Source organism: Diceros bicornis, chromosome 12 (genome assembly GCF_020826845.1).
Source record: "Diceros bicornis minor isolate mBicDic1 chromosome 12, mDicBic1.mat.cur, whole genome shotgun sequence".
Lineage (NCBI taxonomy): Eukaryota > Metazoa > Chordata > Mammalia > Perissodactyla > Rhinocerotidae > Diceros > Diceros bicornis.
Genome location: NC_080751.1, coordinates 61,187,581 through 61,329,129, shown reverse-complemented (window position 1 = coordinate 61,329,129; position 141,549 = coordinate 61,187,581). Strand labels below are relative to the sequence as shown.

The following is a 141,549-nucleotide window of genomic DNA, read 5'->3' as shown; positions in this document are numbered from 1 at the left end:
ACACTCCAGGATGTGGTTTCTTTGGTCACTCTTTCGCCTTTGGAGGGACCACAGACACCCCCGAAGAGGCTCTGGATGCAGACACTTCCTCTGTCCCCCTCCCATCCAGCCATCCTTCTAGGCCTTGCCTCCATCTCCCCGCACCTCCCACCCCCTTGGCAGACACTCCCTGTGCATGGCCCCTGGGATTGCTCCTGTCTCTGTGAACTTTCCTCATCCATAGTCAGCACCACATACATGGTCCCAGGAGGAGTCTCTTTGGGATGGCTGGTCTCACCAGTACCATGAGCCCCTAGAGAGCCCAGGTGGTCTTCATGTCCTCTGGTCCCCTCCATGATTGGCACTGAGCTCAGGGCTCAGCACATAACGAAGAGCAGGGCTGGAGCCATGCTTCTTCAGGCATCCTGGACATCCTGGGCACAGACAAGTGAGCCACATATGGGAGGTCCCAGCTGGAGTCCAGTCCAGCCCAGGATGCAGCTGCTAGTCACTGAGCCTCGTCTTGGAAAGGCGTGTCTCACAGCTCCCGGCCCTGGTCCAGGCCCGGACTCTTCTTGCTGCTGTGGGTACAGCCTCTATGTTGAGCTCCACTCCCCCAGGCTAGAGAGGAGGGTGAGCCCAGAACGTTCTGTGGTTACAGACTGTGGGTACTGGCTGTGATTGTGCAAAAAAGACCAGTGTGTTTCCAGTAAAACATTGAGTAATCTAGAAAGCAGTGACCACCCCCATCACGTTTATTCTTAGAAATGCCAGAAAGCTGTTGACTAGCTCACTCTTGGAAACGGGACTCTAGCAGAAGACAAGAGGGGTCGACTAGCAACAACCCCCCAGGTTCCTGCCCTGAGCAGAGGGCAGGCCAGGGCGGGCCTGAGGAAGCAGACTGGAGGGCCCGTTCACAGGACCTGTGGCTGGCCCAGAGCACGGCAGTGACCCAGGCCACCCTCCCTGCCACTCAGCTGCCTTTCTGGCTCCAGAGCCCTTTGCTGATAAGCACGCTTGTGTCACAGACGCTCCTCCCTTTTCAAGTAATTTTATCCAGCATTCCCCCTGCTGGGGTCTCCCTGGAGGCTAAGGAGATCATGGTTTGAAGTCCCTAACCCTTAATTCCTTGCCTCTGGCCTTGAGGAAGTGTGAGCCAGACCATAGCCACCCTTGTTTGTTCATTCACCAAGTGCTTGGGTGTGGTGGGGAGGGGCCTGGGGACAGAGACTCAGACACCGTTTGTGGTCCCCTTGGGAGCTCAAGGTGGCAAAGTCAAGTGTACAAATAACTCTGCAGCAACAAGCGTGAAAGGGACCTGAGAAGGGGACAGACAAGGTGTTACATGGCACAGAGAGAGAAGTTTGGCGCAGCTAAGCAGACCAGGCAGGCTTCCTGGAGGAAGGGGCATTTGACTGAGATTTGAAAGATGGATTTTTTTATCTTGAGCATTGAAAGAGGAGCAAGGCTGAGTGAAGTCCCGGGCAGAAGGAGCCACTGAGGTGAGGCAGGGGGAGGCCTGGACTGTGGCCAGCAGACCTGGTCTGAATCCCATTCCTGAGTACAGGCCATGTGACTCAGGAGGTCTCTTCCTCCCGGAGTATATTTCCTCACTAGAAGAGAAGGAAGACTGTAAAATAACACGTGAGAAAACCCTCAGCCCAGGGGGTGGGAGGAACCCATGGGCGGTGCTTCAGTCGTGCTCACTTGAGTCCCAATGTGGTGGTAACCTGGCAGATGCTCCAGGTTGCCCCCAGGCAGATCTAGATAGTCCAACGTCACTGGCTTGAAGGGAATCATTAGACATCAAACTCTGCACAGAGTAAGCTCTATAACACCACCCTAGGAGGAGAGAAATATCGTCATTCTATCAGAGCGTGGGCCCCTTCACTAGGGCCAGTGACCAGGAGTCTGAGTGTCAGTGAGCACAGCCATCGGCCAGACCCTGGAGAGCTCCATGTCCAAGCCCCTCTCTGCAGGGAAAGGAGGCTGAGGCCTGGGCCTGGTGCACGCAGTGCATCAGGGGCTCACGCTGGGGCTCCATCCTAACGTCACTCCAGTCCTCTTCCTGACAAAAGATTGCTTCCTGTGTCACAGCTGGAGGCACCCCTGAGCCAATACGTCCATCAGGAGGAAAAATTTACATTCAGGAAAGGGAGGTCTGTTTACACTTTTCTCCTCAGAACTAACAGCTCAGTCAAGGCCCTCAGCACATCAGAGCGGCCCGGGCCCGGCTCCGGGGTAAGGTGCAGCATTGGAGAACACAGGCGCCTTTTACTGTCCCTGATAAGTGAGCCAAAACTTTTACGTCAACCCACAAGTAGCTTCGGAAGCAGAAGAACACGCAGGAGCACACTTGAGTTGATTCCCACGTGATCTCGAGGGAGCTGTTGGCCAGGGCAGATCCCTGTCCTGACGCACCCAGCTGCAGATGCACGGCTCAGCGGGAGGACGTGGTGAGGGGTGGGGAGAACCGAGGGACAGAATCCCGACAGGATAAATCTGACCCTCCTCAGGTGGACGGAGAGCTGTGGCATGGGGTGGGCGCTGCCACCTGTGGTTTAGAAGCTGGAGCGCAGCGTAGGGAATTTCACAACAGCTGGTCCATTGTGTGATGGGGCTCTACAGAGAAGATCGACTGTAAGGTCCCCTTGTGAGTGAGGAAACATGCCCAGGGGGAGGCTGTGCTTGCTGAGTTTCCCCGGGAGTTAGTGACGGTGCTCGAAAGAGAAGCCAGGTGCACTGTCTCAGGCCAGGCTCCTTCCACTCGGCACACACCACGCCCGCCTCTGCCTGCAGGTGTGAGTGGGAGACTAGAGGAGGTGGTCGAATGAGAAGAGCCATGGGAGCCCCGCTGAGGAGACGGGATCTGACTTGGCAGCAGAGCAGCAGCTGGAATGGGGTCGATGAGCCTGGGGCCCGAGCAGGGAGGAGCTTAGAAAACCTCTGAACTGGATGAGTAGTGGCCCCGGTTAATTAAGGAGTGGGTGGAGGGAGGGCAGAGGGTGTGGCTATGAAAGGCCAACGTGAGGGATCCTTGTGGTGATGGAAACATTCTGGATTTTGACTGCATCAGTGTCGGTATCTCAGTAGCCTGCTTTAGCACTGTGCGATAGTTTTGCAAAATGTTACCATTGGGAGAGAGAGAGTAGAGTACACAGGATCTCTCGGTACAATTTCTTACAACTGCACGTGAGTCTACGATTATCCCAAAACAAAAATCATAATTAAAAAAAGAAAAAAGAACACCTCTGAGCTGGGTACGCAGAGAGGTCTAAGGGACAGCGGGGCTAGCTGGGAGGTGGACGACTGAGCTGAGTGGAAATGGCCTGTGCCCAGCACCCCCCGAGGCACTGTGCCTACCTCAGGGAGAGTGGGTCACGGGCTCTCGGCTGGGCATGGTGTGTGAGTATCAAAGGGCGAGGAGCAGAGCTAAGAGGAGCCAGAGGGAGGGTGGGGGGAGGAAGGGTGAGGATGCCACTGAAGACCCTCAATGACTGGTGAGTAGGGTTGACTGGGCGGTTAGGAGGGATGGTGTCTGCTCTACAGCCCAGTGTGGAAAAGCACTGTTGTTGCAATCAGAAAGGGATTTGTCAGCCATGCTGAGGACAGGAGGGCTCTGGGACATCTCCAAACCGACAGCTATCTACATTTCCACAGGAAGACTTTAGGTCAGATGCCAGGCAGCCTTGGATGCAGGACGTGCTCTCAAAGGGATGTAATGAGACTCGGACTGGGCTGCCTGCAGCTCAGTCGGAAGCATAGAGACTTTCCCGGCTTACGTCTTCACTTCAACACCACTGAGAACCCACAGGGTAGCAGATGCAGGAGGAGACGCACATGCACTACATCCCTTCCTGGGCATGGGGCTGGGCACGTGGAAAGCAGAAAGATGACTTTAGTAGCAGATGAGACTGAGTCTAGCAAATGGACCGACCGGGGCCAGGAGCTCTGTTCAATGTCTGTGACTTGCAAATGCCTATTCATAAGTGCCCTGGACAGAGCCCAGTCATGGAGGTTCCCTTCAGCCTCACCAACCCTCTTTTCTGGGTCTCCTACTTTGCCCAAGATGCCCTCCCACATCTCCAGACCTCAATCCCAGTCCCTTGTTAGCCCCCCACTGTGTCTAACACTCTAAACTCTGACCATCTCCTTTATGCAGACGCTGTGCTGGCCCTGAGCACACAGAAATAAACCAGATACAGTTCACCCCTTGAGAGGCTGCGGCCTGATGGGAGAGAAAGTTACGTAATTAAATAAAATTATCAAAGAGAGTCAGGCAGGTGAGCCTCCCAGATGACATCTTTGCCTCTGGGTCTGTCAGCGACAGGGATGTGTTCCAGCCCAGGCGGGAAGCCCAGCATTGAGGACCCATTCTCCAGGGGCTCGAGGATGCCTGCCTCTGACTCTCTGCTGCTGGAGGAGCCCTTTTGTCCACTGGGGCAGGGAAACTGACAGGGCTGATTGTCCTGCTACCCAGAGCCTGCCCATCACTCTGAAGCCAGGTCTGCAAACCCGCCATCAGCCCTGCTGGGCCTGCCTTGTGCCTGATGCCCAGGCAGGTCTAGGGGGCAAGCAGATAGGAGGGGGAGGTGGAGAGACCCACACACTGCCCCACATAGCTCCTGGCCAAGCTGGTGCAATGTGAACTCATCTCACAAAGCAGAGACAATTAGATAGTGGGTGGGGGTCCTGCCCATCCAAGCTGCAGGCTGGTGGGAATATTGACATGGGGATGCTCTTCTTGAAGGAGGAGACTTGACCCAAGCTTCCCATAGTTTGGGGATATAGATGGATCAGAGAAAGCTACTGCAGAGGAAGGAAAGGCTGGGCAAAAGGGCTGAGGTGGGCCCCTGGTGTGGTGTATAGGACAAGCCAGGAGAGTCCATTTAACTACATTGATTGAACGTCTCCCATGCTGCCTTGCCACCAAGGAGGCGGTGTTTCCTCCAATTCACTGATGATGAAAGCAAGGCCAGAGAAGATAAATGACCCACCCAGGGCCTCAGAGTCAGTGGCCAGAAGAAATCAGCTTCTCAGCCCTACTCTACCCAGGCCAGCTCCTGTGGGCTGCACAGGAGAGAGCTCCCTGGAGAAGACATGGAAAGATGCCGCGATGAAGGCCGGGGTCTGACTGTGGAAAGCCCCACAGTGGTGTTGGCTAAAGGCTCCACATTTCCTATGTGACTGAAAAGGCCCTCCCTTCCAGGAAACCTCCCTTGTGCTGCTGGGTTTGGCTTTGCTTCTGGAGATCCCTTAAGCGCCTATCCTCGGCTTCTTCATCGCAGCAAGATCTAATAATACACTGCCAGCTGCTGTGAGGATTAGTGGCACTGTATGCAAAGTGCCGGACATACGATCGTGCACAGTAATGAGGAGCTATTAATATTATGTCAGCTGCTGGCTGCAGCCACCTCCTCCTCAGTGGTCCCCGCTTCAACCACCCAGTCACATCCGAGGGGATTGCTTCAACTCTTGCTAATGCTGCAGGATGGAGGCGAATCTTCCAAGGATTTGAGACAGGGCCCCACGGTCTGGGAGATGCCCTGAACATAAGAAAATTGAGTGGGTTCCCTCGTCCTGCATCCCACACGTTTTACACAGCATCGCAGAGGAGCTGCTGGTGTAGACAGCTGGTCCCGCAGCGTTTCCTCTCACAGGAGCTATTAGCTGTGTCGTGCATCCATTTGTAATGAAATGGAAGTGTTTTGATTTCTCTGAGAAGCCGGATTTTCTCCCAGATCCTTACTGCTTTCATCCTTGGACATGAAACAGCCCATTCTAATATCGTACGGAGGGGCAGCAGTTATAAGGCACCCGTGAAATCTGATCACCAACTTGGCTCCCAGGCGGCAGCTTTGATCTCTGGGAGGGAGCAAGTTGTCCCAGCTTGGCGCTAATAGCCACATGCATTATTGAAGAGCCGTGTTTCAGCGGCAGACACATTCAGGGAGATATCCAGATTGCAGGCTCCAGTGTCAGCTGCTTCCCTCACTCCTCGGTGATGGAGCTTTGTAATTCGGCAGAGCCACTAAAAATAGGCACCTGACAGAGGAGTCTATGCAGCTCACCCCACCCTCACCACAGACTAGTTGGAGGGCAGCTGACATGGAACAAGCAAATAAGGTGAAACCACGACTTTCCATTTCTCTCAGTTGCTGCTTCTCTGATCCAATGTCTGAGGAATGAACAGCTGCCCAGAGAGTATCCTCAGGAAATGCACATCTGAGGCCTCAGCTGACTAAGGGCCCGGCTGTAGCCTGACTATGTTCTCTTACTGCTCTGAGTAGGACATAGATACCCAGGCTTTGGAACCACTAGGGCAAGGCAAAAGTTGGGACTTAATTATCCCTGAGAATTTGCTGGAAATGCTAAGGGGGGTAGGCAGGCTTATTGTACCCACCCTCAGTGTTTGAACTAGATAACCTAGTCAAATAATCTTTTATTCATTCAAAAACTATTATTTGAATATCTACAATGTGCCAGGCACTGAAGATATAAGAGTGAGCAGGACAGAGGGCATTCCCAGCTGTGGTAGACAGCCTTCAAGATGGCCCCCGATGACCCCTGCCTCCTTGTATTCATGTCTGTACATAGCACCCCCCCACCTTGACTAGGGCTGACCGGTGTCATCAGTAGAATATTGTGGAAGTGATGGAGTGGGATGTCTGAAATGAGGCCATGAGAGACATTGTGGCTTCTGCCTTGCTCTCTTGGATTACTTGTTCTCTGAGGGAAGCCAGCTGCCATGTTGTGAGGACACTTAAGCACCCTATGCAGAGGCCCAGTGGCCATCTTGGAAGTGGATCTTCTAGCCCCAGTCAAGCCTTCAGATCACCACAGACCTGGCCGACATATTGGCTGCAACTTCATGAGAGACCTTGACCCAGAATCATCCAGCTAAGGTGCCCTCGAATTTCTGACCAATAGAAGCTGTGATTTTAAGTTTTGTTGTTTTAAGCTGCTAAATTTTTGGAAAATTTGTTACACAACAATAGATAGCTAAAACACTAGTCTTCAGTGAATATCAGTCTGGTGGAGAACTAGATGTTGATCAAATAATTACACCAATAGCTACTAAATTGCAACTATGAAAGTTGCTATAAATGCCTCAGTAGAGAACTGACCTAGTCGGAGAGGTTGGCGAAGGCTTCCGGAAGGGAGTGATGACTGCCTGAGGCTGAAGGGTGGGTACAGGTAAAGTAGGTGAGGAAGGTGGGGAGGAGCACTCCAGGGAGAGAAGCAGCTTGAGCCAAGGCCCTGGGTTGGGAGAGAGCCAAAGGCACAAAAATATCAAGGAGGTTGGGGCCGGCATGGTGGCATAGTTGTTAAGTTTGTGCACTCTGCTTCAGGGGCCCAGGGTTTGCATCCTTGTCACAGACCTACACCCTGCTCGTCAAGCCATGCTGTGGCTGTGTCCCATATAAAGAAGAGGAAGATGGGCACAGATGTTAGCTCAGGGCTAATCTTCCTCAAGGAAAAAGAAGAAGATTGGCAACAGATGTTAGCTCAGGGCCAATCTTCCTCACCAAAAATATATATATATATATATATCAAGGAGGCCAAGGGGTTGAAGTGCAGTGAGGGAACGAGGCATACAGGTGGGCCTAGGAAAGCAGAAGGGGCCTCTACCACTGAAGGATTTACTACTCAGCCTAAGTGCCAAGGGAGCCCCTGAAGGGTTTTAAACAAATGAGTAACATTCTCAGATCTGTTTTTTCAAAGGTTCTTTTAGTTCCTGTGGAACCTGGTTGGGAGATTTTAGTAGATGGGGCTGTGGCAGGAGCCCAGGAGAGGGATGGGGTGTCCAGAACCAGGTGGGATTAGCGGACATGGACAGATTGAGGGCTATTCCTGAGGTTGAACTGAGGGTCCCTGGTGATGAAATGGCTTTAGGGGTGAAGGGGAGGGAGGTGCCTAGGAGGAGTTCTAGGTCATACAACCACGGATGGTCTGGGGATTGAACCAGTCTGAGGGATCCAGATAGATGCACTTAATGGGGCGGGGGCTGTGGGAGCCTGACATGCTGTCCAAGAGGTGCTCGGCAGTCTCCAGGACATGGGTCCGCCCACCCCTTTCCTCTGGGAGTGGCCCTGTCCTGTCAGAGCTCACAGTCTAGGGGAGTGGATGACACAGGAAACAATGGGGGACCAGCAGGTTGGTTTGGCTTCTTCCACAGGGCAGATCTGTCAGGACAACGTCTGGAGCAACGGCCGCTGTGGAGCCCGGAAACCTTTTCAGGGGATCCAGGCGGTAAAAACTATTTTCATAGCCATACTAAGACATGTGCCTTCTTCACTCTCATTCTTTCCTATGATAAAGTGCAGTGTTCCAGAATCCACATGGTGCATGATTTTGCAGTGGATTGAACGCAAAAGCAGATGTGATCATCTGTCTTCTATTAAACCAGACATTGAGGAGATTTGCAAAACTGTCAAACAATGCCACTCTTCTCACTAATTATTTTTGTTTTGGATAATAGAGTTATTTTTCATGAAAATATACATGTTAACATATAGTAGGTTTATAACTGTTGTTATTAAATAAATTAATAAATAATTAAAAATTTTCTCAGCTTTAATTTCTCATATGGTAAATATTGACAGCTATAACCCACCTATAGCCAGCCCTGATGCTCTAGTGGTTACGATTCAGTGCTCTCACTGCCGTGGCCCAGGTTTATGTCCAGGTCAGGAAACCACACCACCCCATCTGTCAGTTGTCATACTGTGGCAGCTGTGTGTTGCTGATATGCTGAAAGCTATGGCACCGGTATTTCAAATACCAGCAGGGTCACTCATGGTGGACAGGTTTCAGTGGAGCTTCCAGACTCAGACAGACTAGGAAAAAGGACCTGGCCACCCACTTCTGAAAAACTGGCCATGAAAACCCTAGGAATGCCAGTGGAGCATTGTCTGATAGACTGCCAGAAGGTGAGATGATAGTGCAAAAAGACTGGGCAGGGTTCTGCCCTGCTGTACACAGGGTCTCTAGGAGTCACAATCCACTCAATGGTGCTAAAAGCAAAAAATAACCCACCTAACAGAAGCTCTTAGGTGTCCTCAATAATTTTTAAGAGTATAAAATAGAGGTCCAGAGATCAAAAAGTTTGAGAACTGCTGACCTAGAATAAGGCCCTTCTTTCATTGGCAGCTGAGTCATTAACAAGATGTCATGGGGTAGAACAGCTGTGTTGAAAACACCTACTTTAGATACGGCTGACTGCGGTAATCAGGGAGAGCCCACTTACCACTCCCATCCATAGTGTTCGTGAAACCGATTGCCTGGGCTGTAACACATACTAAAGCACCACTTACGGTTTCCAGACTGAAAAATGTCTTGCATAAGGCCAACATCAGGAGGATCCATACCCCTGTATACTAATGGTGTACCTAAAGGCAACTCTTCCTTAAATACTGGCTTATCTTCTCTCGCTTGGGGAGTGTCTGGGTACCCTGTCTCTGGCCCCTGACACTCACCTGTTAATTAGAATACAGACATTGATCTTTCTAAAAACACTAGAAAGATATTTGGTCCTATTTCTCCCTGATTAAAAATCCTTCAACTCGGGGCCAGCCCAGTGGTGTAGTGGTTAAGTTCGTGTACTCTGCTTCAGCAGCCTAGGGTTCTCGGGTTCAGATCCCAGGTGCGGACGTATGCATTGCCTATCAAGCCATACTGTGGTAGGCATCCCACATATAAAGTAGAGGAAGATGGGCACGGATGTTAGCTCAGGGCTAATCTTCCTCATACACATACACACAAAAATCCTTCAACTATTCTAAATCAACTTAAGGAATTAAATCCCAAACCGTTGTTAAATCATACAGAGTTCACGGTGGTCTGCTCCCTCCCAGCATCACTACTTCCCACCAGCCTTGCTCAGCTACTGGAAGCTTCCTGAAGTCCCAGAGACTCTCTTCTTTTGGGACTTTGTCTATGTGGGGTCCAGTCTGTATCCCACTAGTGCCTGAAATGCCTGTCTCCTTCCTTTCTCCCTCTGGTCCTGCAGGATTCAGCTTAGAAGCAGCCCATCTGAGGAGCCCCGCTGACCTCTCCCACCAAGGCCCTAGGATGCTGTGCTTGCTGCTATATCATCAGCTCCAGGGCTGACGTCCATTCTGTTTAGTCAGCTTCTCGTTCTCATTGCTTATTGGTCGTGCCATTCTAGTTGATAAATATTTTTAAGACCTCTCCTTCCAAAGGCCTTGAAAGAAAGCACTCAGTAAATATTTGTCGAATGAGTAAATGAGCAAAGTGCCCTGGACTCCAAAGTCACAAAGTGAGTTAGTCTAAGGACGCCATGCTCCAGGCCGCCAGTCTCAGAGCTGGTGATTAAGATCCTTCTCCTTTACCTCTGGCCTGGCATTTGAAATATCCTGCACCGTCCTAAGTGCTGAGCATCTGTCATTTGATAGTTTCCTCTGAACCACACAATAGCAAATAATCAGAACTTCCTCTCCTTTAAGAGACAATCTCTTTCCAATTGGCTGACTCTTCACACACCGGCACCATTAGAAGTGAGAAAAACCCCTGCCCTGCAAGGAGATGCAGCCTATGGTCCGTGGACGTCCTTGGTTCAGAGGGATCATTACTGAGGCCTCCTTCCTTGCAGTGGTAATTTAACAGCTCACGTTACAGGTTAAGCTCCTAATGGAATGAATTGCAAAGTGCTCCAATTACTTGAAACAATTGTGCACTGGAGTCAATATCCTTCCATAAATTACTGGGAAGAATTGTATTCTAAATACAATCCAGTCATGGCCTCCATGTTGGAACACCCAGTAAAACCCCAGTGGCTCTGGATCACGACACTCTTTTTCGTCGTCCATTAAGCCTCCTCTCTAGGGTCACCCCTGACCCAGAGGAGAGTATAACATAGTCATTTGGGGGTGGGCGGGCCATCTGTGGTATAAAGAGGAGTCCCCTGCACAGAGCAAGTTCAGACGCCTTTCCCCAGCAATTAAGATCTTTTCTGCTCTCCCCCCCGCAGCCTTGCCTAACCAAGTCCACTCATCCTTGTAGACTAAGGTTGGGCCCATCTGCTCCGAGAGGCCCGCCATCCTGGGCAGGACAGTGTGCTGGGGCTGGGTGTGCCTCCATGAACACTGGCTCAGCATGTCAAGAGGCCGACTGAAGACTTGGCCACCAGTTAAATAAATAGACAAAGAAGTTAGGATTGGAAATACCCAAACTGGCAGCAAATGTTGTTTGATTGTTTGATTGTTATGGCTGGTGGATGGCAGATGTATTTTAGCCTCATTTTTTTTTTTTATTCGTTGGACAGATGTTTACTCAGTACCTGCTATTGTGCTAGGCTCCGTGTGGGTGCAGGCCCCAGGAGAGAACACACAAACACACCATTTTTTCTTGGAAAAATCAGGAATTGCAGCTTCACAAGAGTTGAATTCACAGGAATAACCACAGAGTAAAAATTCTGCAAATAGGAACGAGAGAGAAGCCTAATTCTGCCCAGCTCTCCACGAGCTCTCCAGCTCGTCAGCTAAGACGAGCCTAGAATACATGGCTTCCCAAGGTCTATATATTGGGCCCAGGAGTGAAAGGGGAGCCTTGTGAGGCCTCTGGAGATGGCTTTAAAAACAGGCTTCTGGACTGTCCCCTGGCCGCTCTGTGCTCACTCCCACTGTGGTCAGGCTGTCAGGCCGGCAGTTGGGCAATGCCACAGGATAGCAGGCATGTCCTGTGGGCAGCTGAGAGCCAGCCAGGGCCTGTCACAAGAAGACCTTCCTGCTCAGCCAGCTCATCTGCAGCTGTTTAGAAAAAAAAGCCAAGGAAAGCAGAATCTTGGATGATGGATGGGCTATGTGTCTCTCTTGCTCCTGTGGATTTTTCAATAGGAAAGAAGAGGCTTATCTCTCATTTTTAATTGATTTTAATGCGGCTCAGCCATGCTAGATCAGATCTCAACTCCTCTGTGGCCTTCGATGAATAGTGAGAGGAGCTGCCGGAATGTTAATAACAGGGGCTGGGAGAAGCCGGAGGAGGGAACGAGGCCATTGTGTGCCTGCAAGACTTCCTCAGCTGCTTTTGGGGCTGACCTGCCAGGATGGACCCCTCTGTGGATTTCAGGGGTGGTGTGGCTATTGGAATGGGGGTAGTTTGATCTCTAGATGATGCAGAGGAGCATAAATGTGCGGTTGTGGAGGACTTCTGGCTCAATCCATGGCAGGGTTTGGGACTCCAGCTAACCTACCTCTCAAAACATTTACTCAGCCTCCTCTTGCCAATGCCCTGGGCTCCATCCTCCTCTGAAAAGCCATCTGGTGCCTTTGCAGTTTTTAATGTAGCATAGTCAGCACCTTCTGACATGGAGGATTCTCTTCTCTCTTCCTGTCTTGTCCCTCCTCACCACCCCTTCCTCCTCCAGACCTTGCTGGGCTCTGCCTCTCTGTGAACTCGGACCGACCGCCAAACTCCTTGGGGCCTGGGCTTTCTCCTCTGAAATGGGGTAACAGCATGGACCACAGGGCATTATTGTAGGAAGCAGGGAAGATAATGCAGGTAGAGCAGCCAGCGCAGAGCTGAGAGCAGGAAATACTCAGGTGTTATTTCTTTTCCACCCAACCTCTCTCCCCACCAAGCCAACTCAATCAAGAGATGCATGCAAAGTAATTGGAAATGGGAGGAGGCCTGAGATGGTATCCGGTGAGGATGGACTCAGGCTCCTGCTGTAGCCACAGGACACCATAGGTGACTCACGAATGACCTATCCCATTTTCCTGGCTGGAAAGGGATCAATAGGCACCTCGGAGGAGAGGTCATCAAGCTTAGCTGCTAGAGGAGAAACAGTTAGAGAGATTTTAAAAGAAACAGTGCTGGGGCTTATGACCCAGAGTCTGATTCCATTGGCCTGAGATGGGCTAGGCGTTGATAGAGGTTTGGAATGTTGTAGAAGTCGGTGAGTTTCAGATGGAGTGGGGAAGAAGATCTTATCTCACAAAGCAGGGGTGCTTATTAAGAGTTCAGCTACTTATTCTACCTGATGGTCCTCTGTGGCCTCTTCCTGTGGTCACTACAGGGTCCCCATAAGCCCAGGAGGCTGGTGGGTGGGTGGAGGAGGGGGCATCTGTTGCTCCAGGCTCCACAGTCCCCATCGCCTTCCTGTCTTTCAGTGAGGAGAGCTGGTACAGTCCCCCATGAGAAACATGCTCCTCGCTTTCTCGTACAGACTCAAACATCCAAGGGCTGGTTTCCCAGTCAGTACAAACCCTGAAACACGCTTTCCCACAGATACCACAACCCTCTAATCCTCACATATATGGACAAATGTGGTCAAAGCCAGACTCACTGAAACACACATATTTACAAACATATTTCAGGAACTGTGAATGGGAGATTTTCACCTACTGGCAAGCTTGCAGGGTCATCTGCCACAGTTTCGTGGATGCTGGTAGAAAACACAGGATGCCTGGGTCAGGGATGAAGGACAGTTTATCGCTAACAGCAATCACAATTGCCAGAGTATCAGCATTTTGGTGCCAGTTCCTTGAGCCCTAATTCCCGCAAGCTGCCATGCAGAGGATTGGATGACGCCCTGCATGCGGTGGCTTACAGTGCAGGGGAGGAACTCTGAGCTTATAGGAAGCAGGAGACACGTCTGCCCTTTGTTCAGGAGGGAGATGCTAATTCCATCTTCCAAGGCTGTTTGCTCCACATCATCCTTGAAAAGATAGTCCAGAACAAAGGGCATCAGCATCTCACTTTGCAAGATGTGCAGAAACATGAGATCCGTGGAGAATTATCTCCTACCACTTATGTCTCCAGATATGCATCCCAACAGTCTGACACACACTCTCAACGCACATCCACACATGGATGTGAGCTCACTTTAACGTGCACAGAAATCCACACAGTGTTTTACAGGCATCTCTGTCCTAACAAAATCCACAACGCTAGGAAACGCTTGGACAGAGTGTGGGACAGTGCCTTTCTCCCCTGTGTAAACTGAGAACGCCTAGCTGAGTTGGCAAATGGAATCCATTCTGGAATCCACATTTACCTTACAGTGATCCTTCTGGTACAGAAATCTGATCACTTCCCTGCCTTCCTTAAAACTCTGCCTGCAGGACACAGTTCCAACTTTCTAACACAGTTCCAACTGTCACTCCTGCAGCCTCTTTTCCTGAGTCTCCCAGCCTAGCACACTACTCTTCAGCATATGAAAGCCTCAGTGTTCCCTGCCTGCCCTGCACTCTGCGCATCCACATGCATCCTGACACGCATCCCCTCTCTCAGCCTGAGATCTCTCAGGTACCAAACATGGGCCTGCAGAGCGAACTATTCTCTATCCCACGTTCCCTCCACAATCGCTCTTTATGCTCAGTGTCCCACTAAGCTCACTGTGGTATGATTGTCATTTATTGTTTTCTTGACTTTCTCCCCATTCTAGGCTGGGAGCTGCTCTAAACCAAGGCCCATGTTTAACTTGTTTTTGCATCTCTGTTGTGTGAGCCCAGGGTCTGGGGCAGGGGACAAGGCTTAAGATGCGAGATGGTTGCTGTCAGACCAGTTATAGGACTGTAGGCAGGACTGGCTACATAATTTGCAGGGCTCAGTGCAAAATGAAAATGTGAGGTTTCTTATCCAGAAATTATTAGGAATTACAGGATGGTGACAACAGAGCATTAAACCAAGTGTGTAGCCCTTCTATGTACAAGGCCCAGGTGACTGCACAGATCACACACCCACGAAGCCAATTGGACTATAGGAGCAGCCACGTGGAGAGGTAATAGCATCAGGCACCTTCACGTGGTGAGGGCCCCATGACGGCAAGTGTCCCAGAGATGGGCTACAGGTCAGGAAGCAACTAGCCCCAGCAGAGCCTCTGGGGGGACTTGGGTTTGCATATTATGATCTTCCCTCCTCCCTCCCTCCCTTCCTTTCCTCTGTGTGTGGGAGGGGCCTACCACTGACATTGCCTCTTCTCCTTTTATCCACTTACGTAAATTCTTTGGGCTCCTACTGTGAGCTCTGGCCTTGGTATAAGGCAATGGGTTCCCTGCTCTTAAGGAACCTCCAGACACACTCACAGAAAGGAATGGAAACTCAATTTTCCTGCCCCTTCCCCACCCCACATCTGCACACTCACCCCATCACCCGTCCAGACTCTCCTCTTCCCTCAGTTCAGTACTGAGGCAGATGCAGGATAGAAATGCAGAAAGAAGAGAAAGATGTTAAGTGCAAAGTGAGTCTCTTGACTATACCCCAGTCCACTACCCAGAAGAAACCAATCTAACTCTTTCTATCTAAGTTCTGGTGGTTAGCTCCATAGTTCTAAATGTGCTTAGACCTTTGTTTTGTGGCTTGTGAACTGGACAGTATATATCGACTTCCCGGTATGAAAAGTGATCAGTTTAGTGCACTTCTACCCCCCTCGGCTTTCTGCTCCTCTCCTAGTTTTGTTAGATTGTTTTTAGTTCTATTTGTTATCCTTCTAACATTAAGTAATTTGCTTAAACCCTGACCTGTTTTGTTCCATCAGCTTTGCACAGTGTCTCAGGGCTGCCTGCTCTGTAAGGAGAAGAGGAAAATGGTTTCCACCCCTCCCCTTCTCCTCCCCCAGCCTCCCAACTCCATGTTCTGCCTTATTTTACATGATCAGTTCTTTAACTTTACCAAGGACACTACCAAGTTCTTTTACTCTATCGACTTCTTTTATGCGATCAAGGTTATATCATTTACAAGCTATTCGGGAACTACAACTTCCTGGCTTTGTTCACAGGTTGATTTCAGCATAGCTTTTACAATGCGATGATGACACAAACATTATCCAAGTCGGTCCCTTAGAGAAGGAATTGTATTCCTGAGTCACAAAACCTAGGCTGCTTGGATAAGAAAGACACGCACTTTGGATCAGCGGGGTCCCCTTACCGTACGGGCCATCAGTTTCTCAAACCTGTCAGCTGCGGCACTTCGGCTGGCCGCATATGCGTATACACCACAACTTCTTGAACAGCTTTTTCTCTTTCCTGGCTGCCTCTTGTTCTGCCTTTTTTCTCATTCAAAAAAGTAACACACTCTTCCTCTTCTTTTCCATATCCTTAAAACCACCTGGACTTTTAATCATCTGATTGGTGGAAGGGTCTCAATTGGACCATCAGCTCTCTGGGGTCCTGTGAGCTCCCGGCTGGGATCTCCTTTCAGGGCACTGCACGAAGTTAGTTCCACTCTTTCTTTTATCCCATGCCTTCCTCTCTCTTAGATTCCTTTTTCATTTTGCTTATAGTGCACCCTCCAACAATCTTTGTCTGAAAGGGTATTTCATTGATAGTTTGTCTAGTTATAGGATCAAAGGTTCAAAATCATTTTCCCTCTGAACCCACTGGCCTCTAGCGTCTGTGCCATTGATGCAAATTCTGATGCTAACCTGATTCTCATTCCTTGCAGGTGACCTGTTTTTCACTCTCTGGAAACTAAGATCTGCTTATCAACTGGCCTTCTGAAATTTCATAAGGATATTCCAGGCTATCCTGCCTTTCAGACCGAAGACCAGTGTCTTCAAGCCAGATCATTTTCTCTTTCTGGAACTCTGAAACATGAGGGCGAGCCCCCTGCCTGACACTCTATGGAGAATCTCTGTTGCTCATCTCTCTGGGGTCACTTTTAGGTTGTGACCTCCTTACTCTGGTTTGTCCGTCGGTTCAGTATAATGCTCTTGCCATTTTCCAGAAAGTCAACACAATCTCTCGGCACTGACGAGCTCTTTGCTGTGTTGACAGGGATTTTCCATGCTTGTGCATTTCTCCAGGCATTTCGGTGGGATGGGGAAGAGAGGGAGTATAGCTATGATTCGTCCACCAGCTGGAACTGAAGGCTCCCCTCTGGAAGGCTTTAGGTCCTTCTGAGAAAGGCTTGAAAGGAGCAGAGGGAGGCGGGGAGGGTGCTGCACAGGTTTTCAGAGGCCTCCAGAGGAGACCTGCTTTCTGAGACTGACGGAGCTTCCAGGTATTCACCCGCTTCCACAAGGGCTCTCACCTGGCCCCGGGTGCAGAATGTTGCTGTGGGCAAGATGCCGGGATGGTAATAGGAAGGAAGGAGGTGTCCACATGAAAGGCGGGTGGGCAGGGGTTTAGGGTGACCAGAGGAGAGAGAGCTGCACAAGTGGGCCAGCAAAGCCTTGAGGAGGGCAAGTGGGGCCCCAGGGCTTTGTGGGCAGCCTTGGGGTAACCTGGCTCTGTTTCTGCCTTACCCTGAGCTCTGCAAAGCAGAGGCCACCAGGCAGCTGGCTGTCCACTCGCCAAGCATCTCCCTCTCCACTCCAGACTCAGAGCATCCCCTGGGCCGAGACTGCCTTGCGAGGGTCCCCTTGGACATTGGTTGCTGTATCTGGGTCCATGTGACTTAGTCAAGTTGGCTGCTTTCCTCCTGACACCTGGCTGGACGTGGGAGCTGGCGGATGGGGGCAGTGTTGGGGAGATGAGACCATTTTGAAGCGTGGGACACTTCGTGAAGGAGAAGAGGCGGGGACAGGAACGGCAGTGAAGGGCTCTGGGCACGAGAGTTGAGGGGAAGTGGGGCAAGATAATGGAGAGGTGACAGAATGGGAGAAAGGACAGCTTGGGCTCCAAGGAGGCTAAGCCTGCTTGTGGCTCCCCCCACTCCTATTTGGCCACCTGGTGCCTTTGTGCCTCAGTTGCCTCATTTCCCAACCACTTGCAGCCTCCCTTATTGAGCTTTTGTGTGTGTGTGTGTGTGTGTGTGTGTGTGTGTGTGTGTGAGGAAGATCAGCCCTGAACTAACATCCATGATAATCCTCCTCTTTTTGCTGAGGAAGACCGGCTCTGAGCTAACATCTATTGCCAATCCTCCTCCTTTTTTTTCCCCAAAGCCCCAGTAGATAGTTGTATGTCTTAGTTGCACATCCTTCTAGTTGCTGTACATGGGACGAGGCCTCAGCATGGCCTGAGAAGCGGTGCGTTGTTGCGCGCTGGGGATCGGAACCCGGGCAGCCAGTAGCGGAGCGTGCACACCCAACCACCAAGCCACGGGGCCGGCCCCCTTATTAAGCTTCTTTGAGGTCAGTGGGCATCACCCATCAGTCTTGGTTCAGGTGAGAGGCAGGCAACAGCCTGGGACACGGGGCCTCAGAACTGCTCTGCCATCCCGAACACTGAGTGAGGGGACGTGTCAGGCACTGGGCTGGCGCCAAGGGGTGGGGGTGATGAAGAACCCTGAATCCTACCTTCAAGGAGCTGGTGGCCCAATGGGGAGGCAAACCCACAGGAACAGAGAAGATTCAGGGACAGGGCCCAGCACGTACAAGGGGCTTCATTGACTTCCAACACGGGAAGTATATTCTCCTGGAGTGATAAGTGCACTGGAGCACGGCAGCCGCAGGGATGGTGCTGCCCTGCCCCCAAGAGACGCAGTCACGGCCCCCAGGCTTTGAGGGAAGGAGGGGCCCACTGACTGTTGTAGAACTCGGGGAACTCAGGCCCACAGGGAGGCAGGAGTCAGAGGTGCTCCCAGCTCAGGAATCCCGTGTCACAGGGGGAGGTCTGAGGGCAGCCTGGGACTTGTGGTGTGAGGGAGCTGGGACATGCAGCGGGTGCAGACATGCTTAAATTCACCGTGTTAAATCACGTCTGCTTCAGTACAAGCTGGGGCTGGACACAGAGCAGTGTTCGCTCATGCATACTCACGGACACTCATGCACACTCACGTGCACTTGCACACTCACACATGCTCACGTACAGAGGAAGGATCTGGGAGCGCAGGAAGAAGATTTGCTATACATACGAATCTTGAATCTGGGGACCTGGAGCTCCTCTAGCCCAACCTGCTTGTTTTGCTCTTGTGGGAACTGCTTCCAGAAAGTGGGGGCTGCCATCCTCCCCCCACAGCGCACCAGTGGCACCTGGAGAGGCTGCAGGTCCCCTCAGCCCTGCTCAACAGCCTTCTCCTTTGGGACCCAACCTAATCCTCCAGAGTTGCAGCGCCCCCAACCCCACAGCTCCCATGAGGCCTGAGCTGACTCCCACTGTTGCCGCATCTGTCCGCTCCTAAGCACCTCTGGGAGGGGCCAGACCCTGTTCACGCTGTCTCCCGGTGCCCAGAGAAGAGCTCAGGGTGCACTTGTGGGGTGAAGGAAGGAAGGAAGGAAGGAATGGCATAGTCCCCAGGCCCCTCTGGTTCCAGGCCCTGTGCCCGAGTCCCACACCAGCCCGCACACAGCCTTTCTCGCCCTGCCCAGGGAAGCCCACTCCCGGCCTCCCTCACGCCTGGCCTGTGCTGCACTTGCTATTTTTAAATGGCGAATACGCTCCTGAAAGTTACAAGGCATCCTGGAAGTTGTTCTATGGAAAGAGAAACGTCGGACTCTGAGTCTCTGAATTCACGGTGGCGTGGATACTGGTGTCTAAGTCAGCTCGCCCATGGAGCAGCACCCTACCTGTTCCCACCTGGCAGCCCGAAGCCCAGACCCCATGGATGTTTGGCATCTTTCATAAATTAGCATAGTCAGGCTGGCTCTTGGGGACAGTTTTGTAAACTCTGAGCACAGGCCAGAAAAAAGAAATGGGAAAGGCGGTTCCAGGGCTCATAGAAGGTCCCAGGGGCTAGGACCAAGCCATGGCCAGGCCCGCTCTCTCTGTGATGGTTAATTTCAGTGTCAACTTGGAAGGTGTTTTTGGATGAGACTGACATTTAAATAGGTAGACTTTGAGTAAATGTGGGTGGGCCTTATCCAATCAGTTGAAGGCCTGAATAGAACAAAAAGACCAGCCTCCCCTGAGTAAGAAGGAATTCTGCTAGGTCTCCAGGCCCTTGCCCTTACCCTCCTGCCTCCTTCAGCAAGTCCCGATGTGCCAGTGCCCATGGAGCGTAGCTCAAGACGCCGGTCTCTCCTTTAACCTCGAAGCTTCCCTGGGGCCTGTGGGTTGATAGCAGAAATGAAGTGAGGTGGTGTGACGGTGACAGAAGAAGAAGGAAAAGTAGAAGCTGGAGCCCTGGGGTTGGGGGCTGGTGCCATGGGGTCTGGGGGTGGCAGGGGCCTCTTCAGTCCCCACAAGGATAGGGCATGTTTGGACGGGGGCAGAGGGAGGCAGTGAACTCAGAGAACAGCCAGAACACCCCACCTAGCATGGCATTCTAGGCCTCTGCAGGGACCGCGCTGGCTCCCCAGTGCCCCTAAACACACCCTGCCTCACCACGCCTCTGCTTTAGCCCAGCGGTTCCGTTGTTCTCTGTCACATCTCCAAGTCCTGTCAACGCCCACTGCTCTGGGATGCTCCCCACCACGCCCCCCATGGTGCCCTCACTGTCCTGCTGCTCAGAGCTGGCCACACAGTACCCCTCTCTCCCGCAGCACCAAGATCCCTCAGGTAGGCACCGGGTCTGGTTCACTCCGTCCCCAGGGTGAACTGGGGCCGCACAGAGCAGGTACCTGCTACACGTGTGCAGAATAAACGCACGAATGGACAAGAGAGCAGTAAGTAAATGGGCCTTGCAACACAGTGCCTGACTACAGTAGGACTACAACAAGGATTTATTGAAATAGAGCAAAAGAGGCCCTGACGGCTGGTCCACGATGTCACAATGTTCCCATCTGCTCCCTCCATCACACACACACACACACACGTACACACACATACAGAGGAGCATCATTCCAGGACACTTGGGACACTTTGAAGAGGTTCTGCTTTGTCATGGTGCAATAGCCCTGCCCTGGGCACCAAGCCCCTCACTCTCAAAATGCACACTCCCAGGACCCCTGCCCACTCCCACACACCCCTCACCTCCCTCCAGTCTCTACGTCCCCCCTCCTGGACACACAGCTCCGGTAGAAACACCAGGACTGTGCCTGCCCCCACCCCCCACGCCAACACACACACAGCAGCACTAGGGAACCTTCTCAACTTCCTACTGCCATTTCCAAAGATGCTGATCTTTGTCAGCTGCATTAATGAATCACAGCCCAGGAGGTGCCAACCTTCCTAAAAATATCTCAGAACCCTCAGCGCAGAGAGAGGCTGCGAAGGCGTGTGCATCGTGATGGAGCCAGCCTGCCCTGCCCTGGCGGCCCGGGCCACCACTCATACTTACCTGTCCTCCATGGCCCATCCCCACCTGCTCTGAGCCCCAGAAGCCTGAATCAGTGGGTGCAGAGCCAAGTACCTCTGAGAGGGCCTTCAGCTCACTCCCACATTATAGATGGGGTAACTGAGGCCCAGGGAGGAAGGGCCAGAGGCCGAGGCCTCCTGGTTCCCAGTGAAGGACTCTGCAGAGTACTGCCTCTCTGGTTAGCAGCCAGTAGGGGTGCGGAGAAAGGAGACTCCTCTGTCTAGGGCCCCGGCTGGGCTGGGCTAGCCCCTAAAATGAGCCCTGGTGTGATGGGGCCTCAGCCACCCCACTTATCCAGCAAAGAGCTCCTCCAGACAGAAGCAGTTTACCAGAGACAGTTTAGGGGGTGGAGGCAGGTCGCACAGGGGTCCCCAGGCCATGGTGCAGCTGGCAGGTTTATGCTTCTTGAGTAGGGGAGACCAAGAATGGCCCCCAAGATGGAGAGTAGCGGGATTGGACTTAGCTCTGCTTTGGAAAGAACTGAGTCCATTCCTTTGAAATCCTGCACAGAGGGCTTCTTAGTGCTCACCTCCCCATCGCTGTCATAGAATCCCGACAGGTCTCGCTGGCAGCTACGGCCTTGTTTCTCTAAGTGGGACCAGCATGATCAGTACCTGGGAGCTTGGTGGAGATGCAGAGTCTCAGGCCCCACCCGGACCAGCTGGATCAGATCCTCAAGTGGTTCTTACGCCCATCAGAGTTGGAGAAGCACTGGCCCATGGAAGCAGTTAGCATCAGGTCCCACCCTGCTGTGACACCTGTGATTGATTGCACATGCACAGTTTGATTAATCAGCTTGGAGGGGTGGCGGAGGACTGGAATAGGAGGGGAGGGATCCCCAGGACGGCAAATCCATGTGACAAATGGAAACTGTCCTCAGCCCCGCTGGGGGAACTAGGTTCATAGAATGGCTGAATCTGGGGAAAACAAAGGTTGTGAGACCTTGTCCTGCCTTCTTCCTAAGGCCGGGAACTCCTCTGCAATCTCTCTAATGGCGGCTTTCCAGCCCCGGGCTGGGCTCTCACTGTGACGGGGAGCTCATCGCCTCTCAGGCAGTCCATTGCAGGGTGGACAGCTGTGACCCTGGAAAGGCCTCCCTTACACGGAGCTGACCCACTTCCATGGCCCCAGCTGGCCCACTCTCCAGCCTTGGGGCTGCTGGTAACCAGGCCTGTCCCTCCTTTGATCCTCACCACCCTGCCACTTTACTCTTGCTCTAGTTCCAGAAATAGTCTTTTTGTTTGTGTGGAGAGCCATTTATGGGTCTCTTTTCACCGACTGGAAAGAAGTTGAAGAGGCCTCTTTGGAGGCAGAACTACCACTGTGTTGGCCTCACTTCATTCCTTCCTCTGGCCACCAGACAAGTGGGCACCAGGTAGGCTTGGTTAAGTCAGAGGCACAGGGAGGTGGCGCCTCCACGGGCCTTTCTAAGCGGCAGACACTGTAGCTGGTGCACGTGGAGTGCAGAGGGGCTCGGATACCGGTCAGCTCGCAGAACATCACCCCCGGCCTCAGGCAGGGCCCTCGGGAACCTCAGGGGACTGAAGGAGTGAGCCCTGTTGAGGGCAGCAGATGTATGCAGCACAGGGGTGCCAAATCTCTGCCCCTTCCTCGTGCTCTGTGGGGCTCCAGACCAGTACGGCTCCTGCCCTCTGGACACCCCCAGCTGCCCACAGGCCTCAAACTCGGACCTTCTAGAGCTGAACTCATCCTCTCCTTCCCCAGCGTTTCGCTGTGTCTCGTCCTTCTGAGTGGCACCATTGTTACCCAGGATCCAAGCCGCAAACCGGGGGTCACCTTCAGCTCCGCCCGCCCTCTCCCTCCCCCCATCTCTTCCTCTCCACTCTATCCTTCCTCCTCCCTCCATCGCCTCCCATGGAGTTCTGTGAACTCTGGAATTCTGGGGTTACTTCTTCCATTTCTGCCTCCTTCATACCTCTGTTTTCTGTCCTCTCCTCTCCATCCCCATTGCCAATGACCCAATCCAAGCCCGTGAACTTCTCACCTGTTGCCTCTGAATTGGTCCTAAGCCTCTAGTCTCTCCTCGTATGATCTACCATCCACACAAATGGCAGGTGATCTTTCTGAAATATAAACATGATCACAGAAACCTGCTGGTCTAAAATCCTTCAATCAAACCCCAGGCCTGTGGCTCCAAATCCAGTCTCTTTAGTGGGACCCCCAAAGGTCTCAGGGAAGAGTGTGGTGGGTAGAGGGCGTGCTATGGGTTTTCAGGCCAGACCTGCTTGGGTCCAAACCTTAAGGTTCTCTGCAGACCTTCCTCATCCCTCTCTGCACCTCTCTTTCTCTCCTCCACACAGCCTTCACCTTGTGTTTAAATCTCTTGCCATCCCCAGGCCCTCCTGCCCAGTCCCACACACTGATAACTCTTGCCTATGTTAAGGATCAGGCCCCCAAATCCCTTTTGGGTCTTGCAAAGTTCTCAGCTATGGAGGTAAATGTCAGCGGGTTCCCCTTCCCAGTTACTGCCTCACTGTGGAGCAGAAGGATGGGCTCTGTTCCAGGGCCCCCTGGCTTCCTGGAGGAGGGACAACAAATGTTATGGGACGAGGCTGGTTCTCCTCTAGCTTTTAAAGTCAAATCAGTTTTCCCTATGTCTCAGTCAACTCTGGCTGCCCTAACAAAATACCCTGTCACTGACTCACTGAGGGACCTCAGGCAGGTTCTGATCCCACTCTGAACCTTTTCCCCATCTGCACAATGACAACCTCTGTGGGTCCTCTGAGCTGGCGTACTCTAGACCTGTGCTGACAAATGGAATCCACTAGCCACATGTGGCTATTTACAGTTAAATTAATTAAAGTTCAATAGAATTAAAAATTCAGCTCCTCACTCACACTAGCCACATTTCAAAAGCTCAGCTGTCACCTGTGGCTAGTGACTACTGTACTGGACAGTGCAGGTACAGAACATTCATCATCACAGAAAGTCCTAATGGACAGTGCTGCTCCACTGCCCGGGGAATTTGAATGAGCCTAGGAATCACCTGGGTTCTTGCTAAAATGGAGATTCTGATTCAGAGGCTGGCGGAGGGGCAGATTCTGCATCTCTAAGAAGCTTCCGGCGATGCTGCTGCAGCTGGGCTGAGCACCGCCTTCTGAGTGGCAAAGATCTAGACGGTGCTCCTCAGTGTGGTTAGGGGGTCAACAGTGTCAACACCACTGGGAGCATCTGAGAGATGCAGAATCTCAGCCCCCCCCAGACCCACTGAGTCAGAAGCTCTGGGGGTCAGGCCCAGGAATCTGTGTTTTCACAGGCCCTCCAGGTGATTCATACACACATTTAGGTTTGAGACCTCTGATCTAGAAGGCACAGTCCATCTGGGGTTTCACAAATGGTTGCTGGAGTTCAATGACATCACATCACTTCTCTCCCAAAGCGTGTCCTGCTCTGTTCAAACTTGCTACCCCCAAGTGAAGACGGGGAACCTAGTGTTGCTTCCATCAGGGCCACACCCTGCTCTTTGGGTGCTCAGAAAGAGGAGAGGGACGGCAGCTGCAGGCCCAGCCTCAGACCGTGACCTTGTCCTGCCTTGAGCTCACTTCACAACTGGAGGTCCAGATAGCTAGTTACTCCCGCTTCTTCCCAGCAGCAGGCCCAGCGTTCTCTGTAGGAAGATACAGAGCTGCAGTGTCCAGCCAAGGACAGATGCTTCTCCCACCTGCTCAGTTAGCCAACTGAGAGACCCAAGACTGTGAGGCCCAGAGTAAGGCTAGCCCCCGCTCAGTCCCAGCTATATATAGGGGCTCAAGTGGGGAAAATGCTACACCCAGCTCAGGGTTGTGAACCTTAGGGTCCTGCAAACACTGCACACTCACTCACCACTCTCCCCTGGCCTGCAGCCAGCTCTCGCCCCTGCTGTGACGACTCCTCCATAAGACTGACCAGACGTTTCCAAGGCCACTGCTTCCTGCCACTCCAGTCCACTTACCACGTGGTCGAGGAATCCCTCTGAATACCCTGGCCCCTGCCAGGCCCCTCAGCACAATTATTGATCTTGATGGAGTGGGTCTCCCTGTCACACACCACACCGGACTCAGGCGTGGCCCTCTGGGGCGTGACCTCCAGGCATCTGCAGCCCCGGACACATCCAGAATGGGCAGCAGGGAGCACTTGCCTCCTTGCCCCAGGCAGGCCAGCTGTGCCCCATGGGACACTCCCAGCACCCCCGCGGCTGGGGCACGTAGAATACCAGCTGCAGTTATCCCTGGACGGTGAAGGGGTACCTCTGACCCTGCTCCACCTGCACAGAGCAAGACCCTCTGGGGACAAGCCAAAGCCACCACGCAGGCCAGAGCAGGAAGTGTTTTGTCACTCCTCTCAGGACACAGAGGGAGCAAGGGCAGCCCAAGAGAGCCAGAGGCGTGCTGGAGGCCTCACAGTGAGCTGGCTGCAGGGCCAGGGCTTGAAGGGAGGTGCTCTGGCTCACAGGCTGGGTCTTCCTGGAAGAGTGAGAGCAGACGCGGTCTGCTGATGGGAGCTCTGTGCTGGTGACTTCGCACACAAGGCCACTTGGCACTGGGTTACGAGGATCCTATTTCACTAATGAAGGAAGAGCTTAGGTCATGCAGCTAGTAAATGCTCCTCCAGGAACTCTGGGCCCTCAGGGCTGGCTGTGGCCTATTCCCCAGGACAGGTACCCTCTGCAGCTCCTAGCCACACTCAGCAGCTCTGCCCCTTTCCCCACTGCCCAGAAGCTCACTCCTCAGGGAGCCCTTCCTGTGTCCTGTGGCAGCCAGACTTGCTCTCCCTGGGGTTGAGTTGCAGCTGCTCCCCAGTAACTGCCCCCGTGCCCCTCACTGTCCGTGGCCCCTGGAGCTCTTGGGTAGGGCTCTCAGAGAGTCAAGTGCCTGGGCTGACCTCCTTGGGCAGGTGAGTCCCTCCTTCCCGGCCCGGCCTCTGAACTGCCCGGGGATCTGGAGCACATGCACCAGAGCAGGGTAACCCCCCAGCTCTCTGCGTTACTGCCCCGGCTGCACGAGCACTCTCGGAGTCATGTGGGGCCTCATGTGCCTCAGCTCTTGGTCTAGGACGACAAGCTGGAACGGGCTCCCCTGGAGCACGCCGGCCCCTGGCACGGGCCCCTCTCCCTCAGCAGCAGCCGCACGCAGTTGTGAGGCCTATTAGGACTGTCCCAGGGTTCCCTTTTCTCTTCCTCCTCGCTGCCCCACTACCCCCTGAGCCCCTGAGGACAGGGATTGAGTTTCTTCTGCTCTGTCTCCCTCTCAGAATCTCCTGTCATCATTTATTGGGTGCCTGCATGTGCCAGAAACCATTCTGGGCACCGTCACATATTCATTTAATCCTCTCAATAACATTTTCTGGTGAGTATTATTAGCCCATTTTACAGATGACCAAAGTAAGATCTGGAGAGCTGACGTCACTGGGAGAAGGCCACCTCCTGAGTAAGTGGCGGTGCTGGAATTCAAACCCATGTGGGTGACCCCTGAGTTCAGGCTCTCTCCACAGACCAGGCTGCATCCCATTTAAGGTGCTGCTTCTGGAACAAGGGGCAGAAGTTTGGGGCACTCAACCTGATCCCTGCTAGACTGCCTGAGGCCAGCCCCAGCAGGGCACTGTGAAGGAAGGCTGTCTCCGTGCCTCCAAGGCGGTGGGAGGAATCGAGCCCCAGGGACCTCTGTCCCCACCCCCACCCTCACCCCAGCTGGTCAGTCGGGCCAGACAGTGGGGCCTGAGGAAGGCAGGCTGTGCTGGCAGCCAAACAAAGGGGTCTGCAGTCAGTCAGACACTTCCTCACTGCACACAGCCTGACTTCCCCCCAGACACAGACCTAGGCCACAAAGACCCCAAAGAATGCCTGGAATGTCGTGGGGGCCAGACAGCCTCCTGCAGACAGGAGAGGCTGGCTTTGTGCTCAGCTTGCCAGGAGGACTGACCCCAAGTTAGAAAGGTCACTCACTGACCTGTGACCCTGCCCTCTCACCCCATCCGTCTATGCGGGGCAAGTGGGTTTCCTTCCTTAGGACCCCCAGTGTCCCTTCCAGGCCAGTGGGACCTGGCCCCAAGTTTGCAGCAGCTTCGGGAAAGCAAAGAGAGGAGGGCCGACTGGTGCGAGCTCACACAGATGGCCCCCAAGAGGTTGAAGTCAACCCTGAAGACGTGTCCGGGCCCCTCCTCCCCAGTGTGGAGCTACAAGGGGCTCCCTGGCGTTCACTGCACAGTCAGCCCCCCAGGAGGTGGCAGATCCAGTCCCTACCCCACCTGCTCCCCCAGGGCTCTGCTGCTCTGTGCCACGAGGCCCGTCCCACCTGGCCGCACCTGCTGGGGGCCCACTGTCCCAGGAACAGATGTGAATGCCTGCCCTCTCTGGCCTTGGGTTCTAGTGGGGAGACAACAGTGGCCCCAGACATAAGTAAATCATAGAAGATGAGGTGCTAGGGAGACAGTGGGGAGACAACAGTGGCCTCAGACATAAGTAAATCATAGAAGGTGAGGTGCTAGGAAGACAGCTAGTGCTGGTGTGTGGGGAGGGGGATTGCCAGCTTAAACAGTCACGAGGTCAGAGGAGGAGATGTTTGAGGGAAGACTTGAAGGTGGGGAGCCTTGTGGGGGAAGAGCATTCCAGAAAAAAGGAATGGCAAGTATGAAGCCCTGCTTGTTCAGGGCCCCGTGGGAAGAGCAGAGTTTGCCAGGGGAGGCTCCTGGGGTCTGAGGTCAGGAGGCAGTGGCGGCAGAATGTGGGCCCTGTGGCCTTTGTGGGGCCTCGGCCCTCACTCAGGCTGAGATAGGTGCCCTGCAGGGTTTTGGGTAGAGGAGCATCCGGATCGGACGTGTGGGTTTTAACAAGGCACTCTGCTGCTGGTACAGACCAGACCAGGGGGTGAGGGAGGAGGCAGAAGTCTTTCTAGGAGGCCCCCAGGCCCAGCAACCCTGCACACACCCTGCACACATCTCTGCCTGTCCAGTGGCAGCCTGTCCCCAGGGCCTAGGGCTGCAGTTGCCAGGGTAACATCCATTCTACACTCGGCGGGACAGGCGAGGCCCTGTGCTGGGGACGGGACAGAACGGAGAGCCGTAAGACACCATGCTTTTCTCAAACAGCCCTCTACTGATGGGGAGGCAGACAGCCCAAGGCGGCCTCTTCCAGCTCTCAGCCCCAGAGCTCAGGGCTGAGACCTCCCTGGGGATACACCCCATCCTCTCTACATCTGGCTCAGTGCCTGCCTGCCTCGGAGTCCCAAGGGGCCTTCTTGGCTACTGTAAAGCCTAGCCTCTAGTTTGGCCTTGAGGGCCCCAGCGCCCACCTCCGTGGGCACAGGCAGAGCTAGGCCAGTGGTTGGGAGACAGTGGACTCTCTCTAGAGTCAACAGAGTCAGGAGGGGCCTCAGGGGCCCAGGGGGCTGGAGGCCAGGCATGGCGTGGTTGGTGGGTCTTGGTGGACTTAGATTAGAGTCAGGGCCTAGCCCAGACCAGCCTAGAGCTTTGCCAAGGGAAGCTGAATGAATAGATGTGCAAAGGAGGGAGAAAGGGGCTCCATGTCCACTCGACCCCAAAAGCCAGAGAAACATTTTCATTTTATTAAAAGTTTTTTACGTTTTTTTTTTTTGAGGAAAATTAGCCCTGAGCTAACATCTCTTGCCAATCCTCCTCTTTTTTGCTGAGGAAGATTGGCCCTGAGCTGACATCCGCCCATCGTCCTCTATTTTATATGGGATGCCACCTTAGCATGGCTTGATGAGCGGTGTGTAGGTCCACGCCTGGGATCCGAACCTGCAAACTCTGGGCCACCGAAGTGGAGCATGCAATCTTAACTGCTATGCCACCAGGTCAGCCCCCAAAGAAATGTTTTCAGCTTGCCTGTGACTCACTTTTCCTCAGCAGAAAACTTTGCTTTTTCCTTCAAAATCACAGACTTCCACATTCGGACAATAACGTGTTCTCAGGAAGTTACATGTTTTGTTTTTCTGTGCAAGCTGCTGGGGTGGTACTTGTTTCAGAAACTTTTTACTGTAATGGGGTCTGCGGGCCATGCTGCCCCTCAGACCAGGCTGACTCCTAAATAGGGCTGTCAGACATGGCAAATAAAAATACAGGACACCCAGCTAAATTTGAATCTCAGATGAACAACAAATAATTGTTTTAGTCTAAGTGTGTCCCATGCAATTTTTGGGACATACTTAGACTAAAAAATTACTCATTTCTCTGAAATTCAAGTTTAACCTGCATTTTACTTGGCCACTCTGCCCCTAAGACTATCGACCACGCCACTCCTGGCCACCAGCCCCTGCAGCCCCTGAGGTCCCTCTTGACTCTGCTGACCCCGGAGAGGGTCCACTGTCTCCCAGTCACTTGCCCAGCTCTGCCTGTGCCCTGGAGGTGGGCACTGGAGCCCTCAAATCACAGGCCAGACTGGGGGCTAAGCTTTAGGGCAGCCAAGGAGCCAAACCCCACACATGCCCTAAACCTGCCCCGCTTCCCATTTGCGCCCTTCCCTCTCTCCTTCCCTTTACTTTCAGGAAAGGCTGACAGGAGGTGCTTCCCATCCCTTAGTCTCTCTCCCTGGGGTCAGGATCCTCAACATGGTCTTTAAGGAGGAGCTCTGCCCTGGCCTTGACCCCCGCCCAGGGCTTTCTGGCCTCAATGTGAGTGAGGAAAGCCAAAAGTTGGCCCTTTACGAGAGGGGCTGCCCCTGGCCCCTGTCCCAAATCAGTCCCATGCCCCTGCTCCCTGGCCACAAGCTCCTCCAGGGCTCCTGACCCCCTAGAGCCTGCTCCTCTTGTCCCAGCACCTGCCTCCCTGGCAGTGTTTGAAAGGGACTTTTCTCCCTGCTTTTCTGGCCGAGACACCCGAATCTGGAGTCCTGCTTCCATTTTAAGGCATTCCATCATGATCCTTGAGGTGTATATTTTTCCGGCTTTATAGACCCCTAGAGCAGGTGAAACATCTTTCTTCCATTTGTCGCCTCTGAAAGATCACCCCCAGGTCACTGACCCTGAGCTCTTCGGCTCATTCATCCGGAAACGCTCTGTGGACACCTGCTCTCAGCATGGCCCAGCTTGGTCCTCAGTGGGTAAAGACACAGAGAGACTCCACTGTGGCCTCGGGAGCTCAGGATGGAGGGAAAGAGATGGGTAAATGTCTCATCGCCTTACGGTGTTTCTTGGCTTGCCATGGAGGGCGTTTGGGGGCTGCCCAGGTTGAGAGAGCAGGGAGGGCTTCCCAGGGGAAGCAATGCCTGAACTGAGGCCCCAGAGGTTAGGAAGATTCTGCTGAGGGAGGAGAGAAGAAATGGTGTTTCAGAGAGAGGAGCAAGGTGGGCGATGGCCTGGAGGCTCGGAAGCCAGCAGCTCTGAGCTGGAGGGGTGAAGGGAGGGAAGGCGGGGAGGGCAGCAGGCAGAGCATGGAAGGACTTGGATGGCAGCCGGGGGCTTGGATTTCACCCTAAAGAGCCACAGGAGAGCTAGGAAGGATAGCAGGGTTCAAGGCGGGATCAGAGCTCACCTGAGCTAGACAAGAGCAGTGAGGCCACCGGGTAGGGCCCAGGTTCTAGAGGCTGGCACCCCATCCCCTGCTCTCCATACTCCCTCCTAGCCCAGGCCTTGCATGCAGCAAGGGCTCGACGTGTGCTAAGTCAGCTTGGGTCAGAACAGACTGGAATTGCTGCCCCTCGATAAAGAAAGATGAAAACTCAGGCCTGACTGGAGACAGCTGTTCCTCAGCCCTGCACACCGGAAGCCCCTTCTTCAGCTGCACCCCCTTTCTCAGGCCTTCCCCTTCCCCTGCTCTCTGTGTTTTTCCGTCTCTGGGTCCAGGGTCACCCGAGCACTCCCAGACTCCTGGGGCCTGAGGCCTGCCCAGCAGCTGGCTGTCCCCTTTCTTCCTGCTGAACACTCCCCACACTGTTTGCCTTTGTGTCCTTTTTCCTGTGCCTGAGCTATTCCAGCTTCTTTGCCCTGGTTCTCTCCAAGGGTCATTTGCCAAACTGGGACCGGCGCCACAGACTGGGAAAAAACAGAGTCCTTTGAACTCCTAGGACCTCCTCCTGCTGAGGAGAAAAGACAGCAGAGACCCTCCCACTCCTCTTCTGCCCCTCCGACCCTAGCCCTGGCCCACAAAGACTCCCGGGATCCTGCCCCGGGCCCATGATCCCCGGAACCTCATGGGAGCATCTTTCTCTGGAACCAGCCTGAGGGCCCTGGGGGCAGTGAATCTGCAAAGTCCTTGAGTCCCCTGGCAGAGCTGGAAGCTGACCCCAACGCTGACAGCGGGTGTCAATTCATGTGCTTGAGACGGAGCCCACGACCTCCCCAGTGCTGCTCCCAGGGGACTGGGACAGAACACAAACCACTAAGTCACACGGTCCCATCTGCCTGTCTCCACTTCCGGCAGGCCAGAGTGGCTGAGAGAAACAGGATGGCAGACTTGTGACCACTTCACAGACCCCAGCTGCCTGCTCCGCTCTCTCCTCATCTTATTTCCAAGGAATCCCGCCCCAGAGGGGTTAAACCATTTTCTAAAGTCACGGGGCTGACACGAGCCAGGACTGGGACTGAGACCCGGGGCTTCTGGTTTCACCCAACACTCTTTCTTCCCTCTGTCAAGTGCTGAATTGGTCCTGAAGCCAATCCCTGGGCAGGCAGTGCAGGCCCTGGGGAGAGGCCTGGGAAGCATGGCTCAGGCCTGGCTCTGCTGCCAACTCATATGGTTCCCACCAGGCTCTTTCTGGACTCAGCTGCCTCCTTCCAGCTCAGAACACCAAGGTTTCCGGATTGAGGCCACTTCTGCCCTGACTAAGATTCTCTTTTTGATCAAATTCTAGTCAGGCTCTTCTGAACTCTCTTCTCACCTAGGCCTGGCTTCTGGGTTTCCGTGTTCATCTCTGTATTGTCCAATTTTAGCAAGAATCCCGCTAAGTCAGTTTTACCAGAATCCCTCATCCTTGATATCCGATCGCCCTCAACACCTGATAGTGTTCCTCACCCCCACCAGCCCCCAGGTGATGTGTGATCACCCTGGCCTGCCTTCAGCGAGAATCCTGTTAGATCGGTTTAGCCAGAACTCCCCTTCCCCCTGGTGTTTCTTTCCTCTTAGTGATTTTCCATCCACTGACACCCCCTGCCACCCTGCTTCTTGGCTATAAATTCCCACTTTTCCTTATATTTGGAGTTGAGCCCAAACTCTCTCCCATACTGCAAAACCCCATTGCACCTCAGTGGCCCCTATACATATTGTGACAGTCCCCCTGAATAAAGTCTGCCTTAACCATTCTTTATCAAATGTCACGAGCATTTTTTCTTGAACACCTCTGTTCCCACCAGAACCCCCTCCCACTGCGCCCTGCCATCCACGACCCAGGCCACGGGCTATCAGGACTCCTGATTCGGGTCTTGGTGTCACCCTTAGACTTTGAAATGATGTCCCCAGCCCTCCTCCACCCTACGCCTATGATTTAGAACTCTAAATTTGTCACAAGGAGAGACAGCATGATGTTGCGAAAAAACCACGGACCTTGTCTTCTAACCAACCTGAGTTCTTACTTTGATTCCATCGCTTAGTAGCTGTGAGATCCGGGTCAGGTTAATGAAGCTCTTTAAACCTCCGTATCCTCATCTGTTATACGGTCAGAATTGTTATGAGGGTTAAACAAAATCATGCAGAAAAGTACCTGGAACATAGAAGGTTCTCTGTAAATGGTGTGAATGATTACAACATCTGCTGGCTCATTTCTCTTGCTTCCAGTGGGGAACTGGAGTCCCAGGATCAGCTTCCAGGCTGTCCCACCCAGGGGTCATGGGGCCTTCCCAGGAGTCAGTGGACAGGCACAGGTAGCCACTGCTCCAGGGCTGCAGCCCTGCCCCCTGTACTTCTAACTGCTCCCTATCATGCCCCAAGGGAGCAGGTGCCCATATAGCCTGCCTGTCACCTGGCACATCCATGACTCCACAGCCCCCAGGGCCAGAGCCTGCAGGTGGCCATCGAAACATAGGGGATATGGTAGGCAGAATAATGTCCCCTTAAAGACAGTGGGTCCTAATCCTTGGAACCTAAGTGTTACTGTAGTGGGTTGAATTATATCCCCCCAAAAGAGGTGTCCACGTCCTTGTCTCTGGTACATGTGAATGTGATCTTATCTGGAAATAGGGTCTTTGCAGATGTAATTAAGGATCTCAACAAGAGATTATCCTGCATTTAGGGTGGGCCTAAGTCCAACAACTGGTGTCCTGTTAAAAGAAAGGAGATTTGACACACACAGAGAAGCCCATGTGAAGATGGAGGCAGAGACTGGAGTGATGTAGCCACAAGCCAAGGAATGCCAGGAGCACCAGAAGCTGGAAGAGGCAAGAAAGGATTCTCCCCAAGAGCCTGTGGAGGGAACTTGGCCCTGGTGACACCTTGGTTTCAGACTTCTGGCCTCAAACTGTGAGAGAACAAATTTCTGTTGTCTGAAGCCACCAGGTTTGTGGTAATTTGTTGTGGCAGCGCTAGGAAATGAATACAGTTGCCTTGTTTTGGAAAGAGTCTTGGCAAATGTGATTCACTTAAGGATTTTGAGAGGGGCAGATTATCCCGGATTATCCAGGTGGGCCCTAAGTGCAATCACAGGCATCCTTGTAGGAGGGAGACTGAGGGAGTCCTTACACAGAGGAGGAGGAGGCGACGCCAAGGTGGAGCAGAAAGAGATTTGAAGATTGGAGTGACGTGGTTACAAGCCAAGGAATGCTGGCAGCCATGAGAAGCTGGAAGAAGAAACGAACAGATTCTCCCCTAGAGCCTCTGGAGAGAGTGCAGGCCTGCTGATACCTTGATTTTGGCCCAGTGAAACTGATTGGGGACTTCTGGCCTTCAGAACTGTGAGAGAATAAATTTCTGCTGTTTTAAACCACCAAGTTTGTGGTAATGGGTTACAGCAGCCACAAGAAACTAATACAGGGAGCAGGGCTGAGGCCCCATCAGTTCCCTCTCCTCAGGGTCTCACCCACAGTCAGGGTTGTCTCAATGGCCACAGCATCCTGGCCAGCCCTCCCCCTACTCCCAAGTCCCAGGTAGAAAGATGGCCCTGCCCCAAAGCCTCTCTCCCCTGGTGCTGGGTTCATAGTGTTAGGTGTGTAGGTGAACACGCAAATACCTCTCTCCAGCCCCAATTCCTGAAGTTTAATTTGAAACTGGGTGATCAGGCCCCTTCCTCCCCGGCCACTGAGCTGAGGGGCAGTCTGGGAGCCTGGACACTTCAGGGGAAACCTTGTCTCAGGTGCGGCCAGCCTGTGCCCCTGGGCTTTTGCCAGCCCTGGGTCCAGGAGCCAGGCCCTAGGGTCCTGAGGAGTGGGGCCGAGCATGTCCAGGATCCTGTCTGGCTTCCCTAACCTCATCCTTCCCACAGAAAAACCCTGTCCTCCTCAACCTTGGGACACTCCACCCTCACCCATGGTGACTTGGGTCTCTCTAGGAGGTCTGCTTTGTAACAGTTCTTCCCAGGGAGACCCTAAAACCCTGACTCATTCATTTTAATCCTGAGACTCACATCATTCGGCAGGTTTTGAGTTGCCATTTTGTAGACTGAAAACCTATTATTCGGAGGTTCCCAGAAAACAACTAGCTCAGGGTAGATCTGCGGTTCTACAGGAGTCACTGCCTCCTGGGCCTTTGCTTCTGGAGGCTTCACCAAATCCACAACTCCCAGTCGTCAACTCAGTAAGGAGCTGGTGGGCTTCCCCTTCCTGTTCAGCTATTGGCTTGAGTTGTTTTCCTTTTTCTGGTCTGTAAGGAACAAAAACAAGTAATTTTCTCATAAAAATAACAATTACCAAAGCCGGATTCCAGAGAGCCTTCAGTCAAAGCCAGTAACTTCCAGCTTCTCAGGGGACACAACCCCCCTGCCTCTATCGGAGCGAGGGAGCCAAGGGCTCTGCTGCACTGCGTGTCGGCCTGGCTTGAGACAGGGTTTCTGAGGAGATGGAAAGTGAGCAGGAAGACCAATATCAGAAATCTAAGCACGTTGGACATGGTTTTGAATGCCATGAAGAATGCAAAGCCAGGTCCTTCCCGTGCGTGCTGCCCTCAAAAATCCAGAGAAAAGTCATGTTCACGGCAGGGAAAACAATTGCACTGATTAATTGTGCTTCTGTTTACGCTTCCGTTCTCGAGACTTCTGAGTGCGTTCCAGTGAGGCCATCTGCCAGATGGAAATGCTGTCACACACAGCTTCTTGGTGCAAACTGCAAGGCTTGTGAGACTCCAGAAACCCTGTTAGAATTCCATTTACTAAATGGCCATAATCAAAGAACAAGCTCTTAGTTATCTAGCAATGAGTTTCGAAAACACACGAGTATGCAAAATCACAATTTATGAGTACAGCAGTTTTTCTTTTTCTGCTAAAAATATTAGCCCATGGAAATCTTATGGTATTGGAGAACATAAAACCAGTTGCTAATCATCTACAAGCGGTTTATCCGTTGCTTCCTTCTTCCCACCACTGCAAAGGATCCTAGGCTTGGCAAGCAGGGCTGAGCTGGCCTTGGAGAGGGAGTGTGGGAGACCTCATTCCCAGGCCCCAAAGGGCCAGGACATCAGTGGGAAGTTATGAGTACTGCCTGGCTGGGAAAATGTGCGGTATAGACAGAGAACGTGGTCAGTCTGGGCTGGTGGGAAGACGATGGCCTGGCCAGCCCCACTTAGCTGGCACCTGGCCTTCACAAAGCAGCACGTGGGGACAGGCAGTGCTGGGCAAGTCTGGCCTCCTGGCCACCTCGCAAAAGAATCTGCTTCCTTATCCGGCTGACTCCACGTTGGGAAGCTCAAAGGAACCAGGCAAGACCCTTCAGTCCGATTCTGTCCCTGGATGGGGGCAGCTGGCTCCACTGAACTGAACTGGAAAGATGCAGAGGCATTGGGTTCGAGCCCCAGCTCCAGTGTTTACTAACTCTGGCACCCTGGGGAAGTCACGGGGCCTCTTGGAACCTCAGTCCCCTCATCTCTATAACGGGATGCTAATGTTGGCCTTGCTTGGGTTTTTGCCAGGATTATATGAGAACATGGAGGGGATGGTAGTTGTTATTACTGGCATAAAAAGAGCCATTTCCCAGCTCTTTAATGTGGAAAACATAAACGTCTGGATGCCTAAGGACAAAGGCCCCACCGGCCCTTTCCGCCCTCTCCGCACTCTGTCCTCTCTCCTGTATTGTTGGGAGTTTGTTTTGGTTTCTCTGGAAATTCCAGAACAATGGATTCTGGGGTTGGGTCTGTAGCTATTCACACTCCCAGGGGACGCATTTGCTGAGCTGAGGCCACATTCCAAGGATGAGGGGCCTGGAAGGATGTTTACCTGGCTCAGTCCTGCAGCCCTGAGAGGCCAGGCTGGGGCAGGAAGCACAGGGATACTACAGTGTCAACTCCGCAGTCCAGTCCAAAGCTTCCTGGGCTTATTTTAAGCCATCAGTTGACTCAAAGTCAGGAAAGGCCAAGAGGTGCCCACTCCCTCCTCCTCCAGCTCTGACACTCCAGGATGCTGTCTGGCCTCAACACATAGCCCTCATCTGCCAGGCTCCTTGGCTCCCCACCAGCCACACCACTCCCACCTTGTAGGTCTCCAAAGGTAGTGAGCCCCTCTTTTAGCATCCCTGGAGGCCCGACCCCACTGCCAGGTGAGGGGCAGGGCACTGCTGAAGAAGCCAAGACACGCCTCTGCCATCCTCTGCTCCTCCACACGGGGCCCTGGTCCTTGCCTCCTCTGTATTCTCTGTGCCCCTGCCCCTTGCCAAGGCCCACCCACTCAGGGACGACAGGAGCAGCTGAGGAATTAATTTAAGGCGTAAGTGGCTGTGAGGCCCCATGGCTGCACTCAAGGAGGGGTCACTCATTAAAAGATAACTGTTTCCAGGGCCAGCCCCATGGCATAGTGGTTGAGTTCGGTGTGCTCCACTTTCGGGGCCCGGGTTTGCAGGTTCGGATCCTGGCATGGACTTACACTACTCCTCAGCCATGCTGTGGCGGCGACCCACATACAAAATAGAGGAAGATTGGCACAGATGTTAGCTCAGGGTGAATTTTCCTCAGCAAAAAAAAAAAAAAAAAAAAAGATAGCTGTTTCTGTGTTCAGTGTTCCCCACTGGCCTGGGACCTCCCTGATTTAGAGGCTCTGGACAGCAGGGCAGGGCTGGGGAGGTGCCCCAGCTCTGCCACTTCCTGGCCATCTGACCTTCTCTCAAGTGGCGACAGTATTCCCTATCTCCTCGTGTTGTAAAGGGCCCAGCACATAGCAGGAGCCAACAATTATTGCTGCCCCCTGATACTCAGCAGGAGAGGGAGGCCTTGAATGGCGCCTGCAGTGTGAGTCTGGGGCACACACCACAATCTGCAGATTTTTTACTCCACAACAGAAATGGAAACCGATCCCATCGCACAGAGTCTCCACTGTTTCTTGGGCCTTTCCCGCCTTCTGGGAAGCACAACTTGTCACCAGAGGGACAATGCAGGCTGAAGTTTCTGTTTCTGTTCCATGTAGAAGCAGTTGCTTTCTAAGAACCGAAGGACACCCAGTCATATCATTTTGTTCAGTGGAAAACGAATGACAAGGACAGAATTCCCACTAATGAGTCTTTTCCCATTGGGATGTCCAGAATGGGTGGTCCCGGGAATTTCCGGCATTGATTTCTTTGGGGTCTACAGTCTCTGGACAGCCCCTTTGCCTGAGGCTCCAGCTCCATCTGACACTCCGGAGGAAAGCCAGGCCTGGACTCATGTGTCATGCAAGTGACCCCACAGGCCTTGGCTCTGTTGCAACACCAATGCCAGAAGGCTTTGTGCCCAGAGTCCACATGCAGCAGGCCCCGGTCTGACTCCGGGGGCCTCTTTAGACTAGTGTCCTGCACACAGTAGGTGCTCAATGGCATGAATTAGACCGAGGCTTTAAGGAGCCTATCTTTGTGGAATAATCAAGCCCACAGAGTGCAGAGGAGGGCAAAATCATGGAGGCCGTGTTGGCCAGAGAGGGTAACACGTGGGTGACTGAGCCGGGCCTTGGGGACGGCAAAGGTTTGGTGGGCTGGGCAGGAGGGGGAGGAGAGAATATGACGGGCAGAGAAAAGTCAGGGGTGGAGGCCCAGACGTGGGATTGAGCAGGGCCTGTGCAGGGGCCACAGAGAGGCCGGTAGGCTCGGAGCAGAGGGTGCGTGTTAGAGAGGCTGGATGCACAAGATGGGCCGCTCATAAGGGCCTATGTGGCAGGCAGTGGGTAGGAGTGGGCCTGCTGCTGTGTCTGGAAGGTGGAGTTGTGTCATGAAAAAAGCAGGGCTTGGGGACTATTGATCTGACTGTTCCTGGGGTTCGCTGGCAGGGTGAGGCTACGGAGAGGCCAGGAGGGTCCTGAATAGAGAGAGTTGGAACCTCAATTTGGGGCCCGGCATCACAGGTTGAGTGAAGACAACAGGGTGTGGGTGGATTTGCAGACAGACTCCAAGTGAGCTGAGCTGGGTTGAGAGGCTGCTGGGGCCAGGACAGGAACATGGACATCAGAAAGGGGAGCATGTCTGGTGCAGGAGAGGGCATGAATCTGGCGTCAGACACTTGAAACCATCACACGTATTTCTCCTCTGCTTGCACACCTAAGTACGTGCACATAGGCTGTGAGTCGGCGTAATGACACGTCCTCTGCTGACTCAGTGATGGGGCCCTGCAGTCATCCACAGACACTCTGGAGCACACACTGTGGGCTGAGCGCTGGGATACGTACTGGAGAAAGAACGAAAAGCAATAATTTTTGAGTGCTATTGTGTGCCAAGCTTCCCAAAGGAAGTGCGGCTGAGTTGGGTTTGCAGAGCGAGTAGGGGTGTGCCATCGGGCCTGGATTGAGACATGGGCGGCCCAGTGCAGGCTAAGGGTATGGGGTTCCAGGGAGATTAAGGATTGGGGAAATTATAAGTTGATATTCTTTTAATATTGACTTAATATTTATGTATTGGGGAGGAGCTGAGAGCCGAGTGGGAAGAAGGTAGAAAGGAGGGTGCTTTCTGTTGACCTCAACAGTTCAGCTCTGGCCCCACACCCAGCCTGCTCGGAAAGACTGAAGGCCTGCAGGCCCAGCCTCCTTAGAAAGCTCGCCAGCCATCCGCTGGGGTCGAGTGCGGTTCTTGGGGGTCTCACCTCCTCCCCATGTGTCTTGTCCAAGACTTCCTTTGAACCACACACAGCGTTCTCCCTAAGAGAAGTTCTAGTCCACCCAATCTTCCTTTCTCCTTGCACTTCCTGTGACATGTCAGTGGCTTTAATACAGCTCGGACGTGGGCAGAAGGGGTGATGGGAAGAAAGACCCTTGGGCTCATCTGGGAGGGCCAATCTGGGAAGCATGAGGGTGCTTCTCTATGGCTGGAGGGTCCACTGGGAGGTGAAGATGGGCAAGAGATGGATACAAGCAGGGTCCAAATGGACTGAGGCCTTGTGCCGAAGCTGAAATCACCACGCTTTTGAACCCTGGGCTAGATGGCCCCCTTAGAGCTGCCGCTGCTCCACACAGGCAGAAGGAGGCGGGGGTGGGGGGGTGGGGGGTGGAGCAGTGGTGAGAGCGCATTGTCTAAGCAACAGTCCCCAGCACTGGGGCCGGGTGGGGCCAGGCCTTCCAGAGACTGTGTAACACAGCTCAATAACACACATGCTGGCCATGTCAGAACCACCTGAAAAGTCGTGTCCAGGCCCTGCCCCCAGGTGGCCTCTGTCTTCAAAACTCTCCACTGAGACTCTTCAACTCTCTGGGTGTTTTTGTGGCTGGAGGTGACTATGGACTTGCCAAAGCCACGGTAACATGTCTAGTTTCTCATGATGATCCACCAGGCTGGCAACCTCTGAAACGGAACACTCAGCACTGCGTCATTTCCCCTTAGGTGACCTGCTGATTTCTGGCAAGGGTGCAGGAAGAGGGCTCAGGTGCAGTGCTCCGAGTCCAAGGATAGCAACACAGGGCAGAGGTGGGGAGGGGCCCACAGAGAATGGTTTCCCTTTGCCAGTGCCTGGCATCCCACCTGTGGCTCCTCAGCTGCTCCCAGGCTGCCCTCGGAGGCAGGACCGGGGCCGTGTGTGCAGGAGGGGCCTGGGTCTCAACGGTTTCCAGGGGCTGAGCCCTGGGCTCCCCACACCCCTTCCCTAGGCCCTGCTGGCCTGGACTTTCCATCCCTACAGTGTTTCTCTGCAGGCTGTCCTCTGAGCCATCGCTCACCATGGTAACCAACCCAATGTGGAACCCCAGCAGAAGGCAGCAATGACACCATTCTTGGGCTTTGGATTGACTGGGGCCGTTCTTTCCCTGGAGGCTCTGGCAGGTGGCCTCACTCACCACCTGCATCCGGAGGAAAGGTAGGCGGTCCAAGGAACATGTTCAGGCCATGAGCCTCTGGGAGGTGACCCAGAATAGAAGCCCAACCAAGAGCCTCTTCCAAGCTCTGGGGGAATGAAGGGAAGGGAGGAAACCACCATTTGCTGAGGGCCGGCCATGCGCTAGGCAGCTGGCACAGTAAACTCATGCCCGCCCACACAGCCTTATGAGCAGCACCGCCACCCCATTTTATAGAGGAGGAAACTGAGGCCTGGAAAGGTAAAGTAACTTGCTCATGGCCACATGGTCAGTGGGTGTGTGGCTGTGAGACTCTGGAGCCATGCTCTGTACCAACCAACGGGTATACTTTAAACAACAACAAATGACAGTATTGTCCAAGTTCCAAAATTTGAAATGTCCTCAGTATCATGTGGTTTTTGTTTCTGAGATCTCCGTTGAATCCAGCCAAGTGGAAAGTCTGCCCTCATCCCCTCCCAGGCCTCACAGTCTGAGCTAGGTTTGGGGACCACGCCAGCCTCGGCTTCCTGCCAGTCTCAGGTCGGCCCTCCCTGGGACGCTCCTAATGCACTTGTCTGGGGCTTCTCGTGAGTCCAGGAAACCCCGCAGGACACAGCTGGGGCTGGGTGGCCACCATACACGTGCTGTGTCTGGAGAGAACAAAGTAGGGGTTTCCCTGGTCTCCATGAGGGACTTCCTCCCGGCTGACTCTGCCCAGCACCCACCCCCCACCTCCAGGAACTCTCTCAAGGCCAAAGACCTGGACTCTGGGCCATTAGTGGGTAGTGAGCTTCCCGGGACTGTCCAGTGACAGGGCTTCCCCAGAACAGCCGATGATATCATCTGCCCTTTCAGGCCGAGCGGAGCGATCTTTGGGCACAACAAAGCAGGCCCAGGAGATATCCTGCATGACTCATCGGTGAGCTGAGCACCAGGGCTTCCGGCGCTCAGGAGAAACCAGACACAGAAGGCCATTGTTTGCCCTGGAAGCCCTTGCTGGCCCTGCAGGCTCAATGGGGTCTTTTGTGTTTTCTCCCTTTTCTCTGTGACCGTAGTCATTCTGAGGGGTGGAGGTCCACCAGGCTGGCTGGGTCCCTGCAACAGGAGGAAAATCAATCTCCAGGCACCCACCCACAAGTCCCATCAGAAAACCCCCAATACAGGACAGGGCCAGGCCTGGGAGGGAGCAGACCACCTCTCTCGCCCTCCTGGCTTAAAAAAAAAAGCAAGTTAAAAGGTCGTGGATCAACAGGAGAGACAGCTATAAATATGCTTCTATCATAATCTCTCCAGACCCTTATCTAGGGCAGAAACACCCTGAACCCACACCCACGCTCCACCCCAGAATGCAGCCCACACTCGGGGACACAGAGCCAAGGGGCTGGCGCAGAAGGCACAGGGCCTGGTGGCAGAGGTGGGCAGAGCCAGGGGATAAGGAAGGGAGGGCTGAGGGGCCGCCCCTGGGTTTGGACCAAGCTGGAGGCCCTTGGACACCTCTGGGGTAAAAAACAAAAAAAAATTTTGAGAGGAATCAAAGGATATAAAAGAGAATTCACAGGAAGGGAAACCCAAATGACTAACAAGTGCACGCAGAGGTTGTCAACCTCACTAGTTATCAGGGACATGCGAATTAAAACAATGAGATACTTTTATACCCATGAGATTGGCAACAATTACGAAGACAGATACTATCAAGTGCTGACAAGGTGGGGCAGAGGGAGCCCAGGTGCCACTGGTGGGAGTGAACACCAGGCAGGCAAGTGATGAGTTTTTAGGGAGAACCATCATGCAAATTCACTATGCATAGGCCTTGCAAATAGGAATCCCACTCCTGCTAGCTCAGCTCAAGGGTACTGGACCAGGCCCCAGGACACCACTGGAGAGGCCCCACCCCCAGGTAAGTGTCCCACATATGCACTCCTGTCTACACCCTTCCCCAGCATGCAGGCTTTCTTCAGCAAAACCCGGAAAGCAGGCCTCACTGAGGGCCCTCACATCACAGCCCTCTGTCCAGCTTCTGACTCTGGGCCTCTGGGGGCTTGGAATCAGGGCTCTGACCCTGAAGAAGGCAAGCCACCCCACTCCCTTTCCAAGCTCCAGCCTGACATCCCAACCCTTCTACCTTACTGCTGGTATTAGTTTTCTCTTGTTGTGTAACAAATTACCACAAACTTAGCAGCTTAAATGAACACACTTTTGACCCTGTGGTGTAGTGGTTGAGTTCGCACGCTCCACTTTGGTGGCCTGGGTTTGCAGGTTCAGATCCTGGGCACGGACCTACTCCACTCACCAGCCATGCTATGGCAGGGACCCATATACAAAATAGAGGAAGATTGGCACAGATGTTAGCTCAGGGCTAATCTTCCTCAAGCAAAAAAGAGGAGGATTGGCAACGGATGTTAGCTCAGGGCTAATCTTCCTCAGCAAAAACAAACAAACAAAACAACACATTTTTATAATTTCATCTCAGTTTCCACGGGTTAGGAGTGTGGGCATGGCTTAGCTGGATCCTTTGCTCAGGGGCTCACGAGACTGTAACCAAGGTGTGAGCTGGGGAGCGTTCTCATCTGGAGGCTCAAGTGGGGAAGAATCTGCTTCTGAGCTCATGCATTTCCTTGTAGCTGTAAGACTGAGGCCCAGCTCTTCTGCTGACTGTCAGCTAAAGGGCACCCCCAGATCTTAGAGGTCACCTATGGTTCCTTGCCAGGTGGTCTTCCTCAATGTGGCTGCTTACTCCATCAAGCCAGCAAAGAGAGGCTGTCAACTCAGGGAGGGCCCAATCCCTCTTTCAAGGGCTTTTACTCAATTAAGCCAGTCCCACACAGAATAATCTTTGTTTTGATTAACTCAAAATCAACTGATTTTGGATCTTAATGACACCTGCAAAATCCCTTCATCTTTGCCATATGCTATTGGCTAGGAGCAAGCCACAGGTTCCACCCACACCCAAAAGGAGGGAATTATGGACAGAACATGGTGGGGGGAATCATGGGGCCACTGTAGGCTCTGTCCACCAACCTGCCTGACTGCCTGCCTGAAGGGGAGGGCTCCCCGTCTGCTGAAGGGAGGTGAAGCTTCAGGCAGCACAGAACAGCCCTGGGAGACACAGCCTTCCCAGCGCAGGATGGAAGGGCAGGAGGGAGGGCTGACAGGGATGGTGCTGGAGTGCTTGTCAACCTGAGTGTGGAGGAGGCCAGGAGAGAGGGATGGGTGGGAAACAAGGTCCTGGGGGGAGCGCTGGTCTCTTGGGTAGCATAAACCAGTGAGGAGGGAGTGGGGGCAGCAGGCAAGTGTGTGCTCTGTGGGTGCCCTGGGATCATCATTGAATTTCTCCAATTCCAGCTAAGAGGGCCCCAGAGACGGGCCCCTCTCTCCCTCACTTGTCAGCCCCTTATATTGTAACCTTTTCCTCTGCCCCCACCATCCTTGCCATCAGAGGACCCACCTACCCCCTCTCCTGTTAGCTTTCACAAGCACCTAAGAGGTCAGCTAAGGAGCAGCTGGGAGGGTGCAGAGTGGGATGATTGTCACTGCTCAGACGTGACCTCAGCCCGCCGGGCTCAGATCATCCTGCTCCAGAGAGGAACAATGTCAAACAGGAACACGCACCCACTATGCTGGGTCTCCTCCCACCCCTGGGTTCGGACCCAGGAGGGTCCCTCTCAGCAGGGGCAGAACGTCTAGCACCTGTGCCCTGCCTTGGGAGCCCACGCTTCAGGCCTCCATGCCCTACGGAGAGACAAGGCACAAGGAGCTGGTGGCCGAGACAGGTGTGAGCCCTCGAATCTGGGATCCTGCCCAGCTGCCCTGCCCACCTCCCTGCCCAGTTCTTGAGTACTTCTGCCTGCTCTGCCTCTGCACCTTCACCACTTTTGATCCCTGTGCTTGCCAAGCTATGGACTGGATGGAGATGCCTGCTCTGACCAGGCGAGGAGGAGTCCCAGCCCTGTGCCACTCACCAGCCCTGGATTCTTAGGCCTGCCTGCCTCAATGTCCCCTCACTTTCTGACGTGCCTGCCACTCTCAGCCTAACCTGAGACCTCCCAGGGCCAGCTCCTTCGCCCAGAGCCAAGACTCTCTCAGTGACCCTCAGCCTCTGCTCATACCCTAATCAAGCAAGGATTCTAGAGCAAGCCATATGAAATCAAGACGGGGTCCTGACATTGTGGATAATCCCTCTGAGTTGTCCTGAGCAGGGCTCTCTCACACCCCAGGCCTTGGCACACGCCAATCTGTGGCACTTGGCCTTCATATGCAAACCACAAGAACCAGCTTTGGCAAACTTACTTAGAAAAGGATTTTAATGGAAGGACATCAGGCGGCTCACCGGATTATCAGGAAGGCCGGAGAACCAGGCTGGGAACAGGCAGGAACCAGGGAGCTGAGCACAGCTGGACAGTGTCCCCCAGGGGGACAGTGTGCTAGGACCTGCCACCCCCAGATGGACACTGCTGGATTCTCCAGTCCTTTCAGCCTCTCTCTGAAGCCTTGCATCACTCCCTCCAGATTCAAAGCCCCAGGGAGAAGGTGGGTCAAGTGCAAGTCCAACCACCACTCTGGCCGAGGAGCGAGGAGGGGCCACATCTTCTTCCACGGCGAGGAGGTGGGCTCACCTTCCTTGGGAGTCCTCCAACAGAGGAAGGGTGTGGCCGCCACACTCTTGGGTTAGCTCCCCCTGTCTTGGCCATTGGGTCAGCACTGCCAGCACGCACCAGACTATGCCATAGGGGTCAAGATCTCCCCGACCTGTCTGAGAGCTGCTGGAAGGCAGGTAGATCAATGTTTGGACCTGGCCAGCTCACTGTTCCATATATGGTGATGGCGAGTGACTGTTCCTTTTCTAGTCCCAGAACTGGGCCCCACACCAAGCTGCCCAGGTCTCTGCTTCAGGCCAAAGGTCCCGCATTTCTTATCTGTGTTCCATTACTCAGAGTTCCAACTCTTTCCATATTTGGTACCTGGCTCACAGACTTAGGCTTAACTAGTGTTTTGCTCCTCTAGCAAATGGGCAACCTCAGAGCCATCAAGTGGGGGATTTCTTTTGTGATTTTAAGAGATTCTCTATTAAATTGCTTGGCGGCACTGAACAAAGACACAGAGCTGTGTCCCCAGAGAATCCCCGGCCTAAGCTGGGCCAGGCAGGGCATGAGTAACCAGAGCTGCAGCCTCCCAGTTGCTGCCCCTGAAAGCAGCCAGCATCCCGGAGGGCCACGCTGGGAGTCCAGGCAGGTAGGACTCCCTGGCCCAGCCTGGCGGTAGGAGGGAGACTACTCTCAGCCTCGGATCTAGAGGCATCTCTTCTCCCCTGCTCAGGATGAGCCTGGGAGGGACTGGGGTTTCTGTTCTCGCCACGGTTCTGCTCCCAGCCTTCTGCCTCTGCTGACTCAGCCTGCTCACTCCAGGATCTGAGCACTGAACCTGAACGTGGAATGAGGTCCCTGAGCACGCCCTCCAACCCCGCACTCCCTCCCCCGAAAGTCATAAGGCTCTGGGGGTCTGAAGGGGAGGAGCAGAGTCCAGAGGCTGCAACTGTAAGAGATTGTTCCCTTAGAGCCGGTCCAGACCCCTGACTCAGACACCGGGTGTAGCAGAGGGCCTCCAGGGCTTTTCAGCTTGGCCAGCCAGCTGCCCACCTTAGGATGAGGAATTTGCCCCCCAAGAGAGGGGATCAGATTGCACATTCCTGAGGCCTGAGTCACTCCTGGTTCCTGCACAGCTTCAGGAATGTGTTTATGCTAACAGGCTCGGGTGTGGCGGGGGGGGGGGGGGGGGGGGGGCGGGGTGGGGGGGCCGTGAAGCCGAGGGCCTGAGAGGGATTGCACACACCATATGTCTGTTCACTCTCTATCCGGCTGGCTGGGGGCGAGGGAGGAGGGGCCCTCTCAAGGATGAGAGGATGTGAAAAGGATGTGACCTCTGGAGCTACTCAGATGTGGTTCTGCGTGGGCCCCAGAGGGGCCCCAGAGAACCAGAGGAGGGGAGGGCCAGACTCCGGCCAGAACTGAAGCCTTCACCTTGTCCAGAGCTGGCTTTAACTTGATCCCGTGGGATGCAGAGTGGAGAGCAGCCAGTCCAAGCAGGGCCTCCCTGCGGTGACCCAGGGAAAGGGACTTGCTCCCTCACCACCTCCTTCCATGAAGGACAATCTCCCAGAGGGTGCAGAGGGCTTGGTGAGGCTCTGGCTGCTCCTGGATGTCCCCCCAGAGTCATGGCTGTGAATCCTTGCCTCCTAACCCACCCAGGGCTCTCTGTTGAGACATCGATGGTTCATTTCTGTTTCCAGCATGGGCCACTAGCTGTGGAGAGGCCCACACACACTTCAATGACACCGGCTGCTGTCACTGAGGGCACATTCAGTCAGGCACGGAGCTAAGCCCTCTACACAGTGTGACCGCAGGCCCTGGTCTGCCTGGGACAGTCCCGGGCTGCTGGACAATTACTAATACTGCCTTCTTTCGCTCTCAAAAGTGTCCTGGCCTGGAAGATCACTATATATTCGCCCTAAGTTTATAGGTATTATTTTATTTAGTCCCCACAGTGCTCTATAAGAGGGGCACAGCTAGCAGCACCATTTTATGATGTGGAAACCAAGGCTTGAGAAGACAAGTAACTTGCCCAAGGTCATCCAGTTCGAAGTGGCAGATCCGGAAACTTAGGAACTCAGCTCTTGACTTCAAAGCCCCTTTGCTTAGCCACAACTTCCTCTTCTAAAATCCTTTGATGCTTTGAACGACCGAGAATTTAGTATCTCCAAATAGTAGAGAAATCACAACTAAAGTCCTGGAGTTATCTTGGCTCTCTTCCCAGCCCCACATTTTGGCCATCTTTGCCATGTTGCTCCCTCTCTGAGAGAGAGTGGGCACAAATCTAATTCGCTCATTGGCAGCAACAGCATCATTATCATCAGACGAACAAGCATTACTGTGCCTCCTGTGTGCCAGGCATCGCACAAGGTATGATCATCTAATCCTCACACCCACCCTGCAAGTTGGATGTTATGGTCTTCTTTCCACAAAAAGGAAACTCTCCAAGGTCTTACACTGGGGAGGAGGCAGAGCTGGGGCTAGAACTCAAGGATGCCGACTTTGAGCTGAGTGAACTCTCCACAGTGTACCATTTTAGTGCATGGACTACGGAAGCTCAGCAATGCGTTGCCATGTGGGCCACAAGGGAATGAGGTTTCTGTGGGGCCATGGTGGAGACAAATGGCTAAACCACATGTGTGGACCCACAGACACTCAAAGCACCCAGGCATCCTGGCTACTAAGGAGTCAGGACCGTCTTGCCCAAGAGCACAGAAATAAGCCCTTGGAGTTGATCTGAGGCCCATATACAGATGGTCTTCACTTGCAGATACATCACATTTAAGAGGTTTTTGGACAGCACTTTCATTTCAGAAAAGAGCACGGCCACCTCGAAGGTGGAGAACAAGCCACTTCTGGAGCCCAGACCTCACCCCTCCAGTTTCCCCACCAGATCATCACACTGTGAGCCTCTTCCCATCCCAACACGCTGGCCTCGGGGGTAGAAGAAATAAAAGCAAGCATATTCCAGATGTTCCCGGGAAAATGGGATTTGGGAAAAGGATGTTTGTTCAAAACTTACCAAAAATAGAGAACCAAGAAGAGGAAGAGGCAACCTCTTGACCCATTTAAAAAGCTATTTCCCGGGAAAGACTTGCTAAGTAATGAACAGTGTTACAAAAGGAAAAGCCAATGGCTTTGACAGTGTAAATGTATACAGCTTCGGTATGCTAAAAACCATCAAAAACAAAAATAAAAGTAAACAACACACTAGTAAAACACATATGCCACAAACGTCACAATGGCAATGTGTAGAGAACTCATAAAATGATTTTTAAACAAATCCATCAAACCTTAAAAAAACAGGCAAAGAAAGCAGATAATTGACCTCCCAAATTTAAAATGGCTTAATAATTATCAACATTTTTGTTTCATTGATAATCATATAAGTTATAAGTTTGAAATACCATTATTTGCCTTTTAGATAATAGGATTTGCTTCCCAGGTGTTACCATAAGCTGGTGCAGACCCACGACACTGGCCCTCTCAGACCTGGGCTGGTGGTGGCATATGTGCCAGGGGCAACCCTTCTAGAAACACTTTAGCAGAGCGTATCAAGGATATTTAACTAGAAAACTTGAATGTCTTGGAATTTTCTCTGAGGAAATAATTAGAAATTAGAACAAAAAATTATGGACAAAGATGATCAATAAAGAGAATGTTGAATAGCAAAAGATAGAAGCCCAGATGCTCCAAAATAGGTGAATAATTAAATATATTACAATACAGCTATATGATTACACAGCCATTTAAAATGGTGTTTTTGAAGAATGTTCATACAAAGGAAATATGACTGTAAAATATTAAGGGAAAGAAGCAGGCTGCAAGGCAATTGTATGATCCCAATTTTAAAAAGCTTATATACATATACGAATGACATGGCCATATAGAAATATGTGCATCTATGGCAGGGAGAGTAAGATGTGATGCTTTCCCTCCAGGTACACTCTCTAGGGCATGTAAGCTGGCACCATCCCCTGCTCTCCCAAGGATGGTAGGCATGTCAGGAGGCCATTTAATGTTTCAGAGGATGGAGGTGAGGCCGGAAATGGGGGAGGAGCCTGAGGGAAGGTCCAGGGGGAGAATGCCTGGAGATCACAATGTTTGGGTGCCACCAGGGATGGTGACCCTGGTCCCATGGTAGGTCAGTGGCACAGAAAGTGTCAGGGCCAGTGGACCAAGAATAGGACCCCTTTGAGGAGCACAACCCAAGTGGCCAAGTGTGGAGAGGCTGACCGCTGAGCCCAGGACCAGGCTTTGTCATCCCATGATCTCCCCAACCCAATGCTCCAGGACACGGGACCCCTCAGACAGACTCTTGTACCAGTCCTAGGGGCCAGACTGTGAACACTAGGGCACCCCAAGCTGGTGACCAAGGGAAGTGGACATGTCTCTTCAACATGTTAAAAAAAAGACAGAGACCAAAATATAGTTTATAATAGGTCGTAGGATTATAAGTGGTGTTAATTTTCTAAATTTTTAAGATTTTCTATATCAAGTATATATTGCTTTTGTAATTGGAACAAACAATAAAGGCTACTTTAAAAATAACACTCACCGGCTGTCCCCGTGGTGTAGCGGTTAAGTGCGTGTGCTTCACTGCTTGCGGCCTGGGTTCGGATCCCGGGCGCGCATCGACGCACCGCTTGTCAGGCCATGCTGAGGCGGCGTCCCACATAAAGTGGAGGAAGACCTGCACAGCTGTTAACTCAGGGCTGGTCTTCCTCAGCAAAAAGAGGAGGATTGGCATGGATGTTAGCTCAGGGCTGATCTTCCTCACACACACACAAAAAGTAACACTCACAGTCAATCTATCATTGAAAGTGGTCCCGTGATGGGTCCAGAGGAGGACGGTTGTGAGAAACGCTGTTCTAATCCCTAGCACCGGGGAGCCCGAGAACTGGTGACCAAGTGCTGTGGCCGGCTGACTGCCCCAAGAGGGGAAGCATGGATTTGCCTGAGCCTGAAGGCACTCCCTCCAGCTAGGTCATCCCCGTGTGAGGGGATCGATGCTGCGCTCACCGGGATCCTCCCAGCAGATCACTCACCTACCCAGTAAAAGGCCGCCCCCCAAGGCCCAGGAGGAGCTCTGACACCTGGGCGGTGGAGCCTCTGCCTCCTCTAGGATCTGTGCTCCTCACAGCTGGGAAGGAGAACGATGGGGGCAGAGGCGGGAGGGAATTTCATGCCCCAGATATGGAGAGAAAAGTGACTGAGGCTCCTGTGGGTGCTGGTGCCTCAGCAGCTCCAGCTGGACCGGTGGGTCTCAGCGACTCTGAGTTCACTGCTGTGTACCAGGTGCCTGGAACAGAGTTGGCACCCAGTCAACATCTGAATGAATGAATGAATGAATGGAGCCAATGCATCAGGTCTCAGCAGTTCTTAGGCTGCCCCTGCTGGATTCTGCCCTCCTCTCCAGGCAGACAGATGGGGCTGCTGAGTCAGGGACTGGGCAGCCCATTGGCTCTGGCACTTCTGTCTGAGTGGCTTGGACCTCAGGCTCTGGGTTCTGCACGTGTCCTTTGGCACCTCCATGGCCCCAGACCTGAGCCTAATCTTCGTTCCCCTGTATCTTCCTGACTTCCAGCTCAGCTATGGGCCTCCCCTCTACCCAGCTCTCCAGAGTCTAGGAGACACCAGTGGTGCGTGAGTGGCATCCTCCATTCCCTGTTCACGGAGGCCGGGAGCCACCTTCTCTGGAAGGGTGTCGATGGCATCTTAGGGCTTTCTGTAGGTGACAATGGGCTTGGGACGTCACAGAGGGCCTGTGGGGCCCTGCCACCCACCGTAGAGTGGCTCCTTGGCCTCCCTCCTCTCATATCTCCATCTCCCAGGTCCTTGCTGTGTCCAACTCATCAGCTCACTGCCCCTCACTCCGCTCCTTCCCCACCTGACAGGTCCTCTCATAAACAGAGCTGGACAGATGGACAGAGCCTGCTGGGTAATTGGGCTGACCTGTATGTCTAGATTCAGAGTCAATGCAGGTGTGGATACGGTGAGCACCTACCAACCACCTGCTGAGCGCTGGCCCTGAGCTAGACAGTTCACCTGTACCGACTTGTAATCCTTGTCGGACTCTGCCAAGTGCAGCGTGTTGTCTCCACTCTGCATTAGAGGAAATGGACAAAGGACCAGGACAAAGAGCAGAACCTGTGTTTTTCCACATGGCCACCCAGGGTCCCCACCCTGTCCCTCTCTCCCTCTCTCCTTCTGTATTACACCACTTCCACCCTGCAAACCCCCTGAGTGCTGGCAAGCACGACCTCTCCAAGCAGTGGAGAGAGAGCCTGTGGGAGGAACACCAGCCTCCAGCCCCAGGACACAGGGCAGGATGGTCACACTGGGAGGCCTGGAGCCAGCCAGACAGCCTCTTATGGTTTACAGCTGCTCTCACAAGGCAGGAGGCAGAATCAAAGCCTGCCCCAGCCACTGAAGAGGGACGGCTCCATCTGCGCCCGTGTCCCTGTGATGCCACCAACCCCTTCCTCCATGGGAGCTATGAAGGGAAGAGAAATCTATCGTGTTCCCCGGGCAAGAAACAGCTCTCCTTGGGCACTTACTCCCTGCACACCCTCTCTCCTGCTTTATGGAAAGGACCACGTCTTGCTTGAAGCTGCCTACCACCAGGCGGCAACAAGCTTCAACCATGAGTGTGGCCCTCAGCCCCCAGAGAGCCACAGGTCGCTCAGAATCTGGGATCCCTGAGCATAGGAAGCTGCCCAAGGATTTAATGCCGGGAGTCTGTTGCCTGCACTGGCTGTACACATGGCCTGCTGCCCTCGGGCCGCTGGGAGCCCTCTGTGATCTTGTCTGAGGTTTCTGAGCAGGAACACAGCCACAGGTGGCTGCGTGGGGGAGGCTGTAAAATCCAACAGCAACTGGCGGGTCCAGGGGCATGTTTCCATAGCAGACCCACAGGTGGTCAAGGGCAGCACAGCCCTGGCCCGAGGCCACACTCCCTCTGGAGGCTCCGGGGAGAATCCTTCCTTGCCTCTTCCGGCTTCTGCAGCTCCTGGTGTTCATGGGCTTGTGGCTGCATCACTCCAGTCTCTACCCTGCCTTCACATGGCCTTCTCCTCTCCTCTCTGTCTCTCCTGTGTGTCTCTTACAAGGGCACTTATTCAATTTAGGGCCCACCTGGATAATCCAGGATGATCGCATCTCAAGACGCTTAATTTAATTATATCTATAAAGACCACCTATTCCAAATAAGCTCACATTCACAGGTTCTGGGAGTTAGGATGTAGACATATCTTTTTGGGGGTCACAATTCAACCCATGACAAGTCATTATATTACACATCCTAAGACTTGACACTGACCCGTGAGGCCCTGCGGGATCCGGCCCCCATCCTGCCTCTGGGCCTCCCACCTCACCCCACAGCCCCCAGATGTCAGCCCTCCACTCTCCCTGCAGCCCCCAGACCTCAGCCCTCTACCCTCTCTCCCTGCAGCCCCCATGCTCAGCCCTCCACTCTCCCCAGGGCCCCCAGACCTCAGCCCTCCACTCTCTCCCTGCAGCCCCCAGACCTCAGCCCACCACTCTCACCCAATGGCCCGGCTCTTCCTGCCCCAGGGTCCCTGCTGTTCCTGTAGTGCACCAGGCTCACTCTGCCTGGGCTTCACAGGTGCTGGTCCCTCTGTCTAGACTGTTCTTTCCCCAGAGATGCACACAGCTTTTCCATCACTTTCCTTAGGCTAGTCAATCGTCTGTCACCAGCGAGGCCTTCCCTGGCCCCTTGTCTAAACTTGTGACCCTCTCCCGAACACATCCTCTCTCTCCTGCCTTATCTCTTCCAACACTTATCACCACTGAACACATGTTGATCTTGTTCACTGTCTGTCCCTCCACAGGAGGCGGGGATGTTTTTGTCAGTTCTGTTCACTGTGCGCCCCAGCAGCTCGAACAATCCCTGGCACTAGTGGGCTTTGGTTGAATGAATGAATGAGTGAATGAATGAATGAACAAACCTCTGCTCAGGCTGAGTTCTGAGCTCCCAGAAGCCTTCATGGATACCCCGAGACCACACTGGCCCCACTAGTCAACCTCTGAGTGTCCTTTCCAAGTGTGTGAGTCTAGAAGGGGGTCTTGTTGGTTCAGCAAACACTCCCTAAGCCCACACTGGGAGTCAGCCCAGGCCTTGGCCCCTGCCTGGCCCCTCCTTCCGTACCTGGCCCACTCGTGCCCTGGTCACATTCAGCCATGCGTGTGCAGGGACCAGAACGGGAAGGTTAGGCGGACCCTGCTGCCCCTGCCCGCCTGCAGAGCTGCCATGGGCATAGGGGTGTGGCAGGTCCTTCTGATGCGCTAATACCTGGGATGAGGGCTTCCAGGGCGGGCACTGAAGGAACGCACGTGGACTGGCCCTAGGACCCTGCAGCACTAACTATGGGGTTCCCCCAAACACAACCCCACGTTCGGTAGGAAATCCCTAACAGTGGTAGTGTCTCTGTTTCAAAAGAGGTGGATTAAGGTCCGTAAGAGATAGCCTGGGCCTGGAGGTGGAAGGGACACCGGTTTCTCGTCACGGCTCTGCTGATGACCAGCTGTGAGGCTTGCACACGTTCCCTCCTGTTGCTGGTCTCCAGCTTCCTCATCTCTAATCCTGGGCATCCAATCACATCAGGACAGCTAAAATAGGTTTCATCTTATACACCGACCCAAATAGCTCTGTTGTGGCTGCCTAGAGCATTGAGTTGAGAAGGATTCTGAGGTTCAGTCCAGGCTTAAAAGGAAAGAAGTGCAGTGGTCCATTAGCGATGTCTCCATGGGTGCAGGGGAGGAGAGAGAGTGCCAAGGCTCAATGAGATGAAGTGAGGGTGCTTCGGGCTACAGGTCTGTGTGAGTCTACGAATGCCTCCGGTAGAGAGAGGATCCTGGAGGAGGTGAATGGGCCCAAAAAGAGTGGCAGTGGCACCAAAAATCCTCGCTGACTTTAGTCGGTGACTATGAGGGAGCTAGTGTGGGCTGCCGGCCGGGAAGGCCTGGATGACCCAAGGAAGAGACTGCTCCTTCCCTAGGCTGGGGTGAAGGCTGCAGGACACTGAGCCGGATCCCCGCGCCGCGTTTTGCCTCTGGTGTAGCTGCAGTGCTTGGCGGCAGGGGCTGTTCTCCGGCTGAGGCGTGGACCAACAAGGCCGGGGCACTGTCTGGGCCTGGCCAAGCGCCCCCACAGCTGCCTGGAAGGAAGCCCTCCTCAGGACAGACAGGGAGCCCAGCACACCCCTTCCTGGAATGCCCGGGAGACTTTCTCGCAGCCAGAGCAGTGGGCTCAGGGTGATACCTCGGCAGCCGTGAGAGGAGGCGCTGCAGTGTGATTACAGCCTTAGTTTCCCATCTGTGAGGCAGAGATCATACCAGCCGTCGACTTCTCAGGCCGGGCAGGTGCAGCTCTGCCCTGCAGAAAGGCAATGACTGAGGGAGTGAGTGGGGGCCACATGCCCTGCGGCAGAGCTGTGCCCACCCGGAGGAAGCGCTGCCTTCTTCTAATTTGCACAGAGGTGACCTGTGGACTAGTGGTAGCTCTGGGGTTCTATATCATACAGAACCACTATCTTCATCATCACAATTACTCATGCTCTACCTGAAACAGGAAGGCCCAGAAAGAGGGAGTCCTTCCACGGGGCACTGGAGGGCTTCATGGAGGAGGCAGGGTTTCAGCTGGGCCTTGCAGCAGCATGATTCCCCCTATAGCTCGTGTCTGGCCGACTGACTACCCCCAGAGGGGCCGCGGCTGGCTCGGTGCTGCTGTCCGTCCCAGCTCGGCTGTTTTCTTTCCTATTTCTATACTTTGGTTCCTGCCGACTCTTCTGTGACATGAACACAAATGAGACAATAGAGACACCAACATCAGAGCTGAGGAGCCAGCGGCTGGACCCTGCTGGGCAGGGAAGGTGGGCGGCGTGATGGCCACGTCCACCCTTGCCACCTTCTGGGGCTCAGCAGAGGCCTTTTCAGGGCCCTGAGTCCTTTGGGTGGCCAAGAAGAGGTGGAAGCTGGGAGGCAGAGCCCTGGCTAGTCACCAAGAGCTTCTAGCATGGCTGTGACTGGATTTCTCACGTTGTTTTTTAATCACTGGGAACTTCGTTCAAAGGTTCTCCTGTGTGGAGCCCCAGAATATAAAATGGAGGAAGGGGTGACCCAGAGCTTCCCCCCTGCTCACCCCTTCGGGGCCCTGAAGCACTTCCACAAACCTCGAGTTCCTAGGCGCACCAGTAGTTGGAAAACTACTGACCCACTGGATGCGACCCAAACATCTAAAGCTCCTCATAACTTTCCCCTGCATCCCCCAATAACTCTCCAGCCCCACCTCTGGCCACTCAGACACTCTCTGTTCCTGTCCTGGGCCTGGACTGTCTTTGGACACTGTCTGCTTTGTCAGTGCGGAATGCCCAATCTCTCTCCCTTCCCTCCTCCCTCCCTCCCTCCCATTCTTCTCCTGAAAAACTCCTAGTCATCCTTCAAGACCCCAGCTAGGATACCACCTCCTCCAGGAAGCTTACTTTGATCTCCCTCCTCCCTGCTGCCCACATGCACAGGCAAAGTGGTCCCTTCTTCCCCTCTCTGTACTCCATCCTCCCCACCACCAAAGTACCCCTTCCACTGTGTTTAAAGTGCCCACTTCCCAGTTTGTCCCCACACATGTCTGGGCTCCTTCAGATCCTGGTGTCTTTTCACCTCTGTGTTCCGTGGGCTGGGCCCAGGTGGGTCCCCATTGGTGACAGCTCAATGCAGACCTGAGGCAGCCACTAGGGGCTGCACTGGAGTCTGGGTGGGATTTGGGCCACTTGAGTGTGTTTAAGGTCCAGCTCAGGGCCTCCGCTCACGGCCATGCAAAGTGGCTGAGCCTGCATCATCGCTCATCTCACTCGACAAGGGAGGACCACAGGGGCAGGGCCCCTGGGCTGCTCCATGTTTATGGCGTGGCCTTGGAACATAGGATTTTGGCCCCTTGGCCTCAGCTCTGGCCACTTTCTCCCAGCGCAGCAGGAAACAGGCATCTGTTCCAGAACTCTGGAGCAAAAGGTCACTTCCTGGGCCGGGGTAACCATGGCAACATCAGCCCCCTCCACCCCCCCACAGCCTCCGACTAGCGAAGTGTCCTCATAAGCTCTGATTTTGTCCAAATTTACCTTTTCAACCTAAGGAAGGTCTTGTGCCCGTTTTAGACCCTGGCCAGTTTTCTGGGCATCCTGGGTAATCTTGGTTCTGCTGCTGCCGTGCTGGGGGCTTTGGCAAACCCCTGGGCCTTCTGTCTCGGTTTTCTCAGCTGTAAAAGAAGGAAGTTGATTTCAATGAGAGGTGATCAAAACCGGGCTGGAGGATTCTTAGGGATTCCACAGACATCAGAGTACTTTTGCCAGCAAAATACCTTGCCTGGAAAAAACTTCTCTTATTGATTTTACGTGTCAGACATGCTAAAGCCCTGAGTGAGATTTTTTTGCTTGAGAAAAAAAATAAAGATTTTCATTGATTTAAAAAATAAAAAGAAAACTGCTAGATATGATGTTTATGCATTTAAAAATCTAAACAGTGTGCACTGAAACTGTACAAGGTTCTCAAAGATTAGGACTGGGAGGACTCCAGGGAAGAAGACCTGCTTCCTGTTTCCAGCCTGCACACTGTGGTTGTTGTTTCCTCACAACTGTCATTATCCTTCCTGGGTATGGCCAGAGAGCCTGACAGCCTCCTTCACAGAGGCCTCACTGCCTCAATGCCTGAATCAGGGCCCAGCCCAGGTGGTGAGGAGCCAAAAGTGGGGGTCCTGAGGCCACCCCAGGGTGTGAGGTGGGTGTGCCAGGAAAGCCTCCTTCTTCCCTGTCACTTGTCTTCAGTGTCGGAATTTCTCTCACGTAAGACTAACTTCTTTGGGTCTATCCTTGTGCTCTTTAAACTCTTCTTTTAAACCTCCCTCTTCCTTCTCCAGGGGGTACTGAGACGGTCAGCTGAGCTTCTCCCTGCAGAGGTTTCCAGACGCCTGGACGGGAGGGGGACAGATGCTGGGAAGGTAGGTTGGGGGTGGGGAGTGGTGAGAATGGGGTGAGGGGTGGAAACCCGAGAAGAGCAGAGGAACCCGAAGGCTGAGCGCTGCCCCTTGGGGCCTGCGGCCTCCTGGAGAGATTGCTAAACTCTGGCGGAAACGTTTCCATCTTTTTGCTCAGACTCCGGCGTCCAGTCCAGGCTGGTAGCAGCGGCTGTTGGGATTCTGGAACAAGAACTGGGGCAAGAAGATGGAGGAGCTGTCACAGGCCTGGCTGAGTGAGGACACGGCAGTGCCAGCATGTCCCACACTCCCAGCCACTGCGGGGCTAGGGCATCCCGCCTGAGCAATCCTGCCAGCCACAGCGCGCCGCCTGCGCTCACGCCCCGGTGGGGACACAGGCCTGTGTCATCCCAATTGTCCCAGCCACCCAAATCAAGCAAATGAGATTTGGGTACTTTAAAATCAGATTTGGATGCAAACCAAACCGAGAGTCTGTCTCTAGGGAGAGCACTGGGATTGAGGACAGAAGCCAAAAGGGCTTTGAGCTTTCTCTGCAATGTTCTATTTCTTTGTTTGCAAGGAAAATGTACTCATGGACTACTTGGGTAATAGAATTTTTTTTTTTTTTTTTTTAAAGATCAGACTTAAAGAACTTACTGTGAAAATATCAATTGTCTTGCAAGAGACTCCAAACATGTTCCTTTCCAGAGATGGGAGTGGGCTTTGCCTGGTTCAGATTGTGCTCCCAACTTGCCAAATGGTTTGGAATGAGATCTGGGTCCTTGGGCCTCAGTTTCCCCATCTGTACTACAGGGAGATGAACCCGACGTCTCCAAGGTCCTTCCAGCCCTGATATCAGGTAAGAAGCTTCACCGTGTGAGGTAGCAAACAGCCTGGCTGTCTGGGTTCCTCTGGCCCCGCTCTGCAGCAGTGAGGATTCACTTCAGATGCAGCGTCCTCTGAGATGCACGCCCTCAGAGGCCCGGGCCGTTGATTTGGAGTTGGTCCCAGCGCTGTGGGCGACAGCAGAGCACCCCTGGGGCACTTTGGGCGGGTGGGCTGAGCTGTCTTTCTGAGGAGAGCTAAGCCAGGCCCCAGAAAGCCTTCAGGGTCCCCCAGCCTCAGACCAAATGCTGTTGTCACAGCGAGGTTAGTCATGTCTCTCTCCGAGTTTGGCTTGCATAGCCATGACCTGTGTGTGTCGTTAAGACCGAGATGGTCTGGTTAGGGACATTGGCCCAGTGATCCTGCCCCTGGCACCAGTCACTATGACAACAGCTCAATAGGGTCCCAAGAGCCTAAGAATCCTGCTTCCACTGAGAACGAGGTTGGCTGAGGTCAGACAAAGAGGGATTAATAGAGCCCTGTTCTCATTAAGCCACAAAGCACCATTATTACAAGTCGCAACGGCCCTACCAGGGGATGCATCATGCTTTCAAGTCACAGAGAGCCCAGTACACTAAAGGGAAGGTTCTAGCATCAGCCTCAAAGTCACCCTGGAGCACAGGATCAGAGGAGCAGGAGAAAAACTAGAAACAACCTGAATGTCCAACAGACGGTTACATAAAGCATGGGACAGCCGAACAAGGACTCAGGTGCAGTCCTTCAAATGACGATATTGATTACATTTATTACACTGAAGTCCTCACGATACATGGAAACAAGGTCACAAAACCTGCCAATAGGATGCCATTGTTGTAAAAAAGAAATCACACACATATGAATACACAGTAAAAATATAGAAGAAAATATTTCAAAATGTTAGCACTTTGGAAAGTGGGATCATGTATAATCATTATTCTTTCAGTTTCTCTGTATTTTTTATAATGAATATATATTTCTCTTTTATTGCTAAAAACTTTTATTTTCTTAAAGATCGGTGCAGAGAATTAGAGGGTGGTCATTCTTTCCCTCTGTAATCAAAATTCAGCTAAGAAAACCCACGAGAGAGCATCGCTTTGGAGAGTCAAGTTTTCTTTATAAAGTAATATTTTATTAAATCAAGAACAAATACTTTTTTAAAAATTTGTTTTACAGTAACCAGTGTATAAGAAAATTATTCTAAACAGCACTGCATGTTCTCATACCTTTTTACAACAGAGTACAATGAAAAGAATTTATCATCAGCTTTACCGTTGTGAAGAGTCCAAATTCCACCATATTAGACAATAGGCTGGTCTTCAGGGTCATTGGAGGAGCAGAAGTGTTTGTGCCTGCATTATATGACCTCAGATTACTCCACGTATTGAGTATCTAGATTTGCTTTTTATAATCGCTCGATAGTTTCCACTGCTGATAAACTGTCAGTCTCAGCATCTCGCCTATAGCAGCTCTTTCCCACTCTTTCTAAATTGGTGTTTCTCATCTGCTGTCATCTTGCAAAAAACACATATACTTGTTAGAAGTGTAAGTAAACGAAGAGAACATAGATCTGAGTGAGGGTTTCAGAGTGGAGGCCCTGGCAAGCTGAGATCCAGAGTGGGGAGGTGTTCAAAATGAATGGCTCCTGTAGGCAGGGGTTAAATCATGAAATATCACATAAGTCATGTTAAAGAGTTTGGATTTTATCCTGAGGGCAACTGGGAGCTATTGAAGAATTCAAGAGGGGAAGCGAGGTGCTCATATTTGTGTTTTTAAAAGATTACAGCAACAAGGATGATTTCATGTGGCAAAACTGTTGGCAGGAAGAGATGTGGGTCTGGAAACAGAAAAGGAAGGAAATTGGGCTGTGAAAAGATAGGTTATCAGGGACGTTGTAGACGTGCTCTCTTCTAGGTGATAAACCCAAACACATTCTCCCTTTAAGAGGAGCCATAGGAGAAATTTATTTCTGATGTCTGAGTCAGGAAAAGTGACACCCCCCCAGGCTGTAGATATATTCTTATCTCACGGGCCTGTGCATCTTATAATTATTGCATTTTCCTCTTTGCTTTGGTCACTAGGAAGCTCTGTGTATGTAATTCTACACACTGATCTTACGCTTGGCTCCATCTCAGATGGATACTTCAATTTTGCCTAGAATTCTTTATTTATGGCATCCTTTTGCATTATTTGAATTTTCATAAGTGGCATCAAATTATTTTGGGAGTGAAGTGGAATATAATAAAATAATTTTTTAAAAGTCTGAGCTTGAAAAAACAAACAAAAAAATCAATAGCTCTTTTGCTATTTTGATATGGGCATATTTCTCTATGTTAAATATTACTTTAAAAAACTGGGAAGTCTATGACACCAAAAGCATAAACTACCAAATTAAAACTAGATAAGTTGGACTTCATAAAAATTTAAACCTTTTGTGCTTCAAAGGACGCTATCAAGAAAATGAAAAGATAGCCTACAGAATGGGAGAAAATATTTGCAAATCAAATATATGATGAGACTTGTATCTAGAATACATGAGGAACTCTTACAACTTAATAATAAAAAAACAAATAAACCAAATAAAAATGGGCAAAGGATCTGAATAGACATTTCTCCAAAGAAGAAATACAAATGGCTAGTAAGCAGATGAAAAGATGCTCAGTATCATTAGTCATCAGGGAAACACAAATCAAAACCACAATAAGATATCACTTCATCTTCGTGAGGATGGCTATGATCAAAAAGACAGATATTAATAAGTGTTAGGGAGGATGTGTTAGGGAGAATCAGAACCTTCATACACTGCTGATGGGGATGTAAAATGATGCATCTACTTTGGAAATCAGTCTGGCAGTTCCTCAAAAATTTAAACATAGAATTATCATACGATCCAGTAATTCTACTCCTAGGTATATACCCAAGAGAACTGAAAATGTATGTCTACACAAAAACTTGTATATGAATGTTCATAGCAACATTATTCATAAGAATCAAAAGGTAGAAATAACTCAAATGTCCATCAACCGATGAATGGATAGACAAAAAGTGGTACAGCCATGCAGTGGAAGATTATTTGGCCATAAAAAGGAATGAAATACTGATACATGCTACAACATGGGTGAACCTTGAAAACATTATTCTAATCGCTTCTTGGCCTTTTGGCTAAGATCAAGTGTGAAAACATTATTCTAGGTGAAAGAAGCGAGTAACGAGAAGCCATATATTTTATCATTCCATATATATGAAATGCCCAGAATGGGTAAATATACAGAGACAGAAAATTAATGAATGATTCCTTAGGGCCAATGGGATTGACGGAATTGGAATGTGCTAGCTAAAGGATATGGGGTTTCTTGGTAATGAAAGTGTTCTAAAATTGATCGTGGTGGTGGTTGTGCAACTCTGTGAATGTAATAAAAATCATTGAATTATACACTTTAAGTGGGTGAATTGTACTGTATGTGAATTATATCTCGATAAAGCTGTTAAAAAAACCCCCAAAAACTAGGAAGTTGCCATGCTTGGCCCACTCAGGAGACTAAGTATTATTGACAACCCAGGTCTACGTGGCAGCACAGAGATGGGTTCAAACTCCAGCTCAGCCACTTCCCAGCTGTGTAACCTCCTCAGACATGTAAGTTCATCTCCCTAAAATGGAGACAGTGATATTTGATGCACAGTGGGCTTGTGCTGGGCCTAAGGGTGCCGGCACTCAGTAGGAACTGAATACACTGCCCCCCAGAGGGCCCTCCAAGGCCCCTGTCCTGGGAAGGTGCCAAACTTCCTGAGTGAGACTTGCAGATTCTCTTTATGGGCATTGACTACCATTGGCCTTGTTGATGTTTAAATATTTAAATAACAATTCATCAGAATCTACAGGTCTGAGAAACTCAGAGAAGGTGTTGGAAGGCAGCAGTGTAGCTGGGACCACCTCTTCTGCCTCTGTTTCCCAGGGAACCTGGCCTCGAGTGGGACGGGGTCTTATTGTCTCTAGGGTGGTTCGAGAGGCGGCTGCCTGCCCTTCAGCGGTCATTTAACTGCTTGACCCTCATCTGAGGAATCAATTGCTTTTTAGTCTACACCCTGCCTCTCTCAGCCCCTGGATAAGCCTTACTTTTAAACAGTCCCCAAGGACAGCCCTGGGTCTAGAGTTCTCAAAATTAGAGAAAAGTCAGTGCCAGGCCCCCTCGTGTTCCAGATGAGGATACTGAGGAATGAGATGGGCAGGCCCAGCCACAGTGGCTTCTCCTGCCCCGTTCTCTGGAGGACTCGAGGCATTTGCTGAGCCCCTCCAGTGTGCTAATCTCTGCTCACGGTTCACGTGCGTTCCCTCACTTAATCCCAACAACAAACCTATGAGGTAGATATCATTCCCCTCTTTAACAGATGAGAACATAGACCCGCCCAAGGTCACTCGGAGAGTAAGCTAGCTGGGATTCAAACCCAGCCCGTCTCTGGGACTGGTCCTCCGATTTCTCCATCTCAGAAGTTAAGCAGGCCAGAGAGGAGAGGGGTCTCCTCCACCCCCATCCCCCCAGAGGGACTCTGCTCCAGACTCCAGGTTTTCAGGATACTCTTAGGCCTTGCCTGGTTGTGCTGCCTGCCCTCCTGTCCCCCCGTTCCTGTTCATTTCTCCCCAAATTCTCTCATTTTGGGAGAGATTCTCCGTAGCTCAGGCTCCTCTGGTCTGACGTTCTCTACACTTGAGCTTGGGAGCTTCTGTTTAAATTCCCATAGGAGAAAATGAGAAAGAATGTGGATGTTCCCAGTTCTAAGGCAAGTCTATCTCTCAGAATACCTTTTGTTGCCAAGGAAAATGAAACAGATGTCTTGGCAATAGCTCCATGTGTATCCTGCCAAACCAGGGAGAGCCTGTCTTCAGCTTAGATGCAGCCAAGAAAGACAAGTTCCAGCCCATATCATTCCCAGGAAACACGCAAACACACACGGTCCTTAAACCTGGGAGGCCCTCGCTCCCAGTGTCTCTCTCATCGGGATTTCAACATCAGCTGTAGAAACACGCTGCCCCCTCTTCCTCCACTTGCCTCCCGCCTTCCATCCTCCATGGCCCCCCAGGTTTCAGTCACCCCCTGCTCCCCATCATCTAGTGACTCCAGGGCCTCTCGGCCTGTCAGGCGAGGCACCCTTCCTTGCTGGGCTAGTTCCCCAGTACGCCCTAGGGCCACTTTTGTGTGTGTAGTAAAATACATATAACATACAACTTACATTTTAACCAGTTTAAAGTGTACAATCCAGTGGTGTTTAGTACATTCACAATGTTGTACAATTATCACCACTATCTACTTCCAGAACATTTCGTGACCCGAAAAGGAAAGCGCATACTCATTAAGGAGGCACTCCTCACTCCCCCATCCCCCAGCCCCTGGCAGCCACTAATCTGCTTTCTGTCTCTTTGAATTTGCCTATTCTGGGTATTTCATATAAATGGTATCATACAATACGTGGCCTTCTGTGTCCAGTTTCATTTGCTCAGTATAATGTTTTCAACGTTCACCCATGTTGGAGCATCTATCAGTACTTCACGTACTGATATTTTATGGCTGAATAACATTCCACTGTGTGGATAAACCACATTTTGTTTACCCATTCACCAGTTGATGGACATTTGGGTTGTTTCTATCTTTCAGCTATCATGAATGGTGGCACTATGAACATTTTTGCTCAAATTTTGTTTGAACACCTGTTTTCAATTCTTCGGGGTCTATACCTAGGAGTGGAATTGCTGGATCATATGAATTCTACATTTACTTTTTTTTGTTTTTTTTGTGAGGAAGCTTGGCCCTGAGCTAACATCTGCCAATCCTCCTTTTTTTTCGCTGAGGAAGACTGGCCCTGGGCTAACATCCGTGCCCATCTTCCTCTACTTTATATGGGATGGGGCCACAGCATGGCTTAACAAGTGGAAACACCCAACTTTTTTCCACAGTAGCTGCACCATTTTACATTCTCACCAGCAGTGTATGAGGGTTCCAGTTTCTCCATGTCCTCACCAAAATTTGTTATTTTCCTTTTTTTAAAAATTATAGCCATCCTTCCTGTTGAGTGTGAAGCGGTATCTCATTGTGGTTCTGATTTGCATTTTCCTGATGATGATGATGTTGAGCATATGTTCATGTGCCTGTTGGCCATGTGTATCTCTTCTTTGGAGAAATCCCTATTCAAGTCCTCTGTGTGTTTTTAAATTGAGTTATTTGTTTTATTTTATTGTTGAATTGTAAGAGTTCTTTATATATTCTGGATACCATTATCAGATATACAGCTTGCAAATATTTTCTCCCATTCTCTGAGCTGATTTTTTCACACTCTTGATGGTGTCCTTTGAAGCACAAAAGTTTTTAATTTTGTTGGAGTTCAATTTATTTTTTCTTTCCCAGCTTGTGCTTTTGGTGTCATATCTAAGAATCCATTGCCAAATACAAAGTCATAAAGATCTACTCCTATGTTTTTTTCTGAGAGTTTTTTAGATTTAGCTCTTATATTTAGGTTTTTGATCCATTTTGAGTTAATTTTGTACATGGTGTGAGGTAGGGTCCAACTTCATTCATTTACATGTGGATATCTCCTCTGGCACCATTTTTTCTGCATTGTATGGTCTTGCCACCCTTGTCAAAAATCGATTGACCATAGATGCATGGGTTTATTTCTGGCCTCTCAGTCCATTCCAGCGATCTCTGTCTCTATTCTTATGCCAGTACCACACAATTTTGATTACTGTAGCTTTGTAGTAAGCTTTGAAATCAAGAAGTGTGAGTCCTCCAATGTTGTTCTTATTTTTCAAAATTGCTTTAGCTAAACAGAGTCCCTTGCAATTCATATGAATTTTAGGGTTAGATTTTCCATTTCTGTAAAAAAAAAAAAAAAGGCATTGGGATTTTGATAGGGATTGCATTGAATCTGTAGATCAATTTAGGAAGTATTGCCATCTTAACAATATTGTCTTCTAATCCATGAACATGGGATGTTTTTCCATTCATTGTTTCCATCTTCTTTTATTTCTTTCAGCAATGTTTTATAGTTTTCAGTGTATAAGTCTTTCTCTTCCTTGGTTAAATTCATTCCTAAGTATTTTATTGTTTTTGATGCTATTATCTATGGAATTATTTTCTTAATTTCTTTTTCAGATTGTGTACAGAAATACAACTGATTTTTGCATGTTAATGTATGCTTCAACTCTGCTGAATTCATTTATTAGCTGTAATAGCTTTTTGTGGATTCTTTAGGATTTTCTGTATATAAGATCATGTCATTTGCAAATAGAGATAGTTTTACTGCTTCTTTCCCAATTTGGATGCCCTTTATTTCTTTTTCTTGCCTATTTGCCCTGGCTAGAACTTCCATTATAGGCTGAATAGAAGTAGTGAAAGTGGGCATCCTGTCTTGTTCCTGATCTTAGGGGAAAGCTTTCAGTCTTTCACCAAGCGCTTTCTTGACTCTCGCTGGCTCATCTGCCCACTCTCTCCAGGACGTCTGGGACCCTGCCCTTGCTCACTCTGCTGCCCCAATGGAAACCACTTTCCAGCCTTTGCTGCATCCTCCAGTCCCTGCCTCTGCCCTCTGCAACCCAGTTGAGTTCCCTACCCTTCAAAATTAAGAGTCTTTTGAGGAATTCCCTGTGCCTCACTCATGTGGCCCCAACTGGTCAGGCAGTGTCTCTCCCCACCAGCCCTCTCCCACAGTCCTAAGCATGAAGGGTTCAGGTATGCACCTCATAAATGCTAAAGTCTTGAAAAGCACCTGTTTTTCAGGAGCCTAAGAGGTCAGGCCTGCTGAGAAGAGCTATGTCTGGGTCTGCCTGGCCACAGGAAATACAAATCACCAATTCTTGCTGGCCTGATTGGCAGGAGCCCAGAGAGAACTGATAGCCATCCAAGAGACACAGGTGTCCCAGGGCACCTGTTTCTGTGGCAGGTGGAGCCTGCTGACTTGGCATGGCAACCCCTGCTTGTGGGCAGGACCTTCTGCTCCCTGCCCTCTCATTTGGAGGGGAATCTGTAAGTGTCCACTGGATGTCCATGCCCTTGAGACCAGGCACCTCTGTGAAGTCAATGGCTTGAGCCACAAAGAAAGTGGACTTGGAGCATAAATCTGGAGACAGTAGCCAGATGAGTCCAGTACCATGAGCAGCACCTTCCTGCTAAGCTGGCTCCTTTGGCTAAGGTGAGGTCATTCTTTATGGGAGCCCTCGGCACCTGAGACCAGGCCAGAGATTGCCGGGGACCCTCAGCCAGGACTGCCACCAAGCAACTCCCAGAATTAGACAGAACTACCAATGACGGTGGGATACTTACCATCCCTCTCAGAAATGGTGGGTCAAGTGAAGCCAGAGTAAATAAGGATACAGAATTCTAAGAAATACAATTTATAATTTTGAAATTATATATATTCCACACACAATATATATTTTAAAATATCCATTGAACATTTATAAAAACTGGTCATATTCTAGGCTATCAAGAAAGATTTTTAAATTACAGAAAGTAGAAGTGACACAGATTCCCATTCTCAGACTACAGTGCAATGAGACTAGAAATGAATTACAAAGGGATAAAAATAAAAATAGTGATAAAACCTTGGAAACAAAAGTACAAACATATCAACACTACTAGTATTTAAAATAGCTTTTCAGTTTTAAATAGAAAATAAAAAATGCAAATTTAGACTTCTTGAAAATTGATGAAAATGAGAATGCTACATGATAAAATCTATGGGAGGTGACCAAAATCATGCTAGAGGAAATTTTGTAGCCTTAAGTGTTTTAAAAATTAGCAACAAAAAAAAAGTAACTAAAAGATTGATGTGATTCTAAAAAAAGAACTAAAAAAGAAAAATACTAAAAAGAGAAATGAATAACAAATTTGAAATAAAAATTAACAAATTAGCTAGAAAAAAATAATAAAATAGATCTTTAAAACCAAAGATTGCTTCTTTGAAAGGATTAATACAATAAATTTCTGACAAATATGACCAATAAGAAAAGAGATTAAAAAACCTCCTAGAAGTGAAAATTGGACTATAACCACAAAAATGTTGACAATTTTTAGTTATAAGAGAATATGATATGTATTTGAAATTTGGATGAAGTAGACAAATTTCTGGAAAAATATAAATGATCAAAGTTAACTTGAAAAGAATTAGAAAAATCTGAGCAGATTAATGTTCATAGATGAAACAGAAATAATTATCAACGAGTGAAGCCCCTCCAAAGAGCAGGCCCAGGAAGGATTACTGATGAGTGACAGGTGGGGATGAGGACGTGAGGGGAAGGGAGGCAGGCCTGGGGAGGTGGCTGGAGAGCTGGTCCATGTACTTCCCCATTTTTACAGTCACTCTGCTGTTCTGATCTCCACGAGAGCCTGGGGGCCCGGTTCTTGGATTCAGGCTCTGGGCTCCCTCCTCATCCCTCCTCAAACTTGGGACCCTTGAGCCTCAGGTCTAAAGGAGTCCCCTTCAAGCGGAGCCCAAAGACACCAAAGCCAAGAGAAGATTTCTTCTGGAACAGGCAGGGGCATCAGCAGGCCCTCACCTCTCACTTATTAGCAATAACAGCAACTCGGGCTTAGATTAATGGGAAATGAAGTGCTGTGTATGAAGCTCCTGCCTTGTAGCCGTGTAGTGTGTCTTCTCTCACATGACCGCGGGACAAAACGAAGAAATTCCCCCTCTCTGTCCAGTGCCTGCAGCAGGATGAGACTGTCCTGGGAGGCAGAGCCGGGGCTCTGCCCCACACCAGGACCCAACCTACTGCTGGGACAGGGCCTTGTGAGTAGACTTCTGCTCTCTGCCCTTTGAGAACCACACAGCAGCTCTTTGATCCCAGCAAGCAAAGTTCCATGCACTTTCCAACCCAGAGGTAGAGCTGGTGGAGACCTTTGGCAGGACTGAGACTTCAAAGCCTGATCCAGGGGTCCAGGTGGACCTCTGGGTCTCCTCCTGGGAAAGCTCATTCTTTTGAGGTCTCTTGTAGCCAAGCTCCTGGAGCTTGATGAGGGCTTCGGGAGCACCCTGGGCATGTTTTCCAGATACTGAGGTCCCTCAGCTTCGTTCCATGAGGGAAGAGAGGAGAGAAGGCTGGGCTGTGCCACTCTATGGATTTGCTCAGGGGATCTTACCCACCTCCAAAAGGCACTGAGCCACCTTGCGATAAATCCTCTCCATCTGCCTGTCCTGGACAACACAGGGCAACTACAGGAGGCAAAAAGGAAAGATGGAAATCATATGGAGAGGGAGAGATAAGCTTTCGATGAACCAAGGCCAGTCAGGGCCCAGGGCTTCCAGGCTGACTGGGGATTTTGACCCCTCATGTCCCCAGAGGACTCTGGGGCAGGTCCTCCCCTTCATAGGGTGCCCCCCAGCTCCTACCCTCCATTTTGTCCATCTGCTGGACTGGAAACCCCTTCCACCAACAGCCAAATGTTTGCTGAGCTGCAGCTGGAGCCCAGGGCACCCTGGAGGTCCTGGGGGAGATCACTGAAGGTGGGGCACGGTCTGGGGAGGCAGGGCCGACCTGGAGCATCTTCTGGGCTAAGGAGCCTCCTCCCTGTGGTTCCATTTTTTTAAAAATAGATTTTATATTTTAGAGCTGTTTTAAGTTCACAGCAAAATTGAACAGAAAGTGCAGAGTTCTCATACACCCACTGTCCCCACACACTCACAGCCTCCCCCACTGTCAACATCCTCCACCAGAGGGTACCTCTGTTACATTCGATGAACCAGCACTGACACATCGTTATCACCCAGAGTCCATGGTTTACGCTAGGGTCCACTCTTGGTGTTGTACATTCTATGGGTTTGGACAAGTGTATAATGACATGTACCCATGATTATAGTATCACACGCAGTATTTTTACTGCCCTAAAAATCCTCTGTGCTCTGCATATTCATCCCTCCCTCCCCCAACTCCTGGCAACCACTCATCCTTTTACTGTCTCCATAGTTTTGCCTTTTCCAGAATGTCATAGAGTTGGAATCACACAGTATGTCGCCTTTTCAGATCGGCTTCTTTCACTTAGCAATATGCATTTAAGGTTCCTCCATGTCTTTTCATGGCTTGATAGCTCATTTCTTTTTAGTACTGAATAACATTCCATTGTCTGGATGTACCATTGTTTATTTATCCATTCATCTACTGGACGACATCTTGCTTGCTTCCAAGTTTTGGAAAAGTAAAGCTTCTATAAACACCTGAGTGCAGGTTTTTGTTTGCACATAAGTTTTCATCCCATTTGGGTAAATGCTAAAGAGAGTGATTGCCGGGTCAAATGGTTAGAGTATGTTAAGTTTTGTATTGTGGTTTCTTTTTAACAGCTTTATTGAGGTATAATTTCCATATAATAAAATTCCCCCATTTTAAGTATATGGTTCAGTGAGTTTTGTTTATAGTCATGTTCAAATTTTAGAATATTTCTGTCACCTTAGAAAGATTCTTCATGCCCCCTTGCAGTCAATCTCCCCTTCCCCTCACCTGGCCTCTAGCAACTACTGATCTGCTTTCTGTCACTATAGTTCTGCCTTTTCTAGAATTTCATACAAATGGAATCATACAGTATATAGTTTTTGGGGGGTCTGGCTTCTTTCACTTAGCCTGCTTTTGACATCCATCTGGGCCATTATATCTATGAGTATTTTCCCTCTCATTGCTGAGTAGTACTGCGCTGTATGGATGTACCTGTTGTTTATCCACTGACAGTTGGTGGATATTTGGGCTGTTTCCTTTGGTTGGCAGTGGAGGCTGTTATGAATAACGCTGCTATGAACATTTGTGTCTTTGCAGGTATGGCTTCTTTTCTAAGTGGGAATGCTGGGGAACGCAGGGCCCCTGCCCCACTCCTGCCCAGAGTGAACAGGAGGACGATGAGGAAGTTGACGGATGCCCAAGCATAAAGAGGAAGGGGCATCCGTGCTGAGGCACCTCCACACGCCCCTCACAGTCTGGCCACCAGGCTGCCAGAACTGCCAGAAGCCTCTTTCCACCAGACCTTCCCTTCCCAGCCCTGCTCAGCCACTTGCTCTGAACAAAAGGTCAGGGGCCAGAAGAGGGAAGCAATGTGTTTATTTCCTTGTCTCCGTGGTGCTGGGGAAACTGTACTAGGTCTGGAGTGTGGGCTGTCCTGGGATGAGCTCCCTGCTGCCACAACCCCACTGGTGTTATTACTATCCTCATCAGAATGACGTCTTTTCCAGCAGCTTGTTTCCAGCACGTTCCATCTGCTCACTCTCCTGTATCTTTCTACAGCCCATCCAGATCTAGACCCCTGGTCACATCCCAGAGTCCCCCAGACACCAGGCCCCTCAGTGCCAGGCCCCCTTTGTGGATCTCAAATGGTTTTGCATGATCCCCACCCTACATGAGGCAGCAGAAGCAGGCTGAGTTACCCCATTCGGCAGATCGGCAGACTGCGGCTCAGGGAAGCCAAGTGGTTGGCATAAAATGGCACAGCCTCTCCTCTACAGCCACCTACATCCACCCTCCATACAGCAAGCCCCATCGGCTTCCCTTTCCACCCAAAGGTCTGGCTCTCACTCTTGGATGAAGAGAAGGAGCATCTGAACCCTAGAATTCCTTATAGCACAATAAACAACTGAATAACAACTCAACAGAATTTTAATTATTCACATATAATGTGTACTATGCACAAGGTACTGATCAAACAACTTTACAAATATTAACTCATTTTCTTTTTATAGCTACCCTAATGAAGCAGGTACAATTATTATCCCCATTTTATAGGTGAAGAAACTGAGGCACAGAGAGAGTAAGTAACCGGCCCAGGGCCACACAGCTAGGAGGCCAGAGAGGCAGCAGTGGCCTGCACTTTTAGCCACTGCACTCTGTTGCCCGTGGCTTTTTTGTTTGTTTCATTTTCCAATCACTAATTTTTTTAACAGTTTTATATTGAGGTATAATTTAATAATTTAACTTAAAATTCACCCATTTTAAGTGGACAATTAAATGATTTCAGTTAATTTATAGAATTGTGTAACCATTACAGCAAACCAATTTTAGAACATTTCCATCACCCCAAAAAAGATCCTTTGTGTCCATTTCCAGTCACTGTTTCAACCTCCAGCCCAAGGCAACCACGAATCTACTTTCTGTCTCTGTAGATTTGCCTCTTCTGGAAATTTCAGATAAATGAAATCATACAATACAGGGTCTTTTGTGTCTGGCTTCTTTCACTTAGCATCATGTTTTTGAGGTTGATCCCTGTGGTAGCAAGTGTCAGCAGTTCATTCCTTTTCACTGCTGACTAATACTCCACCATGTGGCTATCCCACATTTTGTTTATCCATTCACCAGCCAATGGACTTTTCGATTGTTCCCACTTTTGGGCCATGATGAAGAAAGCTTCTGTGAACATTTGCATATGAGTCTTTGTGTAGACATGTTTCCTTTTCTCTTTGGGTATATTCCTAGGAGTGGAACTGTTGGGTTGGATGGTAAGTTTATGTTCAACTTTTTAAAAAACTGGCAAACTTTTTCACCAAGCGGTGACAGCATTTTCCATTCCCATGCCCATGGATTTATAGTCTGCGAGGCTGGGGTTCCAATCCTGGGGCCACCCACACAACCAGAGGGAGCCTAGTTAGACCCTAGACCGTCTAAGCAGTAAAACGGGCCCTCGGGCTGGCACTCGTCAAGCTTGGCCTCCCCACTGCTCCCGATGGTCTGAGAAACAGGTGGACAAGTGAGCTGTTCTACTTTCTAATCTGAAAAAATCGCCTCTGGGACCCAGAGCACTTCTTAGGGGGAAATCAGCAAAGTGGCTATTAAACCAAAAGGAAAAACAGAAACACACACGTGGGGAAGTCAAGAGAGATCTCGCCAAGGGAAGAAACCTGACTTGAGAAAGCAGAGGCAGAGGGAGACCCCCTCGGTGCCCGGGAGTCAGCCAGCAGCTCTCACGCTCTGGAAGCCGGTTTCCGCCGCCAGCTTTGTCAGAGCCTTTTCCAGCTTCCTCAGAGGCCCAGTGAGAGGACGATGGGGTGATGGTGGGAGGGCAGCCCCAGCAGCCAGCTGCCTGGGAAAGCCATCAGGCCGTTCCTGAGCCAGGGCTCTGTGCAGGAGGTGCTGAAGGCCCGTCAGGACAGGCCTCCTCCAGAGCTGTGCAGCCCCCTGGGAGGGAAGAAGCCTGCTGTCAGCCAGGACGGCTCTGAGCACCACTGATGCTCCATTTGGTGCCACAGTTTGCTCTAAAGAGTCATTTTTAGTAAGATTTGAAGTTTCACTATTCATTAGAGTGGCAACTTTTGATTCAGAGGTTTCGACATTTCTGGCAGCAAATGAGAGAACTGTAACCTCGGCACATGGTAAGTGTCCAACAGAGGTATCTACCTCCCAGCTCCCTCCCCTACTCCATGTCTCCTCACACAGGTGTGGTACTGCTGAAATACTCACACAGCTCCCGGGGATGGCACAGAGGCTGCGGCTTGGACAGGACAGGATGGATGCTGCCTGCCCCAGCTTACTCCTGAAAGCCAACCTCTGGGACAGGAGGTAATCCAGACCCATTCTGGGCCTGCCACTGCCCTGGGAAGGGGATGTCACGGCCCAGGGGTGGGCACAATGGCCCAGGGGGGTCGGGCCACACTTTGGCCACATGGGAAGGTCCCGGGACTCCACAAGTCACATATGTGGTGTGTCCGTCCCACCATCAGTCACAAGCAATGTACAAAGGTTGGCAGGGTGATTCCAGCATATCCCAAATCTTGTATGATAACAGTACCACCTGGTACCAGGTGGTACCCAATAGGCCCTCAGAAAGAGTCTTTACCATGCCCTGAAGCAAATACAGGAGATGTGGTGTCATCACTTCTCTTCTCAAGTAACTCAGCCTCCTGGAAGTTACCAGACCCTTAGTGACTGCACTGAGTGAAACACTGTCCCCCCCAAATTCATGTCCACCTAAAACCTATGACTGGGACCTTATTTGGAAACAGGGTCTTTGTAGATGTAACTGAGGTAAAATGAGGTCACACTGGATTCTGGGTGGACCCTAATCCAATGACTAGTGTCCTTATGAGAACAGGGAAATTGGACACAGACACAGAAGACACAGAGGAGAAGCCATGTGAAGATGGAGGCAGAGACTGAAGGGATGCGGCTACAACCAAGGAATTCCAAGGATTGCCAGCAACCACCAGAAGCTGGAAGAAGCAAGGAAAGATTCTCTCTAGAGCCTTCAGAGAGAGCATGGCCCTGCCAACACCTTGATTTTAGATCTCTAGTCTCCAGAACTGGGAGAGAGTAAATTTCTGTGGTTTAAAGCTACCCAGTTTGTGGAACTTTGTTACAGCCACTCTAGGAAATGAATACAGTGACCAAGAGCCGGGCTCAGGTGGCATGCGGCGCAGTATATGTGCTGGCGGGTTTCAGAGGGGCAAGGATGACAGGGCAGAGAGGACTGCACAGAGGAGGCGGCGCCTCTGCCGGTTGTGTCTGAGGTTTGGGCAGAAGGCCCAGAGAACAGAACTGAAACTAGAGGCTTAGCCTGGTAGATTCACCTTTAATAGCTCATTTTTTTTCATCTCTGCATCCTCCATCATGCCCGGAACAGGTACCGCACCCAGTGGGTGCTCAGGAACTGTTCACTGGCCGTGCTGGCCCTATTGCTCCCTCCCCGTCCCCTGAGCACCAGCGCTGTGCCTCCTACACAGTGCTCACCTCCCTCCGCTCTGCACTGTCTTCTTCATGCACTTGGCGCGCCCCCCACAGCTTGCATTCGCTCACTCACCAACTGTGACTGACGCCCTGCGCGATGGGGAGCTTCTAGACCAGAAGGGCTGACCTGCATCTGTCCTGCTGTCCTATGCCTCACCCCACGATTCCGTGTTCGTCATGTCACACTGCCTGCACACACTAGGTGCCATTAAACGCTTAGTGTTTTTGGATGAGCTCTGCGTGTGAGGAAGAGGACGACACGGTTGGCCAGCTGGCCTGGGGGAGCTAACTCAGCTTTACTGGAAAAGCGATTAGAGGCCGCTGCTGTCCACAGGGTTGTCCACAGGGACTCCCGCCTACCGAGGCCACGCGCTGAGCCCACAATCCCTGCTCTCGTGGCTGCGGCTTTATCCTGAGCGCGACCTGAGAATGAAATCCCTTGGCTGTCATCAGTGGCCAGAGCCATGGAAACCAAGAGCCAGAGGTCAGTGAGGAGACGGATTAGCATTTGTACTCCAGGTTGTATTCACACAGGGTCCCAACTGCTGTGTCACGTGTAGCACGACGTCTGGAAATCAACAGTCAGTGCCCGGGGCTGGAGGCTGGGCTGAGCTGAAGTTGGCAGTGCCCCTACCACCAATCCAACAACCTGCCACTTCCCATTAGCGCCCAGCTTGTCCTGGGCAGGGGTCCCTAGTGATGAACTAGTCACCAGCCCACAGAAACTCCTTCAGGCTCGAATGACATGGTACAGTCTACTTGGCCCCTTCACGGGAGCCCAGGGAAGTCTCTTCACTCAGCACTGCGGGGTGAGGGGCATCACACTGCCGAGCTGGACTGGAACCTAGATCCTTCCACGCCCACGGAGCCTGATGGCTGATTCCTCCACTGGCCCTTTGGTCACCTGTTCCCTAGTGTGAGGCCTCAGGGTGCTGGGCAGGGGATGGTTTGGAGTGATCAGAGTTTGCACTGAAAGGCACCATTGCAAACTTGACAACAGAGGTCACCCCCTCAAAGGGGCTCTGAGGGCTGACCATGCCTGCCCTGGGCAGCCATCAACCCACATGTAGACGCAGCAGCACGGGGAGGTGCCTGTCGCAGGCCAGGGCCATCATCCAGGGTACGGTAGCTCTGCTGCCCTTCTCTTTCCCAGGATACGCTCAGCCGGACGGTTGGTGAGCTGGAGAACTGAGCATGACTTTCCATACCAGGTCTCCCTGGAGATCACAGGCGTGGAGACAAACCAAAGCCTGACACCAGGTGTTAAATCACAGCGTATTGACACAACGCCAAGGTGGCAGCTGGGCGCTAAGGCCACAGGGCCCCAAGAGCTGCTAGACATTTGCTGTCTTGTCTGCACCCAGTGTGAGGGCTCCAGCCTGGGGGCAGCCCCCAAGCACGTGGCGGCCAGCTGGGATTCAGACACATTGCACTGACATGGTCAGGGCATGCCAGGGCTCAGAAGCGGGGGAGCTCTCCAGCGAGCCCACCGCACGGCCTGGCCAGCACAGGCTCTGGATGGGGACTTTGCAGGAGAACTGCCGGAGTTTCTGGCTTCCTGAGAGGAACAATGCTGGAAGGGAGCAGGAACCCTGCCTCAGATGGCACATCCCCTCCACAGGCCTCACAGCAGCTTCAAAACAAACAACGCTGCTGCCCCAATCAAACCTGACTTCCTTCCACAGCAAACTCTCCGCTGCAGGCTCGTGGGCTGAGTGGTCCTTCTCAGAATGGCCCAACTGCTTGTCCTCAGGAGCCAAGACCCCGATTTGAGCTTAGCTACAAGATCTAAGGCCCAGTGGTAGGGGGAGCCCAGGGTGGGCTCACAGGCTGCCCAGCACGGGGCCTCCCTGGATCCTGGGGACCGTTTCAGTCCTCCAGTGGCTGTCCGTTGTAGAGCCGTCTGCTCAGCACCTCTGGGCCCCAGGCACAAAGCAGCATCTCAGACCCTGAGCTCTGGCAGGATAGGTCTGTGGACAGATGGACAGGTTTCTTCGACTGAAATGCCTGGGGTCAGAGCTGCAAGGGCCACAGGGCCAGTCCCACTCTGGGGAGGCGGAATGGGAGGTGAGGTCTGGAGACGGGAAGGGTCCTCTTCCCAAACAGGTCCTGGCTGAGCAGGTACTGACCCGATGACCCCCACCAGGCCTGGACCTCTGGTCCCTCTGCCTCAGTTTACACAGTGGAATCCTCCCTTTGCCCTCGCCCCACCCTATCAAGCAGCAGCCCGGGAGGCTGTGCACAGCCTGGGCAAACTCGGGTCCTTCAAGGGCAGCTCCCCTTGCTGAGCCCACTGTTATAAAGACAGTCCCCCCATCGTCCCCCATCAGCCCAGGCACAGAAAAGAGCACCACCAACAAATGCTGGAATGAGTCACTGACATGGACTTTATTGGACTGGGTGTCATCGATTGGCCAGTAGGTCACAGGCCTGTGGTGAAAAACAAGCCGCAGTTCGAGCATCAATATCTGGGCAAGTACACGCCCTTGCTGAGGTATCTGGAGAGCACCAGGCCACCGAGGAGGAGGCAAGCCACAGTGGGTGAACGCGTTCCTCTGTGACCCCCACCAGAGGAACAGCCCCCTCAAGCACCTACTGGCTGCGCCCTCTGCTCCTATATCAAATGGTGGTGGGAGGTGGGGGGAGGGGAGCAGGGAGCCGGCGTGGGGCACAGAGGGGAGAACAGGGAGGGGAGAGAGCTCGAGGCAGAGCTGGCCCAGCCTCACCACTGCTCCTTCGAGGCCTTTCTGTGGTCAGCAAGGGTGCAGGGCCCAGGGCTGGGTTATGGGGTGAGAGTGTGAAGGCCTGGCAGGGAAAGGGAAGAGGAGTGGCTTGTGCTGGGGGCCGAGGCTGTCCCAGAGCCAGCTCAGGGTCCTGGGGAGAGGGGGCCCTCGGAGCCGGTAAGGTAGAGGAGGAGGAGGAGTAATTCAGCTCTTGGCACCAGAACCACCTATTTCCTCCCACTCAGGCACAGGTGAAGGGGGCGGCCTTTTCAGGACTGGACAGCTGGCAAGAGTGAGTGCGATGCAGGACAGATCACATGAAGCGCTCCCACAGGCCCTGCAGGTACTGGCACAGGCTGGGAGCAGGGCACTAGAACCTCTGATGGCAGCAAACAGCCAGCCCAGGACAGGGGAGCCTCCCTCAGGGTTGGCTGTTGGCCCTGATCAGGAAAGGGTCTGGGGTCCTAGTCCCAAACCCCCTTCCAATGCCTCTGTCAGGCAGGGCAAGCCAAGGGATAACAGTGGTTGCATTTCATTAAAAACTAGTTCTGGGGCCGGCCCGGTGGTGCAAGCGGTTAAGTGCGCGCACTCCGCTGCGGTGGCCCGGGGTTTGCTGGTTCGGATCCCGGGCGCGCACCGACGCAGTGCTTGGCAAGCCATGCTGTGGTGGCGACCCATATAAAGTGGAGGAAGATGGGCACCGATGTTAGCCCAGGGCCAGCCTTCCTCAGCAAAAAAAAGAGGAGGATTGGCAGATGTTAGCACAGGGCTGATCTCCTCACACACACAAAAAAATAAAAAACAACAATAAAAATAATACAAAAACTAGTTCCGAACATGAAGAATATGTCAAAAAAAGGCAAAATGTCAAAAAAAGACATTCTTTGCTCCATTAAAGATCATTCATTCACTGAGAATTTCCTGAGCACCATGCCATGCCCAGACCGTGTGCTGGGGCGCGTGGGGTCCGGGAGAAGTCTAAGGCACTGGCCCTGCCCTGGTACAGGGCTCCTTCTCCCTATGAAGGCGGCTCCCACTGTGGAAGGCCAGTGAGCAAGGCCAGACCTGGAGGACAGGCAAGGCCTGGTAGCATCTGCCACTGGACAGATGAGGCCCTGGAAGCAGCAGCTGGAGAGCATCCCATCTAGGGCCACTGTGAGGAGGAGGGACACCCCAGGCCACAGACCCACGCAGAGCTCTGGAGGATGCTATGACCACTCTGCTCGGAGCTGCAACAGCAGACGTGGGTCCTATGGCCAGAGGCCCAAGGAGGCCACGGTCTGGCCAGGGCTTCCCTGGGAAAGGAAGAGGGAGGAAGACGTGGGGCTTGTCAGACCATCCGTACCTGAGAGCGGCAGGGCTGGCCTGACGTCTCTCTCAAGGTGGACACGTGGGAAAGCACCCTGCTTAGCACCTGGTAAGCAGAGGCGGCTCAGGGACACCTCACCCCACCAGGCTCCCCCAGGCACTCACTCAGTATCCTTCTCTTGAGGGACCCTCCTAGAGCCTGCAGGTCCCTAGAAGCCATGCTTCCCAGACTCTGGACCCCCGACCCCCACCCCAAGTTGGCCAGGCCCTCCCTGTGCTGGGGCTTGCAGAGCCAGTGGGCACAAAGTTTCCCTGCCCCGAGTGGAGCCTCCCTGGCCCCTCGGTCTCACTCTATCCTGTGGGCTGGGCTCCTGGTTAGCAAGGCGTCCCCACATGCTCTCCCTTCCACATCCATGTGGCTGAGACAATTTGGGCTCCAATTCCTATGGTTCCTATGGTGACCTCGCTCTCTGCACCCTGCAGGGTTGCGTGACCCCACAGGTTGGAGAAAACGGAACAAGGCAGTACAGGGGTCCTATGTCCTGGGCTTCCACCCTCCCTCCCATGGGAATAGAGGTCCTGGGCCTGAGGGCAAAATCCCCACCTCACCACATGCCCCCCCCACAGGAGACGGTCTGCTGGCCCAGGCCCAGCACAGGAGTGGGAGGGTCAGAAGAGGCTGGGGGCGGCCTGGCCAGGCGTGTCGTGGTCCCGGATGTACTGCAAGATGTCCATCTCGTCCATGGCTTGGATCTGCTGCTGCTGCTTCCACTGCCCAGCCACGGCCTCAGAGGGGCCTGCTCTGGGGACAGCTGGCTTCCTGGGTAGCACTGGCTTAGCTGCCACTGGCGGCTTGGGCTTAGGCTGAGGCTGGGGCTTGGGCTCGGCCCCCAGGTTCAGAATCTGGTCCAAGTCCTCTTCGACTCTAGGGAACCAGAGAGAGAAGCCCTGATCATAACCTCCCGCAAAGGCAGCAAGGGCCCCAGCAACAGCACCCCCAGAGGGACTGGGCCCAGACCACCCCCACTTAAGGGCCAAGGCCCCACCCCAACCTGGCCCTCCCACCATCCTGCCCCCCAGGAGAAACTGAAGGCAGGCTTCTCCTTCCCTGCAAACCCACAGCACAGCGGGAGGAGAGCCAGCCCTCAGCAGCCTCCAGAGAGCTGTGGCTCAGGTGGCCCCACTCTAGACACACTGGCCTCTTGTGGTGACTCTTCCTTCAACCCTCAAGAAACAACAGTAACAGCTGCCAGACACGGAGCTCCTGCTCTGTACCAAGCACTTTAGACACATTATCTTGTTTTATCCCCACACCTGTGGGCACCCCTGAACCTCCACCCTGCAGACACAGATGCTCAAGCCCCAGGAGGCCAAGCCACTGGCCTGAGGTGACAGTCAGCACGTGGCAGCACCTGAGTCAGAGGATGTCTGACTCCAGAAGCTGAGCTCTCATCTAGGCCAAGTTCAGCCACAGGAAGAATAAATGAGGGGCTCTGACCGTGGGCAAGTGGGGTGGGGTACACCCGCCCACATACTCCACTGTGGGCCACACAGGCGCTAGACAGAGCCCACTGAGGGCTGGAGCGGCCTCAGCCAGGGCCCAGCAAGACTCCGTCACGGTGCTGGACCTGATGGCCCATCAGTGAGTGAGACTGAAGGCCTCAGCAGGGTGAGAGTCACACGGGACCAGCCACAGAAACTGAATGGCAGTTAAGCAAGGCAGGCCGCAGCCCCACTCTGCCCTCTTTGCCTGAGGAAGCTCCTGGTGCAGGAATTCAATTCCTGAAGACCAGATGCACAACGGAAGCCCCATTCAATCCACGCTATCAACGTTGTGCCTTAGTAGGTGCTGAACATCTACTACGGCCAGGCATTCCCACATTCATTAACGCATTTAATAATCACAAAACACCGTCTGGTAGCAGATATTACGAAACAGAGGCACAGAGAGATGAAGGGCCTGGCCTGGGGCCCATGGCTTGTTGTGGAGGAGCATGACTCGGCCGGGTACGGCTGGGTCTCCACGGTGTGTCTGCGCTCCTGGGGTACCAATGCACTGAAGCACATCTCCAGGGTCTGGCTGGGGTTTCTCCAGGGCCAAGGGTCCCTCTGTATGTGGAGGCTGCAGGCCCCCAGAGGCCCTTCAATCACCTGCCAGGCGACACTGCTGGAGCTGCCACCTTGGAGGACCCAACCCAGACCCCATCTTGCCTTTCTGAGGGAGGAGCTTCTCTTGGGACTCCATGGTAACCTCCCAAAGCCCTGCACCCTCAGGCAGGTCTCCTGGGGTCAGGCCTCAGGACACCTCCTGTCACTTCTCTTGTCCCTTGACAGAGGCCAGTCCCACCTGGGACACAGGGATGCAAAGAAGACCTAAAGCAAGAAGAGCTGCAGAATAAGTGACCACTGACAGGGCCCTTTCCCTCCCTGGGTCTCAGTTTCCCCACCTGTGAGGGGCTGGATGAGGTCATTTCAGGAATGTCCCAGCTTCCATAAGATGCTGAGAAAGAATGAATTGACTGGCGCTTCCACGCCCTCCCCGCGCTGGGCAAAGGGTGGGCAGTGTGCTTTCCTGGCTCCAATCACATTCCCAGGGGCGGGGCAGCCTCTCTCCGGGCCCTCCTAAAGAAGCTGTGCACTAGCCAGGCTGGTCTGGAACTAGGAGATAGCAGGAGACCCAGGGCTGGGGGAAGGGTCTGATAACAGTATCCTGGGGGCTTTGGCAGTTACATGGAAAATTCCCACTGAAATCCAAGGGCCAGTTTTGGAATTCTTAAAGGGAGGTTCCTGGCCATTTCCAAGCTTCCTAAACCAGGGACCAGCAGAGAGATCCAGACAGGTGCTGCACACCTGGGCAGAGAGGTTCCGTGTGTCTAAGAGTATCTTTACATGCCTCACTCAGCCATGCTGGGGACAAGGAGGGAGAGCACAGGCGCTGGAGGCAGGAGACCCAAGGGACCTTGCACAGACCATCTGGTCTCTCCAGACTTTGGTTTCCTTATCTACAAAATGGGAGCAGCAGCACTACCCACAGGACTGCAGAGCGCTGTATACACAGAAGCGCAGCACGGTGTGCCAGAGAATGCAGGTCTATTCCTCACCCCGCTATTCCTTCATCAGTGGCTTCAAGCCACTCCACCCCCCTGGTCCTCAGTCTCCCCATCCATAAATGGGATCCAGCTCAGACAGAAGGGCTGGGTAGAGACAAGAGTGGAGAAGATGTGTCTTTGGTCAGAACAACTCCCAGCACCACAGGGCCTGGTAGACGCCTGCATAAGTGTGGAGGTGCCCTGCACACCCTCCCTGAGGGGCTGCCTGCCAGGCAGCAGCTGCTGAAGGAGCTCGGGGTCGCCCTGCCTGCTTCCTGGGTCAACCTCCTATGATGGGGCACAGACTCCAAAGGGAGAATTCAGAACCTCTGTGGAGGCAGAGAAGCGAGCAAAAGATGTCCTTCCAGTCTGGACCCAGAGGGACCGGTCCAAGCCAGGCCTTCAAAGAGAGAGCAGCTGCCTTGAGCTCCAGGCCATCCCTGGAGACATCATCCAGGGACGGCTGCTCCTGGCAACCTCAGCTCAGATGTGTCCTGGTTCTGACACGCCCTGGCCCCCTCCACGCGGCAGCCCTTCCTTGAGCTCCCCTGGGACAGGTGCAGGCTCCTCCTGCATCCTCCACTGGAGGCCTAGTGCCCAGGAAAAGCTCAGAGGGACTGGACTGTCCTCAAACAGGGGCCCTTAGGGAAACAAAGCAGCAGCTAAAAGCTTGTGTCCAAGTTCAGGATTTGTGCTGCCTGGCAAAGCCACGACTCTTGGATTTGCCCTGAGTCGGGAGGTGGGGGCCAGCTGTGGTGGGAGGCGGGGCAGGCACACTGAGGATATAGGTGGCTGCAGAGCACCCCTTTCCAAGCGCCCTATTTCCACCTGGGATCCCTGAGTCATGGCTAAGAAGAGGTCCCACTAACGCAAGGTCCCTTCTCTTCCAGGTCCTGTGGTGTGAGGTCAACCACCGAGGAGCTGGAGGGAGCTCCGAATACCCTAGTCTCACTCTTCTCCCCAGCTCACTGCAGAGGACGGAACTCGGCTAAAGAGCAACACTGGAGGCCCCGCACTGGCGTGGCCCACAGCAAGAGGAAACGGAGGCTTCTCAGACTCCAAAGCCTGCTTGCACGCCACTCCATGCTGCCTCGGGATGGCTGATGCCAGGGATGGTATGAACAGGTGGTAAAAGCATCGGGGAATGAATATTAGCAAGTTTATTATAAGGAAGCCCGTTACTGCTTGGAGAGTCACAGGGCAGACACAAAGAAGAAGAAAATATGGTTTCTGCTCTCAAGAAGCTAATTCTCTCACCACCAGATGTCTGTGGAGTGAAGGCAGGGCTGCAGGACTCACTCTCTGAAGCAGTGATTCCTGAAGTGCTCTGCGGGTGCTCAGACACATCACAGGCAAGGGCTCCAGGGACCAATAAGGATGTGAAATGCTGTGTGGTGATTCCCCCTCAAGGCATGCAGGCCCACAGAGTCCTGCTCATCACTGGTATTGCCCCAGTCACCTGGCCACAGAACCCCTTTGAAGGTAACACCTTTGAACACCCCCCACACCCACGTTCTGCAGAACATACATCAGAAAGTGCTGGCATCATGGATTTAGAATAAATGATGCCAGGAAGGTCCCGTGGGGACACACTGAGTCCTGGAGACACAGAAGCTCCCTGCGAGGGACGTGCCCAGCTGGGCCTTGCTGCTCTTTGGGGCTGACTCTAGTACTCCGCCTCTCTGTGCCTCAGTTTCTCCTCTAATGACATAACAATAATCCCTGCTTCTCCAGCCTGCTGGGACGTCAGGGGCGAGGACACAGTATGCAAGTGAACAGATGCCCGGGGCCGCAGGGAGATGTAAAGACAAGAAGCTGTCACTGTGACTCAGGCTCAACGGGCACTTACGGGGCTGCCCAATAGCCTGCCGCCGCTAACGAGGGTGCAGATGACAGCCTCCTGGAACTGCATGCCTCGGCGCCACGGAACTGCCCCTGGAAAGAGACAGCTCGGCGTCCTGTAAATCGCCAAGAACAGCCTGCACTTTGGGGGACGTGGATGATGCAATGGAGAGATGCTCAGCGCCAAGCATACTGAGAAAGCTGCGGACACGCAAAAGCCCAGGGAGAGCTGCTGGCCTGGGGTGGGTGGGAGACGGCTCTCCCAGCCTCTCCTTCCCCCGGAGCTCAGAGAGTCCGGAAGGAGGGGGGAAGACAGCACACAGCCAGGCAGACCTGGGTTCCAGTCCTGGCTCTGTCACTTGGGAGCTGTGGCCTTGGGCCACTTACTTCTCCCACCTCTATTTACTGTAAATGGAGATAACAGCACCTACCCAAGAAGCTGTCATGAGGATTAAACAAGATAACATGTGAAGAGTCCAGTGCACTATCTGATGCACAGCAAGCCTTCTATAAGCAGTGGCTATTTTTTGCACATGTTTTGCACTCGTTCTGTCAATAAATCTCCACATGGCACATTAAGCCTCGCTCTCCCCTCTGTAAAGCCCACTGGTGGGACCCTGCAGTGACCGGCCACTGTCCAGTACATCTGTGCTTTGCTCCCTCTGGGAAAGCTGCATGCTACCAAGAGTCAGTTTGATTTGTTCCCAAGGCTGTTCATGCCAGTTACCCTTGCTCTTGCAATTATGTAATTTAATTACTCTTTATATAAACCATTAAAATATGAATGTGGAAAAAAAAAAAAAGACTTGTATGCACGAAGTTCTCCCTTTCTGGAACTTGCTGAGCTGCTAATCACCCACCCCCCCTCAATGAATCCCCTTCGTGGTCTCCTGGTCAGCTCCCACCCACAGCCCCGTCTCTGAAAGGCCTGGATTCCCTCTTCGGAGGCCAACGCTGGCGAAACGCTCCCATGGGGGGACGGGTCCCTGGCTCTGTCCAGGCCACTCTCACAGCTGGCGAAGCATCGCTGGGGACAGGTGGTACCTGAACAGCTCCTCGGAGGCCTCCCTGAGGCCCAGGCGGGATGTGGGGCCTCCACTTGCATTGACAGCTGGCAGCAGTAAGGGGTCACCCAGGGGGACGGCCCCGCCGAGGTCAGGATCGTCAAACAACTTCAGGGCTGCAGAGAAGGCAGCAGCAGAGCGGTCAGAGGAAGTCCTTGCCCATCTTCAGCTGCCTTGGGATGCAGGGTGGAGATGGCCGGAGCCAGTCTCCTGGCACAGCCAGGAGAGAGTGAGCAGGGACAAAGCAGAGCATAGAAGAACCACAGGAATGAGGCCAGGTGGGGGCGAGGGACAGGCGCTCACCAGGCCTGGCCCCCCGTCTGCCTAGCCCCACCCCCCAGCCCCCTTATGCTGGGCCACTCTCGGTTTCAAGTCCTCACAGACTTCCCACTGCTTTTAGGAGGAAATGGTCTTTTCAGCTCACTGTGCCAGGCTCCCCATGACCTGGTCCAACTGGATCTCTCAGCTCAGCCCCAGGGCTGCACCCCAGGCTTCCAACAAGTGCTTACTGAGTGCCAACCACTGGCCAGGGGCTGCTGCCTGCTGGGATGTGACGCAGTGGTGATTGGACGTTGTTCTGACCACAATCCCAGCCTACAAGGAGCCTGGGTCTACTCCCCACCCTCTGCCGTCTCAACTGCTCAATGCTGCCTTCAGGAAAGGCGACCGCGGCCTCTTCACCTGCAATATACTTCTTCAGCAGGTGAGACAAACCCTGGTGACCTTTCAGGATCCAGCTCATCTATAGCCCCCACCTGACCCCCACCCCAGGAAGCCCTCCCTGGTGTCCCCACAGGCACTGATGTTCGGCTCAGACCTGTCACAGATTCAGACTACCCTGTAATTGTCAAGAGATGTCTTGTCTTCCATGGGAGGCCCTGAAGCTGGGACTGTGTTTTACTCATCAATATGTTCTAGGGCACAGCACAGAGCCTGGCCCTCAGTGGGTGTTGGTTGAATTAATGGGTGACTTCTATTCCCCACCCTGGATGAGGACCTGGGCAGGGGTGAGGAAAGGGCTGACCCAGGGACAAGTGTAGAAGTCCCAAGGCTGCTCGTCTTTCCCTTTTTCATCTCTGCACAGAACCCTCCAGTGGGCCTATGCGGGCAACACAAAACCTCTTGTTAGGATCCAAATCCTAGAGCCACAGCACGCCCGGGGCAGGTCAGCACCCACTTTCCAACCGGTGTCCACATCTGGCCACAGATATAACAAAGGCACTTTTACACCAATCACAATCACCCCTCTCAAAGGAACAGAGAAAACTACCCTCCCTTCCAAGGAATGATCAGAATAAACACACAGCCCCAGAAAGTTCCAGGCTGTGGGGAAACAAGGTGTGAGACTAGCTTTCTCCTGCAGAAAATCTCCATGAGCCGAGTCTGTATCATATGGAAACAGGACAAGGAGAAGACGTGTGGCAGGTCCAAAGCCACTCACAGAGGCCGGCCAAGACACCGAGCGGACACCAAGAGGGGTGGGAACACCCTGGGCTCTACTTACCGTCCCTGGGGGGTACGCCCTTTGCAGGGCCTTGTGCGGAGAGCTTCCCGCCTGGGCCGGAGAGCCCCTCGTCAGGGCCTACCTCCTCATCTAAGACGGTGAGCCGGGGCGAGGGTTTGGGCTTCACGGCCACTTCGGGGCGTTTCCTGGGCTTCTTGGAGCTGGAGAACCACAGACGAAACACAAGGTTAAGATTTCTCACGAGAGCCCTGTCGGCGAGATCCACAGGGGTGCTGGGCGGGCTTGAGATGTGTCAAAAAGGAACTTTCCAAGGACCTGACAACGGAGGCAGTGAGACCCTGCTTCTGGAAGCAGCCAGGCCCTGGGCCCAGGGAACCATCGCTGTTGAGATGTGCAGGAGGAGCAGGTGGGTGTCTGGACTACACGGCTGACTGCCAGACAACTTCCAGCTGTGAAGGGCCACGCAGGCCTCAGGCCTGCCTGTGTGGTCACAGGTCAGAGAACATGCTCTCCTTCCCGACGCTGCGGGGCCACCCGAGCTCAGCATTCCCTGGGGCCGGGTTCAGAGAGTCACTCCATGCCACTTGGAAACAGGGGAGGATGCAGTCTGAGGCCACAAACCTCAGGGCCTGGCCCCAGGGGAGAGCAGAAAGCAACCTTGGTAAACGCTTCTTTATACCCTCACACACATCCCCCCGCCCCGAGTGGTGTAACCTCCATCATTCTAGAAAACACTTCAGTCCCACTGAGCAAACACCACCTCCTTCAGGAAGCCCCTCTGGCTTCTCAGAGCCCCACTCGGCTCTGTCACCCCTAAGATCCCCTTCTGTCTCATTCACTGACTGGCCGAGGTCCTGCTCTGGGCAGAAATGCCTGCGGGAACTGGGAGGGGACACCAGGGAATCTTCTGGACCATGTTATTTCCTGGTCTGGGTGGTAGTTACACTGCATGTAGACTTTCCTGGAAGTGAACTCTGCAGGTCTGCGCACATCACCAGTAAATAAATAAATAAGCAAACCTGGTTTTAGCTGAACAAGGTGATCCACCCCTGTTGCTGATGCCTAAATTAGCCATTTAAGGTTCCTGCGAACAACGAGAATAAGCTTTTTACTGGAAATGGGATTTCCGGTTCGCCTGTCTGCCTGGAGGGAAGTTCCACTGGACCGAGGTCACCATCTCAGCTCATGCTGGCACCGCTGTGTGGCTAAACTACACCAAGAGGCTGGTTCTGCCCTAAACCGTGTACAGATTAACCCACAGCAGGTAAAAACAGCAGCAGGTGGCCCTCGGGGCTGGAGGGCAGGGCACTCAGAGGCGACCATTCCCATGGTCTGGATTTAGATGTCTGTAGAATTTCAAGCGCCCAGCAGAGATGGGAGAAGCTACAAAAGACGGGAATGCCCCTGCTGGAAGGTCACGGGACGGAGCACACCTCCACACTCAGGGCCGGAGCCCCGTCCTATGGTCCCCTCAAAGTGTCCCACGAGCGGACAGAAATACAGGATGGGTGGGGATAACACGCTCACTTCCCCTGTTCTCTGGGGGAAAGTGCACATTTTGAAGGCAGAGACGGAAGGCAGAGACTCAGTGGCAGGGGCTGTGCCAGGAAACCCCGTGCCCCTGTCCCCGCTCTTTCTCTGTACCAGGCACAAGCCAGATGGGCTCATGTCAGAGGCCAACAGAGACACACCTCTGCTTTGGCGCCAGCCCCAGGCCCTGCCTGTGATGCTGGCAAGGTGAGAGCAGCCTGGACTGCTCCATCCCGAGGGCAAGTGCTTTCTGGAAACTTCAGTGGTGCCTCCTCACACAGCTCGAGAAGTCAGGGCGGCCTGCTCTTACTGGGATGTTTTCCCCTTTTGCTTCACTGATCAGGCAGACCCAGTTCAGCTCTCATGACCTCTGGGAAGTGGGTACCAAAGAGAGGCCATGGCCCTGGGGGCAGGCCAGCGGAGATGGCCAGCCAAGACCTACTGCGTCAGAACCCTGGGGGGGGTGGGTGGGAAGCTGTGTTTGAGTCCCTGTGGAATCCGTTGACCAGACAGGTTTGGAGCAGCCCGGGGCCTGTGGGCGCTGCCCCACTACTGTCCCTCAATTACCCTTTGCAGCCACCCTTGCCTGGCCCTGCTCCTGGATCGGGCAGGGACCAGGGCAGTGACGGCAGAGAGCCCCTGGCCTGGGGCGGCAGCTCCCAGGGAGGGCAGGGCTGAGGCCTTGTTGACCTGCAGCCACTGCCCGCAGGTCCACCCGGCTGGGCAACCAGCAGGCCCCGACACAGCTCCTGGGGAAACAGACTCGCATCCATCCCACCACCAGGCCCCCGGGCAAGCAGAGAGAGGCTTCCCAGGGACCAGACACCAGAGCAAGCACAGAGAGAAGGGAACGGTCTGAAGAACAAAGGAAGCATGCGCGAGTGAACGTGGCTGGTTATCTCTGGAGAAGCCATCAGAGATCTCAGCCATTCTCCTCCTCCCACCAACTTCTGTTCTGAGAGCACAAATCAGGCCTGACCTTCCTGCTATGTCAGTTTTCCTCTCAAATTGGATGGAGGTTCTTGTTTTTCTCTCTGGAGACGTTTTTGATCTTTTGTTGTCTTAAATTGAAATAATGTGAATGTACGGCCGGTGGGGCTGCCCAGTCAGGCGCCATCTGTACGCTACCCGACTCCTCCCTGAGCCGTCCTGCCTCCAGGGCATACAAAGAACAAGCAGGAAATACGGAGCTTTGACAGCTGAAAGCCCCAGGGGCCCGTCCTGGTGGCCCCAAAACTTCACTCTCTGGGGCTCAGCAGTGTGCTCGGTCCAGAGCAGACGCTCAATAAATATCAGATGAAAGGATGGATGGATGGTAGAAGGAAGGAAGAGGGGAAAGAAAGGACAGACAGACAAACAGACGGACAGAGTGACAGTACATCTCTTATCCAGACTTATTTCTACCTCCTCCCCCAGGGAGGAGGGGAAAAGGAGGGGAGAGAGAGGGAGGCCCAGGTTCACTCTGAGACGGAGACCCATCTTTAGGAAGTCCCTCCACTCCATCGCTCCTCCTCCAAACATCTCTCAGTCATCTAGGTGGTCTCTCCACCAGCCCCTCGGCCTTTCTGTAAGCAGCTCATCCATTCACTCTGAGCGCCTTCCAGGACCCAGCGCTCATTAAGCACCTCCCACGTGCGAGAACCTGTGCTGGGAGCTGAGGGCACCGAGATGAGTAAGACCTGCCACTGTCCCCAGAAGCTCACAGTGAGCTGAGTCACAGACACATAAACCGATCATGACCACACAGGGCAATAAATCTGTAACAGCCGGAGCACAGAGGAAGGAGCTAACCCAGCCGGAGGGCTTCCCAGAGGAGGCGGTATAGAGGTGGGCAGTGATGTAGGTATGCTGAGGGTGGAGAACATCATTCTGTGAGGGTCTGCAGGAGGTGTGACCAGGAACCTGCATGACTCTGGATGACAAGGAACGCCTTGGCAGGGACAGTGCTGCGAGGGGAGGGGCAGTGAACCAGGCCCCCCATGGAAGCTTTGCTCACGGGCGATGGAGAAATGATCAGGGCCTGGACTGAGGGAGCAGCTGCCGTGTGAGGGGCAGATGAGATCAGGGAGGACGTCAGAAGGCAAAAGCACTTATTAATTTGGACTGTTGAAGTGATCAGCGGGCGGAAGGGACGTATCTAGGACGATGGCAGATTTCTGACTCAAGGACAGGCATTTCATGTGAGGTGAGTGAGTCACTCAGACTCCAGGCCCAGTTTCTTCCCCTCCCGTAGATCGTGTGAGCATGGACTCAGGCTGCCCACACAGGCGATGGCCCCAGCGCCCCCGCTGCCCCCTCTCCACTTCTCCATCAGTGTCCACCCAGCTGTCCACAGGAGGCACCGCCCAGCTCTGCTGTGCCTGCCAGCCCACTCTTTGCACGGACATGATGAAGGATGCCCCTCTTCTCCCTTCACCCAAGGAAGGCCGCTACCATTAGACTCTTGTCACCAGGGATGGGGCAACTGAGCCTCAAATAGAGATGTCTGCAATGAACCAAGTGCAGCTCCTGACTTCCTGGTGAGCACTGGGGGCAGGGGCAGGGGGAGTCATCTAAATTTGTGAGGTTCTACCACAGCACAGGTTATATGAGGCAGGTGGGGGGCTCCCTGGATGGGTGCAGGCGTGTGGAAGTGTGTTCCTGTAGCACGCACGTGTGCATGGACAGACATCAGCTTTCCTGCTGTGTGTGCCTGATAGAAGACAGATGTCCAGACCAGGCCACATTCTGCAGGCGGGCGCAGACGCACATGAGTGAGAGGCAGCAGGTGCTGTGGTAGACAGCCCTCACAGGCCAAGAAGCGGCCCTGCTCCATGTGGCTCAGGCAGTTCTGGTGACAGTGATTGACACACGAGAGCATCCTCTGCTCCGGCCACCCAGGGAGCCGTGTCAAGTTGCCAGATGAGCTTGCCTGCTGTAGCAGACCACTGATGGACACCAACCACCCAGGACCTGAGTGCACTTGAATTCCAGGGGCCTCTCCTAGACCAAAGAGAAGACGGTCAATCCTTCCGAAGCCGAGGCTCACAGACATGACTGCTAGTTATCTTCAAAACTAGGGTAATGCTCAACCAAACATGGAAATCAACCTCCTTTCCAATCATACAACTTTCCTGCTTTCAAATAAAGCACGTTTTCATTTTTTAATCTTAAATTCACCTTTTTGTTCCAATTAGACAAAATTCTCAGAGTGCCAATAAATAAACTTCTGAAGTTCATTCCAGGACAATGTTATATGCAGCAGCACCAGGCAACGGGGCTTCGACAGTGATCCGATCACAAGAGTCGAGTGAATCAGCGAGGAGAGGCATTCACCCTATGGGTCCAAGCCAGCCTCACCCTGATGGGGGCTTCAGGGGAGGACTGGACGGAAGGATGAGCAGAGTCGGGACAGCTGTGCTCCAGGCAGAGAGGACAGCCCTGTGAAAACACCACGGTGGGAAGAGCTCGGCATATTCAAAGTGCCCAACAGCTGGGCACCTGGTGTGTGGGGGGAGGAGGTGGAGGGTCTGAGGGGAAGTCGGGTCACATCCCACAGGGCCTGGGGCGATTCTGGCCATTTCTGAGGGAGCAGAACTGGAGGGGGTGCAGGAGAACCCACTATGGCCCTGGGCCCGTCATTCCATGTCCTCTGTTTCCTTATCTGTTCAATGGGAACAAGGAAGCTGTAAAGTGGAGCCCACGTGCTGTCGGCGCAGGGCAAAGCAGAGGCCTGTGATCACACGTGCTGCCTGATGATGCCTATTAGATGGTACAGCTGATGGTACACGATGGTAGATGGCTCACATCATGTTTCAACCCAGCAGACTTCATCCTGCGCCCTAAAACGTAAATGGGCCCTGCTGGGTAGACACTCATCATCTGCTGTGGTCCCACAGTCACACCAAGGACCTGTTTCTCAACAGCCACAGCCTGACTCTCTAGGCCACTGAGCCCCACCCCGAGGGATCAGGACCTCAGTGGCCCCCCTCCCTTCCTGGCTTGTGGGTGACGACATTTCTGCTTCTTGCATCCACCACAGCAGCAGCACCACCACGAAACCAGGATGGTCCAGCTGCAGGGGCTCTGCCACCCACTGCCCGAAAGCCAGCACCCAACCCTGGTCACACCCAAAATGGCCCTGAGAGACTGAACAGACTAACGGGCCACGGCCACAGCAGATGTAAAACTGCACTCTGATCCACAGCCTGCAGCAACCAGCCCAGGAAGCCAACCCGCAACCTCTGCAGCTACGGCCCCAGTGGCCAGGACTTGACCAGTAACTGCCTGCTTCCCCTTAACAGGACCAGCCAGAGACAGCCAAATACGCTCCCCCAAGAACCCCACAGGCCGCAGGGTGCCCCACTTCTGGTCAGCAGCCTCCAGGTGCAGCACCTGAGCCTTCCCTTTCTCCACCAGAAACCTCGCCCACCCCCCAGCCTGTCTGTGAGTCTCTGCCAACAGCAGGTCACAGTGGCTGACCCCTCCCTTGCTATGGCCAGCTCTAAATAAACAGCCTCGGCTAGTCCTCATTGTTTATTCCCACACCCCGACGACCCTCCAAATGCTGACACAACCAGTGAGACTCAGGCAGTCCCTGCAGCAGGGAACACTCACCACATACCACCCAGCCTGGAGAGCGAACAGACGAGGGCCGTGAAGTCAGCAGCTGCCACAGGTGAGCGCTCAGGCTGGGGGTAACGGGAAAGTCCTGGGCCGACAGCCAGGAGGCGGGAGCTCCCGCTCAGACGGTGACCCTGACTGCATGATCGTGTGAAGGGTCCTCAACTGTGACCACGAAGATGTTGGATTTGACCTCTAGTCCCTTACAGTTTAAAGGCTCTGTCACTCTAAGAAAGCTGTGACTTGGGGGCTGCCACAGGAACATTGGGGCAGCCCGAGGCAGGGTAATGGCAGGCGTGACCTCCCAAGGTTCCATCCCTCAAGGAGTCAAGTAACCACTTAATCCCATCAAGGACAGACAAGCAAGCCCCTTCCTCTCGGGACAGAGGCTGTGGGGGACACCCTGCTACCTCCGGAGAGTGCTGGCTCCTCCCTCTGGAGGTGTGATGGGCGCACCTGGTGGTGAGGGAGAGGCCTAGCATGCACATCATGTGGCGCTGATATTTGCATAACAATAGGAAAGGGGAAGGCTGCCTTTTCCATTTCAACTGTGTCAAGACCCAACATTTCAACTGTTTAGACACTCAAGGGCTTCTTCAGAGCAAAGTAAATCTGAAATCGTGGTAACATTTTAAAGGAAATTTCCTGCACTTCATCTCATTTTATCCTTACAACCCCTGGTCCTGGGCTTTACCCCTAATTTACAGAGAGGGAAACTGAGGCTTTGAGAAGTTCAGCAGCCTGCCCAGTGCGCACCAGCTGCTAAGAGGCAGAGCTGGGCTTTGAAGCTGGGACTGCCTGCCTCCAACTCTGCTCTGGGGACCACACATCCCAGGTGAGCCAGCTTTCCCAGGGGTCTTCAAACCATGCTCTGAGGGCCCTGACCTTCGGCAGAGGTGCCCAGGGCCACGTGAGAGGCGGGCTGAGGCTGAGGGGGCAGAGAGCCAGTCCCCACTCGGTCCAACTGGGCCAATTCTACTTCATTCCGTCTTACATTCGGGGGTCTGTATGACATTTCTCTTTTTTTTTTTTTTAATAATTTTATTTATTTATTTTTCCCCCCAAAGCCCCAGTAGGTAGTTGTATGTCACAGCTGCACATCCTTCTAGTTGCTGTATGCGGGACGCGGCCTCAGCATGGCCGGAGAAGCAGTGCATCGGTGCGCACCGGGGATCCGAACCCGGGCCTCCAGCAGTGGAGCGCGCGCACTTAACCGCTAAGCCACGGGGCCGGCCCAGTATGACATTTCTCTTGAACCAAAGATTTTACTACTGAATTAAAAAAGTGGAAAGCGGGCCGGCCCCGTGGCTTAGCGGTTAAGTGCGCGCGCTCCGATGCTGGCGGCCCGGGTTCGGATCCCGGGCGCACAGCGACGCACCGCTTCTCCGGCCATGCTGAGGCCGCGTCCCACATACAGCAACTAGAAGGATGTGCAGCTGTGACATACAACTATCTACTGGGGCTTTGGGGGGAAAAATAAATAAATAAAATCTTAAAAAAAAAAAAAAAAAGTGGAAAGCACTGTCCTATCTGCCGCCCCTAAGAGTCCATTCATTCAGGGCAGACTTGGTGCACTAACCTGGAGAATCATCCCAGAACAGCGATTTCACCCAAATATAGGGAGTAAAATATTATTTTTATACTAAAACATACATGGTTATTTTATGGAAGGTAAAGTAAAATGTGTATAAATAATTACAGTAAAACAAGATGGACATTCCCAAAAACCGTCCAGGTTCACCAACCGAAGCCACGGCACAGGGCAGTGGGCACTGGCTCCCCTCCTCTGAGCAGAGAGTGGGAAGCTGGCCCCTACAGGAAGGCATGTCTGTGCAGGAACCAGCCTGTCCCTCGGGAAGCTGAGGGTCCTCAGGGACCCAGGGCCCAGAGGGTGCTCCCTGGACACTGGGGAAAGAGGTGGCCACAGGCCTTGCGGGTGGGCAGGGTTTGGAAGAGCCGAACGGCTTTCCCCACAGAGGGGGTTAAGTCCCTGAAGAACCCTTCACTGGAGGGAGGCTTTGGGGCCGTGCTCTGGGGCAGGGATCTGGGCAAATGCTCCACAGAATAAACACTCCGTACATGAAAAAGTTCCTTATTGCCTCTAATAGCAAAAACCTACAGAAACACCACCGGGTCCCCAAGCAGGAGCCTGGCAATGCCACCTACAGCACATCAACCCGAGGGACTAGCAATGAGTAAGAACACAGAAGTCTATTTGCTGACCTGGAAAGACCCAGCACATAAGCTGAAAAAGGCAAATTATGGAATGGCGCATATAACATGATCTCATTTTGGTAACAAAACATGAATATCCAAAAGTGTATACTTCCACGGCAAAGAAATTTTTAACTGTGCTGTCAATTTTTCTATACCAATCATATATTATTTGAGTTATAATTAAAAATTTTTCCAGCAGAAGGCAGAACTACCATGATAGAACTTCATCTTTCTCAGAACTCTGAAGTCTCCAAAAAAAAGAAAGTTAAATACGAAAACCATGCCCGACACGGGAAGCGCTCGTGAGAGGACACCAAGTGAAAAAGCAGAGGATAAGAAGGCATGTGCGCCACGTCTGCAGTTCCAGGGGTTGCGTGGGGACAGGGACGCACAGAAGCCCCCGCACACGGGAGAGCAGCAGTGTCGGGATGGGCCGGGTGAGGGCTTTTTCTACCTTTAAGCACTTTCTAATGGTGTAGCAATGCATCTTTTCCTTAATCAAAACCAGGTTTAACAGACAAAGAAAAGCCAGGCCAGTCCCTGCTCAGGGCTTTGTGCTGGCGGCTCCCACCCTTCCAGCAGGCCTGCAGCGGAGCAACAGCGCCCCGCCGCGGCCACGGCAGGAAGGACCGACGCCTGTTGCCTGGAAATGTGGCCCATGGCTGCTCCAGAAAGGCCAGAGCCAGCCCCAGATGAGTGCTTGCGGGTGGGGTGCAGCGCACAGCTGGGAAAGGCAGGGCTGCGCGTCTGCAGAGGAAGTGAGGGCACAGGACGGAGAAATACACACGCAAAGCGTAAGTCACCTGCAAAGAACAGAATGCTGCTCACCAAAGAGCGGGGTGGGCAGCACTGTGCAAGAAAGTCAACAGGCCCTTCTGGGTGTCCCAGGGGAGGCCAAGGGGAAACTCGACTTCCAGACATGGTTCTGCCACACACGCACAAGGCTTTGGACAAGCCCCCACTCAACTCCGTCCTCCACTTTCCCATCTGGGAAACGGGGATATTCTTTAGGCCCTGGCGACCTTCCAGTCTGCTGAGAGACTGGAATCGAGGGAGAGGACAGAGAGGTGGCGTCAGGTCCCGACTCGGCCATGTGTGGCTGTATGGATGTGGATGAGCTACTTGACTTCAGCTTCCTCACACACAATGTGAGCCTGACGCCAGTACTGGCTGCCTAGAGCATCGTTTCCCACACCAGACCCACAATGGATCCTGAAAGCAATCTGGTGCGTCATGACCTTTTTTAAAAAAGTGAAATCGAATAGAAAACATCTATTCACGTAAAGGGTAATCAGTTCCCGGCACTTAATAAGCTCTCAAAAAATGTTAGTTCTTATTCCTGATGGAGGCGATAGCAGTGACTATTGTCACATCGGTCATTAAAAGAAAAACTGGCAGAAGGTCCTAAGCCTCTGGGATCCCTTTTAGGTGCTAAGCTCTCCTAGGATTCAGGAACGAGGCCCCCAGAGTGCAGAGCTGGGGACAGTGCTGGGGGGCAGGTGGTCCCCGGATGGCTGACACACCTCCTGACAATCTGCTACTGGAGGCAGTAGGAAATTCAAGGTGGCCCTTGCCAACCCCAAAGAGCATTTTCCTACCCAAAAAAGGAGCCGCTTTGCTAAGCATGTCCTTCAGCCAAAGGCTGGCACAAACCACTGAAGTCCATCTAGGCTTGGCACTGCGTGCGGTTACTCAGAACAACAGAGCCTGAGCTCAAACAAAGCCTTATCCTTACCAAAATAAAGCCCGAGAAGGGCTTGCGGGTTGTGCACCGCTGATAAGGCCATTACAAACTTCCCCTGACATAACCTCGCTGCTGCTCCCACAGGACTGCTGACCCCTCTCCAGGACAAGGCCCACGGGGGGCAGGCCAGGAGGGGCCTGACTGCTGGGCGCCACGGTGCTGCAGGAACTCTGGCTCTGGTCCTGTCTCCCTGAGCACCTGGCATCTTTCCCTAGTGTGAATCCTCATCCCTCTAGGCTGGCTCACGGCCACCTGCCCCACATCTCCCCTGAGTGCCCACTCCTCTCACGTCCCACCAGGAGAGGAAGGCTGGAGCAGAGTGGGTAGTGCTTCCAGGACTGTACGTTTCACGCCGTTTAAGCTGAACTGGCCCCTGCCTGATGAATAATCGGCTCTAATTCCTTTCTGAACAGGACCTGCGAGCCAGGCCTCCCTCATCTGTTGACTGACTTTCAGGGAGTCTCTAAGATGCTCTCATCATGCGGCGGGGATGGCACCCTGTGTCTGTGGGCTGATTCTGCGGAGGTGGTGGGGCAGAAAGATGGCAGACGAGAAGAGCGAAGTGCTAACATTTACGATAACTCACTCAATCTTCACAAGAGCCCCAAGAGATAGGTGCTATCATTACCCTGTTTTCACTGGGTAAACTGCCAGGGACTTATGGCTGGTAAATGGCAGAGCCAGGACTCAAGCCCTGGACGTCGGGCTCCACAGTCCAGGATCCCGAACTCGGTTTGAGTCCCAGGACCATTATTCACCAGCTGTCTGACCTCGGGCAAGGCACTTGGCCTCTGCAGGCCTCAGTTTCTTTAATCTGTAAAATGGGATAACAACAGCTGCTTCCAGGGCAGGTGTCAATGAGACATGGTGTGCAAAGTGCAAAGTACAATGCCCGGCGCATAGTGGGTGCTCAAAAACATCAGCTCCCACCTTGTTTCTTGCATGTTTGGGCCAAGAAGAAAAAGTGAGGGCCCTGGGGTGGCCGAGTCTGCCTGGTTCCCCCCGATCTCCTTCTGGTTGGGAGGTCCTGCCCAAATACCTCAGCCTGTGCCCATCAGAGGGGCCTTGGGAGCAGACGTCTGGCTCTCTCATCTCATCCAGCCTGTAGTCCCTTCCCCCAAGCAGAGGGTGGTCCCCACAGTGGGGGCTCAGGAGCAGGTCACTGATTGGCTAAAGGCAGTCAGAGGGCCAAGGAAGGAGAAGGAATGAGAAGGTGACAGAATCAGGACACCAAGTGACCATCAAGACCACGGCTGGCTTGCCTCCTTCTCTCCAGCCAGTGTACGTGTGTGTGCACGAGTGTGCATGTGTGTGTGTCAAGGGGAGAGAGTCCACCGGCTAGGGGACCCCAGAGCTCACTCTTCCTCCTTGCATCACACACACTTGGCGCTTTATGGGTCACCAGTCCCCTCCACCCACGTGATTCATCGGGGCCTTACAACTGCCTTGAGGGGAGGCCGAGGTAAATACCTCTGCTTTAAGGACAGTGAAACACGGCCCGGGGAGCTCCAGTGACGCGCCACACGTCACAGGCTGTCAGTGATGACCTGGACAGAGAACTCAGGCGCCCGGGCTGGCTGGTGGGTTCAGGCAGCCTGGGCCGCTGAGCTGTCAGGGGCAGAGGACAGCTCTGCCAGGCCACAGTGCAGAGCTGGGGTGCGGGGGCCCACCCTGTGAGCAGAGAGGAGCACGTGGTACCTGACGGCCAGCCCCAAAGACATGGTTGACGTTGAGGGTGAGCAGGGAGCCAGTTTCTGAGCACACCAGGCCATGCAGGGCGACGACCCAGGGAGACAGGTTTTCTCAGCCTCCCTGGAGGGAGGGAGGAGCTGTCCCTAGAGAGCCTGGAGCAGCCAGAAGGGGGCCCCACCCAGAATGGGGAGACCTACCGCATGATGCCCAGAGGGTCCAGGGCCTCCTCCTCCTCTTCCTCCTCACATTTCCCTGCATCTTCGCCCTTCAGGCCTAAGATGGGCAGACCCTCATCCTCTGCTTGGTCCTGTTGCTTGAAGAAGTCAAAAGCCTCCCCATCAGCCCCCACCTGGCTGTGTGCGTCCAGGACAGAGTAATCTCTGCTGGTGAGATCTGCAGCCCCGGGGGATCTGGAGCCTGTGGAGGGACACAGAAGAGGGCACCTGACATCCACTGCCAGGGGACCAGGAGGCACTGCACTGCATCAAGCTCCAGCTCCGGGACCTGAGCCTAGGGGCTTCCCAGCATCCTGGGACCAGGATAGCGGGTCTGGGTGGACAGGGGCAGCCGGGCTCCAAGTGCCCACTGCGGCCCCCGAGGGTTGACAGGCACCAGTCACGCCTGGAGCGGAGCGGTTACAAGTGGGAGCCTCAGAGCAAGAGAGAGGCAGCGGTTCCTGAACCTCTGCAGCCTAGAGCCTGTCAGTATCACCGGATGACCGAGCCTCTGTCCACGGGCTAACAGCAGGAAAAGCCAGCCAGATATGGGGGTTCCCATGGAACCAACAGCTTCAGGAATGTTTTACAGTTGAGAGGCGTGTCAGGGAGCTCTGCCAACCAAACCACGGATGGAGACCTGCTCTGAGGGTCTGGGCGATGAGCGCACAGTGAGCACATGGAAGATTCTGGAACAAACTGTGACGGCTCCAGAACAAAATGGCTTACATCAGCGGTTCACAAAGCATGGTCCACAGACAGGTGTCCCTGATGAAGTAAGTACAGAAAGGGAGAGCAAACGTCCAAAAATTTCCACGGAAGCTTGGCACTGTCACGACATCCAAGCACGGGATTTTGTATTTGTGACAGTATCTATCTGTGACAGACTGGGATACAAAAGCTAGTTCTTCCCCACAGATGCCCTGACAAGCATGGGTTTAGACTACTGGTTCTTCTCTATCCAAACACTATACCTTCTACAGTGGTCACCTGTTAAAAATACCACCCTTAAGTAAAGAACTTACAGACTGTGTGGCATATAGGATGTAATATATATACTGGTGTAATATGTAAAACTAAGTGGTAAATGATTATGCTGCATTATCCTTTGTAATTTTGTTAGTTCAAACGTGAAAATACCATTCAAAATCTCATGAACCATCAATTTCATGTAATAAGCATTTTACAGGTATAGATTCATTTAAATATTGCAAAAATCTCACGTGAGCGAGATTTGTACCTCCATTTTACAGATGACAAAACTGAGGCACAGAGAGACTAGGCAAGTCAGATCACCCTATCCTGCTTCTCCACAACAGAGGGGACCGGGAGGTCCGGAGTTTCTTCTAGCTGTAGACATGCCAGAGCCCCCTTATCACAGTCAACACAGCCCCCGGGAGAGGCAAACAGGAGGCAGGAGAGATCCGGGGCCCACAGGCCCACGTGGGGTGTGGAAAAGGACAGAAGAAGCCTGTCCAGCAGCCTCACCCAGCCCCAGCCTCTGCACTCACTGGTTTTGGTTTTATTCCCACCCCTCATTTTTTAAAAATTGGTTTATTGGTTAATTTTCTTTTGAAAATTTCCCATCTGTCTTGTGGAAATAGGAGATCCATAGTAGTTGGGAAAAGAGTTAAATGGAGTGGTCCAAAGAGGGGAGAAGGTACGAGGTGGGAGTCCAGCACCTCTCGATGGGACCCCTCCCCACCTGGAGGGCACAGGACCCCTTCATCTGCCCTGGGGCGCACGTGCAAGACTGGGACCCACCCGGCGTGTTCTGAGTTCAGGGGGCTGCTGAGTGGGGGCTAGAACGTCAGCCACGGCTTCCGCAGCACTTCCTATGCGGCAGGCTATGTTCTAAGCACTTTACACGTATTGGCTTGTTTAATTCTCACAACCACCTGTCAGCCAGGTTGTCCCCACCTGACAGATGAGAAAACTGGAAAGAGAAGGGAGGATGCTAGACAGGGACTGTGAGGGCTCAAGGTCCCCATTACTGGGGGTGGGGTGGGGGGGTGGTGCCGGATCACCCTGGGCTGAGCATCTGCCTGGAGCTACGCCCACAAGCGTCTCTGGGGGGTACAAGCTGGGGGAAGTGTCCCCAGGGGCCAGGTCACCAGCCTGGCTGTGGGGGCACAGCTTTCTCTGGATATTGCAGGCCCCCAGGTCTGGCTGGCAGGAGGTGAAGAGGGGTGTTTGTGTGTATGGGTCAGGGGGAGCTCTGGGTATGGGGCTGGCAAGGAGGGGCACGGGTGGGATCAGACTATGAAGAAGGCTCCTGTGTGAGCCCCATCTGGCACCTAGGTGGTCAGTCCTTGAGGGCCGGGCCCCAGTCTCCTGCTCACCACTCCGCCCAAGGATGGAAGTAAGGTCCACCTGCCTCAACAGCCTGAAGTTTCCGGGATGCAGGGGGGAGCTATGGACGCACTCGGGCCAAGCCAGGGCAGCGAGGCCTAGTTCTGGGCCCGGGGAGACCTCAGGGATTTGGGACCCAGCCTCAGGTACCTAAGAATTCTAGCAGCTCTGGGCTGCTGGCCAGCTCGGCGTCCTTTGACACATGGCGCAGAATCTCGTCAAACACGGCTCTCCTTTCCTGGATGTCAGACTCCCCAACGAACAAGACCTTCCTGGGGAGTGGGGGAAGGCCGGCCGCTGGATAACGACTGCTCAGTTTCTGGTAAAACTCCTCAATCTCGCTGTACTTTTTGGAGACCTGGAATGAGAGGAGCATGTGGTTTCCTGAGTGAAGAGTCAAAGCAGAGAGCAGTCCTCTCTCACGCCAACCGGAGGTCCCAGAGGGCCGGCTACTTGGAGAGTCCTCCCCAGGACCGGCTGCCCCAAGAAGTGCACCCTGGGTGACCCTCCGCCCAGCTCCTGCCTCAGGCCCCATTCCTTCACCCTCCCAGTCAATGCTGGGCTCAACCGGAAAGTCTCAGTGGCCTGAAGGAAAGACGCAGTCCTGGTGGGCTCCGGGCACTGTCACAGGTTGTCACATTTGATACAGGGACCCCGGCCTGGCCTGCAGGTGATCACGGTCACCACCTCCTTTCTGGGCTTTCAGAGCATTAGCGGGGTGGCCTTATGGTCTGGCCGGCTGGTAGTTCATCTTCCTGCAACAACACGAGTCACCTTTTCTCAGCGCGGATCTCTGGATCATTCCCCGTGATTTAGCAGCAGCCTTCCAGCAGAGACAGTCCTCATAGTGCTCAACTGGTGAAGACCCACATACTGCAAAGTTGGTTTCTCAGCCCTGTTGTCAGACAGGACCCCACCGTGTATGGAGACCCCGGGGAAGCAGCCCAGGGCTTCCACTGGTCATTAGAAGGTGGTTCCAAGCCATCTGAGTCACCTTGGAGCAGCATTCAGCTTCCAGCAGGGCCTCCTCTCGGCCTCTCCCCAGAACCCCTACTGCAGCTCAGGATTCACTCCTCACTTCTCAAGCTCCGGCTGTGCGTTTACTCCATATGTCCCCCGACCCCCAGCATGGTCTCTGTCTCAGGAGACTCCAGGTCTCGCGTGGAGCGAGCAGCCGCAGCACAGCCAGTTGGTGTCATCGCTGTGGTCTGTGTAACCCAATATGGGTGCTCAGAGAAGAGTCATCCGCTCTGCATCACACCCCCCACCAATGGCCGGGTGTCTCCCCTTGTCTGGGACTCCTCTGTGCTCTCCCCATATGCTAGGCCTGTCTCCCCAACTCCTCTGTGGGAGCACTGAGTATGAAGACATGGACATTCCCACTTCCACTGCCCGGCCAGGGCCGCACCCGCGGCACATCATTAAATGCCGGTGTAGCTGATGGACTGCGGGGCGTCTGGATACAGCGAGACGTGGGAGACCTGGCAACCCCGCTGCTCAGCTATGTTGGAGCATGTGGCCTTAGCTAACCAGCATTATCACCAGAACCCCAGCCTGTGAGGGCTGCAGACGCTGGCAGGTGGCTGGGGCACCGGGGGACTTCAGAACTCCTGCCCCACAGGAGGTCATCTAGGTCAGGGAACTGAAGTCTGCAGTTGTCAACATAGAGCCTGGCCCCGGAGCTCTCCTGAGAACAGCCCTACGGAAAAGTAAGAAGATCCTTTCACAAAAGTGACGCAGGCTCCAACCCCCAGCCGTCCTGAGAACCCGTGACTCCAGCCAGGCAGGGATTGGGCCCAACCCTGGAAGCCCTGACCCTGGGGGCTGAGCGCCCTCTGCTGGCATGACTGCTCCACATGGGCTGGTCGCACAGACGCATCACCAGGACTGGGGTTCTGGGAGCAGTGGGTCTCCAGGGCACTGAGTGTGGGGAGTTTTAAGTCAGGAGAGCCACCTCTCATCCAAGGCCCATGCTCACCAGTGTTCCAAACAAGGGCTTCTCAGGCAGCTACCTATGCAGCAACGAGAGGTGGCTACGGGAGAGGCCCTGAGCGCAGTGGGTAGGAGCTCTTGTTCATCTGGTGCCCCCTGTGCTGAGCCCACCTCGCGTCCCTTTGATGTAAGTCAGCACACATGGTGTCTGCTAAGCTGCAAACAAATACAGTGCCCCTTCCTGGGGGCTGGTTTTACTCTCCGGTTAGGAATTAAATTCATTTTTATATTAAAACACCTATATCCTTTTAAGGTGTTTTGCATGCAAAATGCTCATTTTTTTAGCTAACTCATGAAACTTCTAAGAGATTTCAGATGTCCTGGGGAGTAAATGTGCTCTCCTTTGCCCTCTAGAGGGGGTTCAAAATGTCTGAGGAGTACCTGCACGCCTGGGCACCTGTGCATGCACACACCCCACAGGGCGTGGGGGTCCAGGAAAAAGTGGCCCTGTGGGATGCGTGGAGGTGTTAAGGACGTCCTTACGCACACCTTCACGTGTAAGGCCGGCCCTCTGCAGAGGACGAGCAAACTGGCCTGGGCACTCCTCAGGGGCCTCTCCCTGACGCCCAGGGACATCCATCTCAGATACAGTCATGCGCCGCATAACGACATTTCGCTCAATGATGGACTGCATATACGACGGTGGTCCCATACGACTAGTACCACGTAGTCAGGTGCGTAGTAGGCTATACCATCTAGGTTTGTGTATGTACAGCCTACGATGTTCACGCAATGACGAAATTGCCTAACAACACATTTCTCAGAACGTACGCCCGTTGTTAAGCAGCACGTGACTGTATACCGCAGGACTCGCGCTCATTTCACCTTGGTTTTAAAACTCTCTCCTCCCTTAGCTCCTGGGACTCCACGACACCCTCTTCTCTTCCCTCGGCCTGCTTGGAAGCTCCTCCTTCTCCTTGACTGGCCCTGAGCTGCTGGTATCCCCAGGGTTTCCTCCTCAGCCCCTCCCTCTGCCCTCCACATCCATTCTCTGGGCAACTTGATCCACTCCCAGACTTGCAACATCACCTGGGAGCTGATGCCTCCCAAATCTGCCCCTCGGCCTGAGCCCATCCGATGCTCCAGCCTCATGTACCCATCCCCGTGGATCCATCGGGTGGACACTTTGCAGCTGACACGGCCCCCCCAGACCTGCCCCCGCCGGTGCTCTTCACCTCAGTCGGCGGAAACCATCAGCCAGCAAATTACGTGCCTGTTACCTTGGAAATATTTGCAAGTCTCTCCCTCTCTTCCATACCAATGACGACTGGCCTGCTCCCACCCCTCACCTGGGGGATTACCGTATTAGCGTCGTGACTCGGGTCCCTGCCCCATTCTTTCCAATCCAACTCCACTCTTCCAGCAAACCAGCCAGAGAGAGGCGAACAGGGCCACGTCACTACCGCTTAAAACTCCTCCTTGGCTGCAAGAGAAGTCAGGCTCGCTGCGTGCCCTCCACGCCCGGGTCCTGCCTGCCATCACCTCGTCTTCTGCTTCACCCCAGATGATACCCAGCTGCTCAGAGTTCCCTAGCAACACCCGGTGTCCGGCCTCTGTGCCTTTGCTTGGGCTATGCCCCCTGCCTGGCACACCCTTCTGCTGCTGCTTAGCTCCACCTGCTCCCTAAAACATAGCTTGGCCCTCACCTCTCCCGAGAAGTCTTCCGGGACCTTTCCCTGGGGTGGGTTAGGTGCCCCTTCTCTACACTCCCACAGCCCCTGTGTGCGCCTGGCACTACCTGCATCTGTCTCTTTACAAGTCTGCCTCCCCACGGAGTGTAAGAATTTGGTTCATTCTTGTGTCCTTACTGCTCGGCTCGACATGCCCAGGCCTCGAGCGAGTGTTGGCTAGAGAAGTGCCCGCTCCCTGATACTACTCGCCCCCTGGTGGCAAGTGTGTCTGCCTCCCTTGGACCCGCGCACCCTCAGAAGCATCTTGGCAGAGCCCCCAGCTCACCAAGAACTGGACGACATCCTCGGGCTTGTGCTTGGCCGACTTGAACGCAGCCAGCCGGGTCACCACCAGGATCTGGTACTCCACGTGGCCCGACATCATCTTGCCCCGCACCTCCTGGTGCTGGGGCACGGTCAGGTCCAGGCCCGTGTGAACATTCTGAACTCGCCTGCCGAAGGGAAAGAAGGCAAAGGAAGCTCAGGTTCAAGTTGGCAGGCCTCTCGAGTGAAACGCAGGCAGGACTTCGGGACGGCCTAGCGGGCCTCGGTGCAAGGCTGCTCCACTGGCCGTCCTCAGTGGTCACTGCTCCAAGCCATCCACCTGCTCCTCATAAAGCCTGGATTCCCAGGCCTGGGCTCTGCCTTTGGGTAGCTCCCAGACAAAAGGCTATTCCCAGCAGGAAAACATTTGAGAGCAGAGAAGATGGGGTTCGTGGAAAATCACGTACAGCTAGGTATCTTACACAGACTCGGCACACGGCACGAGCTCCTGCAGGATTTGTGGGGATGGCATCCCGAGGGCTCTATTCCCACCAAGGAAAGGGCCTGGCTGTGTGTGCACGACGCAGGAATGAAACCCTGCCAGGAATCTGGAGAGAGAGACACATCTCTTCAGCCCACCCGAGGGCAGCAGAGCTACTACAGCACCTGCCCGGCTTGGGGAAGATGCGAGGGGCACTGGATGTGGGGCCCCAAAAGGCACTGACAGGACTGCTGTGTGGGGCTTAGAGGAGATACTCAGCCAAACATTACAGCTGGGCCGGCCCCGAGGCTTAGCAGTTAAGTGCGCGTGCTCCATTACTGGCGGCCTGGGGTTCGGATCCAGGTGCCCACTGACATGTCCAGCCGTGCTGAGGCGGCGTCCCACATACAGCAACTAGAAGGATGTGCAACTATGACATACAACTATCTACTGGGGCTTTGGGGAGAAAAAGGGAAAAAAAGGAGGAGGACTGGCAATAGATGTTAGCTCAGGGCTGGTCTTCCTCAGCAAAAAGAGGAGGGTTGGCATGGATGTGAGCTCAGGGCTGATCTTCCTCACACACACACACACACACACACAAAACAAACATTACAGCTCTTGGATAATCTGTAAATTGACGCAAACATACCAAATTGTACGGAGGGCAAACAAGTTATGAAACATTTTCTCTGAAGGGAGAAAAAATGTTAACTGTATTCCTTATCCTGTGTAAGGGGGTAATACAGACCCGTGCATACAAACATATGTCACACAAACACCTGTGACAGGACACGTCATTGTCAAGGTCGAGACCTACCACGTGCTGGGCAGGGTTTTCAGAACACAAGAAAGGGGATGCTCTGGGGGCAAGGGGCTTCCGGGCAAAAACTCTGCCTGGGGCAAGGCCCCTTCTCTCTGGACTAACGTCCCAATCCATCAGACACCCTGTCCCCCAGAACTCCTTCCACGCAGATTCCTCTCGTCTCCACACTAGGCATGTGACAGTCATCAATGTGATGCCACTGTCACCAAGTGGGGCACACACCTACATATGAAGTGTGTATACACATCCAATGACCACACACACCTCTACACACTTGAACACTTCCATACAGTATAAGGCGCGCTATAACAAGCAGGAATCTGTTAGGAAGGCCGGGCGAACCTGCCTTCAGGGCGGTACTAAATGAGCGCAAATGTACCCCTGCAAGATGGAAAACACCATATAATCAGCCCTCTTTTCCTTGTGCCAGTAACCAAATGGGCGTTCTTGGCTGTACCCTGAGCACAGACCTTTCTGCTCCTGGCTTTGCACACGGGTGTTGCTGTCGAGAGCAGGAGAGCAAAGCGGGACTAAAGGTTAAAGGTGAGTGGAGAGCAGCTGGCACTACTGCAGGCTGTTCTAAGGACCTTACCTGTCAAGTCACTCCCACCTTCCGCAGCCCTACAGAGGGACATTACTGCTCAGACCCATTTAAAGACAGGGAAACAGGCACAAAGAGGGGGTCACCTGCCCACGGTCTCAGGGGTCAGAGGGGGAACCAGGGTTCACTCCCAGGCAGTCGCCTCAGAGCCCAGGCTGTCTATTCCAGTGCATGACAAAGGAAGGAAGCAGGAATTAGGATCACTGTGAAAACTAAGTACTGAACTCTCCAGCTCTCCGCCTCCTTTGCACCTGCGCCAGCAGCTGCACGTGACCAGGATAAACGCGCACACGCCGCCTGGTCTGCCTGAAGTTCGTGCCATAACCTACAACCCGCAAGCTTCAGCGGGACCTGGCTCCCCTCCCTTGGTCTAGATGGGGGGTTCTCAAAGCGTGGTCCCTGCAGCATCAGTGTCACCTGGAAACTTGTTAGAAAGGCAAATTCGGGCTACTGAGTCAGGAGCCCTGGGATGGGACCCACGATCTTCCTTTTGACAAGTCCTGCAGGTGACTCTGACGCACCTGAGCCTAATCCACTCGCTCTCCCATGCCTCTACGCCCCAGGCAAACTTCTTCTGTAAAGGGCCGGAAACACAGCAAATATTTTAGGCTTTAAAGGCCACAAGGCCTCTGTTCCTTAGACTACTCAACTCGGCCGCTGTGGCAAGTAGCCACAGACGATACGTAAACCTGATTTACAAAAGCGAATTTGGCGGCAGGATTTCGCCCACGGGCGCAGTTCGCCCACCTGTCCTAGACCAGGCTTCTAGGATTTCGCCCACGGGCGCAGTTCGCCCACCTGTCCTAGACCAGGCTTCTTAAACTGGAAAGCGCGTCCACGTGACCTGGGATCTTGTCAATATGCAGATTCACATTCACCAGGTCTGGGGCGGAGCCTGAGAGTCTGCATTTCTAACCAGCTCCTGGACCGTCCACTGAGTAGCAAGGCATCTAAGTCACCTCTCTCAGCAAACCCGCAACACCTGTCTCCCCGCTCCCAGGACCCTGCTTCCTATTTCCCTTAGGAGAGGGAAGCCATCAGCGGACTTCCTGAGTCACATCCTCAATCGCCTGCATCTGCCTCCCCTGCCACTGGGGACAGACTTGCTGGCTCCTACCTAAGGGCAACCTCTCTCACCTACTCTCTCAAAGACATGGCTTCCGCTGTCTCCCCTCTTTTTGGCAACATCAGTTTCCCCTCATTACTGATCATTCTCACTTCTTAACAAAGCTGTCTTTCAGCCTGAACCTCCCCTTCAGCTACTGCTCTGTTTCTCTGCTCCCCTTTTCAGCAAAATTCCTCAGGACAGCGGCCTGTATTCATGTCTCCGGTTCCTCTCCTCCTGTTTGAGCCCGAATCCATTCCTACCAATCTTTTGTCCTCATCCTGCAGCAGAAACTGCGCGTGCCCAGGTCACCGGGGACCTCCACGCTGTTAAACCCAAAGCTTAATTCTCGCTTCTCCTCTTAGATCAGCGGCACTTGGTCCTCACTCTCTGCTCCCTGGAGCTCTGTCTTCACTGGCTTCCAGGACCCTCACTCTCTCTCAGTTCTTCTCTGCCCTCCCTGGCCGCTCCTGCTGTGCTTCCCTGGATGGTCCCCCATCCCGCCAGAGCAACCCCCTTAGACCTTTTCTCTCGCTGCACTCTTACCCAGGTGACCTCAACCACGTCCAAGGTTTTAAATATCATTTACGGGCCAATGGTCCCCAAATCCCTATCTCTAGTCCGGACTCCCCCCTCGAGGCCACACTCCTCCCAGCTGTCTGCCTAACATCTTCACTTGGCATCCACAGGCAGCTGAACACTGACGTGTCTAGACTGATGCTGACTCCCACCTTCCCCACACCTGCTCCTTTCACAGTCTCCCCATCTCAGAATATGCGGCCTCACTCTTCCAGGAACTTAGGACAAAAGCTTTGCAGTCAGTCCTGACTCCTCTTTCTTGTTCTCACATCCCACACCTAATCATCAGCAAACCCTGAAAGCTCAATCTTCAAAATATATCCAGAACCCAAACATTTCCCACCCTTCCACCCCCATCACCGTGGTCCAAACCACCCTCAGCTCTCATGCAGATGACCGCAAGAGCCTCCTGGATGGTCTCCTGGCTGCCCCTGCTCACCTACGGTCTGCTCAACACAGCAGCAAAGCACCTTCGTGAAATCTAAGGCAGGTCCCGTGGCGCTCGGAATGCAAGCCAAGCCTTACCATGGCCTGCGAGGCTTGTCCTGCCTGTCCCCTGCTCCCAAGCCCACAGCTCTTCACCGCGTCACCCAACACTCTCCCCGGTCACTCCACTCCAGCCACGCTGGCCTCCTTGCTGGTGCCCTAGCACCCTCCTGCCCCAGGACACTGGCCCCTGCTGCCGTCTGCCTGGTACATTGTTTCTCAAGAGTTCTCATTCGTGGCTCTCTCCCTCAGGGAGCTTGTCAGGGATCTGCCCAAGTTCTACTCAGTCAGAATGACGCTCCTGGACCACACCAAGTAAAACAGCACTCACTCCTGTCACTATTTCCACTGCTGTCTTACTTTCCTTCATATCATTTATCATCGCCGACATATCACATATTTACCTACTGTCCACCTGTCCCCACTAACGCTCCATGAGACGGACTTGGTTTGATTCATCACTGTATCCAGAACCAGACCAGCACCGGGCCGAGTGGGCCCTCGAGAAAGATCTGCTGGATGACTGAAGGCATGAATGCATGTGGTGATGAGGGGGGAGGCTGGGCTGGGAAGCTGAGTTGGGGCCCAACTGTGAAGAGCCTGCGAGGCAGCTGGGGTCTGGCAGTTGGACTTACCCTGCAGGCCGCTCCTGGGGTTTTCCTGCCAGCAAGGAGTGAGCACCACTCCCTCGGCCTTCCCCACCGGCACCCGTGTCTGTGAACAAGCCCTGTCCGGGCTGGGGCAGTGAGGGAAGCCACCCAGCGCCTTCCCAAGCACCCAGCACCAAAGTCACACCCCACGGGTCTGCACGTGGCTGGGAGGGGCATCTGCTGCTGGCCCTGCTCACACCTGCCAATCTCAAACCTCCTTTTTGCAGAAAAGGAAACTGAGGCACAGAAAGAGGAGGTGACTTATGCGGCACTAGGGAAACCTCTTCTGCCAATGAAGAGGCGACCTGCAGCCTCACTCTATCACGCCGAGGAGGCCAAGCAGGTTCTGACATCAGAGTTTACTGAAAGAATCGTGTTTTTCTAGACGTGAAGTCACAGGGAAGTTCAGATTACAGCCGGAAAAATAACAGTTGGGCTGGGTAACACATTTACTTACGAAATAAATTGGTGTCTTAGCCCAAGAATTTGTGTAGGGGAAATAAGACTGTATGGAAATACTTGAAGTGAGTTACTTCACAGATATTAAAAAGGGGGAAAGGAGTAAAACCATGTCCATCCCAGCCCTTCCAGGATCCATCCTGCACTGGGTCCTCCAGGCCTGGATCAGGGTGGGCCCACCCTGCATCCTCTGCCTCCCAGAGCCCCTCCCAGGCCTTTGCTCTAACCTGCACTTCTCCTGAGCTACCTCCTTGACCAGCCGCCATCTCTTCGCTCCCCTTCACCTGGTTAACGTCCACTCTTCCTGCAGGACATGGCCTCACTCACCCCCTCCCAGAAGCCTGGGTTACACCCCTGCACTGTGTTCCCATGGCAACCTGACTTACTACCCCTCCCAGCATCTGTCCCCGGCAGGTCTGCGGTCATCCCCGTCTCCCCCGGCAGGGCGGGGCCTTGTCTGATTCACCCCCGTCCCCAGCGCCAAGCACCGGGCCTGGCACACGGTGAGCACCAAAGGATGCATAATTAGATTTTGGGGCCAAAAGAAATGAACGCGGGTGGGCAGGGATGGGGAGAGGAGAGCCCCCTCTGCCCGCCTGCGCAGGACCAACCAGTCCAGGGCTTCCTCTGGGTCTTGGTGAGTTCGTTACGCTCTAGGAGCCTCAGTTTCCCCAGCTGTAAAACGGGACACTCGATGCCGCCACCCTCTCCCGCAGGGCGGTGGAGGGGCTAAGCGCAGAGAAACCGCCAGCGCGCCCGGGAGGCCGGCCGCCTCCGCCTGCTCCTCCGCGTCGGGCGCCTTGGGTCGCGGCCCGCGCGCCCCCGGACTGCTCGTTGACCGACGCGCGGCGCGGGGCGGGGGTCTGGCTCACCTGGAGGTGACGAGCACCGCCGGGGACTGCATCACGGCGGCAGCTCCGGGCGGGGCGCGCGGTCACGGGACCCGCAGGCGCCGGCGTCGCCGCGTCCCCGCCCCGCGCGCACGGCCCGGCCCGGCACCGCCACCTAGTGGCCACCGGGCTCGGCCCACTGGGGGCCGTGGATTTCCAGGTTTTTCTGGAACTCTCGGCGGTGGCCGTGCGCGGAGGGCCGTGCGCGAACTCGGCGCTGCGGGAGGCCCGGGTAGAGCTGAACCGCGACCCCGCGCGCCCCGCCTCCCGGGCTCCGCGCGCCTGTGCCGAGTGTCCTGAGCCAACTGGGCGGCCGGCAGGCGCGCAAGGAAAGAGAGGCGTTCGCGTCGGAAACCCATGGTCCTGGTTTGCGCCCGCTGCCCCGGCGTTGTTAGTGCATGCGCCCGTTTGCCTCTCAGGCGTGCCCAGAGAGCCGCGGTTCACACGAGAGATATTTGGTCTTTGGGAGAGTGTTGTGGAAGCAATGCAGCCAGTGCTCATGGCTCCAGGGATGTTCGGAGAGATGTTAGGAGGGTCAAATGAGGTAACATAGAACCCAACAAACAAGATAAATGAGACCCCTTTGTGGAGGGTGAGCTGAAGAAACTGCATCCTGACTCCAGAGGCCTTCTAGCAGCTTTCCTGAAAGAGACTAACAGGCCCTTCCCAACAAAAGCTGAAAAAACTGTCTTTCCTCTCCCCTGCTAAAGAAATGTTATTCTGACGCTTGTTAAGACGGTAAGGAAGACTGTACTGGAGATATTGCAGTAGGAGAGAGGTCAGGCTCAACTCTGAAGACAGCGAGGACGAGTGGGGGGGATAGCCAAGGAGCAGGGTGAGGGGCAGTGATGGGAAATGACCCAGGGGACAGCAAGGCCAGGGGGAGTCCTGCTGAAGGCAGGCCAAGGCCCAGACGTCAAAGTAGGGGGTGAAGAACTCAGATATGCGCGGGGTGGGGGTAGGGGGGCGGTGGGAGTGGAGTGGGGATTGTCTCTAAACAGAATTAGCAGAATTCTTGCTAAGACTGGATCAGGCAGGCCAAAGAGGGGAGGGGGGTGGGGGTCAAGGTCAAGGCCTGGTGGAGAAGACGGCTCAGAGGAGCCTCAAGTTTGGTCAAGGAGAGAGTCTGTCACCCACAACTTCCCTGGCACCGAGCTGCTGAAACTCTCTCCCTCTCTGTGCAGACCCTGCCCTCCAGGAGCCCTCCCGCTCCTTTCCTCCTTCCTGATGACGCCCCTCCCAAGCTCCTCCCACCCTCTGGCAGGAGGCGGCGAGGTTTCTGCTTGACTGCATTTTCCCAAAGAACCAGCCCCCCTGCCACGCCCCACCGCCCTGGGACTCTGATGTGAAACACTGAGCCAGGTCCTGCCACGGGTGACAGCGTGAGCCTTTGCGTTGTTCTGATGTTTAGCAGCTGAAAGACAGGACTCTCTGCCTGGCTTCTGTTGCTAGTTGGACTCCATCACAAAACCCCTCTCTTCTCTCTCTAGGCCTTTTCACTTATTTGTTCATTAACTCATTCATTCATTCATTCAGTAATATCTACTGAGCTGGGCCTCTGTTCCCCGCCCTGTGGAGGCTCTGGAGGTCTCAGTGAACAGGACACTCCAGCCCTGTGCTCTCAGAGCATGCCTACGGACCTGCTGCCCCCAGCTTCCCCTCTCTTGCCCTCTCCTCAAGGTTCTGGCTCTTTCTGCTGTCTGCTTGCTCTCTAGGTCTGGCCTGCCTCCGGTGGTGCCTTTGGGTCCATGGCTGGGGCCGGGGCAGTGGGGTCCAAGGGCCAGCGTTCCTCAGAAGGGGGCTTAAAGGCAGAGGCACGCAGAACGTAACAGACCCTCTCATGGTGGACTCACCTCTCCATGGGATGAGAAACAGAGGTCGTGTCACCTGCCCAAGTGGCCCAGAGAAGAAAAGCTGAGTCTGGAAACAGGGCCGGGAGGAAAGTACAAACCGCTGCCCCCTTCCATGCTCTCTCTGTGAGAGCCCCGGTGAGAGAGAACAATAGAAGCTGGGGCTTGTGGTGCCAGAGTGCTCGATGGGGTAATGTCTGTCATGTTTCCTAGAGGAAGGACAGAACAGTGTCCCTATGAACCTCGACCTACCAACCACCACCACCATCATCATCATGACCAACATCATTATTATCCGTATTTGAGTCAGATTTTCATGAGGAAATTCTACGGTAAAAAGTTTTGAAAAATGAATCGCTCCCCAATGTGTCTCTTGAATAAATACATACATTTATGTGCCTTATTGGGTTTGTTTCAAATTTATAGACCAGATGAACCATAATGAATGGAAGGATGAGCAAATGAAGGTATTGCAGGGAAACCCGGTCGGCTGTCTGCTCTGCCTGCCCACCTGCCCATCTGTCTGCAGGGCAGGGTTCGTGGTAGCACAGGGTCCCCTTGTCTTGTTTAAATTGACGTGGCTCACCTCAGAGGAAGGCAGGAAGAGCACGGACCTCAGCACTGCAGCACTGGCACAGTGCAGCTCCTGGGAAGGGCCGTTGCACAGATGTTTCCCGACCATACACAATGTGCTGGGCACTGAGAATACACAGTGAATAAGGCACAGTCGATGCTGTCAGTAAGCTTCCTTCTGCTTATACTTGAGGTGGGGAGGGGATCAGGGAGGGCTTTCTAAAGGAGCCAAAGTCCAAGGTAAACCTGAAAAAATAAGAAGGAATAGAACAGAGTAGAAGGAATATCATGCACAGAGCCCTAGAGACGAGAAGGAACATAGAATTCAGGGAACAAGGGAGGGCGAGAGGTCAAGGGGAGGGGACGGGGGGAACCAGGGCATGGAGAGCTGTGTACACCAAGCTGAGGGCTTCATGCTGATCCTGAGGCCGGCTCAAGCCCATCGCCGGGCTGTGAACCTAGGAGTGGCCCAGCCAGCTGTGCTGTGGACAGTGGTTTGGAACATAAGATGCTGAAGGTGATGAGGTGAGCAGAACTGCAGAACACTCCAGACTGGAGATGATGGTGGCATGAACTAGGGTGATGGCCGCCTGGGTGGAGAACGGGCACAGGTGAGAGACAGACTTAGGAGGTGGAATTGGCCAAGACTCGGGACCTGAGCGAATGTGGGCGGGAGGACTTAGGATGCTGCTATGGTTTGGCTCCTGGGAGTGGCTGGATGGTGATGCCATTCTCTGGGGCAGGACACCTGGAGAAGGGACAGATTTTTGGTGGGATAACGAGTTCCATTTTGGACAAGTGGTGTCTGAGGGCCGGGGGACATCAAAGTGACTGGATCTGTGGCTCTGGATCTCAGGAGGCGGGCCAGGGCTAGGGCTCATGGATAGGAAGCTGTGGGAGCTGAGAGTAGGGCTGAGCCTGCCCATGAGAGCCTGTGGAGAAGACAGCCCAGGAGGGTCTAGGGAAGCACTTATGTTTCAGGGCGAGCGGAGGTGGAGGGCTGCAAAGAAGGGGACTCTGCATCATTGCTGGGGCTGGCAGCATGCCTGTCACCAATGCCTTGTAGGTAAATGAGACACCCCTAACTCCGAGGTTCACACCGCAGGGGGACTTGGCACACCTGGTGCCTGCCAAGAAGGCAGGCTGGTTTCCTATGAAGGAGTGACCCCGTCCCGGAGAGCAATCCCATTTTCTGCCTCTGGGTGTCCTGCGTACCCCGATGTGTCTCCAGCGGATAATTGTATACAATGCATGGAATGTGGGCTCTAAATCTGATATTTTCTGCTTCCTGCCTGACTCGAGGAGCCCCTTCCATGGCCAAAGCTGCAGTAACGCAAACCACATTGCAGAGGATCTTATATTCCCCCTTCCCACTGCCCTGGGAGGAACGTTCCAGGCCTCAGTCTTCCCCCCAGGGAAGTCGCTGGGCCTCAGAGGCAGTGCGGTCAATTAGAGACACCACGGCCTGCAGGAGTCTGCTCTGAGTTCTGGCTGTGCCATGCTGACGCTGCCTTATTTCTGGCAGGACGGGTCTTCTGGGGGACCTGCCGATTTGTCTCTGCCCTCTAAAGTGATGCTTTAGTGCTCCAGCGGTCTGGGCACCCCCAGTGGAGCAGGGCCACCGCCTCACTTGTCACTCAGCAGACACTCTGGGGCACAGCTCAGGGCCTGTGACCTTGCCAGGCCCTGGGGATGCAGAAGACACAGGTGGGGCTCACACAGCACTTAGGGACAGCTGGAGATGTCAACATGGATGCAGGCCCAGGGTGCATGGGGAAGGGCACATAACTAACTCAGCCTGGGGTTGGGGCATCCAGGAATTCTTCCAGGAAGAGGCGGTGCCAACCCCAGGTCATGAAGAAGTGGATTAGTTATCTCTTTGAGCCTTGGTTTTCTCATTGGTGAAACGGGCATAACAGAAACCTTTAATTCACAGCACTGCTGTGAATTAAATGAGATAAAATGTGGCTGAAATGACATGAAATATATGGCAGGCACTGTAGATGAGCTACCCAAAAGCCATTCACAACTCTCTTCCTCTTTGCCTTTTACTATCACTGAGGCTGGAAAGGTAAAACACTCATGCTCCCAGCCTCCCTTGCAGTTAGAAGGGGCCATGTGACATAATTCTGGCCACATACACAGAAGTCCCTGTGGAGGGTTTACCTCACTAGGTGAAAATTCTTTGCTCCTTTCCTGTCTTCTGTCTGGAAAGGAGATATAATGCTGGAGAGGCAGCAGCCATCTTGTGACTATGAGGTGCCAACATGAATTTGGGGCCTACACATTCAGGATGGAAGAGGCTGGGGACCTGATGGCATCTGAACTACCATACCAGCCCTGGAGTCTTTCTCAGGACTTCTCCCTGTGTGAGTACTTAAACCACTCTAAGTGGGGACTTCTGCAATGGATTCCTTCTTGGTACAGTAGTAAAGGACTTAAACAAGGCCTGACACAAAAACTGCTCAATGTGGGGTAGCGATGATTGAGGAGCAGGAAGAGAAGAGATATAACGTACGTTCTAGGCAGCATTGCAAGGTGAGGGGCCTCAAGAAAACCACAGCATGCTTGAGGAGCAGGCGAAAAGGGCATGGGAGGGGTTGCTGGGAGAGGAGGCTGCACTTGGGGGGCCTTGTGTGCCATGCCGAAGAGTTTACCCTTCTCCCCAAGAAGAAGGGAGTGGACTCACAGAATGAACAAAGGGAGAGAGTGTTCCAGGAGGCCCTGGGCGTGATGAGCGATGCCCACCTAGGAAGATGAGGGCAGAGTCGGGTGGGCCAAGGAGGGGACTGGAGGTGAGGGGGTGGGGACCGAGAGTGTAGCACCCTCTTCCAGAAGCTTGATTGTGAAGTAGAGGATTTTCTAGAACTATTATATAGAAATAATTCATGCTCATTGTAGAAAAACTGGAAAATATGGATAGTAAAATAAAATAAAAATCACCTCTCATTCTATACCAGACATAACAATTAAGGTTTTGTTATTCCTGCCCTCCTGACATTTTTTTCTATATCTGTATATAAGATATATCTTCTTTTAAACAATATGTAATCTTCCTGGCTATACTACTTTCTCACTTGCTTTTTCATTTACCACCCTGTAAATATCTTTCCACATTAAATTACCTCCCAAACCATCATTTTAAATGGTTACTTAGATTACTATGTACCAGTGTTCTCTGACTGACTTACGTAGTCCTTCAGCTACATGTAAATGATGGAAAGGTGGTGGGGCTGGGAGATGGGTGGGTGATCTTTTAAAGGCTAGCTGATGTTTGAGCCAGCTACACCAGGAGGAAGTTTGGGAGAAAAGTGCTCACGTGTCAGGAAACACTTGGATGACTCCCTGAGTGTGTACACAGTTGAGTAAGGGAGGGTCTCGGGACACTGGGAGAAGAGAAATGAGACACAGACTTCATCTCTTTGCATTATAAAGTAAAAGAAATTTGTGAGTTGTCTGCCGGTAATTCCAGAGCTGTGGGAGAGACGGCTGAGGTGCCCCCAACCACGTGGAGACCCACGGTGGGCGGCGGTGTTCAGTGGCTGCCCTGAGTCCGGTGCTGCTCTGTGATGCTTCTCCAGGATGCCCCTGCCCCAAAGCTTCACTGCCCACTGTGCACGATAGTCTTGGGGAAGTGGTCTTTGAAATAAGAGAAGAAAATGGCATCAGGTGTGGGGTGCAGGGTTCACAGAGCACCACAGACCCAGAAAGTGACACGTTGGCAGGAATTAGGAGGGAGCTTGTATTGAAAGGTGACTGTGGAATCCTCAGGAATTCCCACTGGCTGGGGCACAGCAAATCCAGCCGTTTTGTTTGGATCCTTAAGGACAGGGTGACTGCAGAAGGTTGGAGACCTTGGTGCATAGGGATACACTTTCAATGGGTTTCATATCTACCAGCAAACTGTCCCCAGGAAGACTGAATAGAGTGCACCTTCCCAAACCTTCACCAGCTCTGGATTCATTTTCTTAAATCATCTCACATTTGTCAAGTGAAAAATAATATTTGTTTTAGAAGTACATTTATTTGATTGCTAGTAAGGTTAAACATGTTTTCACCTGTTTGTTAGTCTTACAATGTTTCTTTGTAACTCTCCTGTTTATTTCCTTTGCACATTTAAAACATTGGGCCATTTGTCTTTTTCTTGTTTATTTGTAAGAATGCTTTATATATTAAGGATACTAAACCTTTATGATAAATAGTATCTGTTTTTTCCCTTATGTTTCCCCCAAGTTTTTAGTTTGAAAAAGTCTCAAATTCACAGAGAAGTGGAAGGGTTCATATTTCATCTGTACATCCTTCACCTGGACTCATGGATTGGGTTCCAGCTGAGATGGACTAGCCAGTGGGAAGATCACCAGAGGGCAGTGAAAGAAGCAGGGCAGGGCAGAGGGAGCTGAGTTTGGTGCAACCACAGCAGAGGCCCCAGCTCATCACAGGGGGGGTGGGATGGCCCCTTCAAGTCGTCCTGAAATGGGACAAGGGTGCGGGCCTTATACCCCCACATGGATCACCCAGGAGGGGCCTGACCTGGGGTGAGGCAGCTCTCTTCAGCCAAGGCAAGTCCCAGGGAGGACTGTGCAGAGAACTGCCAGCACTCCAGTCCTGGAGAGGGGAGAGGGCTGCACATCATGGTGCACTGCCCTGTTGATAACACGGTCATGTCTGCCTTACCCCCCGCCCCCTGATTTTCCTGAAACATTTAAGAGTTACTTGTAGACATCATGACATTTCACTCTAAATACTTCGGCACGTACTTCCTCAGAACCAGAGCATTCTCTTTCATAACCACAATGCAATAATCATACTCAGGAAATTCGACATTGACACAACACTATTACCTAACATACAATCATATCTCAATTTGCCCAGTTCTCCCAATAGTCTTTTATTTACAACTGCTTCCTCTTCCCAACCCCTCCCACCCCCAATGAAGAATTGAGGGTCACACAGTGTATTTAATTGTCCTGTCCCTTTAGTACCTTTTATTCTAACGGTTCCCGGGCTTTCTCATCTTCCCTGACATTGACATCTCTGAGGGGTCCACACCAATTGTGCAGGCTACTCCTCGGTTGGGGTTTGTCTAATTATTACTCGTGGTTCAATGCAGGTTAATATTTGGCAGGAGTGGTACATTGGTGATCACACCAGAGGGCATGTAATGCCAGTGTGCCCCATGATTGGTGATGTTAAGTTGTACCATTTGGTTAAGGCCAATTCTGTTTTTAGAATTTTTTACATGCATGTTTTAAGATTTTTATGTACTTCCAACCATGGACATTTCTCTTGGTGGTTTTTACAATGAAATTATACTTAGAAAAGTATTCCTTACCCCAGGCTGTATAAATATTCACATATTTCCTCCAAATATATTTTTTACAATCAATTCTTTGATTCACTAGGAATTAATTTTGATTTATGTCATAAGAGTCATTTTTTTGGCCCTAAATACTTAGTCAAGTATCCAGTACCATTCCTTGGTAAGCTTTATTGAACAATTCATCCTTTCCTACACTGGAATTGTCACCATTATTATATGCTAAATATTTACAAACATTTTATTTGCATCTGGACTCTATTCTATTGTCTTGATCTGTCAATTCTGCTTTGAGTGCTACATGGGAATTAATTTATATTGATATCTGATAATGAAGCTCTCCAAGGTGGATTTATTGTTTTTTGATGGACAAATGTGAGTTTGTTTTTAGACAGAGCAGAAAGAAGAGAGAGGGATCTCTGAGGAGATAAGAGACTGGGCTACAGAGCCTGGGTGGAAAGACAGCGACAGACACACACAGACACAGTGACAGCTAGACACACACATGCGCATCACCACGGCTTGACCTTCGGTGTAGACGGCTGAGCCTGCCCCTTCCCCTCCCTGTACTCTGCCCACCCTGTCTTTCAGCATCATCTGTTTCAGGCATCTTTCTGTGCCATGCAGTGAAATCTAACTCCATCTTATACTAGGGGAAGAACAATCCACGTGAGGGTGTATCATAACTTATTTTGTCATTACCCTATTAAATGCTATTTGGTCATTTCCAGTCGTCACTACTACCTCAATTTTTAAAATCCTTATATATTTATCTTTACTTATGTGAGTATACCTATAACAAATTACACTTCTACATGCATGTGAGAATGCTGAGTAGAAGGATTTCCTTCTTTAAAATGTCAATGTGGGGCTGGCCCTGTGGCGTGGTGGTGAAGTTCACGTGCTCTGCTTCAGTGGCCTGGGGTTCGCAGGTTCGGATCCCGGGCATGGACCGACGCACGGCTTGTCAAGCATGCTGTGGCGGCGTCCCATAGAAAGTAGAGGAAGATGGGCACAGATGTTAGCCCAGGGCCAGTCTTCCTCAGCAAAAAGAGGAGGATTGGCAAAGGATGTTAGCTCAGGGCTGATCTTCCTCACACACATACACAAAAGTTGATGCTGGCACATTGCTCTTGGAAAATCTCTATGAACTTACATTCCCGCCAAAGGTGTATAGAATGCCCGTTTGTCCATCCTCTCACCGATAATGCATTTTATCTTCTTCGGTTTTGCTAACGTTGAGAGGTAAAGAAAATGGCATCTCGCTTTTCATTTGCAACGATTTGCTGGTAGCTTTTGGGATTCTGATTCTGTCACCCACCGGCTTTACTAGTTCGTTCAGATTTGCTCCCCCAGCAATCAGGATCAGCATTTTGATTAGAGTCCTCCAACTCTACCTGAGCCAGAAAGGAAACTGGGGAGGACAGAACCCAGTGGAGGCACTGCCCTAAATTACCATATTATTTAGAAGTGGATCAGCTACCTAGGAAAGTGGGGAGCACTTGGGGGTTTCCATGGCCTAGGGCCAAGTCCCCTGCTTTGTAGGTACCCTCATCCTTTGCAGGGCGGCCTTAGAGACTGCCTCCTGCAGACAAATCTCACAGAGGCCTTTGCCATGTGGGCCAGAAGACCTGGGGCAGCCACCCAACCCAATGACACCAGGTCGCCGAGTCAGCCCCATGAAGTTCCTGCTCGACGCTCTGCTGTGGGAACCACGAGACATTTTGGTCCCTATGTTCCCATCCTCAGGGGCAGCTGCAAGGTCACACATCCTGGATTGGGGGACACATCTTCTGGTTCCTCCTTTCCTGTCAGCCTCTATCTTCTCAGGGGAAGACAGTTTTGTCCCCTAGTTATTGTGTGTCCAGAACAGAAACCCTGGGCTCCTGTCTGACCAGGATTGGAGGACTGGGCATTCCACATCATTGCACATTCTAAGAGTCACCAGTTTTTATTCCAAAAGGAGGTTTTTAAAGAATCTTATGTGTCCACAAAGTTCTCCAAGAAAATCTAACGGGGAGACCCAACTCCAGAACATTCAGACTACTGATATTCATGATGCACACGTTGACAGAGGGGAAATGCCTCAAAGACAGCGGCCATACAGAGGAGACTGGATGGACAGGTTAGATAACCTAGCCTTCCAACTGGTTAAACCGGGATTTACCCAGAAAACAATAAAAGCCGCCACAGAGCTAGGCACTGTGGTAGGGACTTTACATACTTTAAAGTCTCTTCAGCACACCCCAACAGGCAGGAATCCCTGTCTGCATTTAAAAATGGGGAGATGGAGGATGACAGGTGTATGAACTTAACCAAGGTCACAAAGCAAGTGCACCACAAAGATGGTCCAGAAGCCAGGCCTTTACCATGACCCCATACTGTCGTCTCTTTCCTGACTTCAGTGGGGGTGTGTGGTCCTTGGCCCCTCATCTCCCAGGACACCTTACAGCTCCAGGTAAGCTGGGTCAAGGGCAGGGGTTCCTGAGTGTTCTCCTGGACTGGCCGGGTTTTGTAAATCCCAGCGGGCAGGAGTTCAGCCACACTGTGACACTGTTACAACCAGTAACCAGCAGATGGCAGCGTCTGCCAGCCTTCTGCCATTTGTCCCAAACCGAAAGGCTCTGAGAATTACCCTGTGGAACTTCTGGAAAAGAAGCCACCTGGCTCTCTTGCTCTCTGCCCCCTCCCTTCCCCCATGCAGCAGCCCGGGGCCCAGAGGCAGGCCGAGCCAGTGGCTCAGGGCCGGGCTGTAGCTGACCCTGGTGCGGATGCCAGAGCTGTTGCCCCAGGTAACCTGGGGCAAGGCAGCCTGGGTTGAGCATGGAAAATTCCTCAGAGCCCGAGGAAGCCCAACCCTGGGCATCAGACATGGGGCTGAGCCGGAGCCCCACCATGACCCAGGTAGCCCCAACCCAGGTCTTTCTGGGGGAGATGTTGGCAGCACAGCTCCGGCTGAGTGGAGCCCAGCACCACCAGATATAGTGACGGCCAGTAGGTGGCTGCTTCTACGGGAGTCATCACCATCTTCCCTCTCCCACTGTCCCAGGGAGACCATCCTCAGGGCAGAGCCCCTGTCTCCTCACCTCTAACCCTCTCTCCAGCTCTGAGTCACAAAGGCCAAGGGCCATGGTGGGTCCAGACCGAGGACAGTTTCCCGGCTGGGTCCCTGCACTGGGCCCCATCCTCTCACGCTCTCTACCTATCACAAGTGGACCCTCGGTGGGCATTTGACTGTCAGTCTCACTGTGCATTCGGGGATCTAAAGCTAGGAAGGCCCAGGGACATGCAGCCCAAGGTTAGAGGCAGGATTTGAATTCCAGTCTCTTGACTCTCAGGAACATCAACCAATCATAGCTGGGGGGCATCTGTTTTATCCTCCAAAATAGCGCATGGCTGCAGGGACCCAGAACCCCGACAGCGAGCAGTGGAGGCTGAGCCCTCATCACACCTCACCTACAGGTGTGGTGTCCAAGGCAGAGCTGGGATGAGACCTTCTGAGCTGTGTGGAGAGCAAAGGCACAGGGTCACAGAGGGGACCCGCCATCCCAGAAGGGTATGGTGCCAAATAACAGGTTGCTGATCACTTTCCTCAGGGCCTTGGCTTCTTTGTGTGGACAAAGCAGGCTGGCCATCTCTAAGGGACCTCACGCTCTCATCATCACCATGGGGGCCTGGAATCTGGGTGAGGCAGGAGATGCTTGCTGGAGGCTAAGCAGACTGCAGCTGGGGCCGCTGCAAGTTCCAGTGCCTGAAAGTCACTGCAAGGTGGCTCTAGCTGGCAGAATCCAAGGCTCACTTCCTAAGTGGCATCAACCCAGTGTGCCAGGCTCATGTTCCCAGATGACACATAAACTCCCACAGCAAAGGTGCTTTGAGAGATGTGGCTCTCATAGGTGCAGCATGAAGAACTTCCTCACATTCAGAGCTCTCAGAAGGCTGCCTGGGATAGGGAGCTCCCCATCTCTGCAGGTATGCAAGCACAGCCTGGATAGCAATTTGTTATGATCCAGGCACGGCATTGGAAAGTTGGCCTAAATAACCCAAAAGCTTCTTTCAGATCCTGGGATTCTGTGATCTGAATCAGGGACCTGAGGCTCAGAGAAAGCAAACAGCTTCTGCAAGGGGTGCATGAGCGGCCCCGAGCTCTCCAAGAGAAGGATCTGGGGGTGAGAATGTGGGAACCACGCCTCCCTACCCAAGTCAAGAACCACCCCCCCCCGAACCAGGCTGCTTTTACCCTTCTCCTCCTATTGGAGCCAATCTCACCTCTTCTCTCTGAGAAGATGACAGCTGGAGTCTGGAGTTTTGGGTGTTGGGGGTGGGGGTGCGGTTTCATCAGACTGATGGAGAATGAGAGTTTGAACTTGTAGTCCCCAGTTTTCTCCCTGAACTTCCTGCACCTGCCTCTGTGCCTCATCCACAGCCTTCCAGTGATTGCTGGGGTAACACAGAGGACAGAGGAATTTCTCTTCAAAATGCACTTAGCAGCACGTAGTGCACAACTTCCACGTCTCTGGGTCAGGAGCGCCAGCTCCCTTCTGCCTGGCCCACCTACCAAAGGCTCCTACATCCCCGACGAGGAAGCCCCAAGTGAGCCTGGGCCGGCCTGCCCTTGTGGGCCCCACAAGGGCCACCTGCTCACAGGAGGCCTCAGCTTCACAGAGGCTCGGGGATGGAGGGCTGGGAGCTCCTGGTCTCACGTTTCTCTCTCCCTCAAGGGCCCCATCTTCACTCAGGACTGATGCTCCCTCAGGGGCCTCACGGAAGCCCTGGGCGGGGCATCCAGAGTCCTGGGTCAAGTCAGGTCCTGCCTGTGGGCCTGACTTGCTAGACCACCAGGTCACATCACGTAAACTCAGCAGCTGGACCACATGCTCCTGCTAGCCCATCCTGCTCTGAGTGTGTGTGGCTTCTCGAGCCATGGGCAGGCCCTGCTGCTGGTGAGGACAGACTGCGTTCAATGGCAGGTGTCCTGAACTCCCAGCTGATGGCGGTGGCAGGAAGGAGTCCCCAGGCGAGACTTTCATAGTCTTCACCTGGACCTGAGAGTTCCTTTCTCTGCCAAGAATTTCCCAGAGAGCTAGAGAGAAATGGCAAGAACACTCTGCCATTCCACCTGGGCTGGGGAGGGTGTTGCAAACCAAGCCTCTCGCACTCCCACCTCCCCTGTGGGCAGCCAAGGGTTGGGCAAGGACAGTTGGTGACTCCAGGCTCTGTCACTCACCAGGTGACTCTGGGCAAGGTGTTGAATTTCTCTGTGACTCAACTTTGTCTGTCTATAAAATGGGAATAATAACAACTACGTCATAGGATAGAGCAGTGGTGAGAGTGACACGACACGAGGTATGTTAAGCAGTTGGCTGATGCCCAGCATTGGGAGGAGAACAAATGGTCACTGTCATTGTTTAAGGGGAAGGAGAGGCCCAGGCATCCCTGTGCCTCACTCCTCTCCGGGCTCGGTTCCAGAGTGTCCTCTGCTGATAAAAAGCCTCCAGCCCTGGTTTCCCATCGCTTTGCTCCGAACCACCTGACATGCACCGTACGTTCATCTGCATTCATGTATTTACTGTCCCTCCTGCCCTCACGAAAGCTCCATGCATTTGTCCTGTGCATTGCTGAATCCACAACACATGGAAGGCTACCGGCAGAAAGTATTTACTGGAAAGAAGAAATGAATGGAGAGATGGATAACTGAACAAATGAATGAATGAATGACTGCCTCACTTTACAGACCAAGAAACACAGGAGAGAGTAGTTAAGTCCTGGTGGGAGCACACACACTGGTGGGCAGGGGCTCCAGCAACACCAGCCCGCCCCCAGGCAGTCTCCTCAGAGCGTTCCAGTGTCTATAAGCTGCTTCCTTCCCGGCCATCATCATCTTTGGGTCGCAGAGCAGACTGAGGGTTTGGGGGGTGGGGGTGCTGAGCCTCCTCTGTGCCGGCCTGTTCTGGCCACACACAAACTTCCCGAGGTGGGAATCCTCCCATTTCACAAATGACATCCAATCTCAAAGAAGCTAAGTGGCTTGCTCCCACAGGGACAGCAAGGGCACAGGGATTCCACCCCATCCCTAATTCCTAAGCCCCAAAGTGGCCTCAGGGCAGGGGTATCATGGAACCAACAAACATTTATTTGGTACCCACTGTATGAAGTGTGTGCCAGGACTTTTCCATTCTCTTCTTTACACAGTTAGAGAAACTGAAGAGAGAGGATGCAAGGGACTTATGTGTGGCTGCAGGTGTAAAGGAGCCGAGGACAGCAGGAACCCACCACCAGCTTCAGCTGGGCGGCGTCTCTAGGGGGCGTCCCTGCCAGACAGCCTGCGCGGGTCCCTGCAGGGTCGCACTGTACCGCCACCACCCAGAGAGGGAGACCTGTGGTGGTGGCCTTGTCGCCGGCTCTGTATTCTCGGTCCCAAAGACAGGGTGACAATGCAGCCCCGGTCATCCCAGCCGCACACCACCCTTCCTGCTCAGACCTTCCCACGCTAATCTCGGGCCTTTCTTCTCCACCCGGAGTCCTCGCGGAGCGACACCTCGCCAGGCCTCTCCTCCTGCCCCCGTATGTCCCCGAGTCGTGAATGGCCCAAAGTCCCAAGCTGAGCAGATGCCGCGTATCCGCAGTGGCCGCGATGGCCACGACAGAGGAGCTCGCTTGGGACGAAGCAGCTGGTGCAGGGGAACTTGGGAGCCTGGGCCGCAGTCGGCCCAGGAGCTCCCCCGGCCGGGCCCCTTCCGTGGGTCGCAGTGTGGCGCCACGGGGAGAGGGTCGGGACTCACGCGGCTTTGGGTCCTGTGGCATCGCGTTGACCCCTAGCACCCACTCAAAGTGACCGTGACGCACCAACCCGTCTGGATTTCCAGTTCGGAAAAGGAAAAGATTTCCTGCCCTGCTTCGGGAGTCTGTCTGACTCAGGCCCTCTGTCCGCCAAACAGGGCCTCGTCCATCCGCTGTTCTTGCACTCCGTGGAGTGAGCCAAAACTCGCCGACGACCTCCCTCCCCTGCGCGCCCCCCTGACACGTGGCCTCCGAGACCTACCCCTGCCGGCTGCGGGCCCAAGCGCCCCGCCACCGGCGCGAGTGCGCTCTGAGGCGCCGCCGCCGCCGGGCGTCCTCTCCACCCATCCCCCGCCCCTGCGATAATCGCAGCCGTGGAAGGAAGTACGGAGGCGCTACCCCGAGGCTGTTCGCTGCCAGCCCTCCTGGCTTCTGGCCGCGCCCCAACATACCCAGTGGCCCGTTTCAGTTAGCTGGCCTCCCTAGAAGGCGGGCGGAAGGTCACTTTCGACGCACAGATGAACTCGGGGTGCCACTCCCGCGCGGGAGACTTCTCATCACCCGAGGCTGCCTCCGTAATTCCTGCGCTCCTTTAAGCTCTTGGCTCCCGCTTAAGCGCACGTTCCGCGCCGAATCCTTTGCTTTCCGACTGCCGGTCCATGTCCATCTTTCTTTCTGGCCTGCCCTTTCAGCCGCTCGCCCTCTCTTCCCTATGGGTCCCTTCCCCTGTTCCGGCCACCCGCTCCGATCTTTGGGGGTCTGTGGCAGGGTGGGGAACCGCAGAACCGAAGATCAAAAACGCCCCTTTGTGGCAGCTGCGCGCGCCCCTGTGTCCTCTGTGCGCCCTTGTGGCCTTTCTGTGCGCGTTGGCCAGGGGGTCGCGGCACGAACAGCAGGGGCCGAGCCCTTCCTCGGCCCCACCTCTGGCGTCTGGGGCATTCGCGGAGTAGGAGCAGGGAGGGGCCGTGTGCTTCTCCGCGGAGGAGTGGGAAAGATGCTGGACGGTTACGCACGATGCCCCGGAGCCTGTAACTCCGGAGAGCGCGTTTGGCTTCGTCGCATTTGGCTCGGCCGAAGCGTGGGCGGAGGGGGGTCGCATTGCCGTGGGGAAGGGAGGCGGGGCCCTGGGTTGTGGCGGGAGCCTCCGGCCGGTATCACTCCCTTGGCGAGAGTGGCGGCGAAGCACTACGCAGGGGGCAGAAGGCTCTTGCCCTGGACTTCGCGTTAGGCCGGAGTGGGGGGCGCAGCGCTGCCACTAGAGTGTTCAGCAGGGGGCGCTGCTCCGGGCGTTGGGCGGGGGTGGGGTGGGAGAGGAGGGGGGGCCGCGGCTTGCTGCGCACACTTCCCCCATTATTAAACATTATGTTCAAAAGGCGCCGGGGGACTTCCCGGAGCCGCGTCGCCCGCGTCGCCCGCCCGCCTGGCCCACGGAGTCCATGGACCTGAGCGCGGCCGCCGCGCTGTGCCTCTGGCTGCTGAGCGCCTGCCGCCCTCGCGACGGGCTCGAAGCGGCCGCCGTGCTGCGAGCGGCGGGGGCAGGGACGGCCGGGAGTCCCGGGGGCGGCGGCGGTGTCGGCGGGCGGACTCTCGCCACGACTGCGGGCGCCTCCGCTGCCCCGGCCGCCGCGGCTCCCGGGGCCCGGGCTGCGCGACGCGCTGCCGGCTCCGGCTTCAGGAACGGCTCGGTGGTGCCGCACCAGTTCATGATGTCGCTTTACCGGAGCCTGTCCGGGAGGGCTCCGGCCGGGGCAGCCTCCGCCTCCACCTCGGGCTCTGGCCGCCACGGCCGCGCGGACACAATCACCGGCTTCGCAGACCAGGCGACCCAAGGTACTCACGTCTCTACTGCGCCCGTCCATCCTGTCCGGTCCTAGGCTGAGGCCGCAGCCGAAGCCATGCCCCTGATCGATTCCATTCGGGGCGCGGCCCCCGCACGTCCCAGCCTCAGGTGGTAGAAAGAAACTTCGCCGAGGCCCACGCACCCGAACCCGCTGCGCCTGGACTGTGGCGAGAGCCGCGGCAGCTCGCGGGGCGCGGCCCCAGAGGGCTGACCCGGTCTTTCTGCCGAGTTGCCCAGGCCCTGCCGGCTGGCGGGTCCTCTCGAGGAGGCAGGCTGAATTGGAGATTAGAGAAGCAAGGAGGTGTCCGGCCGAGAGGGACCGCGCAGTGGTAGTGGCGGCGGCTGCTCGCTTGCGGCAATCTCTGCAGCTCCCAGGCCCGTGGGGGCCGCACAAATTGAGGGAAAGACAGGGGAATGCAGGACAGAGGCAGGCATCAGACTAAAGTAAATGACCCGGAGAGGCTGGTGGCATAACCAGGTAGGAGGATGGCCCTTCTCAGCAGGCTGCGTCTGGGTGGACGTGTGTAGCTGTGGGTGCCCTGCCTTGGGCTGGGCCCCTGGGAGAGCCAGAGGTCGAAGACTCGGGTTGTGTAGGGAGGAAAGGAGGGCCAGCGGCCGCGCAGGAATGCAGGCGTCTCTCTGACCAAGCGCCCCACCTTACTCCACCCTGGGCCCTCCAAAGGTAGGACGTGGGTGAGGCCGTGGTGGTTGCTGTGTGTCATCTGGATTTTATTAATCTCTATTGAAGTCATTAGAGCAGACAGATAGGGAAAATTTAACTAATTTCAGGCGGAAATGCAAGTAATTTCGGCCTTAATTCTATCCAGCCAGAGACCCAGTGTGGAAGGGAGGAGGAAAAGAAAGGCGAATATTGTTGGAAAGTAAGCGCTGCCCCCGTCGGGCCCTGCGTGGGAGCCGCTGAGGGCCTTACACCAGAGATAGCCTGGGAGAGCAGGTAGAGGCGGCAGCCACCCCCTCCAGCACACACACGACGCCTACACACAAACGTCTTTATTTCGGGTGCAGGGACATCCTGGGCCCAAATGGCCCTATAGTCCAGTGGGAACTTTCAAGCATTCTCTGAGGGCCTGGCGTGCCCCCTGGACTGCATGCTGGGGTACTCACAGGAAGCCGGAGTCCTGGCGTACAGGGCCAGGGAAGGCCCCAGGCCTAATGCTGCTTTGCGGGCTCCCAAGCTATGGGAGAGGTGCTTTGTGCAGGGCGCTCAGCTGGCAGAAGCACCGGTGCTCTTTCTTAGGTCGTGTGAGGCCTGGCATAGCCTCAGCCTGAGCTAAATACTGTCCTGGGGAGCTCTGCTAGGCTGGGAGGCTAGTAAGGCCGCCTCTCCTTCCTCCCTCTTGGGGCTTGGGGGATACAGGGACAGCATGCAGAGGCAGGGAAAGGCCACAGAGGAAACTCAGAGAAAGTGCTCCATCAAGCAAGTCCTGGGGAGGAAGCAATGGGGGGAGGCGCACTAGCCCAGAGCCTCTCCTGTCACCTTCCACCCCTCCACCCCGAGCCACAACGTGGAGCAGAGCTGCCTGAGGTCTCCAGAGGCCACCGGCAGCGCCCACACTTCAGACCTCAGGAATCGAGGGCCTGGCGTCCGCGGTTGGTGAGCAAATCTCCAGTGGTCGGGGGAGTCTGCAGTCTCTCCGAGTTTGGGGCAAAACGAAACCATATGACCCTCTTCAAAAGGAGCTCCTTATCTGCTGCTTGGTGGAATTTCAGCTCTTTTTTTTCCTGAGCACATAAAGAAAAAAGTCCCCACGACCAGAAGTAAAATCTCAAAGCCGGAGATAAGTCATAAAGGAGGGAAAGGATAAGCCAGAGAAGGGACCGGCGGGTCCTGGAGGCGAGACCTCACTCGGGCCGCTGCCCTCACTGAAGCAAGGCAGTCCCGGGCTGCCCCAAACACTTCCCAGAAGGTTCCTGGCGCTCCTTTGCCGCCTTTCCCCCTCCATCGGAGGTCGCGGAGACGCTGGGAGTAGCTGAGCCTGGAGTTCCCGATCGCGACCAGCAGCGCTCACGGCCATGAGACCTTGGGGAGCCAGAGCCCTCTCTGGGCCTCAGTTCCCCTTCGGCAAAGCGAGGAGGCTGGATGCACCAGAGGGGCTCTGCAGCCCTGCTGACGCGTTCCTCTTCTGGACGAAGCGCAGGGCCCCAGGCTGCATGGGAGTCCGTGGCCGGCTGGAATGTCCAGGCTGGACTGGGGAATAGAGGTAGCAGAAGGAGCCGAGTTTCGGGGGGACATGAATTTTCCATTTTCGCACAGCCGGGGCTCCGCGGCTCTCCCGGGGGCTCAGCAGGGCAATAATGAGCAGTCCCCGTACAGCTGGGCCGTACGGGGGCCCCGCGGCCGGGAGTGCCGGCTCTGCTCTCACTCCGCTTTCTCTCTCCTTGTCTCTGCCCATCCCCCGCAGACGAATCGGCGGCCCAGACCGGCCAGAGCTTCCTATTCGACGTGTCCAGCCTTTCCGACGCCGACGAGGTGGTGGGCGCGGAGCTGCGCGTGCTGCGCCGCGAGTCTCCGGAGCTGGGCTCCGGCGGCGCAACTCTGCCGCCGCTGCTGCTGCTGTCCACGTGCCCCGGGGCGGCCCGCGCGCCGCGCCTGCTGCACTCGCGAGCCGCCGAGCCCCTGGACGGCGCGCGCTGGGAGGTGTTCGACGTGGCGGACGCAGTGCGGCGCCACCGCCGGGAGCCGCGCGCCACCCGCGCTTTCTGCCTCTTGCTGCGCGGAATGGCCGAGCCGGCGAGGGGCCCGCTGGCACTCCAGCTGCTGGGCTTCGGCTCGCGGGGTGGAGGCGGCGCCGCGGCGGAAGAGCGCGCGCTGCTCGTCGTCTCCTCCCGCACGCAGAGGAAGGAGAGCCTGTTCCGGGATATCCGAGCTCAGGCCCGCGAGCTCGGGCCCCCGCTGGCCGCGGAGCCACCGCCCGACCCGGGACCCGGCACCCGCTCGCCGAAAGCGGTCATCGGCGGTCGCAGGCGGCGGCGGACAGCGCTGGCTGGGACGCGGGCGGCGCAGGGCAGCGGCGGGGGCGCGGGCCGGGGCCACGGGCGCAGGGGTCGGAGCCGCTGCAGCCGGAAGCCGCTGCACGTGGACTTCAAGGAGCTGGGCTGGGACGACTGGATCATCGCGCCGCTGGACTACGAGGCGTACCACTGCGAGGGCGTTTGCGACTTCCCGCTGCGCTCGCACCTTGAGCCCACCAACCACGCCATCATTCAGACGCTGCTCAACTCCATGGCGCCCGACGCGGCGCCCGCCTCCTGCTGCGTGCCCGCGCGCCTCAGCCCCATCAGCATCCTCTACATCGACGCCGCCAACAACGTGGTGTACAAGCAGTACGAGGACATGGTGGTGGAGGCGTGCGGCTGCAGGTAGCAGGCGGGCCAGGCCGGGCCAGGGAACCGGCAGCCGAGGACCCCTTGCTGAAGAGCAGCAGTGGGCCAGGCCTGTCGTCGCCAAGCGTGGATGTGCGTCGGGCTGTGGCCCCGCGCACGCACGGAAGAGGGAGAGCACACGTTCGCACTCACACCCACACGTTCACTCATGCACACATTTTCCGTGGAAGCGTCCGAAAGACCTGGGAAGAGATGACCTGCCGCTACTGAATGTCACAGCCATGTATAGTCTGCCAACAGATCACCACTGCGCCCTCTGCCCCCTTTTGGGGAGATGATGGTGTTTGTGTTAATGTTAGAATAACAGGCACTAAATCAGGTAGAAACAGGTTAGGGAATTGGGGGCTCCAGAATGGGTGAACTAAAGAGGTACTTGCTTTTTTCTTTCTGGCCGAGTGTGGGGCCTGGCCGGCTGGGTGGCTGAGTTCCCTGTGTTGCACCTGGGTCCGACTGAAGGGCTGCTGTGCCCTTTCTGAGGGTTCACGTCACACCGAGGTCACTTACTCTGGGAAGGAGTTGCTCCTACAGGCCTTCCCTCTTTTCTTTAACTTTTAAAATCTAACGTGCTCCCTCCGTTTTGAGAAGGAACATTTGTCTGAAAGAATGCTTTGTGGAGCTTCCCAGATCTCTGCAAAGATCAGCATCACCCTTTTTTTTTATCAGTTCCGATTGGGAATGATCTAGAAATTGGAGAAAATATTTTTCTTTTGGGGGGAAGCGAAATGGAGAGGCTTTAAACTGTGAGTCTGAGCTGATGGGAAATTGGGGGCTGGGTAGCATCTGCCAGGTTCTGAAGCTCATAAGCTGGGCAGCCCCAGGTGGTGGCAGTGCCTTGGGGGCATGCAGGAGGAAGCTAGTGCAATGGCTGGGAATGGGGAGAGGGGGGCAGCTATGGCTTTTTCCAGAGATCTGCCAGGAAGTTTTCCTAAGGAGCTGGCGAAGCCCTCTTTCTCAGGGCTTGAAAGAGGCAGGGAGGTGTCCCGGGGCCGGCTCTTGCAGAGGACTCAGGCTTCTCTGCCAGGTAGGCACAGCCCCTCCAAATGGCATACTGAGTGAGCCCACGTGTGCTTGTGCTTAGCTATCAAGTTTGTGTCAGCTGTTACATGCTTTCACTGTGTTGTTGCTGTAGTTTTGGCAGTGTGATAATGGGAAGTGAAGCCACACAAAAGTGCTTTTGTGAGCAGAGCAGCAGGAAGATCTGCCCCTCCCCTCTTGCTCTGTGAAGGGGCATTTGCAGCTTGGCTGCTGTGACCCCTTCAGAAGGGCTGGGCCTTGGTGTGCAGGAGCCGAGGTGGAAGCCTGACCCCGAGTCCCGGTATGTTGTCCCAGAGAGTCTTGTTGATGGTAGGATTGCCTGTCCATGTAAAAGGGAGGTCGAACATGCCAGCCTTCGTTGTTTTATTTGGTTCATTTCTGCCTGGGAGCCCTTTGTGGCCTTGTGTAAATGGTTGGGAGGAGGAAGTTGGATTCCACCTGTCTGGGGCTCTGAGGGCTTCTTTGAAAGACCCTGCAGTCCCTGTGGGTGCTCCTGGTTAAGGCTGTGCCAGGCTTTCTCCTTCAGATCCCCTAGAGGCAGGCATCCCCCTCTTCTTGTCTTGGATGCTAAGGTCCAGGACGACTTATACAAATTTTAATTCTCAGTGATTACACTCTTGAGAGAGAAATATGATTTAGATCAGGGCCCCACCTGAGTCCTTTTTATGCTATAAAATTCTCCCACAGGAAAAGAAAACACATTTATAATTTGAATTTATATGCTGTGGTGATGTGAGTAGCTGTAAATACCAGAAAATGCAACAGTCTCTTCAGGTTAAAACAAAAAAAGTCCAGAACTGGCTGCTCTGGTGCACGTCCATCCAGTGTCAGTCACTGGACAAGGATGGTCCTGTTCCATTCGTGGATCTTGCCAGAGAAGCCTCACTCGGCTTTTCTGAACTATGATTCTAATATTAGAATTAGAATTAATTCTAATTAATGCATGGTGATTGCTCTGATACCTGTCACCATGAAGAATTTAAAAAATGGCACTAAAGTATTAAAAGTTGTAGTATTAGAAGTTTTAGAAAAGGAGTTAATGAAAAACTATAGCTAAATATTATTTTGTGAAAGTTCTAGGGTATTTAATATCTTTGGACAAAAGCAAATATTTTGATACTTTTTCAGTGACTAAGAAAAACAGGTTTTTGGAAAGAAATGTCTTGAGTTACCCTGAGCTTTTCATGGCAGGAAAAAAATGTCCATTTTCTGTTTTCTCCTGATGACCTCCTCCTTCTACCAAGGTGTGTTGGAACTGACGTAGGAAGTAGGATGCAGCTGGGGGGTATTGTTCTCAGCCAGTGACGTTTCCTTCCATGGCCCGATGCCCTCAGTGTGTTCTTTGTTTACCAAATAAAAGGACTGCCTCCTGGATTTCCTCTGGAGCTGCGTGTACCACCAGGGACCACCAGTGCCCTGCTCCTACTCTGCCCAGCCGTCTGGCATCTCAGAGTTAAAAGTAGGTGAATGGAGAGGATGTGTTTCACTTGTAAAAATGACAGCAAAAGGGCCACCACCAGTGGAGGCAGACAGGTTTTTGCTGCTATCACGTGGTTCGACTAGCTTTACCAAGATGTAGAGCAAAGGATTCTGCCAGCACGGTTGGTAGTGTCCTGCACTGCCTGCCTGTCTTCTAGGCAGTGGGGAGCAGGGCCGAATCACACAGCTGGAATCTCCAGTCCCCACCGATGGTAGAGCTGGCTGCTGACAAGCAGGGTAAAGTGTGTCAGGACTGTGAGTGAAGGCAGCTCTCCCCCGAGACCCCCACCTGGGGTCACCAAAGCATTCCTCCTGAAGTAAATCGAATTTTCCATTTTGTTGGGGGAGAATCGTGCACTACTAGTTGAGATCATTTCAATCACTCTCTCTGCTGGAGGGGAGGGTTTGGCATCCCTGCTTGGGGAGCACAGGGCAGGTCAGCTAGGGCCCAGGGGGCTGGTGCTGGGTCTGCCAAACACCAAGACTGACGGGTCACTGCTGCTGGAAGGCAGACTTCCGTATTAAGGGAGACCCCTATGCTGGCAGGTGGCCACGTCCACTGATGCCCAAATGCCTGCCTGGTTGAATTCTGGCTTTCCAAGCAGCGGGGCTGGTCCTCTGGAGGGGGTGGCAGGCTTCGTCATCTTAGCTTGGGCACACAGGCTTGAGTTGCCATTCGTTACGCACGTGATCCCCTTAGACCCACTGTCCTGGCACTTTATTGCTAAAGCGTCAGGGGAAAGAGAGGAGGTGTGGATGGTGTGATCGTTGAGTCAAACCCATGAACCCCACAGCAGTGACTTCTCCCCTGCGGCTGTGGAGGTGTCAGCGGGAGCAGGGACCTTGCTATCAGTGCTCAGGAGAGTAGTGACCACCCTGTGGATGTAATCGGAGTGTAACTCAAATCCTACAAGTCAGATAGTGTGTGCAATTTCATTCAAACTCATGGCAGAAAATAACCAGGGACTGTAGGCTGATTTTCTTTTTAAAGCAGGGAGAAAAATTGAATTCTTTCCAAGAGCAGCTTGTGCACAGAAAAAGTCAGACTCTTCCCTTGCTTGAATCTGGTCTCCAGAAAACCCAGGGAGAGGAATAGAACGCACTACAGCTGTCTCTGGGCCACAGACGTCATCGCGGGCCTTGCTGATTCTCCTGAGAGCATGTCTTGAGGGATACAGAGCCTTCCCCAGGCCTGGAAAGCAGGGCCCTCTCAGTGGGCTGCGGGCCAGGGGGCCTCAAGTGGGATACCAGGTGGGCTGGGAGGACCGAGGCTCTGGAAAGCAGCCGTCTGTCAGAGGGAGCGAAGGACCTGCGTTGTCCCCTCAGAGGGTGTCTGGACTGGGAAGGAAAGAGAGGAAGCAGACGAGTGAATCCCGCAGTTAGAAACATTGGGAGGGAGTGGGAGGTAACTAGAACCCTCTGAAGTGTGCCTGAGCAGCGCCAGAGTCTGAGTCCTCTCTGGGCTTCTGCGTGCCAGGAGGGAACTGCCCCCCAGCATGGCCTGCTGCCTACCCGCAGGGAGGCTGCTTGGGCGCCAGGCTGAGCAGGGTGTCTTCTGAGCTGCATATGCAAATAATGGGCATCCCCTCCCTGCCTGGAGCTGCAATATCTGCCCCGGGAAAAGGGGGAGCTCTCCAGGCCCATGGTTCAGGGATTCTACTTTGTCCAAAAAGCCCACTCACATAGTGCAAAGGCAGAGCAAATGTGACTGCTCCTGGAAAGGTTCCCTCTGATCCCAGTGCCAGAGCCACCTCTCACAAGTGTTGTTGCTCTTGCTTGTGTGTGTGCCTGTGAGTCCATTATACTCTTGGCCTCTGCTGGTGCTTCGGGGATGTTGCTTCAATTTCCACCTGGGGCAAGGCAGGTGCGGGGGAGGCCAGGATCTCGGGGTTAGTGCTCAGCTCACCAAAGCCACGACCTTTCCTGTGTCCCAGCTGAGGGGCACTGCCAGCCCAGCCCAAGTTCCCCCTGTGCTCACACAGGGGTCGGTAGGGCCACACTCAGGCTGGGATTATTCTGTGACAAGTCCTGGGAAGGCTCTCGCCTGCTGCTGGTGCCTCTGTGGGAGCAGCAGAGGAAAGAAAAGGCTGTGCCTTGTTGGCAGCCCAGACAGGGACTGGGACTGTCCCAGAGTCCCTGGACAAGGCAAGCAAGCCTGTCTAAGGGTGGCCTGCTCCACCAGGTCCTCAGCAGTCCCACCGCCCCCTCAGCCACCTCATCGCCACGCCCGCATCTGGTCCAGCTTGCCGGGGGAGTGACCCAGGGGCAGGGATCAAAAGAGCTTCTCTTTCTCTCCTTTTTTTTTTTTACTGAGGAAGATTCGCCCTGAGCTAAGATGTGTTGCCAGTCTTCCTCTACTTTGTATGTCAGTCGCCGCCACAGCATGGTTGACAAGTGGTGTAGGTTCGTGCCTGGGATCCGAACCTGCAAACCCAGGCCGCCGAAGCAGAGCATGTCGAACTTTAACCACTCAGCCACAGGGCCGGCCCCATTTCTCTTTTTTCAATGGCCTGGAAAATGGTGGCAGAGTTTAACATTAAGAAACACTAAAAGGGAGGAGTCAAAAGATGTTATTGCTAATTTTTCAGACAGCTCGGCCTTTTGCACCTGGAGCCTTCTGGCCATTTAGGCTGGAGCAGCCTTCCTCCCTTTGTGCCTTTCTGGACTTTAATCTTGCCCAGAGCTTAGAACTGTACAAACAGTTAAATGCCAGTGAGGATCTAGGTGAGAGAAGCCTGTTCTTTTCAGGAGGGCCACACTTCCAGTGTGTGGAGAGTCCCCTACGTGGACGTAGCTGCAGGGAGAGGTTGCAAGTTGGTTTAGGAAATTGGTGGGGGTACTGAGGGCTTGACATTTGCTGCGTGGGCTCTGGTCATTCGTTCAGGGATGCTCTCTGCTTATGATGTTCACGCACCCAGCCTCACCAGAGCCTGGCTTCCTCCCACCCACCCTGCAGTCACCGGTGTGGATGCTGTGCTTAAAGCGGGCCTGGGACTTGGCCACAGGCCTTCTGGCTGGGCAGAGTTAGGTTGGTGCTTCACGGTGACAGCAGTTACAGCTGAGCATCCCAGGAAGGGTGGAGTTGAAGAGTGTGAGGTCATTGAAAAATTGCTCTGCATTTCAAGTCATGCTTATAGTTGTTGAAAAGTACAAATACAGCCTCCGAGCAGCACAACCAGCGGGCGGTGGTCCTCTTCCCTCGCCTGTGCAGACCTCCCAGGAGCAGTCTTGTGGGCCCCTTCTAGCATCTGTGTGAGTGTGTGCATCTGTGCTGGCAAAAGAAAGGACTGGTTTCTCTCACACACATCCCCCTACAATGGCAAGAGGGCTGCAGTGTTCGTGGAAACATCCCGAGAGAGGTGTTTCTGTGGTCCGGTGAGTCTGCTGGCAGGCAGCTCAGTGTGCTGCTGTGTGAAGCACGGTTTCCACTCTTTTTTGCCTGATGAACAACTTCTGCTAGTGTAGAAACTCTTCATTCCAGAGAGGGTCAGCTGAGAGAAGGTAGTACAAAAACTTTTTATCCTTTTTCTCAGTCAGTAACAGGATGCTGAAATAAGTTGTCTAGAAAAACAAGGAAAAGCTTCTGACGGTCAAGTCCCAGCCATCTTTAGGCCAGCTGCTTTGCTTCTGCACGTCAATTTCACTACCTTTTGAGCTGTTGGCACACAGGCGCATGGTGCGGTTGTGGCTGGAGACCTGGCCAGGCAGGAGGTGGTAAGTGGCTGCCGTCGTCTTTGCCGAATCATCTCTGCTGCTCCATCTGAACAGCATTGGCAACAACCATATCCAGTTACTGCATCTAGAGGCAGGGGTGAGATGCCTGTGCTGAGACTGGGTGAGATGCCTGTGCTGAGACTAGACTCTGCTCAGATGCTTGGCTGCCAGAATCTAGAACCTTGGCAGAGCCTTCTGGGGCTGCACTGTGCTTGTGGCTGACAAAAAGCAGACTCCCTGTAAGGCTTATTCATAGGAGTCCTGTGGAATTAGAAGTAAACACAAACCCATCCCTCAAGGCTGACTTTCCCTTGAGGATGCTCCCTGGGCTGGAGGCTGGGCAAGGGCAGCATCTGGGCCAGTGAGCTGCACAGTCTGTACCTGTTTTACGTCCTTGCAGACCTTCCCCATGAGCTGGCTTCTCTGTGACCTCTCACACGTGGGCAGCCCTAGCCTGGATTTTTCGGTGGGGTGAGTCTGGAAAGCAGTGACAAGGTGTGTTGAAGGCCTTTTCTTGTCTGCACGTTTATCTCTGAGTGACTGAAGGCTGCCAAGGGCAGAAAAAGATCCATGTGTCCGAGTTTCCCACGTGGCTTGTGGCAGCAGCAACCTGGCTTGAGGTGAGCATGCTGATTGGAAGGCTTGAGACAAGCAGGGCTTATTTCTTTGCAATTTCTATTTCCAGGTCAGAGCCTGTCAGAGTCAGAGCAAAGTCAGCCATTCAGCATTTTGTTTAGAAAATAATGATACAGTTCAGGGAGAAAGAAAGCTCGGGATAAAACGTGTTTTCTGGCTGGGCAATAGTGAAGTGTTCCAAGCCAGGAACAGAGACTCTGGAAAGAGAAATTTCTCTGGCATTCTCCACCTCCGATAAATCACAGATTGAACATGAGCATCCTAAGCGTAATGTCTTCTTTTTTGTATTTCACTTTATATTGTAGTGCAAACAGCTTTTATGTTTTCTGTGACAAAGAATCGTAACTGAGTCACTTTAGGCCTTTTAGCTGGAAGTATTTCAACCCAAATGAAAAGTTAAGGCATTTTTTTTTATAAGGATTGACATGCTGACTGCACCCTGCCCTTCAGCACATGACAATAGGGGATTCTGATAAGTTTGGAAAGAGTTTTTTTTTTTTAAATATATAAAGAGGCAACTCATCTCACTGTGAAGGTGTCTGCAGAACTCCTGCACCAGCTTACAGCGTGGCGCATTTAAGCGGCCCTGGGTCGGCAGCAGCATCTGACATGACGGGTGCCCCGCCCCTTACCAAGACCTTTACTCTGACTCCCATACTGTGATTTTAAGGAAATGGGCAAAACTCGAAGTGACACTAATGCCATCACAGCTCAATGACACGACATTCCCTCAGCAGCTAAGACAAAATTAGTTATTTTGGGGTGTTAGAAGCCCTTTCATTTTGCAATGATACTGTTTCTCAGCTTGGCTCGGGAGTAAGATGGGAAAGGGGTGAGGTTTTTAAACTCATTTAACACGAGAGCTGAAATCTCCTGTTAGCAGTCTTCTAGCTCTGTTTGGCCAGAGCAGAACTCTGAGGCTTAGGGGCTGGAGGTCAGGCCGTCTCCCTGCTGCCCAGCCTGGCCATTTGGGCAGCACGAGCCAACGTTGTGCATGCTGCCCATGCCCAGGCCAGCTAGCAGGGGGCTCTTCGAGGGCAGGTACAAATCCACTGTGTATATGTATTCTTGAATTTAAATAGATTGTACATATTGAAATGTAAATAAACTGTAAAACAGCAATCTCTATTTTTCTTGACAATTATATAGCAGTACATATTTGTTAAACATGCTTGTATACTCTTCATTAACCATTTTAATATTTTGTACAGATAAGTTGATTAAATATTTTATTGATAAAAGTGCCCCGACTGGTCTTGAGGGAACTAATCTTTGACTTGTTATTCAGCCTTTCCGCGTTAGTCTACTCCTGCTCCTCAACACCGAGAACACTAGTCAGCCATTTAGGCATCAGGAATAACCACATGAAAACAGGGGAGCTGTGTGAGAGTTCTGGGTCCATTAGCCTCTGCTGACCATTCCCCCTTGAAACACGTCGGGCTGTAATGTGGAGTTGTCCACGAGGATGGGGGCCTCAGGCATGGTGTGGCTGCTCCCTGGGTCTTTGTGACTGGTGTGACACTGCACAGGACACTGTGTGCAGCCCCACAATGCATGAAGCCACTGCATAGGAAGGTAGAAGATTCGTTTGGGTTCAGGGGAGAAGCAGCCAACATGCAGTGGGAAACATTTTCTCTTTGGAAAATGAGCCTGTCCTTTGTGATGAGTGAGTGTTGTCATTCCAGACACAGTTTGAGTGGAAAGGTTTTCTGCTTTCCCACACTTCAGGCTGCTATAGGATCTATCTCACTTCTGAGCATGAGCACTCACACTCTGGAGCCTCTGAAATCCAGAGGCGTGAAGCCCAACTGTAGCAGCTTCCTCTGCAAGGCCAACTGTATTTTAGGGAAACCAACAGAGTTCTGCAGCAGATTTGACAGGCACTTTTGCTCAGTCCTCTTCTAGACAAGGACAAAGACCCGTGCTTAGTGACATGGCCTTGGCTCCTTCAGCATCTCTCCCAGACCGGGCAGGAGAGGACCAACCACACAGCGTTCTGCCCTCCTGGCTCCTGCACTTGACTTTTCCTACAACAGATGAAGGAGAAAGCTATTTCATCTGTTCCTTAAATATTTCTGGGAGAGGATTAGTGACAGAGTAGCAGCTGTGGGAATATGAAGGGGACTTGCCCTCACTAATGACTTGTTACCAGGATTAGCTCCTCTGTGGGATGGATCGGGCCAGCATGACCCACCTTTCCACAGAGCGATGGCAGCACACGTCCACTGTAATCCAATGATCCTGCAGTGTGTTAATGCCAGTCCCTGCGGTCTTGTGTGTCTCTCTGGTGAAAGGCAGATCAAGAAAGTCTGCTCCCTTTTTGCTTCTTAATTTCATTACTACTAAATAAAGGAGTCTTTTTCTTTGGAAGAAAAATTATGTTCACCTTTCAACTAACTCATTTCGTAAGTACAATAAACGTAGAAGCTTTATGACCCTGCCATGGAAAAGTGTCAAGTCTTGTCATGCTTTGTTTATAACAATCCTTAGTCAGTTCCTCATTTCCTCATTTTTCAGTCTCCACTTGATCAACCCCGGCATACTGTGGTTAGAGAATTACACATTCAGTAGAGAAGGGGCAGTTCTCTACTGGGAGAAAGGAAAGTCAGGGGTGGCATTTAAGATTTTATCCTATTTCCCAAACACTGATGAGAGCAAGTCTCCAAGGCCATGCAATGACTGACGCTACAACAAGGTGGAGATGGACTTCTCCGCTGCCCCTGGTATGCCCGAAGCCTGCTCATTTCCAAGCAGGCCAAGGCAAAGATGCTGCCAGCTGCTGCCCCACCGAGGACGGTGCTGCCTGACCTGGTTATGGATGTGCTGTGTTCCTGTGCCCCTGGGAATTCTACACTCTTCTGCTCAGAAGGAACAGTGATCTGGGGAGAAACTCGTTTGTTGCAACGTGTCACCAGTGTGTAGCCACTGACCGTGAAGCTGTGGGCGTCTGCCGAGTCCTAATGACATGCAGGTGCTCAGCCCCTCAGCAGTGGCCAGTAGGAGGAAGCCCAGATGTTCTGCGGAGCCTGAGCAGGGTGGATTTGCAGAGGCGGGATTCTAGTCCCTCTGTGAGGGACGGAGGCCCTGCAGGTGCTCCCGCACCCCCTGGCTGTAATGGACGCCCAGTCACAGGGTCACATTCCCATCCCAGGGAAGAGAAATTTTCCCATAGACTTACCCAGCAAGGAAGTCTGTCCCAAAGTAGGGAGGTCAGCATAGGCCCCTTTGCCAGAATGTCTGAGGAATGCAATACAAAATGAAAACGCTCTGCTGTCCCTGAGCACGGACTTGTGTATTGTTGCTGCAATTCCCACTTGGGGTGCTGCATGGGGTTAGCGCTCAACAAATAATAACCACATATGTGGTAGTTGCTAATACCCAGCCTCCAGAGGTTTTCAAGAATGGAAGTGACAGTTGCAGCCGGAGGGGACAAGAAGAATGGGCCACGAGGTGGAGTGGCCTTGCTTTCTCACAGTCCCCCAGTGCCAGAAAGCCAACAGTCAATGTCCTCGAATCCATCTGACCCAGTTGTGCACAGCTCGGCTGGGGAAATGCTAACGGGAAAGAAGAGCAAGTCCATTCACATTCCATGCACACCCGCAGTTTCGAGGGATGAGGAATCTCTGAGACGCGATTTCCTGACGGTTTGACCCACTGAGAGAATCGTGTTTCTTGAGAGCTTGCCTATTAGGTATGGTAGAAACTTTTATTTAGATAACAACATGTATTGACTATTCCATGTGGCAGGTCCTATTCTATAAGCCCTGAGAATACAGAGATGACTAAGACACAAGTCCCATCTCCTAGCACTCTCCTTTTAAGGGCAGGAGGGAGTTTGATGGCATGGGCAGGGAGAAGCAGACTGGTAAAAATGTAATTCCTGCAGTAATGGTAAGTACTTTATAGAGACATGGCCAGGGGACCATGAGAGCTCAGAGGGAGGGAGGTGGGGAGAGAGGGACTGCTCTGGGAGGCAGGAGCAGTTGGTATTTTGGGCCAAGTCTCTAGGGGGTCAGATAGAGGCACAGACACTCTCAAAGCTGGAGCAGTTGATTCCAAAGCTTTCAGAGCTCAGTGCAAGTTCAGAGGAGCCAACGGAAGAGTCAGAGTGTGTGACTGCAGCCTCAGCTCTGACTCCCACATGCAGGCTTTCCTCCTTGCAATCCACTGCCTGCCGCACCCCACTCACCCCCTGAAAACCGGTCTGTTTTATCTTTCATTCTTTTAAAACCACTCAGTTGCTACCAACTATCTACTCTTTACTTCACCTGCCAACCTGACCCTCATTTGCCCCTCCCTTACCAACACTCTAGTCTTGCTAGGCTGCCCACCGTTGCCTCCAGGAGGCAGCATGATGCCATGGAAAGAAGCAGATGAAGTGATGGCTCTGCAATGGAGGCCTGCATTTGAATCTCAGTTGTCCCTCAGTAGCTCTGAGATCTTGAGCAAGTCACTAACCCTTTGCCCCTCAGTAGTAATCTGTACAATGAGTATAATCATAACCTCATGATGGTGAGGCCTTAATGAGTCACCGTGCAAGTGCAGGGTGAGCAGCAGGCTCTTTCTCTGGACCCGCTCTCCTTTCTTCCAAACCCACCCAAGTTCTACCTGTCCTTGTGGCACCAGGAGAAGCCGCCTCCTCTCCCTCTAGGAGTTTTCTCTTTATAGAACTACGGCAACCCAGAGCCACCTCTGGCCCTCACCAGTCTTCCCTGCAGATGTCTTCGATCTGGTGGAAGAGGACAGATCCCTGTCCCACAGTGGCTCCCCACCTGGACCAATGTGATCACTCACCTACATCTCTATGGGGTACAGGCAGGAATCTCAGTCTCCTTGAAAAGGGAAAGCTTTTCTGTCCTTCGTACTCCTGCAGGAGAGCTTTGGCCTTAAGGCCTCAGAGATATATTTGTTCACAGAGCACAGTTAGTCCCAGCCACAGACCTATCCTTAAACCCCATCCTCCAGGGGAAGAAGGAGCAGCCCAAGTATATCCTCTTCTCTCCTGCAAGAGAAGGCCAGGAACAAAGATGATGTCTCAGGTTATGTAAGAAATGCTTTGCTTCCTGCATCTTTTCTAAATGACTGTATGCTCCTCGAGGTGATGTTTGAGCATCCCGGGGTGTGTGTGTAGGAGGTCTGCATGGCCTGAGGCCAGAAAGCTGAGCCAGGTGAACAAGTGTCCCTCCTCCTCCCATCCCCGAAATGAACCAGAAATGCTAAGACTGCAAGAATCAAGTCCCAGGCTGGGTGAAACAATGCAGAAACCGAGATGTCATGGGGTCCTCCATTGCACCAAAGAGAAGAGATAATAAAAGAATACAACTCTGCTATCCTTTTCCTTTAGTACCATTTTACAGAGCATCTACCATTAACTGCTTAGAAGAAGAAATGCACTTTATGGAAAAGAAGCAACGAGAGACAGATGCAGGAGAGAGCACAGTGGTTTTTTTTAATAATTATTTTTATAAATTTCACGATGATCTCAAACTTACAAAAAAGTTGCAATAACGTAGAAAGAACACTCTTTTCCCCTAAACCATTTGAGAGTAGACTGACATGGTGCCCCATCGCCCCTAGACACGTCAGTGTGTCTTCAGCACAAATAAGGACAGTC

At 53.3% G+C, this 141,549-nt stretch overlaps 2 protein-coding genes across 3 annotated transcripts; one reads left to right on the top strand and one right to left on the bottom strand.

Annotated features, from left to right (window-relative positions):
- Positions 1-75,832: 75,832 nt before the first annotated feature.
- On the bottom strand, positions 75,833-124,713 carry HS1BP3 (HCLS1 binding protein 3). 2 transcript variants are annotated; one of them, XM_058551734.1, is made up of 7 exons: positions 124,279-124,713; positions 103,255-103,420; positions 99,457-99,664; positions 96,937-97,156; positions 84,994-85,154; positions 83,470-83,605; positions 75,833-78,419 (listed from the first exon to the last, which is right to left on the bottom strand). In XM_058551734.1, the coding sequence occupies exons 2-7, from the start codon at positions 103,351-103,353 to the stop codon at positions 78,164-78,166; spliced, it is 1,080 nt and encodes a 359-aa protein (XP_058407717.1). In that variant the 5' UTR covers positions 103,354-103,420; positions 124,279-124,713; the 3' UTR covers positions 75,833-78,163. The 2 variants fall into 2 exon arrangements, with proteins under 2 accessions (XP_058407717.1, XP_058407716.1); XM_058551733.1 differs by lacking the exon at positions 124,279-124,713 and adding an exon at positions 109,289-109,342.
- Positions 124,714-125,262: 549 nt separating this feature from the next.
- Positions 125,263-135,409, top strand: GDF7 (growth differentiation factor 7). The gene is made up of 2 exons (XM_058551725.1): positions 125,263-125,656; positions 128,090-135,409. Exons 1-2 carry the CDS (start codon positions 125,263-125,265, stop codon positions 129,049-129,051), a joined length of 1,356 nt encoding a protein of 451 aa, XP_058407708.1. The 3' UTR covers positions 129,052-135,409.
- Positions 135,410-141,549: the final 6,140 nt, after the last annotated feature.

Bases quoted from the DNA above. Each gene is read 5' to 3' on its own strand.
- GDF7 (XM_058551725.1), top strand. From the start codon at position 125,263: ATGGACCTGAGCGCGGCCGCCGCGCTGTGCCTCTGGCTGCTGAGCGCC. The intron at 125,657-128,089 runs GTACTCACGTCT...CATCCCCCGCAG, and splicing joins CGCAGACCAGGCGACCCAAG to ACGAATCGGCGGCCCAGACC.
- HS1BP3 (XM_058551733.1), bottom strand. From the start codon at position 109,320: ATGCAGTCCCCGGCGGTGCTCGTCACCTCCAG. The intron at 97,157-99,456 runs GTACCTGAGGCT...GTCCCTCCACAG, and splicing joins AGAGCTGCTAGAATTCTTAG to GCTCCAGATCCCCCGGGGCT. The intron at 83,606-84,993 runs GTAAGTAGAGCC...CCTTCTCTGCAG, and splicing joins GGGCGTACCCCCCAGGGACG to CCCTGAAGTTGTTTGACGAT.